Source organism: Glycine soja, chromosome 18 (genome assembly GCF_004193775.1).
Source record: "Glycine soja cultivar W05 chromosome 18, ASM419377v2, whole genome shotgun sequence".
NCBI classification, from domain to species: domain Eukaryota; kingdom Viridiplantae; phylum Streptophyta; class Magnoliopsida; order Fabales; family Fabaceae; genus Glycine; species Glycine soja.
In genome coordinates, this window is record NC_041019.1 from 6,516,901 (window position 1) to 6,660,481 (window position 143,581).

At 31.4% G+C, this 143,581-nt stretch overlaps 14 protein-coding genes and 1 pseudogene across 16 annotated transcripts in view; 9 read left to right on the forward strand and 6 right to left on the reverse strand.

Annotated features, from left to right (window-relative positions):
- The first annotated feature begins 730 nt into the window (after positions 1 to 730).
- Positions 731 to 1,331, forward strand: LOC114396581 (annotated as a pseudogene).
- A 5,153-nt stretch (positions 1,332 to 6,484) lies between these two features.
- LOC114394440 (ruvB-like 2) lies at positions 6,485 to 9,228 on the forward strand. Its single transcript, XM_028356014.1, has 2 exons — positions 6,485 to 7,314; positions 8,279 to 9,228. Exons 1-2 carry the CDS (start codon positions 6,566 to 6,568, stop codon positions 8,925 to 8,927), a joined length of 1,398 nt encoding a protein of 465 aa, XP_028211815.1. The 5' UTR covers positions 6,485 to 6,565; the 3' UTR covers positions 8,928 to 9,228.
- Positions 9,229 to 13,977: 4,749 nt separating this feature from the next.
- On the forward strand, positions 13,978 to 18,909 carry LOC114394406 (armadillo repeat-containing protein 8-like). The gene is made up of 8 exons (XM_028355976.1): positions 13,978 to 14,427; positions 15,166 to 15,885; positions 16,985 to 17,080; positions 17,166 to 17,249; positions 17,861 to 18,095; positions 18,179 to 18,339; positions 18,460 to 18,738; positions 18,820 to 18,909. The coding sequence occupies exons 1-8, from the start codon at positions 14,113 to 14,115 to the stop codon at positions 18,877 to 18,879; spliced, it is 1,950 nt and encodes a 649-aa protein (XP_028211777.1). The 5' UTR covers positions 13,978 to 14,112; the 3' UTR covers positions 18,880 to 18,909.
- Positions 18,910 to 21,840: 2,931 nt separating this feature from the next.
- LOC114394770 (chaperonin-like RbcX protein 2, chloroplastic) lies at positions 21,841 to 25,804 on the reverse strand. Its single transcript, XM_028356444.1, has 5 exons — positions 25,207 to 25,804; positions 24,028 to 24,119; positions 23,391 to 23,448; positions 22,289 to 22,354; positions 21,841 to 22,183 (listed from the first exon to the last, which is right to left on the reverse strand). The coding sequence occupies exons 1-5, from the start codon at positions 25,528 to 25,530 to the stop codon at positions 22,061 to 22,063; spliced, it is 663 nt and encodes a 220-aa protein (XP_028212245.1). The 5' UTR covers positions 25,531 to 25,804; the 3' UTR covers positions 21,841 to 22,060.
- Positions 25,805 to 30,288: 4,484 nt separating this feature from the next.
- On the forward strand, positions 30,289 to 34,298 carry LOC114396628 (heterogeneous nuclear ribonucleoprotein F-like). The gene is made up of 2 exons (XM_028358713.1): positions 30,289 to 30,439; positions 33,316 to 34,298. The coding sequence occupies exons 1-2, from the start codon at positions 30,426 to 30,428 to the stop codon at positions 34,085 to 34,087; spliced, it is 786 nt and encodes a 261-aa protein (XP_028214514.1). The 5' UTR covers positions 30,289 to 30,425; the 3' UTR covers positions 34,088 to 34,298.
- Positions 34,299 to 46,162: 11,864 nt separating this feature from the next.
- LOC114394711 lies at positions 46,163 to 47,599 on the forward strand. Its single transcript, XM_028356379.1, has 2 exons — positions 46,163 to 46,521; positions 46,633 to 47,599. Exon 2 carries the CDS (start codon positions 46,640 to 46,642, stop codon positions 47,126 to 47,128), a length of 489 nt encoding a protein of 162 aa, XP_028212180.1. The 5' UTR covers positions 46,163 to 46,521; positions 46,633 to 46,639; the 3' UTR covers positions 47,129 to 47,599.
- A 5,265-nt stretch (positions 47,600 to 52,864) lies between these two features.
- Positions 52,865 to 54,372, reverse strand: LOC114396837 (uncharacterized mitochondrial protein AtMg00810-like). Its single transcript, XM_028359028.1, has 2 exons — positions 54,064 to 54,372; positions 52,865 to 53,683 (listed from the first exon to the last, which is right to left on the reverse strand). Exons 1-2 carry the CDS (start codon positions 54,370 to 54,372, stop codon positions 52,865 to 52,867), a joined length of 1,128 nt encoding a protein of 375 aa, XP_028214829.1.
- A 16,050-nt stretch (positions 54,373 to 70,422) lies between these two features.
- LOC114394899 (uncharacterized protein ycf20) lies at positions 70,423 to 74,587 on the forward strand. 2 transcript variants are annotated; one of them, XM_028356582.1, is made up of 2 exons: positions 70,423 to 70,501; positions 73,602 to 74,587. In XM_028356582.1, the coding sequence occupies exon 2, from the start codon at positions 73,655 to 73,657 to the stop codon at positions 74,108 to 74,110; it is 456 nt and encodes a 151-aa protein (XP_028212383.1). In that variant the 5' UTR covers positions 70,423 to 70,501; positions 73,602 to 73,654; the 3' UTR covers positions 74,111 to 74,587. The 2 variants fall into 2 exon arrangements, with proteins under 2 accessions (XP_028212383.1, XP_028212382.1); XM_028356581.1 differs by having other exon boundaries at positions 70,426 to 70,501; positions 73,594 to 74,587.
- A 3,376-nt stretch (positions 74,588 to 77,963) lies between these two features.
- Positions 77,964 to 81,822, forward strand: LOC114394496 (nuclear transcription factor Y subunit A-1-like). Its single transcript, XM_028356089.1, has 6 exons — positions 77,964 to 78,175; positions 78,993 to 79,281; positions 79,422 to 79,534; positions 79,725 to 79,796; positions 80,055 to 80,219; positions 80,988 to 81,822. Exons 2-6 carry the CDS (start codon positions 79,005 to 79,007, stop codon positions 81,375 to 81,377), a joined length of 1,017 nt encoding a protein of 338 aa, XP_028211890.1. The 5' UTR covers positions 77,964 to 78,175; positions 78,993 to 79,004; the 3' UTR covers positions 81,378 to 81,822.
- A 2,138-nt stretch (positions 81,823 to 83,960) lies between these two features.
- LOC114394497 lies at positions 83,961 to 88,068 on the reverse strand. The gene is made up of 5 exons (XM_028356090.1): positions 87,908 to 88,068; positions 86,988 to 87,302; positions 85,342 to 85,543; positions 84,513 to 84,741; positions 83,961 to 84,351 (listed from the first exon to the last, which is right to left on the reverse strand). The coding sequence occupies exons 1-5, from the start codon at positions 87,992 to 87,994 to the stop codon at positions 84,108 to 84,110; spliced, it is 1,077 nt and encodes a 358-aa protein (XP_028211891.1). The 5' UTR covers positions 87,995 to 88,068; the 3' UTR covers positions 83,961 to 84,107.
- Positions 88,069 to 100,297: 12,229 nt separating this feature from the next.
- LOC114396798 (THO complex subunit 3-like) lies at positions 100,298 to 104,750 on the forward strand. The gene is made up of 11 exons (XM_028358968.1): positions 100,298 to 100,508; positions 100,661 to 100,756; positions 101,624 to 101,753; positions 102,104 to 102,195; positions 102,409 to 102,477; positions 103,313 to 103,370; positions 103,477 to 103,576; positions 103,764 to 103,850; positions 103,935 to 104,013; positions 104,144 to 104,276; positions 104,363 to 104,750. Exons 1-11 carry the CDS (start codon positions 100,446 to 100,448, stop codon positions 104,395 to 104,397), a joined length of 942 nt encoding a protein of 313 aa, XP_028214769.1. The 5' UTR covers positions 100,298 to 100,445; the 3' UTR covers positions 104,398 to 104,750.
- Positions 104,751 to 105,179: 429 nt separating this feature from the next.
- LOC114396800 lies at positions 105,180 to 106,988 on the reverse strand. The gene is made up of 2 exons (XM_028358969.1): positions 106,081 to 106,988; positions 105,180 to 105,655 (listed from the first exon to the last, which is right to left on the reverse strand). The coding sequence occupies exon 1, from the start codon at positions 106,852 to 106,854 to the stop codon at positions 106,144 to 106,146; it is 711 nt and encodes a 236-aa protein (XP_028214770.1). The 5' UTR covers positions 106,855 to 106,988; the 3' UTR covers positions 105,180 to 105,655; positions 106,081 to 106,143.
- Positions 106,989 to 123,253: 16,265 nt separating this feature from the next.
- Positions 123,254 to 141,030, forward strand: LOC114395866 (proteasome activator subunit 4-like). Its single transcript, XM_028357732.1, has 35 exons — positions 123,254 to 123,641; positions 124,475 to 124,577; positions 124,677 to 124,789; positions 125,116 to 125,238; positions 125,485 to 125,586; positions 125,676 to 125,841; positions 126,059 to 126,175; positions 126,275 to 126,342; positions 126,450 to 126,551; positions 126,627 to 126,843; positions 127,141 to 127,377; positions 127,462 to 127,589; positions 127,716 to 127,833; positions 127,915 to 128,130; positions 128,214 to 128,369; positions 128,512 to 128,588; positions 128,696 to 128,901; positions 129,233 to 129,446; positions 129,540 to 129,619; positions 129,718 to 129,835; positions 129,927 to 130,097; positions 131,919 to 132,087; positions 132,171 to 132,214; positions 132,307 to 132,349; positions 132,427 to 132,578; positions 132,783 to 132,877; positions 133,018 to 133,916; positions 137,073 to 137,354; positions 137,441 to 137,536; positions 137,816 to 137,994; positions 138,256 to 138,337; positions 138,795 to 138,919; positions 139,723 to 139,815; positions 140,456 to 140,609; positions 140,726 to 141,030. The coding sequence occupies exons 1-35, from the start codon at positions 123,481 to 123,483 to the stop codon at positions 140,765 to 140,767; spliced, it is 5,448 nt and encodes a 1,815-aa protein (XP_028213533.1). The 5' UTR covers positions 123,254 to 123,480; the 3' UTR covers positions 140,768 to 141,030.
- On the reverse strand, positions 140,984 to 142,133 carry LOC114396839 (transcription factor MYB80). The gene is made up of 3 exons (XM_028359029.1): positions 142,001 to 142,133; positions 141,784 to 141,913; positions 140,984 to 141,701 (listed from the first exon to the last, which is right to left on the reverse strand). The coding sequence occupies exons 1-3, from the start codon at positions 142,131 to 142,133 to the stop codon at positions 140,984 to 140,986; spliced, it is 981 nt and encodes a 326-aa protein (XP_028214830.1).
- Positions 142,134 to 143,503: 1,370 nt separating this feature from the next.
- LOC114395867 (probable amino acid permease 7) overlaps positions 143,504 to 143,581 on the reverse strand; it is a 3,991-nt gene continuing 3,913 nt past the window's right edge. For both annotated transcript variants that reach the window (XM_028357733.1, XM_028357734.1), the window contains exon 7: positions 143,504 to 143,581. This exon is cut by the window's right edge and continues 700 nt beyond it. The gene's annotated coding sequence lies outside the window, so the exon portion shown is untranslated.

Genomic DNA, 143,581 nt, shown 5'->3' on the forward strand with positions numbered 1-143,581 from the left:
AACTTTAGTGAAAGTATGTTAGTTTTGTTTGTTCTAACAATTCATTCGGAAAGTGTAACTATGGGCAATCTGTTAATACGGAAATGTTTATTACTTATATTTGACACAATTTTGCATAGATTTCTCTCCTTACGGGCGGGATTCATCTAAGAGCTAGCATGCTGTTTCTGTCGTAATCTAACTCAAGTCATGATGTCCTTGGCTTAACACCGTTGCAGAGAAGATATTTTCCCCTGTATTGGAAAGATCCTTTTGTGTTTATCTCATATATATGTAACATCATTTATCCCTTTTTGGGAGCTTATCCTAGATTACTCTGACAATACGGATTCCAGCAGGCTTACAACACATGCATCATTGGAAACATGGAGATTATATTAGCAGAAATAAATTGCAATGATTACCATTTTTTTAATTTGTAAGATCATCCAATTAGTTATAGAATTTTCCTACCATAAACTAGACTAGAAAAAGTTCTCTTTTTCTTTCATCGGTTGGATTAGGTGACCAATAAGAAGGTTCATGCATTTTGGGGTTAAGTGGGTGAATAACTCTAGCAAAATGCTGAAGTGTTTTGCTCCAAACCCAAATTTCTTTCTCTGAACTTGCCTATCTGCTAATTTGTTCAGCAATAATTTGTTCAGCAAATGAACCTTATGTAATATTTTTTAATTCATCATTGTATGATTGTTTTCGTAACTCTGATTTTACAATGTGGAATAATATGTAGATGATGCAAGGTAATATATGGATATCCCGAACACCCTTGGTTTGGTGCAAGGCATGACACTTCTTCTCAAGTTTCAGATAGGACCATCACTTGAAAAATCCATATTTGCACCTAAAGATTGTTCGAGTTCACAGTTCAGAGGCCTTAAGGTTGTGTTAGCCAAGGATGATGGTGTAAACAGGACCGTGACCAAGAAGCTACTTGAGAAGCTTGGTTGTCAAGTAATTGCTGTCTCATCAGGGTTTGAGTGCCTGAGTGATATAAGTGGTGCTGGTAACTCATTCAGAATTATCCTGTTGGATCTTCCCATGCCCGAAATGGATGATGGCTTTGAAGTGGCAAAGAGAATCCAGAAGTTCCATAGCCATAGTTGGCACTTGATTATAGCTCTTATAGCAAGTGCAGAAGAACATTTGAGGGAGAAATGCCTACTTGCAGGAATGAATGGATTGATCCAAAAACCTATTGTACTTCATCAGATAGCAAATGAACTTAGAACAATCCTACGAAGAGCAGGTGAAAAACTGTGAGAACAGTTTTGAAAGCATGCTTCGGTTTAAGAAAATATGATTTCATTAGTAATTACAAAAAGGTCGTGTTATTATAGTTTCCTATTTCCAAGCATTGTTATGGTTTTATTATTTTGATAACAAGTTCTTGAAAATAAGAATCAAAATAAAATAATGTGTTTTATAATTACTAATGAAAGAGTGACTCAGTTTTCTGAAGTTGCTCAAAACGGTATTGTGAACTTGGGGGATTTCTAACAATATCAACTAATAAAAACAACTGGTAGTTTTGGAAAATATTCGGTCAAATTAGTTTTGGCTATTGTTAATCTATTCCAAAGTCAATCTAGTGGCCCCGGCAATGAGTGAGACTAGTCGGTCATTAGCAAATTAAGTTAATATTATGATTATTTCATGTAACTTGAACTTAATAGTTTTAAATCCTTTTATTTTTAAAATATACCAATCAAAATATCATATTATATACATTTTTTCTTCTAATCCTAACCTTATATCTTACAAATTTCTTTAAATTTCATTATTTCCTCAGCTTCAGAATCTTACAAATTGTTTTATAACCCAAATTTGTACCATTAACTATTTGTCAAGGGATTTAATTCATCAGAGTGTATTTGATATTGTCTTAAATTATTATAAATCAAAATATCAAATGATTTGATAAATTATTATAAATCATTGATATTCTCGCCAAACCTGATCCACATCTTGGCAATGTTGATTAAAAAAAATATAAGTTCAATATAATAAAATTTAAAATAGGAGTAGAAGGATAGATAATGATGCCAATTTTTCATGGTAAAAAACTGTAGGTTTAGTTATATAATTAATGCCTTTGATTTATCAAATTAGGAAATTTAATTTGGTGATTTCAAAAAATTATTTAATTGAATTTCTTCTTGTTCTTATTTGATATTAGAAACCAAGAATCAATGGGCACGTGATGATCCTGCATTTTCTACTTTTTGCATTTTTTATTTACTTATCAACTTAACATACATCCATTTGAGTAGACCTTTCTAAGCTTTTATACCCTAAGTTTCATGTTGATCAATGTTTCTTGTAAGCGCCTGCAGAGGTGTGATGCTGGAAGATCAGAAAAATAAAAACCAAAAAATAATAACCATTGAAATAGACTTCGATATCTTGTTGAAAAATTCATCAAATTCCAACAAGATGAAACCTAACAAAATCAATAACACATTCGTTACGAAGGACGAATCCAAGATTTAATGACTGGGGACCAAAATCAATCAAATACGTAAACATTAAAATTCACCCAAAATAGTAGCTTTAAAAGCTTAGTATGTCATGGTATTAGTAACGTGTATAAGAAAATTAATAAGTGGATGCCAACATATTAATTGGTCATTTGAAATCTTCATGACAATTCACTGACACACCTCAACTAATAGGAATATATACATACGATGAATAATCTCTTTATTATTAATTAATAGGCCAAAGCCAAGCGCCTAACTGGCCTTACCTTAACAAGCCTGGTGTCTTTTACAACAAATATATAACTCCTATTTTATACAACAATAACAAGGTTTTAATCTAAAACTTAGTATAAACTACCCAAACTTTTCAGAAAATAAATGCATGTATATAAAGAAACCTACCCACGAGCAAAATTAATAATAAAATCACAACTTATTTATTGGATGGGTCACACACTAACCAAAACATGAGTACACAAGCACACATGCACCGGGCTTTTCTTACAAATACTTCTACACCTCTTCTTCCGGCGGCTGCATTTCTATATTAATTGGCATCTCATGATGAGCAAAGATGTTAGGAATGTGATTGAAGAAGCATATGAAAGCTACGAGTGAAGCAAGCATGTTGACCATGCAGTACCAGAAAATGTCAGTGAGAAGAACCCAGATGAGTACCTCACATCCAACTATTCCTGGCAGGTGGAATATTATGACTGGACCATAACAAGCTAGTACCATCTCTAAAAATGTTTAAACATATATATTATTTATATTTTATACAACCCAAGAGGGAGAGGAATAAGTTAGTTGAGTTAATTGCAGTAAACCAGTATGGAGAAGCTTTTTTTTTTTTTTTTCCTTCCATAGGAATTCTTTTGTAAATGTTCCCTATTCAATATGCCTTTGCCAAAAGTCTCCACTCAAAACATCTCATTTAGTGGAATTAGGCGCCGCACAATTGAATTTGGTCCAACACGAGCAAGAACTTGCATCCTTAAATTGATCAACAATCAAGTTATATAGAACTTTTCCCAATTGGCCCATGATTACGAACAGTACAGTTTAGCTACTGTTGAAGGAAATGAATATCCCTTTATTTAATTATTCAGAATTACTTACGGAAATGAATATTGCATATATGATATAATAAACATTTATTTTTAATAAGAAAATTTCACTTCAATATTTATTTGAAGGTAATTAATCATTATTTAAGGTGGAAGTTAAACATAAATAACATACATATGTACGCTTGGGTTGTTGGATATAGTTGTTAGAACACGTACTCCAAGTGAAAGATTGTTGACATTATAAGCATATAATTAATGTCTTAGTGAGGAAAAGCAGAAGGGGCTTGACCGTTGAAAGGGATTAGTTTTGGAGAGACTATAATTAATTACAACACAAGTTAACTCCAAGGCTATACAACATGTACTTCAAGTTAAAGATTGTTGGAATTATCAAGCATATAATTAATGTCGCAGTGAGGAAAAGCAAAATGGCCACTGCACCCCGCATTTAATTTGTCTAAACACGGATACTAAAATCTATTTATAATTTATAATGATTTTCAAGTTCGATTAACACCCCCTTTGACTATTCATTTAAATATAATAAGTTAACCAACTTGATAATATATAATAAATTGTGTGAAATGTCATGTTAATTAAAATGGATGTTGGCAGTGTCAAAAGTTAAAAGAAGAATCAACTAGACATTTAAAAGACATATATAGAATTAAAGTGAAAATTTTAAACTCAAGGAATAAATTGAAAAAAAAAAACAAAAATATACTTTAGTATTATAACTTTTTTTAATTTTCTCCTCCAAATAAATCATTGTAGTTATCAAGAAACAAATTTGGTAAAAAGAGAATTTGAAAAAATAAGTGAGTAATTGTAAAAATTAAGTGAATGCAAGATTAAAATAATTATGTTCTGAAATTAATTTCTATAAATATATTTATTATTCTTTTCAAGTTATAAATTATATATTTTAAAATAATAAAAAATATTTTTCACACATAATTTGTGTATGGTGCGATGCATCGCACCTACACACCGTTATAAACTAACGAGAGTTGGAAAAGATAAAAATTATAATGATATAAATCTTTTTTAGCGCCTATTTTTTCATTCACAAAACCACGTTGATATCTTGTATGAACTTAAATTCTTTTGCTATATGGATCACCAAGTATTTTCGTGCTGTTCACGTCATGTCGTAGAGTGGGGGAAAACCCACAATTTAGAGACATATAATTGAGAGGATTAAAAGTAAATATGTTTTTTAAAAAATTAAAACAAAGTATATATGCTTATAACTTCCAATTAAAAATAATATAATATCCCTTTATTTAATTATTCAGAATTACTTAAGGAAATGGATTTTGCATATATGATATAATAAATAAGAAAAATTCACTTCAATATTTATTTGGAGGTAATTAATCATTACTTAGCAATATCTTCTTGGTTGCAATTCTGGTTTTAAGTAAAAACCGATCCATCTTATCCTATTCTCCAAACCTTTAGCATGATTCCTTCTTATATTGCTCAGTTGATTACGAATGAAAAAGTATGATTCTATTTCTGTACCCAAAAAAAGTTTGAAGATTGTTTGGATTGTAGATTCTACTATGAAGACGAAAACAAATGATCTCAACCTCAAGGCAACAGAGCTCAAAATGGGGCTGCCAGGAATGAAATAAAGTGAGGAAAATGCACTGTCTGGATTTGTTAATTAGAACAAACTTATGATGAGTGTGATGCAAAGGGTCTAATGCTCAGCATGTGGAAACTGATGCAGTTCCTCCTGCCAAGTTTAATTAACATATTTTTATTTTTCATGTTGTTTACGAGTTTGGGTTAATATTTATGTGTGTTTATAAATTGTATTATTATGTTTTGCTTGATGTGAGATCTTGGATTGAAGTTGATCTAATTGTTGTGTAAATAAAATAATTTTCGATAGCTGTAATGTTACTTTTCACAACTTTTATTGTGGGTTTACTATTTGACGTGTTAAAGTATAAATATGTTTTTTATATATATATCCGTTAGACGGTCTAAGACGAGGTCTTAGAAACAGTATTTCCTAAGACGGTCTGTTAGACTTTTATTGTTTGGGATGTTGGTGCAGGACAAGGTGAATTTTTTTATTCTCGTGCATGCCTTAAAATGCTTTAGTGATATATACTTTTAAAATGAAAAACAATTAGTATTTTTAATTTTTTAAATAAATAATTTTGCAATAATTATTTAATGTGTTTTTTTCTACTTCTCGACCTCTGGTATCTATTCTCATCCATTTTTTTCATGTTTGTTTAAAATTCTATTAGTATTGGATGATAAAAAAAAGTAAAAAAAAAAATGATAATAATGTACTTTTTGTTTAATTTAAGAAAAATAAAATTATTAGGATATCTTAAACTTCTTATATGATTTATGACTATCAAATAATTAAAAGAACATTATTTAGAGAAATGAATTTTTATCTAACTAGTGTGAAATTCTACATCGGATACCTCAAAGTAATATATATACCACTATACTATACATTTAGTTATAAAAAAAATAGAGTAGCCAACATGTGTGTGTTTTGATCCATTACAATTAAATGCTTAGAATGTTTCCACAAACATTCCTTTTGTAAGATACACAATGTATAATACGGCATATTGCATATTCTAATTTTTATTATATTTAATTTTCATTTATTTCTTTTAAATGATGATTTATGTTTTGTTTTTAAAGTTTTTATAATTTAAATGATAAATTGTGTTGTGTATAATAACATATGATTTTCAACTAATATGTTTAGTTTATAAATATTTATTAATATGTGAAATGTTTGTGTTTTCCTTGAATGTGAAATGTTGTATCTTATATTAATTTTAATTATTTTTTACTAAGTTTTATTTTAAAAAAATATAATTAAATGTATATAATTATATTTAATTTTGTATTCTACCTGTCGGAAGTGATCGAGTTACATGCTCAAGCAGTAACTTAACAGTCGTACAAGCACACTCCGAAGTCTAAACCCTCATCAAAACCCTAAACATCTTCGCCGTTTCTATCATGGCGGAGCTGAAACTCTCCGAGAGCCGCGACCTGACCCGCATTGAGCGCGTGGGCGCGCACTCCCACATCCGCGGCCTTGGCCTTGACTCCTCCCTGGAGCCACGCGCCGTCTCGGACGGCATGGTCGGCCAAACTGCCGCCCGCAAGGCCGCCGGCGTGATCCTCCAGATGATAAAAGATGGCAAGATCGCCGGCCGCGCGGTCCTCCTCGCTGGCCAGCCCGGCACCGGCAAGACCGCCATCGCCATGGGCATGGCCAAGTCCCTCGGCCTCGAAACCCCCTTCGCCATGATCGCTGCCAGCGAAATCTTCTCATTGGAAATGTCCAAAACCGAAGCCCTCACCCAGGCCTTCCGCAAGGCCATCGGCGTCCGCATCAAGGAAGAAGCCGAGGTCATTGAAGGGGAAGTGGTCGAGGTCCAGATCGACCGCCCTGCGGTGTCTGGCGCCGCTGCGAAGACCGGGAAGCTGACGCTCAAGACGACCGAGATGGAAACGGTTTACGACCTCGGCGCTAAGATGATCGAGGCGTTGGGGAAGGAGAAGGTGAGCAGCGGCGATGTTATTGCGATTGATAAGGCGTCCGGGAAGATTACGAAGCTTGGACGGTCGTTTTCGCGGTCGAGGGACTTCGACGCTATGGGGCCGCAGGTGAAGTTCGTGCAGTGTCCCGATGGAGAGTTACAGAAGAGGAAGGAGGTTGTGCATTGTGTTACTCTTCACGAGATTGATGTTATTAATAGCAGGTTGCTCTTCTCTCTCTGAATTTTGTGATTATTTCAGACCATCATGATTCGGTTATCTTTTTATTACTTATAGAAGTTACAGGGTTTGTTTGGAAAAAAAATATATGAAATGAGCTTAGCTTCAAGTACAAGTTCAAAATCAGATTTTGGAGAAGTTAATACGAGAAAGCTTCAACCAATTAGCTTATGCATAAGCTAATTTTAGCTTATGGAGAAGTTTATTAATTTTTTTTTCATACAAGTACTTAAGGAGAAGTTTATCTAAATAAAACCTATATAGTCTAGGTTTTATCCTGAACCTGGTCATTTTTAAAACCTTGATTGAGTAATTAATTATAATATAGGCAGTGGCTACATCATGGAACTGGGGAATTCATATAACTAGTAATTAAATAAAAATATTGCTGTGTGCTTATGACCTTGAATAGTGGATCCTCTATGCTAAAGCTGTTGTGTGTTTTTGATTCCCCATTTTGTATACTACTAGTGGAGGATCGGATTTCTCAAGAATAATATGGGGATTTACATTGATGCTTCTAATGTGCATGGTGTGGAAATGGAGTTGGAATTTAGACTTGTCAAGAGGGTAGATGGTCAGTTTTTTGTGTGGAGATCATTATGGTCCTTGTTAAAGCAAGTAGTGCACTATTCGCTTTATTCAGTTGATCGAGATTTTGTGTTTGTTGAATTTGGTATTGAAAACTTTAATACATGAGTGTTGTGTGCTTTGCAGTTAATGATTTGATGGTGGAGTGCCATTTTCCCCCCAATTTTTAATACATTCTGAACAGATATGAAACTTTTGATCAAGTTTTCCAACTTATCTGTATGGCATTTATTAGCAGTTTACCTCCTTTTTTGTAGAAGGATATATACTCTTAACTTGTTAATTAGGCTTATAAATTGCCTTACAGGTTGCATTTTAGTTCTTCCCATCATCTAATTCTGTTATGGTTGATTTCAGAACACAGGGATTTCTGGCTCTTTTCACTGGAGATACGGGTGAAATTCGTGCTGAAGTCAGAGAGCAAATTGACACCAAAGTGGCAGAGTGGAGAGAAGAAGGAAAGGCAGAGATCGTGCCTGGTGTCCTTTTCATTGATGAGGTGCACATGCTTGACATAGAGTGCTTTTCATTCCTCAATCGGGCGCTGGAGAATGATATGGCTCCCATATTAGTTGTTGCTACCAACAGAGGCATCACGACTATTAGAGGCACAAATTACAAATCCCCACATGGGATCCCCATTGATCTTCTGGATCGACTACTCATCATCTCTACTCAGCCTTACACGGAGGATGAGATTCGCATGATTCTGGATATCAGATGCCAAGAGGAAGACGTAGACATGAGTGAAGGTGCAAAGTGTTTGTTAACCAAAATAGGTGTAGAAACATCTTTGAGATATGCTATTCATCTAATCACAGCAGCTGCATTGGCATGCCAAAAGCAAAAGGGGAAGACAGTGGAGTTGGATGATATAAATCGGGTTTATAATCTGTTTTTGGATGTCAAAAGATCAACACAGTACCTAATGGAGTATCAAAGTCAGTACATGTTCAATGAAACAGGAGAAGCTGATGAAGATGAAGCCAATGCCATGGTCTCTTAGATTTACAATAATCAGTTAGAGAATTTGTAATTATCTGGTTAGTCTTTCTATAAGTTGCAGCATTTTGTTCCATGATCTGGTTGGTCAATGCGCTTCAAATTATGTTTGATATAGATCACCAGAAGTTTCCCGTGGTTGAACTGTGCACAGGAGTTTGCAACTTATATACTATGATTCATGAACATGAGAAGCTGTACCGAATTTCTGTTACTACTGAGCATTTACCCCCTTGTTTTTTTTTTTTGCTGTATCATGCATTGCACAATCATCAATAGAGTAGCTTTATCAGTAACTTATTAGACGTGGTTTGCTGTAGGCGGTCATATTATTGAGATGAAATTCTAATTTTGATTGAAAAATAATATGCAAAATATTTAAAAAATTGCATCTAAATTATGGTCACTGTCTTTGATAGAAAGGCTCTTCTTATCTTTGAAAATGTCTTGACATTTGTTAAATAACAGTTTTAATGCCTGTTAAAACCTGTGCTATCCTTTGAAGCATGTCATGCCCCAAAAATTTGTTGACTTGTGTGGGAATGCACGTATCGTTTTATAACTTGATGGGAATTTCAGGTCTTTGTGAATAAGGAGCAAGTAAAACGTAGTTTATAGTTATACTGTGATAACAACAATGAGTTCATACACAATTTGGTTTTAACTTAAAAGTGACAACCTGTGTTGTTTTCGTCTTCTAAAATATTTGCCTATACAAATTATTTTTTAAGGGGTGAAATTATTTACAACTTAAGTTGGTATGGTAAACTTGCTATTAAAGAATATATATATATATATATGCACGTTCAAAGAACAATATAGTTTACGCTGTTACTTTGAAGACTAAACTATATTTTGACTTTAAAACTAAATGGCTATCTTATTATTATAAACCTGTCCTCTTTATCTAATCTTGATTCGAATTAGTTATTATTATTGTATTTAAACCAGTAGTCTTAACAAAATATCATGGGTTAGTTAGTTTATGCAGTTTTTATGTTCTTATGTTTCGGCACCGGATGGAATGAAAAACACACCACAAGCACCTGAAATGAAATGATATATCATATTGCAAAGAAACTGAACAATTACGAAAATGTTGAAGTAAGCGTAAAGTGTCAGACGTAGTATGCTTTATGCGCAATTTGTTTTTTACCCTTTTATTTTGATTGGAAGCAAAGCCATTGCGTAATACTACTATCAAGAGTGGATTTTCGAAGCGTTTGATATATAGCCATAATGATTCTTTTTCTGAATAAAATTACAGTCTTAATGTGTTGGTAGGTATTATTTGCACTACAACTAGTTTTAGGCCACTTTTATTTTTTTAATATATTTTTGCAAATGCATGTACCACATTTGTGAGATTATCTTGTATATTTTAGCCATAAAGATTAATTAGTATATTGAGCTGATTTTGTTGTCTTCCTCTTGCTATGACACAATTGAAAATTCTAAATATCTTAATCATGATGTTATGATTCACTCTCACCTCGTTCACTAAATAAAGGGGAGTAAATTTGCGTTTTGTTAAAAGAAAAATAAACGGGCTTTTATATTTTACTTTTCTCTGTATTTGTTATAAGTTACATAAAGATGTTTTCTAGAGTGCTATATCATTGTTTAAATTATGAAATATCATAGGAATGTTTATTTTCTCTAAATTGTTTGTCGTTTTCTTTAATATAAGGCCGTATCTAAAAATTTATAATATCAACTTCAAGGGAGTTGTTTGTTATTACATCTTTTTCATCAGAATTGTACAAGAACATTTTCTTATAATTACGCAAGAACAGATTTGGGCAGTAATTAATATTTCGTCCTTTTTAAATGAATTCCATACTTTAATATGGAACGATGTTTATCAAGTTTTCTAATATTTCGTTTATATTACAAATGTATTAATGATTATTCAAAAATTTATTTAGGTATTATAAAATATAAATCTCAAAGCAAGTTTTAAGGATATGTTTTAAAATTGCTTATCAGAACTTGTGCTAGTATCACTTTTTAGTTTTGGAATAACTTGTTGATTTGTCGAAAATCTACCCAACGATGCTCGCAGTCTCCATCGAAAGGATGGAAAAACTAATGATTGACGTCAAAGTAATATTTTAAATTACACACACACATATATTGGATACTATTTTAAAAATAAAATATAATAAAATGATTTAATTATTATTTTTTTTCAATTTTTTTAAGGTTCAAGTAGATGTTTTAATTTTTTAAAATAATTTAATTAAGTTCTCTAATTTTTTTTAATATGATTCATTTAGTTACTCTTGTTTTGACAATAACAACTTAATTGAATCATTTTAAAAAATAAAAAACGACACTCATAATATAAAATTATTTTATTATATCATTTAGTTTGGTTCGAATAATTAGGTTATGATAAAAAAATATTAAGATTTTTAAAGTTTTTACCTCCTCCTATTTGCTATTCAATACAAAAAATTTATTTTATATTAATGCAAAATATAACAAAAATGCTTTTTAATGACTAGTTTTTTTATTGTATTTAATGTTTAGTATTTTTATAATTATCATTGCACATACAACGGTCTAACTTCTTTCAAATATATATGAGCACCAAATCGATTGTTTTTTGTCTAGGTATATTTGTCACCCAATATCTAAGTCTATAAAGCAAATTGAGATATAACCCTAGAGAAATGAAGGGCATGGGAAAGATGAAAAGATCCATCAACTACTTCATCACATGGGTGAAGGATCTAATTATCCCCCATGATCAAATTGTCCTTGGACATTAGCATTAAAATTTAACAAATGATCCAAAAGGAACTCATGTGTAGATGGTGTTGACAAGGTTTAAATTGTCAAGCAAGTCCAAGCAATATTGATCTTCTATATAGATAACATAATACACTAGTGCACGGAATACACCAAGCATAAATTAATGTCTAATTAATCTACACGAGAACACTTATATTCTTCCTAAGTTGCCTCTAGCTTCTTGAATAAATAAAGGCTTGTACCTAAGTGAGTCCCAAAACTCGTCCTATTTGAGAAAAATGACAATGTTTCAAATACCATAAAAATGGAGGGATGATGACTCTTAATGATACAATAAAATGTCTTTTAGTTGAATGACGAATAGCTTCATTCTCAAATATTCTAAGAGATAATGATAATCATGAAACATATTCATAGTAATATTCTAGGAGAGAGAATGAGGCAAGGCCTATATTGAGAAGTGCAAGGAATATTTGGAGCAGGTTCCAAGCTTGAATCAAGTTGTTGTTCTTTGTGTGTGTTAAGGACAACTTCCATGTCATTAACATCAAGGGTGAGAGTGTAACAACTTTGGGTTACTGGGATAATGTTAAGGCATGTGGGCTGTCTAGAAGGTAGGGTATTGAAGGTGTTTTTGGCTAAAGGTTGTTTATGAACAATCTTAGGTTTTGCAACTGTGTTTTTAAAGAGTTGCAAGGCTAGGTCATCAAACTCCTTGCATGGGCGATTGTTTTTTTCTAAGAAATCTAGCTAGGTTGATTTTGTAGGTTAGAGGTAGTAGGAATTATTGGTGCAAACCCTTAAAAAATTGAAGGCACGACCTGATTGTGATCATTGGCATTAAAGCCAACAACTTTCTTTCTCGTAATAAAATCCTAGATTAATTTGGCTTCAGTTAGCTGGGCTTCCTTTGCATTTATTGGATACTTAACCTTGTGTTTAACAACGAGCCATTTTCCATGCAAAGGCTAGTCGTCAATTTTTGTTGCACTCTCATTTGTAACGTTTGTAACCATCTCCTTTGATTATGGTCTTACATTACATGAACTTGTTGCTACTTCCATCATGCTAAAGTTAGGAATATTTGCAACCACGTTAGGATCATGGCTTGTGGCATTAATCTCAATCATACAAATCTCTAGACAAATGGCCATAGCATCCACATGTTGAACAAATCCAATGTGACCTTCATACTTTATGTGATACCAAAAGCCTTTTGAGCTGAACTCTATCAACAGGATTAGTCAAATCAATTTTGATAGAAAGCACCGGCCAACCAATCCATACATGAATCTTTGGTATACTTTGATAAGCTTCCCTAAAGATGTAGTAAGGGTAAGCAAAATAATTTCATCTATATTATTAGCAAAGGAAATATTTCTTTTGGGGTCCACATATTTTAAATAATTATATCCTTTTTTTATTTTTAAACTTTTACTACTCTCTTTTAATAATTACTCATTATTCTCATGTTGTTAGTTATATTTTATTAGTTTTATTTTTTAACTTCTAATTTTTTTCCTTTCCTTTTATTTTTATTTAAAATATGTAAAGGGGTATAAAGTGTATCTCTCTCCCCCTAATCATAATAAAAAAGATACAATCTTAGGTCTAAGTGATGTCAAAACTTGAAATGAGTTTCCATATTTTGGTGAACTTGTCTCTTATAACATGAAATTCAATATTCTTTCTTAGCAACTTAAAAATCAAAGCATCATGTCAAGGTGCATATAAGCTATTAAAAAATGAGTTTACAATGGAACCATAGGTTTAAGAGGATTGTCATCTTCATATTCAATTTGAATTGGATTTTATTCTAACAAATCAATCTTTAGACGTTTAAGGTTAAAAACTTTGTTGCATAATTTTTTTTTTAATTTTGATCGTCCAAAGATACTAGAGCTGAACTATTAATCAAACTTGTAGAAAAAGTAAAATCTTTGAACTAAGCCTAATGCATCCATCTCTCCTTTTAATTAATTTGAATTGTGTAATGGAGGGATGCTCTAGACATTTTCATGATCATCATTAGGGAGAAAAGGGAAAAAAAAAAAAAGAGGCCATAAATTCAAATATTTCTCCCTAGTATTTTTAACAAAATTAATAAATTAATATTTATTGATTCCAATAAATCATCATCAATTGAGTATATTAGAGAATGTAATCTTAATATTTCTCGTAATAAAAATATAAAATGAACCTCACACCCTGAAAGTGACCATATATTATACTAATATATTAAAATAATAAAAATATATACTATTATATAACACAAAAAACAAAATTAGAAAATTAGAAAATAAAAAAATAAAAAAACTCTTTTCTGGCTCCTTTCTCTTCTCTCTTCCATCGTTTCGTAAGTTAACATCTCCTCCACCTTGCACGAGCTTCCGCCACCGTCATCGCCGTCGTTGACAATCTCCGCCGCCATGCCTACACCGTCCGCATCCTCCGATCCAATCCTTGACCGCCTCGCCTCGTCCGATTGCGCGGTGAAATTCAAAGCCATCCGCGAGGTGAAGAACCACATCATCGGAAACCGAACGAAGAAGCACTCCTACATCAAGCTTGGGGCCGTCCCCGTCGTCGCCGCCGCACTCGCCGACTCCGACCCCAACCTCATTGTCCAATCCGCCGCCGCGCTCGGCAGCTTCGCCTGTGGCGTCGACGACGGCGTCCGCGCCGTCCTCGACGCCGGAGCTTTTCCTCGTTTGATCGGGCTCCTCTCCGCTCATGACGAGAAGGTGAATTCAAATGTTCAATTGTTTGCAACAGTTTTTTTATAACTTTTTTAATGTTTGGTTTGTCGGAAAATTGACCCATGCTGTGATCAGTGCTATTGGTTTAAGTTTTAGAAAGAAAATGAAACGTGGATTGTTTGATTCATGATTTGTTTGGTATTTTCTTCTTCGTAATCCAATGAAACTGAAAATTATAACTCTTAACTGTTACGATTATTTTTCGTTTCAAAATAGGTAATCTCTCTGCCACGTGCTTTTTTGGAATTCAATTACCTTTTCTGGAGTTTAGTTATGGTTTTGGTAATATGATTTATGCTTCCCTGTTCTTGTTCGATGCTATAAATGTTGGACTATTTTTATGTATTTATTTTTCCTCCTACTGATTTGTGAAAAAGGATGTAGTCTTGGAATTATTCGATGTTTTTGTTTAGTAATGAGTTATTGATGTATTCTATCTTGTCTGTGGTTAGAATGCTTATTGGTGTTTGGTATACTTGTTACTCGTGTGGTCATGCCACGGAGAAGAATTTTTACATTTTCTCAGTGATTGAGACTTGGGATTAGGGAAATGTGGCGTGGTAATGGAAGCAAAAACTGAAGCAGTAGAGTAATGGCAGTACTTTGTTGGAAAGATGTAAATAGGAAATGTTGACTTCATTAGTTCGTTATTTATTATTTTTCTCTTTTTTAATGCTATTTTCATTTGGAATGTTATTTAATTGCCTGTTCTCTCGTTATCAGGTTGTGGATGCTGCTGCTCGTTCTTTACGAATGATTTATCAATCAATGCTAGCTCCAAAGTATGATTTTTTTCAAGAGGAAAACATGCAATTTCTTCTTTCATTATTGAAAAGTGAGAATGAAAATCTTACTGGGCTAGGTGCTGGCATTGTTATTCATTCTTGCAAGACAATTGGCGAACAAAACATATTATGCCATGCTGGTGTTTTAGAGAAACTTACTAGCCTTCTTGAAGGTTCTCTAAGTCAGCGAGATGCTAGTCTAGAGTCCTTAGCTGCAATTATTAGAGATAACCCAGTGTCTGTCTCTGAATTTGTGGAACTTCATAGTGGAAGAGCTTTACATTCTGTAACAGAATTAACTAAAGACAGATATCCTCGAACAAGGTTACTAGCCTGCTTGTGCTTGATTTCTGTGAAGAATTCTTCGACATGCTACCTCCAAGACGTAGGAATCAAAACCAAATTGGTATACATTTTGCTTGAGCTCCTCGATGATTCTGGTCAAGTTGGAGATGAAGCTTCTTTTGCTTTCTCAAGATTAATTGCAGAGAAGGAAGATTTGCAGAAGTTAGCATTTGAGGCAAATGCTATTAATAAGTTCAACTGTCTCTTGCAAAAGCGTCCTGTACATCCTAAACGACTTGAAGGGGTATTTCTGGCCTTGGCTGATCTTTGCTCAAAATTGGAGTGCTGCAGGTCTAGTTTTCTTTCATTGCAGGTCTGTTGCTTGTGTCCATGTTTTTGTTTTACGAACACATGCATGGTTATCTTTGCTGCAAAATTGAGACATGAAACTTATAATGAAAAAGCTTCACTCAGCCATTTTTATAGTCATTCATTATGTTTAGAGTTGTGTGTTCATTATGTTTAGAGTTGTGGGTTCTTAACTTCTTACCATTTTTATAACACTATAGGTGAGGGTGCATGAAAGGATGTAAGGTAACTAGAGGTGTATGGTTGGAGAAATGTAATAGATAATGGGGGCTGGATGCAAATTAAGAATCCTGAAAGTAATAGGCTTGCCAGTAACCTTTTCCATATTTTTTTCCTGCTCTCCTTTTCTTGTGGCATCTTTTCATTTTGGAGTATTTGTGTTTGCATGCAGTTTCTTGCATGTCTTTATGTATTGCATTTGTTTTCTAGAACAATATTAGTTTAACTGAAATAATTTTTAATTTATTTAGCTCATATTATTTTCTTACTAGAAACAACATTTGCTCAGGCTGTGTATGGGATTTTACATGTAAATATACTTTTGCTGATATATTCAGATGTAAAAGTATTTCAGCAGAAACAACTTATTAGGGATATCATTTTTATTTTATGAACCATTAAGTTGATTGATTACCTTGCAAGTGGCAACTCAATTACTAATTGTTATGTTGTATCCCAAAGTCTGCCATACAACAACAACAACAACAAAGCCTTGTCCCACTAGGTGAATCCCAAAGTCTGGCATAAATATTGAAATTTTAGCACCCCTATAAATGGACTGTTGACAAAGTGTCATGGTGCTCGCTTTAATTATTTATAGGTGTTAATGAATTTGGACATTTATTGTTGTTGACATAATGTTCTATACCACTCCATGTTCCCATTTATGAACATGCTTGAATCAGTGCTAAGCCGTATTTCTTCCTGATAGATGACCAGAGCCAATTCTGGTGTTTCTTCTCAATCTCAAAATGAATGAAGTTATAATAAGGCTTGCACCAATAAACTATGTATGGATAAAGTTATAATAAGACTTGCACCAATAAAATATGTTTTCAGATCCCAAGTTCACTTTCAACTTCTAATACATTTTTGTGTTACAGGTCTTAAACCTAGTAGTTGATGCCTTAACTCATGAGGATGCCAGTGTACGCACTGCAGCTTGCATTTGCTTAAGAAGTGTCTCTCGCTCAATCAAGGTCTGTTAAATGAGATGACATCTGACACTTGAAGTGTTTTATGCTATTGTTATGTAAAATTTAATTCTCATAAAACTCTGTTCAGAATTTGAGTGCAGGTCGTTTTATGAATGAAAGGGTTGTTTTTCCTCTGGTTCAGCTTCTCTCTGATCTTTCTACTTCTGTCCAGGTATTTCAATTGCATCTATAATTTTTAATTTTCTGATTATGTTACATTGAATAATTTCTAGGTTTGGAAAAGGAACATGCCTATCATACTAAAGAGTGGGCTTCTAAACTTTAGAAATTGAGGGGTACATAGAAAAAAAAATTTGAATTATCTGTTCCTTCCATAAATTTATGTGACTATGTGTATACCATTGTGATGATAACTCTGATGCTATTCTGTATTGATCTAAATTTGAAATATTTATGTTGTCCCTTAAACATAAAAAAGGGCTGTGTTACAAGAAGCACTGCTTATTAAATGAGGTTATCTCAAAGGGATATGTTATCCTATTGTTGATCACTATTATAAGCTTACCTGTTATTTCACCCATATTGTATGTTGCACTTGAAGGATATGAGGTTATCACAAGGGCAATAGTATATGTTATCATATTATTAATCATAATTTGAAGCTTGCCTTTAATTAGACTCAAGTCATAAATCATAATGACCTCTTCTACCTAAGACTTTATGTTGGGAAAATATTATATTGATTAATTGTAATTAAACAGATGTGGCCTCATAAATTTTCTTGAAGTTTGGTAAGGCAGACCTTTCTGTTTTATCTTCCAGGTTGCAGCCCTTGGTGCCATCAGCAATATAGTGGTTGACTTTATGCCACATAAATCAACATTCATACAATGTGGGGGCATTAAAGAGCTTGTGCAATTGACGAAGTCGATGGATTCATCTTTAAGGCTTAATGCTGTATGGGCCTTGAGGAACATGGTATTCCTGGCAGATAAGATATGCAAGGAAGGAATTTTCGTGGAGTTAACAGCATCTTCAATGGCTAGCCTTATCTGTGGTATTTATTGGCACTTTGGATTTTTTCTATTCTGTTAGTACCCATTTCCAAAAAAGTTGCCCTTGATTGTGTATACTTTGCAGATCCTGAGCCTTCTGTTCAAGAACAAGCTCTGGCCCTTGTTCGCAATTTTGTTGATGGATGTGTGTACTCAGTTGAACATGCTTTTGCTGAAGATGGTATCATACTAGATGCTGTTGGAAGACAATTACAAAAATCTTCAAAAATTGAAATTGGGATACAGGTTGGAGTTAAGTTTTGAAATTAATTATTTTTGTATAGAATGATGATATAGAACTCCACACTCTAAAAATCATTCTGAGTTGTTTATTTATTATGTCTTTTGGTTTTATTTTCCATGCAGGGGATGTATGTTCTCAACAATATTGCTAGTGGCAATGAGTTTCATAAGGAAGCAGTAATGCAGCTACTATTCCCTCAAGATGAGAATGGGTCTCACTCTTTCTTTGAGCAGTTTTTGCAGAGTCATGACAGTCGCTTACGCACAGCTGCAGTTTGGGTCATAGTAAACCTCACTTTTCCAGCTAGTCCTGGTGCATTTGGTCGGATTGTAAATCTGCGTAGTTTTGGCATTGTTTCTCGAATAAAGAAGATGTCCAATGATTCTTGCATGGATGTGAAGGTCCTTTAATCTTCATCCTTAATCTTTTATGTTCTGTACTATTAAGTAGTTTGTTTTGTAAATGTTCTTCTATTGATGCAGCTTCGTGCAAGACTTGCACTTGGGCAGATTCTTACTTTTGGTGATAGTCAAATGCAATAAAATTCTCTGTTCCAAGTCCTTTGGCTACAGACAAAGTCTCAAGATAGGGGATATTGATAGAATTTATTTCTCGTGTTCACTCTTTGTATACAATGTGTCTCCTGCCTTCTGCATCAGCTTTCAATATGGTATGTTTCAACAGATGTTCTTCAATGTTTTTTTCCCTTTCACCTAGCATTGTTTGCCATACCCGGTACTAGTTTACCAATATTATGTGTTTCTCCTGAAGTTTCTTGACTAAAGGGTATTGCTGTTCTAATGTATCAAATTGCTGTTCTTTTGGTTTTGTTTGCAGGTGTATCAATTTGCTTTAGTTTATCTTTGAGTAAACTCCTAAGTTTGCGCATAGCGAAGAGTCTCTGGGCAATGGGGTACGAAGTGAAACTCCTAAGTTTGTCTTCCATAGATTCCGGTGTGACCTCATAAGCCCTCCGAAGATTTTTGTCAATATATTCCCTCAAAAGATCTTAAAATGTCACCACATGACCAATGGTGATACAAAAAAGACAAATTTGGTTACTGTTTTAGATTTTTGAATAGATTATTTCGGTGACAAAAATCTTTAGAGGACTTATGTGGTAACACATTAGTCTTTTGAGAACCAATGTAGGGGTTTACTCTTCTTTTAACCTGTCAGAGCAGTGTGAGAGCATTTTGGTTCTGTAAGCATTCTTGACCAGGTTATGTTACCCTCAAAATCTCATTTTTCTTACTCTTGTGTACAATATGTATTAATTTTTGTAAATCAGATGATCATAGACTCAGTAGATTTACAGGCTTTAGTGTTGTAAGATATGAGTAGTAAATGTCAATTTTAGAACTGAGTTTCAATTTAATTCTGGCATTGATGCGTGCCTTCTAATTTTCATTTTTTTTATTCTAGTTTATGAATTACTTGATCTACGGTTAGTAAAGCTCGTAGCTCACTTAGTTTCGACAATGTTTCTCATGAATGTTATATGCCAATACTTTGTATAAGAACAATTTCTTAAGGAAGCTTAGTCTTATTTTCAAAGTATTTCCTCAATTTAGAAAGAAAAGTTCATAAATATTTATCGGGGGATGACCATGACAATGATGGTGATCATGGAGGTAGTGGCTATATTTGGTGAGGGTGCAGGGACAAGTCATGAATGGTATGCTTTCTTTTTATTATTATTTTTTACTTTTTGCATTCTGTTCTTGAATTTGGAAAAGAGGGGCCCCACCCCACCCACTCCAATCCCTCAGAACGTTTTTACGTCTCAAAGGGCTTGAAAATATTTCGCAATTATGTTGTGTTGAGCATATTCTGTTCAGCTGCAAGCACATGACATGTACAGATTGTACATAACAAATTGGCCATTGAACTGAGAATGAAGCCTCATTTCAGCCATTGCCAAAAAGGCAGAATAAGCTACTTTTTGTTCATTCATCATTTTCTTCCGTCGTATTGGTTTTGTCCCAATAGCAGACATACTGATAGGATAGGACTGTTTTTTATTTTTTATTTTCAAATAGCATATTGATAGGACTGTTAATACCCAAATTTTGCTTCCTGGAATTGTTGTCGATGTAAAATGGGTTGTATTTTGAGTTTCTTTTTCGTTCTTTTTTTCTTTTTTGATTGCTTGAGTTTCTTTTTATGATGGAAGTTTGTGCTCAATCCATTGAAACGGACTGAATTGAAAAAAATAAAAAAAAAACATTTAGACGGGAAAATAAATTACAATGGAGTACAAAAATGATACCCTCTCATTTTCCATAAGTTACAAATAATTACTATGATATATTGGTTTTTTGGTCCATCAGTGATGGAATGTTTGACGCCACCATTTATGGCCATGTCGGTTACTTGGTTTGGATTGGGTTGTCATGGAAAAAGCAAATTCAATTTTGCATTGAGTATTTATACTTTTTTTATATATAAAAAAATCGTGCATAGTTTCATCTGAGAAACTTTAAAAATTTAGTCAACAATTGACGCTGAGTATGGGTAGGATTCAATTTTAGGACCTTGATTAAATTAATCTGTGGCAGTGTTTTCCTGGCTGAAATGGCTGGCGCAAATCGATATCCTAATTTTTTTTAGCATATATTGAGCGAAAATACTAGTTCTGATTGTCATACTAATTTTGAGGTTGCAGTAACTCCCCAAAAATCCATTTCAGAAAGAAATATTTAAAAAGGTAATGATATACAACTATACATACAAACCATGGCTACTTTATTGGCATATATAGGAAATTGAATCGATAGGGAAACATGAAATCTGTTATATTTCTTCTTTTTTCGTGGCATGTAATTTTAAAAACATGAACTGAATTTTTGAATTACAAAAATTATACATAAAGTTAAAATCTACTAATATGTACTTATAAATAATTTTATTCATAAAAATTTAAATTATTTAATTAACAAAATATATATTTAAGGACTAATTTTACCAACTATATGTATATTTAGCATAAAAAATAATTAGATGATGTATTTTTATCCATAGAAAAGAAATTATATGTGGAATCACATGTGCATGCCATTGTATTGTTGTGATCACATGTTATTTAATAAAATATTTAAAATTAAATAAATAAAAATGATATTTAGTTTTTGAAATGAAAAATAATTTAATATAAATTAAAGTATATAAAGTAATAATTATTTTAAAATAAATAGTATATATCAATAGATGAAATTTATATTAAAAAAAAGTATTTGAAAATATCTTCTATGTCATTAAGTATTTTATTAATTAGTTCCGTCATTAATTTTATCAAACGCTTCAAATTAAACCAGTTAACTTATCCACTATCAACTTCAGCTGCTAATTTTTACCAAACATTTCCTTAATTAAGTAAAACAATCTTACAAGTCAATCAAATGTTACAAGTTAATTGAAATCACCTTTAATACACTAAGCCACTATCCCTTATGATATGTAAGATCACTTTCAAAGAATTCGGAAGCTGACATGGCTTATGATTGGCCTAAAATTCATCTGAAACTAGCGATATATAATGGATTGTGTATTTAACAAGGTACAAATATATACATAATTTACATAACGTAAAACTGAGAATCCTATCAAAGGAAAATGACACAAATGACAATTTTGGAAACAAAACAGATTGATATTGAAACAAAAAATATACCTAGACTAGGAAGAGGTTGAAGACAGAAAGTAAAAATTTGAGATGAATTATCAGCCAATCTTTTCTGTGTTTGTGTCATCTGAGGGCCATATTACTGTCTCCATGAGCCGTTCCCTCATTAACTCCAAGTTTTCATCAGATATTTCTTGATATATCTCAGCATGATTACATTTCTGCACAAAATGATAGAAATGAAGAATGGTTATAAACATAAGACATCTTCACAAAAGATTTTGCATGCTTAGGATATCTGAGAGAGAGTTATTGAATTCTATTACCTTGACCCATTTTCCATAAAGGTGAAGCCGAGTTACCATCACTCTTTCAGCAAGCTCTTGTTGCTCCTATCAAATGGGAAGATATATGACATCATTGGCAATGCCATGATGTAACACGTTATGAAAATTACATCAAGTAAATCATATTTTCATATGAAATTTGAAAATGATCAATTATGTGAATAAAATTGGGTGTAATTGTGTAACGGTGTTAAATTTAGTCATGAAAGTCAGAGGAATGAATGGGGATATAGCAAGACTGAATAGCATATTATAGTATGCTTTGAGTAATTGGTAAGAAATTATTCCCTGCATTTATATGACTGAATTGTTTTCAGCATTGAGAAAAGACCATAACATGCTTATAATTAAGGATGGATTTTTTTTCAAATCAGTGTGTTGAAAAAACATTGTGTCGCAGTTTGACAGTCCTTAACATTTGTCATAAGAAGAAAATAAACAGAAGTAGCTTGTCATAACAACACTTGAGCTTCATATGTTAAAATAATAAATAATAAAAGCAATTTTTCAACACAAATTGTTGGAAATTCCACATTAGCAATATGGCTAAAATAGTATTAGAAGTAAGGAGCATCCTTCATCCTATGAACTAGATTTTGGTTTTTTTTTTTTTGGTCTGCCAAATAGAACAAATATATTATAAAAGGGGTACCACTGGTACCAAGATACAAATCACTGAATTCTACTAGGACAAGACTGATTTTATTAAGTTCATACTTGAAAAGGGGAATGATGGACAGCCTCTCTGATAGAAGGAAGGGGTATAAGTATAACCGATCAAAACTAATAAATAAGCCCTTCAGTTTATTTATATTTCTTAATAAATGATTCACTATAAAAATAATTATTTTAGGGAATATGTCAGAGTTAATTACTCCTTTTTTTTTTGTAAAAAGGAAGAAACAGAAATTTACAGATGGATAGAAGATCAATGTATATGTCAAGTATAAATGTATTAAATAGAAAAGGCACTTGAAATTTTGAGTATAGTAATTTGTTTACAGAAGCAAGAATAACATGCTTTATGTGTTTACTGAAAATTTTCAACAAATGAAATAACTAACTAGGACAAAAAGACTACCTTCCCAAGGGATCGAATAAAACGTTTCCCATCTGCTGGTTTGTTTGAAGCAACAAAACTGCCAACAAAGAAAAACACAACAAACAATTATCTAAATAATTATGAAATAGATATTGAATCACCATATTCTAGTTTAGTAATCATACTGAACTATTTAAATTGCTCAAATTTCCTCAACAATCGCTAATTACTGGCAAGTTTAGAGAGAGAAAAAAATATTCAATGAGTTCAAGTTATATACGTAACAGATTCAGGGTGCATTTGGTTTGGTTTTTGTTTTCAGTTGACATTTTTAACTAATAATTGAAAAAAGTCACATTGTTTTATTCATTTTTTTATCAGTACTTTGTTTTATTCTATTTCATATTGTCAAGAATTTCCAAAGGAAATAAAGAAAAAAACAAAATATTGTTTTCACCACTTGGTTCATTACATCAAGTAAAAATAAGGTGATTTTGGGTAATTAACTAATTATAATTAATAAATGAAAACATACTAACTAAAAATGAAAACAAAACCAAATGCACTCTAAACCTGAGACTTCATAGAAAACATCATTTCAAACTAAAATAACTACAAGGGGCATATAATTTTTTGTTGAAACATTCTTCCTGTATTTAATAGAGACTTAACTTACTTATAGAACCACGTGTATTTAGGTGGATTCATCTCATACAACTGATGAAGAACAGTCCTCACAGCCTTGTATGTGAAATAGTTGAGCATTTGCTGTTTCCAAAGATGAGATCAGTTAGATTTGCATACAAAACTTAGTGCATTAGTATCATAGAGACAGATTGGTGACGATTAGAGGCAGATATGTCAAAAAAATTCATATTCACATTCAATATAAAAGACTCATAATGAGTGAAAATGATCCTCCTCTTATTTAGGAATGCAAGCTGGTTTTGTAATTTGTAGTGTTGTACTATTTGCATGAGTTCATTTATTGACTAGCTAGTTCGAAAATTATTGTAGCGAATGTCAACATTACCGATAATATTTAAAAGGAAACAGCTCTTATCTTTGTAACGGAGAGAATTTCAAAGCAGCATTTTTGAGAAAAATAAGCATATGCATGTTAAGATTGAAACTGAAGAAAAACGGAAGGATACTGCCACATTTCTCACATACAATTTGAAATCTTTATTATTATATATCTATGCTACTCTTTCAGGTACCTCTTGTTCCTTCTTAACATATTTCATAATGAGCTAAAAAATGTTGCATGATTCCATATGATGTAAGCAAGAAAAGGAAAGGGACTCATGATAAAATTGTGTAGAGGGTAAATAATTTTAGAGCTTCCAAGGACTCCTATTGCAAGCTATAACTTACAATAATCTAACAAATGGCATCTTTTCCATAGTGATACAATCTTCAAAAGCTCTGCTTAAATGTCTTAGAAATTAGAATTAGAATATGTTACAAAGCACAGACTCCTAAAAAAGAGTACAACAAAGCAAATGCTAAGAATAAAACTATAACCAAATAAAAAAGGTGTTATTAAGGCTATGTTTGATTTTCATTGGGAGATCTCCAACGTCCATTCAAAAAGTAAAACTAAAAAATGTCTCTTAGTGTGATTTTCAGTTAAATCCGATTGTAAACTGAGCTTTGTCTCAATTTTTTCTTAAAACATTGAAATGAAAGAAAAAGAAGGGTTACTTAGCAATCTCAGTTTGTAAAATGAATTCATTCTAACCTAAGTTTACAAACTTTAATCAAAACATGCACTAAAACATCGGATCTAAGTCTTTTTGCTATTTATTTTTATAATCACAACTTTTCAACCACAAGATATTAAACACGTTACCGCTTTAACATCTTCAAAAGTGTCCTCATATTGTCCTCCAAGTTCATTAACAATGGTCACTCTCCTATCCTTGCGCTGCCTCTTGCAACTTTTGCTAACAAAGAGCCTCCACTCTCTTCCAGGATCAACAAATGAACTGCTCAACTTCATGGTCCCACCACCATGCTTCACCAAATTATGCTTCCTTCCCATCAAATTCTTGCACAAAACATCTCCACCACTCTTGAGATTAACACTAGTTGTTGGGAGAGCATCAACACACAAACAAGGGCCAGTGTGAGAGTCCATCACTGATGAGCCCACAACAGATAGAGCACCCACCATTCTCTCACTCACAAACCCAACCTCAACAAAACAACACAAAAAAACTCTCCGAAACACACAACTAAGGTTGAAAATTGCCTCAAGAGACAATGGAACTTTATATTAAGTAGAGAGATACCCTTTAACACAAACAACACCAAGGGAGGAATAGCAATAGAGGGTGTCCAAAAAGATTGGAAATTGAAGAAGCAGTTGTGGTCAAAGACGCATGCAGTGTTTGTGGGAAGGTTGAACAAGAGAAAGAGGAGGAGGCTTTTGGGTGCAAGGAAAAGTAAACTAGGAACTATAGAGGGTCAGATTTTTGAAGGGTGTGAGTGAATCTTAACCTTACAATTTTTTGAGGTTCAAATTTGTCCAACAGAAAAAAGAAAAAAGTGAAGGATTCTACTTGACAATGGAATCTTTTTGGATTTTCACACACACGTTTTGGAATTATTTTAGATAAAATTGAGTCTAAACTCTAAAAGTAACATGATTTATCTTTGATTTTCTTTTTAAAAGTAAATTAGTAATAAATTTCAATATAAGATGATCAAATTTTGTGTTAGAAAAGTTTGTTGATGAGAACTTCCCTGTCAAGTATGTTCCATAGGACTCAAATCTTAGATACTATTACCTAAGAAATCAAAATACAATTTTAGAACAGAAATAACTTTTAAAAATTTATTAATTTTGTTGGTGACTAAATCATATATTAAAAGGACAAAAATCATATTTTCAAAAACTAAATGACTGATTTCATTTCATCAATTTAAAAATACGAATTAAAATTAAATTTAACCGAAAATATTTATAAAAAAAAAACATTTTTCCATTTATAATCTAACAACAAATAGTACACATACCAAATTCGTCAACCGAAGTTACCTGTGTGTGGGGGGAGTTGATTTGATGAGTTTGGTGAAAGTGAAGCCACGTGGTTGTGAATCTTTGTCGCCCTTGAAATTTGTAACACATGTTAGATGCAGCATGAATGAACATGAGTGACAAGTGTCCCATTCCAACCACCCTCAATGCACCTTCCACATGTGTTTCTCCTTTTCCCACTTCTGGGTTCCAAGTTCCCAACTCAACCAATGTAGCTCAAATTTTGGATCCCATTTACATTTCCCATTGCTCTTTTGGTAACCAAATTTCATGTACAACATAAAATTGTAGATATGCAGGTGTTATTACAAAACATGTGAATTAATTGACGTCAAAGAATTATTTTAATTTAATCAGAGATTTTACGTTCAAATCTTGATCAGTATAATCTTATTTGATTTGAAAAACATTACTTATAATAAAATATTCATGTGGTAAAAAAAATATGCAAGCATAATAAGCTTGTAAATTTTATAATTTTTTCAACTTAGACAGTTATTTAATGGTGTTTTATTAAAGTATAAAATAATAAATAAATTTATTGTAGGACAAAGAATAGTGATTAAAATAGAATTGAGTCACATTTTAAATTTTAGTTCCAGTTTAATCCTTCATTTTAAAAAAATTCACTTTATTCGCTTAAAGTGTCTTGTGTTACCAATTTTTTTGCATTAACAATGTTTATTTTAAATAACGTAACATTTTGTTTTATAATTTGTCATGCGTTATCAAAATAATGAAATATATAAATCGAAGAAAATATTTAATAAGATTCTCCCAGTGTCAAATAAAAAAGTACTAACTATTAATTTTTTTTTTTCATCAACTTACGATCCCCCGAGTGTGATACTTGTGATTTTTTAAACATGTAGAAAGTAATTTAGTAATATGTTTTCTTATAGTATATATAGTACAGTAAGTAAATAAGATGAGGAATGTAGAAAAATCATAATTGATAACACCGAGATTTTGTTATATTTGCACAAAATATAACTATTTTCCTTATAAAATATTTTTGAGGTGGCAGAGTAGACTATTCCATTCCATTGTCAGCCCTTTAGAGGAAAAAAAAAGATGACTATTTATCAATTTTTAAAAGTAAGATAGGGGTGTCAACTTGTCTCATTTTAAGATAAATTAGTGAAATTGCTTGCTTAAATAACATAAAATATAAAAAATATATATAAAAAAAATTACAAATTTTTAAAAATATGAAAGTGTGAATGAGAGTATGATGAATTAAAAAATTAGTAATTCATTAAGGTCGGTTTAGTGACCAGGGTTTAGATAATTGATGAATTGTGTGTTGTGGAAAATTAGTTGTAAAAAAAGATGTGTAAATATTTTGCTTTGTCGTTGCTATCTGCACCCCATAAATTTCCACTTGCACCTCCATAATTTATAATATTTCATACCCTTCCCATTTTATAAGTTATTGTTTGACCCTTTTTCCTCCTACAGTCGTCCTTAACAGCTCTCGTGCTTCCATCTGTATCTCCATTGGTGTCTCTCTTCCTCTGTCATTCTCTGACTCATTGTATGAAGTAGAAAAAAAAACACAAAGTTGTGAATTACAGGTCATTTTCTTTTAATAGAAATACATGTTTGACGTGATTTTTTTATTTGATTATTTTCTAGAATGTCCAATCCGTAACAAAAACATTGGTGTACCCTTTCAGATTACTTGATCCAGAATTAGCATAGATTAGTTCCAAATTTGCAAATCTGAAAACGTATACCAAGCTTTTTGTGTTACGAAATCATCAGTCCATAACTTATGTATCGTTATTTCGGATTAAATAATGCAGACAACATAATATTTTTCAGATTACTTAATCCATAATTTGCAAACACAACGTTTTGGATTAACATTTATGTAAATCTACATAATTTGCAAACCTAGTGGGCTTTGTGTTCTGGATTTACACATCAACACTTGAAGCTTTTATCAATTGGCATACAAGACAAACATTGATAAATCCCTCACAATCCTACCTGTCTTTTTTCCTTTTGCTTGGTGTCTCTCACTCCCTTTGACCATTGTTCCTTCTGTTTAAAATGTAATTGGAACAACATCTTCTGAAAAGTGTGGTGGTAGGCATTGCAACAACAAGTGGGTCACAGGGACAGCTAAGGGCATTTTTGCCCATTCATATGCGGTGCATGTGAAAATTTATTGGGTGCAGAAAGTATCTACCTTTTGCATCCTAACCCGAGAAGTTCATAAATGAAGTTGGGTCTGGTTTGTTAGCCCAATCCATTTTACTTAAAGCACTTTCAGGTTGTCCATTTCAATTTTAGACTGAGGCTTAAATTTCACAAGCTTCTTTGATGATAACATTTTTTTAAAATAAAAAATTAATAAATATTAAATTCAATTTAAAACATTGTTTACTACTAATATATAATATATAATTTATATTATTTATTCATATAAATTGTACACAAATGTGCATATATTTATGAAAAAAATATTTTTAAAACACACCTTTATATAATTAAATTTAAAAAAAATTCTCTCTCCTATCTGACCAGCATTAAATTTTTATTTACATATTAAAGGAACTAAATCAAATTAATATAAAAATGTTGAATATGAAAATAAACGCATCTTTTTTTTACAGCAAAATAAACGTAACTAAACAGTTCCTTTTATAACTTTTGTTAACTAATTTTTTTATTATATTATTTTATGCACTCAAATAATTATTGTGAATTTTTTTAATTAGTAATCGATATATTTTTTTATTGTAATCTCCCTTATTTTGGATATTATAATAAAAATACCAACAAAAACCCGCTCCAATTCACATTATTTTTCTGTATAAAAATTGTTAACTTTTCAAATTCATTTAAGTTAAATAATAATTATTATTATTTTAATAAATGTGAACCAATTTCTCAATAATTGTTTAACCTAGATTTCATTTTTCTTATTATTTAGATTTACTTTAGAGGAGAGAGTAAAGAGATGCAAAAAATTTAATGAAATAAAAGATGAGAAAAGAAAGAAAATTTGAAAATTTAATGCCGCTGAATTAGGAGAGAGAAACTTTTTTTAATTCAATTATAATTACTATAGTATTCTTAAATTATTTTGAGTAAAACAAATCAGCTTGTTAATTTTTTGTCTAAATTTTATGATATTAGTTATTAATGCACTGATATATATAGATAATTTTCTCATACACTTTTCCTTTCTTTTTTAATTTTAACTGGTTTCAAATAAAAAAATCATATATATATATATATATGGGATAGAGTATATATGTGTGGAGTATGGCTTGTTATATTAATAACTTTTTTTACATAACACAAATATATGAATATGTATTAATATTTATAATTATTTATTTATATTTTTAAAAAAGTATACATATGTAAACTAAAAGAAATGATTGTTAATATCATTTTATTATAAAAAGGTAACAAATTTAATGATACTTTTGTGATTAAATATCTATTTAAAATTGTTTTAGTATCCATAACCTATCTTAATCCATGAAAAAAGTTGGAGTTGAATAAGGAAGAGCATCTCTAATGAAAAAAATTAATTGGATTTTTTAAGTTATTTTTTTAATTCCTACAGTGATAATATGTTATTGTAAAAAATTTATACATAATTTTATTTTAATAATAAGAAAATAAAAAACTTACATTTTTATATTTTTATTTTTATTTAATTATAATTTAATTATGATACTTTTATATATCAGATAAATATTTTTTTTATTAATTCTTATAGAAGATATAAATCTCATTTCTAAATATTTTTTTCTTAATACATAAATTTATTTCAATGTAAAAGAAACTTTAAAAAAGAAACTTTAAGAAGTAATCCCTTCACTTAAAAAAAAAAAAACATAGTTTCTTCATTTGAGAAATCCATCATCATCATGAGATGCGATTGGATATATGCAACTTAAATAACATTGGGTATACGAAACGAAGAGCATTTACATTCATACAGAGAGGGAAGCAGCGAAACCAAGACAAGAGTGGCATCCTTGTTGTTCGCTTCAAATTCAATGTTCTACAGAGGGTACCACTCTTTCTACCTCCTTTTTCCCCTTTCTTCGCTACAAATCTTAGGTTTAATTCATAATCTCACATATTGGATATCTTCTCTTCTTTTCTTTTCTGTTCTGTTTAATTCTCGTTATGACGTATGGAAATTTTCATTTAATTTGTCAAAGTCTTGAAACCTTAACAATTTTCGTTATCTTTTTTAATTTTATGAATTCTGAATTATCTTCGAACTGGGTGAGGACGAAATCTGAACTATCTTAAAACAAAATAAATAATTGGAATTATTAGAAGTAAAACCCTAAATAAATAGAAAAAGATGTGTTGTCTACTATCCCCCTAATATCTAGTCTAAAACAGAACATCTAAGAGTAGGTTTGTATAAGAAAGTTGAGAGGATGGAAGCAATTGGCTTGCTGTTAGTTGTAGGCTTGTGGTTACATGTTATTAGTCGTTTGTGGGTATCTGCGAAAGAGTTTTAGTAGTTGAATGCTGGTAAACCTTGTACAATATTTTAGTTTCTGGGGATACTATGCATGCATTTATATTTAATCTGTGTATCATTATTTGAGTAATTAAATGAAATTAAGGGCAGTTTGGGTGAAAGAACTGTCTGGATTTGGTGTTAATCCTTGTGTTTGTTTGTGCTTCATATTCAATGAGAATAACTATTATTAAAGGTCTTGTGTAGCTTTGGTGTTGATCTTTGTGTTTGTTGATGCTTCAATATAGATGTTTAGTCCCTGTTTGGTCTTAAGGAAATGTTCTCTGTTTTCATTTATTATTTTCACTAATAATTACAATCTTCCATCTTGTTTTCAGAAAAATCTTTGAAAACTGGAAACAAGTGAAAACAATGTGGATTTTTTGTAGTCGGTGAAAATTGAAAACCCTTAAACCAGATAAGTCCTTGGCAACTTAAGCTAGTTGATCCTCTAATTTAGACTGGTTATGATAATAACCTCTGTAGGAGTTGGGTGAAAGAAAAGATTCTTATTGATTGAAGGTTATTGAACAGAACAAGGAGAAGAATTCTTGTCCAATGATTTCCCCTTTCTTACATATTTTTTTATGCTCTTAATGTCTCTTCCATCTTTATTCTCCCTTATTTGGCTAACTAGTCCCCTCTAATTAACTAACGGCTCTAACTTTCCCTAACTATTTCCCTCTCCCTTATATCATAACAATAACATGCACTCTGAAATTCAATCTTGTCATCTAGGTAGAAATTGGGGATTCCCCTTGCATGAGAATTCCTACTAGTCATCTCCCCCTTGAGTTTGGACAATCTCCCTGTCCTAAGCCATGTCTTCATCTTCAGGCAAGAATGCAAGATCATAACCCCCATACCTTTTTCTGGGCATTTGTCCACAGGGCCAAATGGCTGGCCACAATGAAAAACATCTTCCTTGGCTTTTGACATACTCCTCATAGGGAAGCTGTCAAGCTCCAGTTTCTTGGTGGAAAGGTGCTTGTGGTGCTGGACTTTGCTGCTGACTAAGTCGAAGCTATATTCTCACCTTGCACACTCATCTAAGAAATGGGTTGGACCAAAGGTGCTCCTGATTGGCCAGGACAATTAATCAAGCTATTTAAGCTTACTGGAGTGGTTCCCCCAAGTGAAACATTGCTCCCTCCACCATGATAACGAAAATCAGCATCTGTGGGTCAAAATTGCAAACCCACCATCCCTTGTATAGTATGTAACTCCTCAACAGCCTCTATAGAACCATAGCCATGTTCATAAATACATCTGTGGGCATGGGGCATGGGTCTGATTCTACACTTCATGTCTTAGCCTCCAGCCACCATAGAAATACCTTCATAACTGTTTCTCTGATGAGGTCAAAATGTGCACCACCAATGCTTCGAATTCTTCAATTTACTCCAGAGCCTATTTACCTTTCATTTGTGTTTCATACACATTTCCAATACATCCAATCCCACCACCATAATGCTGGATGAGCTCGGAAATAAGCCCTTCCAATGTCAATTCTGGTGTTTTCTTCTGTAAGAATGGTAAACAGTGTGCTACCCTTCATTCTGATGAAATCCATCTGAATCTTTGAAGGCTTGACCTTGCAGACCTGTTGCACTTAAAAAGCTGAGAGTTGTATTTGCTCCACAATTAGTTGCTTCTACATCCACTTTCCCAGCATCTGTTTGTTGCTATTAATTTGCTCCACACTCTTCTTGATCTCCAAAAGCTGAGAGTTGCATTTGCTGGTCACCCACTTTAAGAACTCCACTGAATTCTCCAAGGCTTTCATTTGTGACCCCACTTGTTGATCCCCAGGTTGGCCCAATTGATAGAAACATCTGGAGTTGGGTGAAAGAAAAGGTGATTCTTATTTATTTAGTGAAGCTGAACAGAACAAGGAGAAAGAATTCACCTTCAAGGGTTTTTCCCACTTACAATTTTTCTATTTCTTTGAATGCCCCTTCTGTCCGTTTTCTCCCTTATTTATTTAACTAATCCTCTATAGCTAACTGACTAGCTGTCCCTAATTAATTTCCCTTTCCCTTCAATCTCAAAAGCTTAATAGGTAGCATATTAATCAACTGCTGTGTTTTGTGGCACAATCATGTCCGTGCATGCATTGTGTTGCATTTTAACAAATTGGCCATTGTTTTTTATTTTTGAGCATTTATGTATGTAGTATAAAAAATTTATTTTGTGTTCATAATCTTTGGTACAGTAGTCAACTACTTCATCCTACTATTTACTATCCTGCTATAGCTTTGGAATGGTCACTCTGTGCAGCTATCCAAAATTGATAAATTAGAATAAAACTAGACTGACATTTGGGTGGATGACTACTGTTAAGGTTACAGTTGACTCATGAGAAAGAGGTTCTTGAGTTCTTTTATGTTTATGGGTGAATATTGCAGTAAATTTGCCGATGGTGGTGATGGGCGTGAAATGGCTGCAAAACGCCAGCGCACTGTTGATCCAGGATCTTCATTCTATGGTGCTTCCACCGGTTCCAATTTTATGTACAATCCATCTCCTTACGGATATGTCAGCCAACCTCCTCCTCCTCCACCTTTTCCTGTTGTTCGACTGCGTGGCCTTCCTTTTGATTGTACTGAAACTGATGTGGCCGAGTTCTTCCATGGGCTAGACATAGTCGATGTCCTTTTTGTTCACAAAGGTGGCAAGTTCACTGGGGAAGGCTTCTGTGTTCTGGGGTATCCTCTTCAAGTTGACTTTGCTCTTCAAAGAAACAGGCAGAACATGGGTAGAAGATATGTTGAAGTTTTCAGAAGTAAGAGGCAGGAATACTACAAGGCAATTGCAAATGAGGTTTCAGATGCTCGAGGTGGTTCACCTCGTCGAAGTTCTTCCCGGGCTAAATCATATGATGAAGGAAAAGATTCAGCTGAGCACACCGGGGTGTTGCGACTAAGGGGATTGCCATTTTCTGCAAGTAAGGATGACATAATGGAATTCTTCAAGGATTTTGGGCTGCCAGAGGATTCTATTCATATTATAATGAATTCAGAGGGAAGACCTTCTGGGGAGGCTTATGCAGAATTCGAAAGTGCTGAAGATTCAAAAGCAGCAATGATAAAGGATAGGATGACACTTGGCAGTCGCTACATAGAGTTATTTCCTTCATCACACGGTGAGATGGAAGAAGCAATTTCAAGAGGACGATGATTCCTTGGTGGGATCTCTGATTTTCTCTTCTGTAGGTATACTTGTTAGCTTGATCTTATAATTAAAGATTTTGGTCAAGGATATATTTTGTTGCTGTATTTGTTTTAGGATCGATATATTTTTTTTTAATATGCAGATGAGAAATATGAGCAGCTGCTAAGATTGAATTATGTGGATTTATTTATTTTTGGTCGTCCAGCATCATTTTTTCTTCTGACTTGTTTATTTAGGATGCAAAAAAAGAATTATATATAATGTTATGGTGCCTTAGTGCAATGAGTGAGATTTGGCAGGGTGGCACCAGCAAGTTGTTTAGGTCTGGCTTTTGATTTTCTTAGCATGGTTCTAATGCTGCTGCTTACTAAGAATGGGTAGGTGAATATTTGTTGATTAGGCAAATACTGCAGCTTACTTGGTGCTTTACGAAACAAAAGTTTAACGTATTCATCAAGTGTTGCTAATACTTATATGCTCTCTAGTCTCAATGGAGCTTGAGCCATGTTTTATTTCTAAGTATTTGCAAATTTGTTAGGCCTTTTGAGGAATATTTATGAATTAAATCAACTGATTACATGCAGTACTGTCTCTAATCTCCAATGTCATTTCTAAGAAAATATTGATGAATGTTTTCTTAGTATATAGTATGTTCTTTTTTAAAAATTATTGTTCATTTAAAACTCAAGATAAGAAGATTTAACGATGTCAAAAGGGAAGGGTGAATTATAGTTAGGAGCTTGGGGTTGACGTGTGCATTACTTTACAATTAGCCATTGAAACGACTAATTTGCTCTTTATGTAATTATGTCAAAGTCTGCTGATCATTCTACACTGTTCTAAACAAAATTGAAAATCGAGAAACAACTTAAACGTTTTTGTCCCTTTCCTGTAATCTTGTTAGGCACTCCAAAAAAATTTCAAAAGATCCAGCTTCCTTTGTCATATTGTTTGCCACCATATTCTTAAATCTTAAATGCTCATTTGCAACTTTGGCTACCTCAATGAAAGCTCAGCAGAGTACGTAGTATTGTGCTATTTAATGCTAGATAGTTTTCCCTCCTTTTTACATTTGACGCGTGAAAATACGAGATTGCACAGTAATTTTAGATGTTCGGTTGGAAATTTTAGACATTTATTTCACGGTATAATTTTGCATTTCCAAAAAGATTATACTTAAAAATGTTAATCTCATAGACATGTTTGGCTAGTATTTAGTAATTTTAGAAAAAAAATATTTAATGAAAAAGTTCAAAAAGTAAAAGTAAAACAGAAATATAAAAATAATGTAATAAAAATAGGTAGTTATTATATAAAATAATCATTCTCACAAGAATGAGTTACCCACCTCTTCATAGAAATATAATCTGCTTAAAACGTGAGAATGTAACTTCTCTGAAAATAAAACATACATGAAATATATTTTCATAACATTCTAAAAGAAACATGAAAATATTTATTAGCACCTTACATTCCTAGGAATAAAAAAATGACGCGAACCAAATGCAAATGAACTCTGATGCTTTTACTTGTCTCTTCCAAAGAATCATAAATGGATTAGGGAAAAATAAAAAGAATAAAATTTCCACCATTTGGAAATTACCACGTAGCCCCTCCAAATATTAACAACCTATTATTTCCCAACAGTGTACTCAAGATTCCCAACTGTACATATAGTCATCATGCTAATGTAGTAATCTTCTCAGTACAGTTTCAATCTTATCATATGTATACGTACCTGAAGAAGGGACATGGCAGGATTGGAAAATTTTGGCTGGATGTGCAAATGTGGTCCAAGTGCAATCTGGACTGTCTGGTGGCGTGGACTATCAAGTGTGAATGTAATCTAGCTAGCTAAGAATGTCTTTGCCGGGTGTACTTTGAAACTTCATCTATGTTTAGAATGCTCATTAAACCTTCCTAATTACACTTTTGAGAATTCCATCACTAGTAGCTAGTATCTCTATAAACATGGTTTCATCCATTTACACATGTGTTTCACCTAATAATGTTCAATTTATGCTTATCCACCTGCATGTGCAATTCTTTGTTTATGTAGGAGAGTGGATTTTCTTGTATGAGATTTTACACAAAGATATCATATTAAGTCTTAAGATAGAGCATTCAGAAAAAAAAAATATTAAGATGGAGATAAAAAAAAAAACATAAAACAAGATTAGTATCTCAATGTTTATTTCTTTTATTTATACATGTGATCTTATAGTATAAAAATCTCACATGAGATGACTTATTTTTTTAATGTTAATGATATCATAGTTTACTAATGCGGCATTTTATACTCCTCTGTCCTAAAATAACTATTTTATAATGACAAAAAAATATAAATAAATAAAAAAAGAAATAATTTTATAAAATTAATCTTATATCATCATTAATATATTTATAGATTTTGTAATTCATCCTTAGTATAAGAGATATAAGTAGAAAAAATTAATTAATATTATATTAAAAAACTAAAATGACAATTATTTTTGAATAATTTTTTTTCTTACATGACAATTATTTTGAGAGAGACAAAGAGAGTAAAATATTAAATGAAAAAGAATCTTGAAAAGATGAATTACCATAATTTCTTATTTCATTTAATAAGAGAATTTATTGAAAGATGCCATAGGAAGACTTAGAATTATTCCTTCTCAAAGACAGATTGATGGTGAAGCTCTTTGCACCAAGATTTTTTCGTTTGATAAATGCTAGCCAGTGTCTTAAATATTGGTCAAATAACAAAGAAAAAAAATTATTAGAATGTACAAAGTTGTCTATAATTTTTTTTATATTCTTGTAAGATCTTTACAATAAATATTTTCTTATTTTTATTATTTAATCAATGTTCTAAGATGATTTGTTTGCTAACAACATCCTTTTACTTTTTGCTCATTCTAATAAATGATGAAGTAATTTTGACATGAGTTTTAGGGATGTGCATGGTTATCACCATAATCAAGTCAACCTTGTGCTCAATGCAAAGATTCTGTCAATCCCGAGCTCATCAGACATGCAAGCATGCCACGATAAATGAGTTACCTTAAATTCTTAAAACCATCTCCTTGTTGTTTGTTGCTGCACACTATTCAAAGTTTACTCCTTTTTTTTTAAAAAAAAAAAAAAAATCTTTCACATTTTTTTTCTTGGAGCAAAACTATTTCCTTCTATAAATCTTACTACTACTATATTATAAGAAAAATATTAAAAGAAAAGTAATTACATTTGACGTATTAAAAATATAAAAATCATTCAATATTTTTTTAAAAAAATTTAGTAGTAACTAGGAAGATTCAGAATTATTTATTTAAAAGGAGTATGAACAATATTTTGTGCAAGTATTTTCTTGTACTAGTTGTCATCACTGATCATCATTGTTTAACCACATATATTGTAGTATACTACTATATTATTGTAGGGACAGACTCATCGGATTCTCCCAATGTTCAAATAAAAAGTGAAGGGACGCAAAGCATTTTATAATCCCATGTTTAATGCCCATTATTTTTAGTGTTTTCTTAATACTTTTTTATTTTAAGTTCTACGTTGTTTTGTGTACTAATAGCCAATCATTCTTTTTAAAATTTGTGATATCTGAATTCATATATATATTTTGAAAACATTGACAGCTATCTTTATAAAATACCTTAAAAAATACTTTTCTATATAAAAAAAATTGAAACAAAGGTATCTTGTGTAATGGTGCGTGGATGCTGATGCATCTAGAATTTGAGCCAATAATTTTGCTTCAAATGATATCAGTGACCGGTAACAATGAATTGAAGTTTTTTTTTTTTACGATTAAAGTTTAGATAAGTTAAATCTAGAGATTTATAGGACAAATTTTAAGATTCAAATAATACTTAAGGAGATATTTATAGAACTCATATCCTTTTAAAAGATGAGTTTATTTCTTGTCAATGGAATCAATTTTGATTGGTTGAATTGAAGTTTGGTGAATAGGTATACTTAAAATATTCAACTTATAGCTGGTTCCAGAAAAGACAATAAGTGCATAGTTGTCCACTTTTTTTTTTATTATGTCTCTACTTCACTTCTTTTGTCACCTTCAAATATACTCGATTGCATTGTGGAGTACAAGTTGGGGGTTAGCGTTGATATATACGGAATGGTGTCTAAATGCAAATTTAGTTTGCATGAAAAGAAAGGCATAAATATGGGTCCTGTAAGTTAAGGGTTTTTTTTTTAATGTAAGTTTATTTTTCTAATTCTTATTTATGTAAGTTTGAATTTTTTTTTAACCCTGATTCTGGTAAAATATTTTATTCCTTTTTAATTCATATAAATTTGTATTTTTTTAATTTTGATTCTGGTAAACACTTGCTTGTGAGGATTATAAAAAAATAGAAACTTAAAAGAATTAAATTTAAGGAAAAAAAATACAAACTTATAAGAATTAAAAATAAAAAAAATTACGAGGACCAAAATTGTAAAAACATCCACTTATAAAAACCAAATTAACATTAGAAAAAAATATCAGGAAAAAAATAAAGAAAAAGGTACTAACTTACAGAAATAAAAATATATTTAAGAAAAAAAACACCAGTAGTTATGGAGTTTGAGAAATAAACAAGAGAAAAATTACTAAAAAGTCCCCTTTTAATATCAAGTATATATCTTATAAGAAATATGTATTTACTGTCAGTTAAAATTCAAGTGAAATATTAAATAAAAGTAAATTTTATTTTATTTAATAAGTCTTACATAAACTTCAATTAATAATTAAAGTATATCTAAGTGTTTTTGCCGCCATTTCTTATCATGTAATTTACATATGATGCATATATAGGGTGCAACCTGACATGTGGTTCTTCGTAACTCAAGGGGACAACCGACCCCTACTCCTCTCTCTATTTACTATTTAAATTTTGCATAAGTGGCTGTGGACCAAGGGGGCATGCATGGTCATTTGTCTTTCATGGTAGTTACCAATCATCAAAACAGTAAGATTAAAAAGCTTCAATATGAGATTATATGTATTTTGTTTGTTGAGAGCCCCGTGAATATGGTACTTCGATTCATTTTATGGGCACATTTGGGAGATTAAGAAGATTATAATATGTAAGTATTTGGTTTTATCTATGGGCATGCAGCTTGCACATGTATATGTTTACACTTTTGATTTTCATTTATCACCTACTGGCTACTGCTCTTCTAGACAGATATACACACGTGACAAATGAGAATTATTCTCATGCATGCAGCTCAAGTATCACGCCGCAAATGTGAGAATGATGTGTGGTAATTAAATGGAGTAATTAAACAAAGAATTATACACTTATTAGGTGTATAAATATTGTTAAAGTATTATATTGTGTAGACAATTGGTGTAGGTGTAGACAGCTGTATTGTGTACTAGTTGTATCTTTGTAAGAGTAGTCTTGACAAGTTTAGAAAATGTTTTTTTAGTGTGGATTCTGAAAAGCCTAAGTAGGAACAGGTTCTCAGTCTGAACCTGTCTTTTCTTCTTTCTTGTTGTACTTTTTCTGTTTTATATAAATATATACAATGTGTGGCTGAGTAAAGTAACTCAACACTTCTCTAATGTAATGTGTATCTTAAGCCCTTCAACAATGTAGTCCTTAACTTCAACATGGTATTAGAGCGGGTACAATCCCATTCTGACTATCTCTGGCGTCGCCACCGTCCGCTGCTGTCTCAAGCCACCAGCAGCCATTGTCTCCAGCCATCGTCGTCGTCTTTTCTTCCGGCGAACCCAGGGTTAGGTGTGCCTTGAAGAGCGCAACCCATCCCTAGAAGTCACATGGCCTGAATCTCTGCCACGCGCCATCACAGTTTCGTGCCAGATCTGGCGCGTGAAGCTCACGCGCCGTCCTCCGGTGACCGGAATCTTACCGGACCAGTCCCAGTAGCTTCGTAAGTTCCTTCTGGGCACGTTCCAGTCCTTGTTTTCATTTTTGACGCACTTGATCGTTCCAACTGAATCTCGTCATCTACCACTGTCAGCCACTGTCTCTGCTGGGCAGGTGTGATCCTATTCCACTGTCTTTGCTGCTTCTCGTCGTCTACCACTGTCAGCCACCGTCGTTAGCTGCTCAAACCTCTTCTTTTGGCCCTTCTTCTTTGTCTACAGAACTATGGCGTGTTCTGGTTCTGTTTAAGGCCTTGCCTGGTTTCTTGGCTCTCTCTTTTGTTACAAACGACAACATTGTTACCAAGCCAGAGAGTACCCATTGCTTTGGCTTCCTCAAAAGCAGTTGCTCAGTTTGGTATGGTTTTGAATGTTGCCAAGGCTCCCCTTCCAGCTGCCTTCGAAGTTTCATTGTGTTCTGGTTCTGAAAAATGTCAACTTCAGGCCCTGTTCTTTCTATTTCTGAGACATCCTCCATTGGACTTTTGAAGAAAGATTGGTAGGGATGCTACTGTTTTTAAGTTCTTTTGTAGTTTGGCAAGAAGTGCTCACAAGGTTTTTTGTGCATATTCCTCTTTGAAGAAAAAATTGAGTTTGTTCAGTTTGGGTTTGGAGTTTCTACCATGCTTGCAAGATGTTTGAGATGATTCCTTCCTCATTTGTCTCTCTTAACCCTTTGCTGTGCAACTTCATTGTCTCTTGTCCTTCTATTCATCTGTTGTGTGGTCTGCTGTTTAATATCACTGTCCCCTTCATTCATCAAGAGGGTCTCAAGTGTTTATATTAAAAAAAAAGAGTCATTTATTGATCATGTTGTCTAGCAACTTCTTCCTTGTCTTTGTCCTTGAAGCAATTGCTATCCCCATGGTTCGATCTAGTCAAGAACCCCTACTATATATTAAAAAAAAATCATTAAGATTTTATTCATGGTGGTTAAGCATTGATGTCAAGCTTCTACCATGGATGATTAAACATTGGTGTGTTGCTTCTGCCTTTATGGTGGTTAAGCATTCAAAAATTATGTTTTGCATCTGTCTTGAGTGGTTAAGCACCATATTTAGCTTCTGCTCTTGATGGTTAAGCTTTGCTGATTCTACCTATATGATGGTTAAGTACTTGTTGTTGGCTTGCTTCTATCTTGAGTGGTTAAGCATCATACGTAGCTTCTGCTCTTGATGATTAATTTGGTCTGCTTCTACCTTTTAGGTGGTTAAGTGTGGTTGCTTATGTTAAGTGGTTAAGCATTGTGTTGTGGCTTCTACTTAATGGTTCAACTTATTCCAATTTTCTTTGAATGTTTTCGGTCATTTTCAATCTGTTGCCAATGTATTTCCGACATGTTTCATTGTCTATTTTTCTACTTGTATTGTTCATCCCAAACTGGAAGGTGGAGTCAGCTGGAAGTGTTGACTCCACCTTCCATCTTATGAGGGGGAGTGTGTTGGTTGTCTCCTAATTAGTACTAATCATTTTGAAGGCCAGCTCCATTGTGTTGTTACTTGAATTTGAGGATCCCTTCTTGTTTTGGTATGAGGAAGTTAATCATGGCTCAACATCTGAGTTTTAGTCATGGGTTTCAATCAAGCAATCAAGCTTCACCACATCATCTCACTTAGAAGAAGAATCTTTCTTATGCTTCAGCTCATGTTCCAAGCTTGGAGCATTTAATTTATATGCCCCCGTCTTGAGGAGGAGTGTTAAAGTATTATATTGTGTAAACAACTGTATTGTGTAGATAGTTGGTGTAGATGTAGACAACTATATTGTGTACTAGTTGTATCTTTGTAAGAGTAGTCTTGACATATTTAGAAAAGACTATTTTTAGTGTGAATTTTGAAAAACCTAAGTAGTAGCAGGTTTCCCAGTCTAAACCCGTCTTTTCTTCTTTCTTATTGTACTCTTTCTGTTTTATATAAATATATACAATGTGTGGCTGAGTGAAGTAACTCAACACTTCTCTAATGTAATGTGTATCTCAAACCCTTCAACAATGTAGTCCTTAACTTCAACAAATATACTTTTATATATATATATATATATATATATATATATATATAAGAAGTAAAAAAATATATAGCAGGTAATGCAATATGATTAAAAAGAGTAATAAAAAAAAGTAAAAGTGAATGAAGGTATTGCTTAAGTGTATAAATATTGTTGTTAATTTGTTAACAATGTGGTTAATATAGTGGAAGAGATTAGTCTCCCATAATGTGGTGCATCAAGATTTAAGTCTCCCTTAAGAAAAAAATATTTACACGTTTAATGATCGATTGTATCTTAAACAAGATTGTTCTCAAAGGACGTGAAAAATCAAAAACTAAAAATAAATATCATTGTTGTTAAACTAATTTATCATTCACTTTATTGTTCCTATGTTGTCATATATTAGTAGTAATTTTAGTTAGGTTATGTTCCAATAAAATTATATAAGAAAGTTAGTTGAAAATTGAAAAATTAGTTGAAAATTAAAAAGTTAGTTGGTAGTTGGAAATAGAAAAGGTAACTCATTAAATTTTAAATATTTGATAAATTTAACAATTGAAGTAGTTGAAAAATAAAAAATGACATAAAAAATGGGTATGTTGATTTTGCAACACGAGCCAACGGTAAGTAAAGCTTGGTAAATATGTTTTGTTTTTTAAAAAAAGGATAGAACGTGACATTTGAATTTTATTTTTGGTGCCTGTTCAAAATGTATAACAGAACAAGATATTGTATGAGATTAAAAAGGTATTCATTTTAACTCCATTTAAAGTGACAGAACCAAAAAAGATAGAATCGTTTTATTTCTCTTCACATGTCAAACACTCTTATAAGAAAAGAGGATACATTAAATCCCCAAAGAAAGGAAGTTAAAGACTTTCACAAACCTGTTATCGAAAAAAAAAAAAAGACTTTCACAAACACTATATGTTAAAATGATTATTGTTGTTTTAAGCTCAAACGTTATATTTACAAAGAGAGTACATTGATATATTCGTTAGAACTTAGAAGTACATAATTAAGGGTGAAGGTTGTTGTTTTTTTGTCAACTAATATTTTAATCTTTTTTCCTTTTCACCTTATTTCTATCATCTCTTCACCTCTAATAAGAGATTTACAACATGCCTCTTTGATAGGGTTTTATAGAGTGGGTTAACTATTTAAGAAAATAGTAAATTGCTTATATGCAATTAAATTATCTAGATCATTATAATTGACAATTGGAGTAGAATATTGGCGTGTTGTGTATAAAAAAAAGTTTAATGTCAATACACTTTTAGTATGAAATAATTTTACATTACTATTAAATCCTAAATTAATATTTAAATTATTTTAAAATAATTATTTTACAAGTTAATAAATTTATCATATATAGTAAATTATGATTAAATAACGGTAAAAAAAATTATACTATCTGTATATAACTCTTACTCTAAAAGAAAAATCCTAAATAGAAGACTTAATTAAGACTGTATTTATAGATGTTGGGAGGTAGCATGCATGTTTGGTTGTGAAGTAGTGCTACTCTATCATGGATCGTCAAAGGAATGATTGGAAGAGAAGTTTATTTTAAGTGTTTTCTTCACACAAGACTCATAAATTTCTTGGTAACTAAAGAACTTCTAAATCTTTATACTCAATTGAACAACAAGTCACGTTCGAGTAGAGTTGTCTGAATGACGAAAACAATATGTATCTTGTATGTTGTTAATTTATATACTCTTTAAGATTGTTCAAATAAATGTACGTTGTAAAAATAAAAATAAAAAGATTGTTCAAATAAAATAAATAGTACAAATTGTCTTTTTACCTTTTTTTGTCTTTACCTAACTTTCTACTACCTTTAAATGTGATATTACTCTTAGATATTGAAATTATTTATAGCTTTATAAATTTTGTACTGTAGGCGTATTTGGTTAAGTATTTCAACTAAACACTTATTCAACAATTTTTTTTATAAAAAAAATGCCTATTCATAAGTCTAATTATAAATTTGACTGAAAAAAATTAAATTAACTTACTTTTGATAAATTTCTTTTAGATGTTTATTAAAATAAGTATTAGTTATTATCCTCATAGAATCACACTCAGTGGACAAATTTTTTTTGGAACTATGAGTGTAATTTTTTTTTCCTAAATCACTAATATTTTTAATTCACTATATCAGAAAAAGATTGATCTCACTTATGACTATTGTTGGTTCTAAAAATTTTTCAGATGACAACTAAACATAAATTTTATTACTAAATAAATAATTTCTCACGTTTAAATCCAATAGGATATTAGGTACCTGAGTCAACAACCATTTGATTGATTACTGTGCATAGTCTAATTAGTACGGTATTGCTATCAACTCCATACTTTGTCATACACCAGGTCCAATAATATCACATCCTTATCTTCAATTACTCTTTATACACAAACATTTTGAGTCAAAATATGTGTCTCATGACCTTAATAGTAGATGTGCTAATTCTCCTCACCCAAAATTCTTGTGTCCCTCGACTCTATCCTAAAGAATCGTCATTAATTAGCAACTCTAATTAAACTAATTTGACTTGTGTTTATCCAAAATAATAATGCAATTCCAAAATCGAAAAATTCTTTGGTGGTAAAACGTGTCAGGAAATTTGTCTATTGCATTACATGAGTGAACCTGGGTGAAAAACGGAGCAATCGAATAATACAGGTGTAGAAAACCCCCTCCTAGGATCCTATGAGGGAACAATAGAAAAACAATTTTTAGGAGTCTGATTCTGATAAGGTGTACCTATAATTTAGGGCTAAAAGACAAAATAATAGGGCTAGAAGACAAGATGCTGCAACCCCTCCTATATTTCAACTCCTAAATTAAATCAATGTTACCAAACAAACATATCAATTAGTGGGTGCACGCTTAGAAATAATATTTTTAATGTATCAATGAGCAAATGAGAATCTCAACTATTAACTGTTCCTCGGGCAACGGGCACTTCTCCTCCATCTACAAACAATATGTACTATGATCAATTACCTAGGATTTTAAATGCAGTTTAGAATTTAGAAGTAGTTACTGGTTAATCATCATCATCATATCCATTAATTGAAAGAAGTAAAACATTACTTATACATATACTATCTACTTAAAATTGCATACAATTAACGGGGAATTTTTCGTGATTTGAATAGAAAGAATATACCAAAAAATAATATTTTTTTTAAAGTTTATAAATGAATTAATGATGATATAAGATTAATTTTATAAGATTATTATTCTTTTTATTTATTTATTATTTTTTCTTAATATATATATATATATATATATATATATATATAATAAGCTAGGACAATAATTATTTTGGAAAAAAAATATAAATTACACATTACATTGGTTACAATTGTGGGTAATTATGGCATTGTGTACATAACATTATAGTTAAAAGGTTCTTTTTGTGACATTGCAATTAAATGATAAATGTTAACAAATGTTTTAAGGATATTAATTAAAAAAATTAAAGTAAAATATTTTTTTGAAAGACAAAAAAATTATATTATTTATAATCTTTTTTATGTTTACTTATATTTTACAGACTAAATATTTTTTTTCTAATTCTTTAAACAATATCCTAACAACAGTGATTAGCCATATTCGTATTAAATAAACAAATATTGTAACGAAGATTTCATCGAAAATGAATGTAGATAGATCCTAATTACCTAGTACCGAAATTTGAATGTAAGGTAGCCCATGCACAGTGCATTTGAATGTTAGATAACGCGTAAAAAAAAAACTATCATATGTGATTAAAAATAAAAACTAAAAAGAAAAGAAGATTCTGAGTGGTTAATTACCAATCCCTTTAACGCTTTTGGTAATTGATGAAATCCCAGAAATTCAAGTGAAGAGACGTCCATCAATAAAGTTCTATTAGAAGGTCCCCATTATTTGAATGAGTCTCTCTCCCTCTCTAACTCCTTTTGACTGCTACGGGCAGCCCTGCCCCGCTGCCCATGATATTTCTAACCATAATATAAATAACCCCAAAGAAGGTCCTCACAAGTGTAAAATACTAACCATAGGGTTAAAATTTGTGGCCATAAACTCCAACTTTTTCTTTTCATAAGCTTGTCTTTTAGTGTTAATGTAAAATTTGGGGTTCCTTAAGTTATGTCATTAATTATTCTTCTCCTAAGTCCAATGGTCATGGCAGGGTTTGTAATTATGATATGGTTGGAAACTTAGGTTTGTGTAAGCACACCTCTTCACAATTCCAAAATGGGGTGTTTAAAAAGCACTTGATGTCCCTTTTAAGAAACCTTGTCTTAGGAGATTCCTTGCTCCACTCTCATTTTAGTGTGCTACTAGTGATGTCAGTTATATAAGGGTGGTGAAGGGGATAGTTCCCACTTGTGAATCATCATTACCAAACTTCTCTACAAAACAAAACCAACCCCCCCCCTCCTTAAGGCCTTAACTTTTGAGTCAAAATTTATCATTTCAAAGCACTCTCCAATAGAGATAAGTTTGATTCATCCATCCCAGTTGGTTGGTTGTAACCCGGCTCTGGCACTGTTAAAGGTTTCAATCTCTCATTGTTGCCAGCTTTTGTGTACATGCCAGTTTATAGCAACCTTTACCACTTCTTTTAAACCAAAACAATAAGCTTTTTTCCCCTCATTGTTGTCTCAGAAAAAAAATGGCCCCTTCTGGAAGGACAACAACAGCATCAACAAGGACAACCTCAAAGACGACAACAACAACAAGAAGAACAAGACAGCAGAGAAGAACAACAGCAACAACAACAAACTTCAAGAAGAAGCAGCACAACGCAAAGAGCAACAACAAAAAACAACAAGAACAGGTTCTTGTTCCAACTGTTTTGCCCTCTAGCTGCAGCTCCTCCTCCATAAGCTCACAAGACTCTTCTAATTCAAAGGAAGTGGACAACAACATGCATGGTTCTGCCGAGGTGATTGATGTTGTTTGCAACAGCAACACCAACAGTCCATGTTCCACACCAAAGGGTCAGAAATTCAGGATTCCTGAGATTTCAACATGCCCTCCAGCACCAAAGAAGCCAAGGGTTCTCTCCAATTGCTCTTTGCGTAGGTCTCCACTCTCATTCTTTGCACCCCCTGACTTGGAGCACTTCTTCTTTGTGGCACTTAGAGATGTCTCGGTTTGATTTTGTGTGTTAATAGAAGATTAAGAAAGATACATGTGTTATAGTAATAAGATCATAACACTTTAGAAGATGGACTTTTGAAGTGGTTTTTTAGTATATTATTATGTACCTCTAGCAAATCACAGAGGTATGTATGCTTTGAGAACTTTAGATGTTGGTGTGTGTTCATCTTAGGAAAATAGTTACTCTTCAATTTCTGCTAATTTTAACAATTTCTAGGGTTTGCCAGTCACTAAATTTAGCTGGGGTGGCTCTCCAACTAAATTTGGATTTTAAGCTTACTTTTTTTCTCCCTTTTCCTCTTATAGAAGACATGTTCTGACCTTTAAGTGTGTGCTGAGTGCAAATGTAATGGGTTTGGTTTAAGGTTTGTGAGTGTTCAAGCTTGCAACTCTACAAAGCTTCAGTTGTCAATTAGAGAAAGTAAAGTCATACACTTTCCTTTTGTATGCAAAAATCTCTTTTATTTTCTCTTCTTCTACTTCTCTCTACTGCATCACTTGTTGGTAGTGATTAATGATTATTTTAGTTTTAACAGTTTGGTGTCTTTTGTTTCTATGCTACTGGTTAGAAACACTTATGGGGATTTATTCATGGTTACAACAAGTTAGGTAATGATTAACAACAATCCATTCTCTGCATCACTAAAATAAAAATTATTTCAGAACTAGTACTCTGTAATCTGCAGTTCCATACACGCAAATTGGTATAAGAAATTCAAATTATATCATCTTCAATTTGATATCATGATTAGACACGGCTGTAATTAAGAGTTTAATTTTTATTTTGTAGTAGATGGTAGGCCTAAACCCCACTAACCATAATACAGTGCCACTATAGTTTGTCTTCAACATCATTTGATTAAATTAAAATAAAATAGTGTATACTATAGTCAAACCTAGGGTCCACCACATGCCCTTATACAAGAAACGGCACTGTGTTAGATGTCACCCCCCACCCCTCAAAAACAAAAAACAAAACTCTCAATTATTTTTCAGAGAAGGCCCTTCTAACCAGTATGTTATATTGTTACTCCTAATTTGGATCACATGAGGCTATAGGGATTCCACAAGGCTACAAAACACAAATCTTTGAGAAATGTTTTTGCAACTTGGCCTCGAAACAATCTTCAAGTGGAACTAGTGAAGACATAACTACATAGCTGCTGTTAAGACAGTTTTTAGCCCTTTGTGTCCAACTTGGAAGAACATGAAGGCTCGAGATGGATGTATTTGGTCTCGAGTTTCACAATTTATAGTTTATACATTAAAAAGTTTAACATCTCACGTGATATTATACATACAATTATTTTATTTTAATTAAATAGTACATATCTCAACTGTGTAAAAAAAACTATCATTTTTTTATAATCATTTTAATAATATAAAATATTTATCAATTTTATTTATCATTGGAAAAATGCACAGGTGTTATAGCTAATGGAGTAGCTCTCGAAGCATGTGTGCAGGCCCAAAATGAAGGATGGGATCTTGGTTGTGAAGTTAATGAAATTATCCTTGAGGTCAGCAAATGGAGTCCAATTAGTTGTTGCTTGCGAAGTATGGAAGTAAATAACAAAAAAAAAAATTGATTAACTATCATTCAATTACATCAGCATTCATTACCACAAAGCAAGGGCTAATGGTACTATTCATATTACCAGATGAAATTGATTCTTTCAGATAATTGAAAGATCTTCTTAAAAATAAGTGATTTATAAAAGAATGATCTATCCAGTTATATAAACACTTCTTATGCTTGTTAACCGGTCGACGTGAAACTCGTAACATTTATCGAAAATTTTAGTTGATTGACAGTATTAATTTCTTTTAATTGATTGTGCATAAAAAACTAATCTAAAGTTTGTGATGAAGGAACATTTTTTTTTCTTCCTCTGATTTAGAAGCATACGTGTGACATACGACTAAACTGTTATTAAGGAAATGAAATGATTTTGTGAGATTTGTGGTTCTGAGTGTGTCCCGGCATTTAAGAGAATCCAAAGAAGGGACTCTCCTGCGTGTCTGTCATTGTCACATTAGAGAATCTCAAGAAATTGCTCATCATTTTTTTGCGCATACTTTTTAGACTTTTCCTGCTTCATCATGGCCCGTATTAATTTTTGAGACAAATAATGCTATACGGATACACTTGCACTGCACCTATTGTTTTATACTAATATACTTTTATTATTTAAATATATAAATATAGACTTTTGCATCAAACTAGTATTTTACTCCAGCAATATGCTTTATCCTGGATAAAAATGACTAATTCTGTCGCTGAGAATGTAAGGCGCTATTACTTTAGCCTTAAAAAATAATGATATTTTTTAAAAAAAGTTCTTATGTTATCACTTTAATTGTTAAACTTAATTACTTGTATAATAATTTTGTTACTTAAGTATAAGTATGGAAATGGGTCGAGTAAAAAATGAGATACATTAGGTTAAAATATAAAAGAGATGGATTTAAAATTTTAATATTTATTTTTATCTTTGATTTAGGATATACTCATGGATAATCTGTAATAAAAAAAATTTATACTTTTAATTTATTTGTATATTTTTAAATAAATATTACTTAGTAATTACATTTTAATTCAAACAATATAAGAATTATATTATATTTTAAGTTAAATGTATAATTTTAAGTTTACTATTTAACTATTATAATTATAATTTAAAATATTCAACTATCAAACTAATTAATTTATATTTTTTAAAATATTAAAAGATAAAGTTATAATAATAAAATCTTTATATATATATATATATATATATATATATATATATAAAGTATGTAACAGTTACGGGAACAAGAATAGTTAGATACTCATTCTATCTTTATTTTTGTTTAAAAGTTTGAATAATACATCTATTCGTACTTGTATTTGATCAAAGTGAGTATTCATTATGAAATAGATGGAGGTTTAGATAAATATTCGAGAATTCGAGGTTCCTTTCCATTTGTAAGACTACAAACAAATGAATAGTGCATCTTGGCAAATGAAAAAAAAAATGAGATGTATGAAACTTTTTTTACTCTAAATTTAAATGTTAGTAAGAGTTTTCTTTTTATTCCAGGGAGGAATTGTGAGCCCTGTAAGATAGAAGGAAGAAGGAAATACAAAAAAAAAATATAAATTTACGTATTATTAGTGTGAATATTTTTAAATTGCTGACTATTGACATAAAAAAATAGATTAAATAAAGTGAAAAATAGAAAAAAAAATCTTAATACATGTTAAATATGTGGTATTTTATTAAAAGATAAAATAATAAATCATTAAGATACTTATTTTATTTAGTTAGTTTTATAAATATAATTTTTATGTATCATTAATCAAAAGTTATAAATTTTTTTCAAATTATAAAAATTTATAAATTAAAAAAATTAATATATAAATTTTTTTATTTTATTTTATAACATTTTTATTTTGAATAGTTACCTATTTCTATTTTAATTTTATCAATTTATAATTAAATTTCATAAATTAATATATAAATTATTTACATAAACTATTTTGTAAATTAGTTTTAATAAACAAATTATTTTTACTCTAATTATATAAATCAATATAATTACATCATATGTAAATTATAAAAATTATGTAAATTTATTTTAATATATAAATTATTTTTATTCCCATCATATAAATCAAGAAAATTACATGTAAATTATTTTATCTAATTTATAAAAATTATGTAAATTTATTTTTATATATAAAATACAAATTTTTATTTTAATTATAGAATGTATAAATTTTAATTTTTCATTTTTTAGATTACTGAAATATTATTTTAAATTTACGTAATTCATATAAAATGCATAAAATAATTTTTAAATAACCTATATATTAGTTTATGTGTTTTTTTAAATTATAATAAATAAGAACAACTTTTTTATATAATAATTTATTAATTTATATTAAATAAAATTTATAATAAAAATAAATACAAATAAAATTAAATATTAAATATATTATTTTAATTTATAAATTTTATAATAAAAAAATGAATGACTATGAACTAATGATACATGTAAAATAATGTTTATAAAATTAACTAAATAAAGCAGGAGACTTATTGATCTATTACTTTATTTTAAATTAAATATAATGAATTCATCTCGTATTAAGTCCATCTTGAATAATTAACTGATATAATAATCAAAATTACTTATTCAAAAAAAATTAAATGTCTTGATTTAAAAATAAAAAATTAAAATTACAAGTTTAAAATTATAGTAACCAAAATTATAATTTAAGATATTATATATTATTAGTGATATAAGCTTACACAATCAAATAGTTGAATTTGGGTTGTCAATTTATCATCGAGCATATTGCAACCAGAAACAGATACTATTGAGCATATAATTCCTTTACCTTGAGTTTACCAAGGTTGCGAAGTCTCCTGTCTCAATTATTGTGTAATTTGTATTTGTTGGGTATTTTTATTTAATGTCAATTAGAGATGAAATGTAGCTTAGTAATCTATAACTCAATTGGTAAATCGTCTATTCTAACAAACTTGTTTGTTTTCATGCATCAGTCTATATATCTATTATACAACTTCAGGTCAATTGGTTTTACTATGAAATTTAACATCCACAATTAAACTTTTATATTTACAAATTTGTATAACTATAACTATTTCATTGACCTGTGACTCATGATATTTTGTATTTAGGAAGATGGAATTATGAGATTATAGTGTGAGGTACAGGTTGCTGAGACTGACATTTGAACACGTACCAGATATACATGTAGAGCTACCGGGGATATATCACATCAATTATGAAGGTTTAATTTATCACATAATTGATGATTTGATGTGTTCTGATATAACATGCAGCAACAGGGCTAAGTTTGGTGCCGATTTACTGGTGGAACAAAGTCTTTTGGCTGGTCCTAGGAAGGGTGCTACTATGCAGCTTATGCATTGTTTGGAGCTGCTGTTATTAAGACGGGTTATTTTTGGGATTAAGGATTTACTAGTATAAGGAAGGGATATACCAGTATAGTTAATGTTTCAATGATCATCATTGGCCTTTCTTTTCTTTTTAGTTCTGTGTATAAGGGTTGGATACCCCTTTTAATGAAATTTATTGGCTTGGCTAAAAATGTCATGTGACTTATGAGTGTTTTAAATTTGTTTCAATTTATCAAATATGCAACAAAGTATATATTGAAAACCACCGCCATGAATAAATTGGAACCAAATTAATATTTCAGCTTAACTAATAGTTAATGTAAGGAGATTTCTGAATATGCATTTGTTTTGATATATCTTAAATTCTTGTATACACAGGAATACCCGTTATAGAGAAAAGATGATTGTTTTATATAGACCTAGACCTAACTACTCTAACTATAAGAATGAAGTTTGTTATTTGTTACAACAGTCTATAGGAGGTTATTTTCCTCTATCCTTTACATCCCCCGCAAACTGAGTGTGGGTAGTTGATGAACATTCAGTTTGGGTCGAAGGCTTAAAAAAGTATTGCTTGAAGGAGCCTTGGTGAGCAGATCAACTACTTGAAATTGGGAGGGGATGTGCTTGACAATTATTTCACCATTGGCAGCCTTTTCATGAACAAACCAAAGATCTAATTCAAAGTGTTTGGATTTGGAGTGCAGAACTGGATTAGCTACTATCATCAATGCACCTTGATTATCACACCACAACAAATAAGGCTTTGTTTGAACAATATGCAATTCTGTAAGGAGAGACTAGAGCCATTTAATTTCAGCAACTAGAGCTGCTAAACTTCTGAATTCTGCCTCAGTGCTGGACCTAAAGACTGACTGTTGCTTCTTTGCAAGCCATGACACAAGATTGTTTCCTAAATAAACACAGAAGCCTGAGGTGGACCGCATGTCAGATGAGTCACAAGCCCAATCTGAATCACTATAGCTAGTGATGAAGAGATGCTGGGAAGGATAAAAAGTTAAACCATGATCAACTGTGCCATTGAGATATCTGAGTACACGTTTTATGGCTTTCCAATGACTTTCAAGAAGGCTGTGCATAAACTGACAAAGCTTATTTACTGCATAAGATATATTTGGACGAGTGATGGTGGCATATTGCAGGGCTCCAACTACAGATCTGTAGAGAGTTGGGTCAGAAAAGGCATTTGTACCATCCATATGCAATTTTGAACCAGGGGCCAGAGGAGTCTTTATGGGTTTGGCATTATGCATATTGACTTTGGCTAAAAGATCAGTGATATATTTGGATTGAGATAGGAGAAGAGCCCCAATAATGGTGTAGTTGGCTTCGATGCCTAGAAAGAAATGTAAGGTGCCTAGGTCTTTGAAAGGATACAAAGAGTGAAGTTTAGAAATCACAGATTGGACTGCATAGGTGGAGCTGTCTGTTATAATGATATCATCAACATAAACCAGAATATAGGTGATAAATTTTGGTGTAGCATGCACAAACAGAGATGTATCACACCTAGTTGGCTTAAACCCAAAAGAAATCTGACTAGATGCAAGCTTGGAAAACCAGGCTCTTGGTGCCTGCTTGAGCCCATAGATAGACTTCTTCAGTTTACAAACAAGATGGGAATTGGCAGAAGTGAAACCTTCTGGTTACTGCATATAGACATCCTCTTGAACGGTCCCATTTAGAAAAGCATTATTGATGTCCACTTGTCGGATAAACCATTTTCTGGTGACTGCAATGCTCAAGACTGTGCGAATAGTGGTTGGTTTAATAACAGGATTGAATGTCTCATTGTAATCAAGGCCTAGTCTTTGAGAGAACCCTTGAGCCACCAGTTGAGCTTTGTGTCTAGCTACTGAGCCATCAACATTGTATTTCAAGCGATAGATCCATTTGGAGCCAATAGCTTTGCATCCCTTTGTTTATGACGCTCGAATCTTTCTTCTTGATGCATGAGGGAGGCTTCAATTTGAGGAACAGTGAAGGGTTCAGATCGCGTGAGACACGAGGTGATGAGCCCATCATATTCTTCAGGGAGACCATAAAAAATCTCATCAATGTGTTCTTCATCTATTAAGGGAGAGTCGATTGCGCCAAGGGCTTCTACGATCTGCTTAATCTGGACCAAATACTCGCTGATTGACCCTTGCTTCTTGGTGTTGCGAAGTTGAATGCGAAGCTGCTTGATTCGCGTTTTCGTTTGGGAAGAGAAATAGGTTTTGAGGATGGCCCAGATTTCGTGCGACCAGACGCAACCAACGATGCTAACGCGAAATTGGTTGTCCATCAATTCAAGAAGCCAAGATTTGAGAAGATTATCCTACTGCTTGAAGTTTTCATAGGCAGGGTTGACAGAATCGGTTGCTTCATCTTCTTTGGTGAGAAACCGCGAGGGAATCGCGTGATCCCCAACAATGTGTTGTTTCAAGCGGTGACCTTTGATGGTGGATTCGGCAAGCTGCATCCAGGTGGGAAAGTTTTCGTCGGTGAGCTTGCAAGAGATAGTAGAAGAGAAGGTTTGGGGAGCGAAAACCATGGAGGCGGAAGCCATGGATATGGATCGAGTGGCTTAATCTGATACCATGTAAGGAGATTTATGAATATGCATTTGCTTTGATATATCTTGAATTCTTGTATACACAGGAATACCCGTTACAGATAAGAGATGATTGCTTTATATAGACCTAGACCTAACTACTCTAACTATAAGGATGAAGTTTGTTATTTGTTACAACAGTCTATAGGAGATTATTTTCCTCTATCCTTTACGGTTAGAATTGAGTCCTCACCTTCAAATTGGAATCAAATTATTTCGCTTTATCTAATAGTATCAAATTCGGATCTAAATATGTAATTATGTTAAATAACACATGTATCATTGCTCATAATGATATATCATGTTAGAGCAAAATTGTTTCAAGTAAATTATAATGCATCCCTACGAACAATATTGGATTCAAAGACTAATTAAGTCTTTATGATTAATTTTTTCAACAACAATTACAATTAGATAGAAAGACCCAATTAAAAATAAATGTAAGTTCAAGGATCTAACTAAAAATTAATAATTTAAAAGAAATTTAATTAAAAATTATCAAATAATTAAGAGACTTATGAAATAATTTAACCTAAATTATTTGATGTTATAATAGACTAATTGTCACATTAGTATATGATGTCCTTAAATGAAGTTGGATCATCCCTTAAGTTAGATTTAATTCAAATATATTATACGTAAATTTCTTTTTATCTTTTTCATTCACTCGTATATTATCATATATGATAAAATTATTAACTTTTAATTATTATATATCATTTTAGGATTAATTAAATTTTTAGTCTCTAAACATTTTCAAAATTTGATTTTTAATTTTTAAACTTTTATTTGACCGGTTAAGGTCTTAACTTTTCTTTATTAAGATTTTTAGTTTCTCAACTTTTATTTAATTGGTCAATGTTTTTTAATTTTTTTCATTGAAGTTTTTAGTCCTTAAATTCTTTAAAAATTAATTCAATTTTTAGTCTTGAAATTTTATTAAATAAATAATAATAGATTTAAAATTTTGTTTAGAAACTACTAAAAACAGAAATTTTAAAAGTTATATCCATTGACCTGTCAAATAAAATTTTAGAAATTATAAATTGAATTTAAAAAAAATAGTAACTAAAAATTTAGTTAACCCTATCATTTTATCATTTAGAATTATTGTTAAACAAAAGGAATCTCTTTTGGTGAATGGTGATCTTATCATAAGAAAAACAAAATCTTATGCATTTATCACATTTGTTCGTGTTGCCGAGGTTAACTATGAAAATATGCGCTTTTGGCTTACCCCAAAAGACATTCCAAAATTGAATGTTTCATTTGAATCTAAAAATTTGATTAGGGGAAAGAGAACAAAATGAAAAGTGGTTGGAGAATAAATTCTTGTTTAAAAGTTTGGAATATTTCATTTTTCATTTCCTTTAAATTTAAAGAATACTAATTAGACTAAAAACAAAGTTTGAATCTCACTTTCAATGATCTCCATGATTCACCTCAGACTTGTTAAGGTTCAATGTCATCTTCCAAAATTCAAATAGAATCTTTCAGTGTATAAAGCAGATCGAATGTTAAAAATTGTGGGGATAAAGGAATTTGCAGCATAGTATTTTATCAATTAAAAACCAAGATGCGATGATAATAGTAAATTAGTTGAGTTGAGCTACATTCAACAAATGAATTTTTCTTTTTCTTTTTTTTGGGGGGGGGGGGGGGGGGGGGGTAACTACTCCTATATATATATATATATAATCTAATAATTATGTTGAGTATTTATAGTAGATATATTTAAAAATTTTAAATTATTTTAATAGTTAATTACTTGATTAAATGATTAAAAACTATACCAATTGTATGTTAAAGTAAATCCATATTTATTTATCTGGAAGAATTAGAAATAAAAAAATATTAAGCATCTTGCTATGGTAAAAGGAAACAAAGAAACCTTTAGCATTGTTCTATGTTTATTAAATAACATTCTTTATTATAACCTTAAGAATGAGCCACAACAAAAATATTTCCTTTATCTATGTATTCCAAAAGAGAATCCCTAAAATGAATGCAACAGTAGTTGAGTTTTAAAAATTCTAGTAAAAGGCAGAAAAAAAAAGGGGTTGTACGTGGAGAATTCAATCACTTCTTTTAAAGTTCTCAAGCAAATGAGAGAATAAGTTTACTGTAATTTCTGTTCTCAACTTTTACATGTGTCGCTCGTATATATGATGACACTATTTTGTTACGAAAGACCTTAGCTTGTTTAATTCACAGTTCTGTTTAGTATAAATTGCATTGGACGGTTGAGATTAACTTAAATTCAAAGATAAAATATTATTAGAATTAAGTATAAGATATTATATAAATAGAAATAAAACTTAAAAGATGAATCTTAAGATTATTTTATCAAAGTATAATATTAATTTCATTTGTGTGGTGTAGACTTGTGAACCAGTGTAAAATTTTTCCTATCTTTATTTCTCGATTTTAGAATGATATCTATAATTTGAATTTAAGTAAATCCTAAAAATATTTATAATTTGATATTTGAATAAGGTCAACCGTATAATAAATTCAACATATATAGTTTACATAATTAAATATAATATGACCAATCATTTGCCTATTTGAGGGGGAAATGTGTAAAATAGTATATGAATATGATCACTTAGTGCAATCAAATGTGATGATATATGAAACTACAAGTGTGAAGGCCACAGCCAAATAAAAGCTTTTTGTGATAAAGTGAGTATAGCAGCAGTTCTAAAGGTGACCCATGTGTCTCATAGAGGGTGCAGGTATCACAGAACTGATACATATGATGATGAGAGGTCGATGACATAAAGGAAAGGATAAATATCAGTGGCTAAAGCATCAAGCTAACTATACCTTTGAATATTGCAATCTTTTGCACATCAAATTTGGAATATATATATATATACACACAATTGCTGGGGGAATATGTGAAGGAAGTTTTGCACTCGATTAGAAGCCCTTGTTCGATATTGGTGTTGTGCCCTTTTCTTTTCGTGGCCACCCTTTCTTTTCTTCACATAGCTGGTCCCGTTTTTGTTGGGCATGCATGCATATGATCATACTCACATGTGTTCTATTGTTCGTCCACATGTGTACATCCCCATGCAAACTAACTATATATTTTTTTATTGCAGAAAGTTTTGGTGATTAGTGGGGTTCTCTGGACTATCAAGACAAATCTCAAAATTTAAAAAATATTTTAAAAAAATAATTACATATTATTTATGAATAAGATTCTTATATTGATAGGAAAAATCAAACCTATATTCTTTTAGGATATAAGTTCATTCTTGATCAACTGAATTAACCTTTTGTCTGCTCAAATGAACTATATCTGAGACAGATGCATACCTAAAAAAAGAAACACAAACTCAGCATCCATTTGATTTGCTTTATGATTTCTCTGAATTTTCAGTTATATATTCTTGTCATACTGGAGTTAATTTGCTGCTTGTATAAGATTGAGGTTTATTTTTTGGTGAAGTTTATGTGGGGCAAAATTAAAGCTTGATGAATGTTTTGTTTTGGGGGTGGGGAAGTGAAGTTTTTTGGATATAACTATCTTCATTTTTTGTTTATTGTTTTGTTAGCATTACCTTAACGAGAAAAGTGTTAATAAAGATTGATAAGAATCACACTTATATCCAATAAAATATAAATTTGAATTTTTCTATTAATACAAGGATGTTGTTGATAATCTATAAATATTTTTGTAATTATTAAATAAATCTTGAGGTCATACCTTATTCCTTATAAGCCCCTAAAATCAACTCACCTAAAGTTTTCTCTTAAAGAAACTGACTTAGAAAAGTTGTGAAAGTGACCGGACAATTTTGCAGTGAAGTGCAAGGAAACCGCCACTGTTAACAACAATACCATAATATTTTAATTAACCTTAGCCATGTGTCCGTCCAATAAATAATTTAATTATAAATAAAAAATAATATTTCAAAAGAAAATTAGGAGAGGGTGGCCCCTGATGTAACACTAACTTAGGCCCTAAGTTTAAGAGATGTTGCGTTAGTTTAAGATCACTTTTAAGTCTAGCGATCTTATGGTATTTATAAATAACAAAATCAATAAAATACTGCTAACTAGGAACATTTAGGTAAGTTTATTGAATTTTTTTATTTTTAAAAATAATTTAAAATAAAAGTTAAAAGAAGATTTTTAAAATTAAAGTTAAAGTTATTTGTTAATTTCACAATTTGTTAAAATTAAAAGTTACTTTAAAACAATGTCCTGAATCTTAGATTTAAACTAGACAGGAGAAGAAGAAACTTAAAATTAATTTATCGAAATACTTTTCTATGTTTTTTTAATTAAAAAAACTCCTTCTAATATTCCAAAAAAATATTAAATACATTAAGGTAAAAACTGTCTTAATTAAATTTAAATTAATTTATCATAATGAATTTTCTATTTTTTTTAATAAAGAGCACACTACAATGGGCGAGTTTACATGCATATTGCATATATAGTTCTTATAACGAAGCCAACTGAGTTTAACTGACTTGTAAGTAAATGTAACTAATTTGTAACTGATATAATTGAAAATATATAACAAAACACATTTTGAAATGTGTTTATTTAATAAAAGTGAAAAAAGTATGATATCTGAATCCTTATGGTTGTGTTTGTTTTTAAAGATGGAAATAATATTAGAATAAATTTTGTATTTTCTTTGTAAGACTTATACTTTTACCTTTTATTTTAATTCAATTTTTTTTTATTTCGATCATTTTTATTTCCATCATTTAAACCAAACACATTCATAAAGTAAGGTGTCAATACCTACTATGAAAACTAATAAGTAGTCAATCCAAAGAATTAGGGTTTTTTCATAATAAAATTTATGAGAATGGATGATATCCAATTTAAGATAACAAAAGCTTCAACACTAAAAAAAACATTTACAAAAATACTTGTATTTATCAAACCTCAAAGAGACGATCCACCTATTAATGTAAAATCTTGTCTTATTTCACTTGATTAACCCTTTGAGATTATCCAAAGAATTAGGGTGCAAGAGTTAAATTACAAGTATAATTTAACCTAGTTAATAATTGTGAATCTTATTTTGTTAAAAAATAATCTACAAAACAAGGGTTCTATTTTGGGTAGTTTTTAGCTGAGTTTTGAAAAAATTAAAAAAACAACAAATAATTTTTAGTTTTAGTTTTTAGTCTAATTTTTAATTTGAAAATAAACTCATTTTAAAAGTTTCTTATCCTATTAAAATTAATTTCAAGATTTTTTTTTAACAATAACAACGGTAACAATTATGATGATGATCATGCCATCAATGGTATCAGTAGTGATAATAGTTGTGATAATAATGTCGACGGTAATGATCGCAACAACAACAACAAGAGAATGACTATTACAGGAAAAAAGTATTTTTTAACTAAAAATCAAATTTATAAATCTTTTTCTGGATGTTAAAAATTCTTTCAGTTCTATTTTTGTCAAACTAGTTTTGTTTTGAAAAACTAATAAAAACTTGCAATCCCCCACTCAGGCCCTAAGGTATTAGATTATTTTAAGGGGACAATTTAACATATATCTATGTAAACACCAAATTTTATTTGAATAAATAAAAAGAAAAAAGAGAAAAGGGGGACTTTTTTTTTTACAAAAGAATATTAATATGTAAACCCGTTTTTCATTGGTTGAAAGCTTGCAAAGATTAGATTATATCTCAATTTATGTATATCTGATCAATATTGGAAAGCTAAAAAAATCTATAATTCATATTTTTTGTTCTATAAAACAATTTTTCTCCATTATTTTATACTATTTTACTAACCATTAGCTAATGAACATATATTAGATAAAGAATTAATTGAATATTATATTTTTAATATTTTTTGTTGTGGAATTTATAGCATCAATAAATTTAAAGTAATTTCATATTTTAGAAAATGGTAATGTTTCATTTTGAAAGAGAGTGAGAGTGGGCTTTACGGTAAGGATGACAATAGGTAGTGTTTCCATAGGATACAATAATGTCTATATGTAAATTTGTGTTTTACAAAAAATATTCATACTCCTCTTTATATTTGTGTGAATAATAACTTTTAATTTTCATTTTCGTTCGATATTTATATACTCAGATTCACATCCACCGCCTACATTTTGCCTACATTTTACTTATGAATAAAGTCAATAAATTAATAAAAAAAATATTATTTAAAAAATTTGCATAATCTTTTATTAACAAATAAAATATGAAGTCTTTAAATTTGAAGCAGTAAAAAAATTATTAAACATTGTTTTATCAAAGTATTATATAAATTTAAAATGTTCAGAAATTTTTAAGTAATCATTTGGCTTCTGTCAATGTTATTAATTCAAATTTAAATTATTAATTTAACCAATAGATAAATAGTTGAATCAGAAATTATAAGATTATAAAGTTGACTTGGTAGTTAAAAGCAGAAAAAAGAAAGGAAGAGAGATCCTAAATTTGAAATCCTCACACTAACAAAAATTAATAATATTAGTCGATAAAAAATAATTAATTAAAATATATATATATATATATATATATATATATATATATATATATATATATTCACATAGTAAAAATATTAAAAAAACCATAATTTCTTTTATTTTAAAACAGATCCATTCACTTATTACATTACAAAGTTCCAAATTATAATAGTCCTCAATGTGCACCGTGATCAACCCTGTGTTAACCAAGTTGGATTAAATACTTCAGAGCTTCTCCAAAATAATGCCGCCACCCGTTGCACCTTGTATATTGAAAATAAAAATTTACCAAACTGTGCTATTTTGGCAAACTTTTATACTAAAAATGAAAACTTACCAAACTTGTATACTGATATTTTATGAATTAAAAGCTGAATTCTAGTTAAAACTGTTGATATGATAGACTTTTAAAAACTGTCCATTATCGTCCAATTAGATCCTTGCTCACGACCTGTATGACATATACCAAGTCAATTATTCAATCCCCCTCACATTCCTGAATTTTAATGTTAGAACGCCCCACTAGTGTGCCTCACACGCCTCACCATTCAATTAATAATTAATAAAATATTTTTTATGATCTTTATTATAAACTACTTTGACATCAATCACAATTGACCAATAAAATTAATTAATTCAATTGATTTTTAAAAAAATATTACTAATGTATCAATTATATCCTTATTAATAATTATTAACTTATTATGGGTGATGTAAAAATATTAAAGTTTAATAATATTATTAAAGAAGTGTTAACTGGTGTTTTAGGATACTAATTAAGGAATTAAAAAAATTGTTGAGATACACAAAATTATGTTATTTATAATTTTTTTTTACATTAACTTATAATTTCTATAATAAATAATTTATCATTTTATTCATTAACCAATACTTAAGGACACTGGTTAGCAAGAATCATATTATTATAGACCACTATCAATAAAAACACAAATACTTAAAATATTCAATAAAGGCAACTAATGAAAAAAGTTAAAATATTTTATAAGAATTCTAAAATTATCTTATAAAAATGACCATCAATTTCTTCTGCCTTGTAATAAAGATAAGAGAAAATATAATTATTTATAATACAATACTAGATGTATTCTTTCTCACACTCTCCCTCAAACATTCTCTATAATTAGTTAAAATTTATTTAAAATTATCAATTTTAGTAGGTTTTATTTCTCATTTAATATAAATAAATAAAAATTTATTAAATGAGGAACAAAACTTATCAAAAGTGATAATTTTTAAAAAATTATAACCAGTTCTAAAGAGAATCTTTAAAAAATATTACTAGTATTTCTTATATATATATATATATATATATATATAATATTTACGGGTCAGAGGAACAAAATGTATTTGTACCTACATTTATCCTATTAAAATTTTAAAGGTAAATAATTGTCTCTAATCTAATTCATTTCTATAAGTAAATATTTTTTCGTCTATTTGTGGATATTTTTATGATATTATTGGAATAGTAAACTTTATCATTTCTAGTTTATTGTCACGAAATTTCCATATACTCCACTATATAGTTTATGATCATCATAAATAGTAGCGCCGTGTGAATTAATAATGTGTAAATGAACATAGACAAACAGACACCTTGGAATGAGGGAAAGATGAAAAACAGAAGTGAAGGCTTTGTGTTTATACTTGTACATGTGCGTGAGAAACTGAGAATAAAAAAATGGCTACTTGCACTTTGATTGACGTTGAAAGTGGAGTGAGTGAAGATTTTCTACAATGATGCAAATGCAATTATCTTATGAGACACGAGGTTTGATCTTATTATATTCATTATGCCAAACTTTTTTAGAATCGGAGGTTGCTTAATATTTAACCTTTTACAAAGAAAAATCATTAACTAGTTTGTTTAATCATCTTTTGAGCCCAACAAACAACTTACCAAAACAGTCACATCTAACATTGCTTAATTACCAAATTTACTTTATGTTTCGTTTATGTAACAATCATCACTGGATTTGTCATGTCAACAACGATGCCCATTTGAAAAATGCAACCAACAAGGTTCTAATTCATACTAAAAATAATGATGGTAGTTATTCCTCCCTAACAAATGACGATTCAATTTTGTTACACAAGGATATATGAATTGAGTTCAAAAGTGATATTGTTACACAGGGATATAGTATTTTGTTAAAAAATTCAATAAACTCTCAAATTAATAGTTACCTTTATTTTTTTTACTCCTTCCAAATTTAACTATTTAACCCTTTTAAAAATGTTTAGAACTTATTATTTTAGCTTATTAGAAAAACACTAAAATGGCTCATTATACTGTTAATAAAAAGGAGAAAAAAAACTCATTATAACTTCTTGGCCTTAAATATGTTTTCTTCTTCTTTAAATTTGAGGGCTTATCATTTTGAGTTCTTCCAACTAAAACTTGTATTTGTTTTAGTCCTCTTTTTTAAAAATTATTTTTAATAAATTACGTATATCTATAAATATTGTAAAAGTTTTAACCATTTCTAGCTACTTATAAATTCATGGTTTGCCCCCTCATAGTTTGTAGTTAGTTATAAATTCAAGACTTAAATATATATTTAGTATTTTAAGTTTGAATATTTTTTTTTTAAATCTTCAAAATAAAATATATTTTTATTCATTCCTCAATTTTTCGAAAAAACTGTTTTTAGTCCCTTTGCTAATAATGTCATCATTTGTAATGATTTATCATCGTTAGAAATGTTTTTCTAATTTAATTTCTTTAAAAATAATTTGTCACTGTTTAAAACTGTCAAAATATGTTAAAAATGTCACTAAACAATACAAGTCAAATATTTTAGCAATTTAAAATTATCAAATTTTTTTATATAAAATTTAATAGCTAAAATATCGTCATAAATTATGAAACTATGAATATAATGAACAAAGAGGAATTAAAATTAGCTTTTTGAAAATTTGAAGGACTAATAAAAATATTTTTTTAAGACTACAAAAATATTACCTAAATTTAAAAGATTAAAAAAATACTTAACCCTAAAATAAAAAGGAAATAACATAATCACATGTGATTTCAAGCATTGTTTAATTTATCCTCATGTGACTTTGCATCTTTGTCCATTAGCCCATCTAATCTGTTTAATTTGTGATAGGAGAATGGAAGTGATTACCCACATGAGTATTTCAGCTTCCTCTCTAAAATCCAAAATCCATATTCCATAGGTAAATGATGAACACAATTTCATGTTTTTTGAGCTAGATAATTCGATAGAAAATTATTTAATATCCATATATATAATGTGTTCAAATATATCTTTTCTATACATAAAATGTTTTTTTATACTTTAGAAAAAATATTTTTTCCACTATAAATAATGTAAATTTGGCTAGTAAAAGGCAATCATGTTAAAAATGTATGCTGAATAAAAAACTATTACTTTGGTAAGCAAATCAAAGTTATTTATGAACATTTAGCCGTCGAAGGCATAGAAAACGGAATCAAAGGAGAATCCTATGTGGATGTTCTTCTAGTTGATTTGATCATGTGAAACGATGTACAACCGACTCGTGTTTGTAATTAGTGAGACAAAAAAAATATTATTTTTGTTATTAGCATTTTCCCTTTCTTCGTGCACACTCACAAAGGGTTAGAGGAAAGGTTTTCGTATGTTGAATCATAATCAAAGGTCAATTCTCACTAAATCCAGAATTGGTCACGGAGACTGCTTTTATGTTTTCTCCCTTTCTTTTCTTTATTTTCCACTAGTTAAGGTCTATGGTTTGTGGGTGCTTTGGCGACATTATAGGTCATAATTAAGAACAATATTGAGACTAACATTTCCAAAAATATATATATATATTGCTCTTTTCACACACCATTTTTCTCCTTCGATTCACGCGTATTCAAAACATTAACACTTCGTATAGCATGTAGGTATGTTTAGATGATTTTTGAAATCGAACATGATCGGTTGTGCAATTTATCCGTGAGACGTGACCTAGTTAACGATTTTAGATTTTGCCCTTTAATAAATTAATTAACGTATAGTTTAAATACCATTTTGTCCCTGTAAAATAGGATTGTCTTTTTAATCCTTTAACTTTTTTTTGTTTAAGTCTATTAGAGTATTGTATAATGTATACTCCAAGAAGAAACTTTTGTCTGGTGATAGATAGTATTTCTTTATCAATCGGAGTTTGAATATAATAAAAGGGATTAGTATTCGAAACATGATGAATTAGGGGATGTTTGGTTTGATTATTTTCTGTTTTCATTTTTAATGAAAATAGAAAACGGTGATGAAAATGTGTTTAGTTGGATTTCTGAAAACATTTTAAGTGAAAATGAAAATAGGAAACAACCAAAAATGAAAATAATATATTTTCGTTTTCAGTATTTTTAGTTGAGAACAAAACCTCATTTCGGGTAAAATGAAATTGCAGTGACAATGAATGTAATTTTAAGCAAATCTAAAAATACAAAAAAACAAAAAGTCAATATATCATAAATTTTTCAGTATTTTTATTTGAAAACAGAAAACAAGAAATCAAACCAAACATATTTTCAGAATTCTAATATTTTGAAAATGAAAACAGTTTTCAAAAAATGAAAACAAAAAATGAAAATATAAACCAAACATACCCTTAAATTTTCTTTAAATTCTCATTAGAAAATATGTTTACATTTAGTATTTGATCATATTTTCGAATAAAATTATCTCCTGATGAAGAGACATGTGAAAAAAAATATTATATACTCTAGATTCTTTTAATAAACTTTTTCATAAGTATGTATAAGAGGGGAAAAATATGAATATAAAATGCATTAAATTTTCTGTACAAGTTAAAATTAACTTATCATCGTAGTTTTGAAAAAACTAAATAAAAAAACTCAATTCAATTTATCTACTTACTTTTGTTTCTTATAAATACTTACCAATAAATTTAGATTTAAATAATCTTTTGTTCCCTATAAAATATGTTGTTATTTTTAGTCTTTAAAAAATTGATTTTGTTTTATTTTAGTCTTACTTTTTAAAAAAAATTATATTTTAAATATCTCATCAACTAATTCAATATCATAACTATTTTGAAAATATGAAAATTTAAAAACATAATTTATTTAAAAAATTATCAAACTCTTTGATGATGATAAGTCAATGAACTATTATTGTCATTATTATATTATAAGATATTGTTCAATAATAGAAACTAAAACAAAAAAGATATTTTAAAGAACTAAATTAAAACTAAAATCCTTACTCGATTAAAAAAATCTATTTTATAGGGATAGAAAAGGTTTAAATTTAAACTTATCCATAAATATTTATAAAAATAAGTAGATGAAATGAATTGAGTTTCTCTTTTATAAGTTAAAATTAACTTAGCTTCTTCAAAAATCACGGTGAATAAGTTAACTTATGCAAAAAGTTTAATACACTATTTATGAAATTTTTAATTTAAAAAGACCTTTAATCATGCTCTATTTATGTTTTAGTGTTGGAGGTACAAAAGTTATCAAAATTGACTACCTAACTTAATCCAACTTCAACTTGCCAAAAAATGAGTTTAGCCCAACTCAATCTGACTTTGGTGTGTTGTCAATTACTTTGGGTTGAACTCCCAAATAAATAAAATGTAGAAAAAAATATTATTATATACATCAATCATAAAATTAACGCAAGTTAATAATGTATATTTTAAGATGATTTTTTAATTATATTGTTAGGGGAAATTATATATATATATATATATATATATATATATATATATATATATATATATATATAATATAGTTTTAACTTTTAATTATATTATTGAGATTGGCATAATATTCCTCATTTTTATCCTTCACTTTTTTTTATAAAAAAATTGGCTAAATTTATTATCCTTGACCTAATACGCTTCCTATGTATATACACTTTAACAGTTAAGTTGCATAAGCACAGATCAAAAATGGATTTTTTTACAAAAGTCATGACATTTTGAAATATATAGGCAGGATCATACGTACCTTTTATGCATGGTACTTCAGCAATTAGACTTTACACTCTCTGTGGCGAGAACAACAGACACTATACTCAATCTTGTATATAGCCAAAAGGTCTACAATTCAAAGACATATCTTTTAATCTGATTGACGAATAGTATAGTATATATCGGATACAATGCAAAGGTATATTCTGCTAATTGAGAAGGGTATTATAGAAGGAAGTATTTAATTAGTGTCTTCAGCTGATAAAGTTTAATTAATTTGTATGCATGATGTGTAAAGATCTATAGAATCGAATCTTCGTTTTTATTAAAGAGCCCTAAGAGACTAGGAAAGGAGAGATGGTGCATGGTTTAAGAAAGGAGAGCTTGCCTTCGGTGTAAATGAAAAAAAAAAAAAAAAAGCAAAAGCATTGTAGACTCTTGAGCCCAATCATCTATATTTGGAGAAATCATGAAGTGAAATTAATTAATATTAATATCATAATTACATTACTTTTAATTATCATTTCCATGGTGTTCACATAAATTATTCTGATTCACGATATATCTCCAATATTTTCATCAGACAATGCGAATTGTATTTATTAAAATGTTTAGTTTTGCCGTTTTTATTTGTTCCTAAATTATTACTAAAAAATTGTTGTTTGTTAGAAAAATATATATTACATACATTAGAACTAATTGAAATATAATTCTGCATTGTTGTGGTCCTTAATTAAACAAGGAACTAAAAAATGCTAATTGTAAATCAAAGATTGATATATATAATAATCAACATAATGTGATGATACCGGTGCATCTCACTGCACGTGGGATGGAGACATGGATTTGTATGTATATTCTTAGGGTTTCCTTCACCTAATGCCTGTAAAGATAGGATCTAGATATGCCTCTGCATTAAAATTAAAAAAAAAATGAAAATAAAAGGGAGGGGGAAAAAAAAGGAAGAAGACAAGAAGAATCCATCGTGTACATACATCGTTTATTTTAGACCAAGCTAAAGGATCACTCGAAAGATTGTGCCAACTTTTATCTAAACTTTTCTTCACGTATAATGCTATATAAAGGCAAAGTTGTGTGCATAGGAAAACCACTGATCTATCCAGAAAAGTACTGATAACAATGGGACTTTAGACTGGAGCAGCATTTAATTTTGAGCTTAAACTTTAGTGTTGACTCTAACAGCTACCCTCAATTCGTAGAAGATCGAATCTCTCTATTGCATGCATAAACCCCACCCCCATAGCATAATGCCTCCTCTTTAGGTAAGGCAAATGCTTTAAAGTGTTCATATATATCACATAATCTCAATCCCAATTGCATTTCAATTATTGTAGTTTTAATATTTCTATTAAATGAATTAATCATTGTTTTTATGCTTGCTTAACCCAAGTTCACATGATAAAAAAATAATACTACTAGTTTGTGTATATCAAACATAGAAGTTTCTAATCTAACCCTTATATATTAACCCCGTTTTGAAAAACTTCAGCCATAACTTAATGTGTCTCGATCTGTATATATTATGATAGAATTGATTCATGAAAAAACTTTAGAAGCCTTCTTGAAGTTGGATAAATTAGTTACTAACTTAGTACCGATCGAGTAATAACTTCTTTTGATGTAGGAAGCATCGTTCCAATCATCAGGACAGATTATATGTAAATGCCAACAATTATCTTTTCTTCTTTTATGATTGCCAAATAAAAAGAAGGTGCACGAACTCACATGTATCAAAAGAGAGATAGATCAGTATTTTGTAGAAATGAGTGCCATATATTTTTTTGTTTTCAATATTAAACCATGTTTAAGCCAGGTGTATATGTATTTCTAAAGCAAAGCAAGTTGGTCAGTTAGATTCTCGTTCCCTACTTATTTAGAAAAGAAGGCTTTAACACTTTAGACAACGAACAGCATCATACTGAAGCAATGGATGAAGATTCGCTCACACAGATATATATTAATCTTTTCTAATTATTTATACATTGTTTCAAATTTATAGAGCATGTACTTCACAATTGCAATTCGTTTTGCTTCAAGTTAAAGAGTATAAAGATGAAAATCAAAAGCAAAAATTATTCAACCAAGAAATATACCAGTTGAATTGCTGTATACGATGATATAGAATTATATACTTACACAAAAAATTAATACACATTGAAACTTTTTATATATAGGACGTGTAAATCTCAATAGATAATTTATTACCTTTAATTTAATTTGTTTAATTAGATCAACAATCTTCCACCCTCTCTGGTAAGTGCTTCTTCATCCTTCTTGACCACAAACAAAATTTCAACCATTGGTTCGAACTTACGAATCACTTTGCAATTCACATTTTATTTAAAATTCTATTCTAATGTAAACTAATACACACATCAACAGTCAAATTCTCAAAGAACCCTTTTTTCCTTAAACTTAGTTTTTGTTTGTTCAATAAAGATAGTCGTATTAGACCGACCCCTTTTCTTTCATTTGGTCAAACTCCATTGACTCCTTTATGTATAGTTCCCTTCTTTATTATGGGCCATTGATGAAAAATTCTGTTGTTACTGGATCTGGTAGTCTATCTATTATTGGCCCAACTCACAACTCACGGAAGCAAATCTTCAATTTAGGTAATATTTGAATTGATAGATTGGAAGGATTAATTTAATAATAGAGTGCACTGAGAAGAGGGATTCAAACTATTATCTGAGTTTCCATAGAAGTAGAGTGAAGAAGAAAAAAATGAAGAATAAATTGTTAGAATTTCTCATACGGAACAATGTAAAGTGCTAAACCTATTAGCCATCATTTTCATTTTTCATAGTGTATTAAGAGCGTTAATGGAATTAGAAGCAACATTGGTAAAAAAAATTAATAGGTTGTTTCTTCTTACATTCCTAAAACCTCACCCTACACCCCCTCTTCATTATTAAAATGATTAAATCTCCTTTCTTTATTTGTAGAAATCGAAAACAGAAATTTATAACAATTTATGCACTTTATTCAACTGAAATGAAGGTTTTGCACTTCGGATTACCTAATTTAGAATTTATAAGGGGCGTTTCTTTTTATTACGGAATGATAAATCAATTCGAAATTAAATTTTATATTTCGGAGCACCTAATCCAGAATGTACAAACAGTGTAGGGTGAGATTTTTGGGGTGCAGGAAGAAACACCCCAGTTAATCTTAATAGGCCTCAATCCTCAAACCTTTTTGAGGCCCAAACAGCGCTAGCCCAAATACGATGAGAAAAATAAATGATCTTAAAATAAACAAAATAAAGGCCCAAACGACGAGTTGGTTCTACTTTTCCTCTCTCTACTCAGTGGTTTACTTGTCTCGCTACAAACACACGAAGCTCAAGTTTCTGGGCAATTAGGTGAGAACACTCGTGTTTGAAAATTTCATATCTTTTAAGATTAATTTTTGTTTTCTTGCTTCTAATTGCACTTCTTTCACCATATAATATTATACTGAATATTATAGGATGTTATTATTTAGCTATAAAATTATATAAATTTTTTTCCTTTGGAAATAATTTTCTGTGCGCAATTTATGGAGGAAGCATAATTGTAGACTAGTTTGTGAACAAGAAAAAGCATGTCTCGTTCAACCAAAATGTAAATATTTTTCATTTAGGAAAAATGAAGTTGAAGAGGACATTGTAGTTTCCTCTGAAATAATCCAAAAAAAAAATAAAAATCGTCACAAACAATTCCATGATATATGTGATTAATGAAAGGGCAGGATAAGTGATGCTTAAGAATTGTTGCTTCATACATTGGTCCAAAGAAACCTTGTTGGGTATCTTAAGAACAATGTGGTTGAAGAAGCCAACAAGTTGTTTGACATAATGTCTGAAAGATTTGGAATAAGTATGTACATATTTTATGTAATGATCCACATGATTGAGAGACTGTGATCGTAAAGGTGAAATTATTTGTAAGTTAGAATTCATCTGAGAGTGGGCATTTTTGTCTTTCAAATTCTTTATCTCTGTTTTTCCTTAGCTCTTAAAATGTTGTTATTCTCATCAGTATTGCTGTGAGAAGCATGGGTGTTTGACTGCTAGATTTTATAAGGTACCTGTCCCGACCTTCAAATCGGGTCACAGAGGAAGGTGCACTGAGCTGCAAAAGGAGGAAAACACTTGCAGCTGCATTAATGTGAGGGATAGGTTTAAAAAAGAATAAAAAAGCAATTTGATAATTTATAGCAATGGAAAACATACTGTACCCATAATTGGGGGAAGAAAAATAAAGAGTTTGGATGGAATAGATTGGAATTCACTCCATCATCACCCAATTCATTCTATTGCAATGCAAATGACCATCCAAACAATCAAGCTCGTTAAAATTCCATTTTATTCTGCTTCAATCTATCCCTTTCCATCAATTCAAATGATTAAGGTTTTCTATTTTCTATCCTCTCTTTGATTTTTCAATTGTTACATGTCTCAATCTCTCCTCGGCTCTTCCCTCACAACTCCAAGCCTTTCTTTGCCTTGTGAAGGTTTTTCTCTACTATCTGCATCTGTTTTTCCTCTTCCTTCTTGAGGCTGCCAATGAAAATGAGTACCTATATCACAGTGCTTCCTCTGTTGATACTCAAAATCTAAAGCAAGTCCTTTTTTTTGTTCTATTTTGCGTTTTTTAGTTTCAGATTTGGAACCTACCTTTTAGTGCCTGAGTATGATAGGCCTGTGGATAGGTGGAAACAGTTAGGTGGCATAACAGAGCATATCAGGTGGCATTTGATGAGTGGCGACAGATAGGAAATCATTTCTATATATTGGAGAGGTGGGTTCAATTGGAGGGAGACAAGAATTGGGTAGTGTTGGGAAGAGCAGTCTTGGTATTTTCCTTTTAGGTTAATTCTGTTTTCTTGTTAGGAGCACGACTCCACTGTACTGTTTACAATTAATACCATCAAGTTTACTAGAATTTCATCTCTGAAATTCTTTATTGTTCTGTTCTGAGTTTCCTTTCTGATTCCTATCAGAGTACCTTAAGTTTTGTCTTCCTTACATTACAAATGTATTTTTTTCAAAATTTAAATGTTACTATGTTAGTATTTTTGTTGCATCCCAATGTAGCTTCTCATTCTCAATTGCATTTTTGACATTTTCAATGAAACAAGTGTCTACAATGGCAGTGTTTGATGACTGTAAAGTTGTTAGCTGTTCTATAATATCTTAATTGCTTGCAACTCTCGTCTAAAGTTTGTCTCTCGGGAAATTGTTTAATTTTCTAAACTTCTTTGCTGGCATAGAAAACAGTGCTGGAAAAAAACAGGTACAAAAGGAAATTTTTTTAAGGATATCTAGTTATTCTTGATTTAACCAGGTTACCAACCATACTTTCTGTGTATAATGGTGAGAGTCAATTTGAGGCTTACATTTAGGAGCTAATTCAGTCATTTCCCTTAGATAGTTAGATTGCTTCTATTAAACTATAACTTGTGCTCTGTCTTTTGCATTTCTAGTTCTAGGAAAGAAATAGAACCGTTGATCCAATTATATCATCATAGAAATAGAATTGCTGCTTGACAAAAGAAAAATCCTCACTGGAAGTGCTCCCAGCATGATAGAAATTACTAGAAACTTTGTTATATTTGCCTTAGCCGTGTGCTTTCCGGATGGTAGATTCTTTAGAGAATCTATTGAGTAGCTCACATGTTAGTTGAAGTTTACTACTTCGTTCTTTTTTTTTATTTGTCATATTTATGCATTTAAGATGCTACACCTACACTTGGTTTATGTTTCACAACTTGTTTCTCTTTTCATGATATTTCCAATTGCTCAACACGTCCAATTTGTATATGATATTAGAAACAGTCCAGTCCAATCTGGTTTTAGAACAAGGCAAAAGATAAAGTGTGTTTAATTTTAGTTTGGAAGTCCCAAACCACAGTTTGGGCAAAAGCTTGTCTCTTGTAACTTTTTCCAAACCATGTTTTACAGTTTCCTAACTGAAATCCAAACATACTAAAGATGGCTGTACTAGCTTTAAAACTGAATGTTAGTACTGACAATGTGTATTGCTTCTCAAGTTTCTTGCACTTATAGCCTACTTAATGTCTATATGTAACATTTGAGTTAGATTGTGCTTGCTATATAGATTTATTTGAAAAACAATGGACAGGGTGGGGTGCAGGTTTACTTTCCCCAAGCAATGAGCAAAACACGTAGGGAGAGGGGGCAGGTTGCCCCTACCTTATAGAAATAGACTTGTGTCTATTTCTATAACCTACTTGCTAATATAATGCAAATAATGTGTAGTGAAAGACTAAGAACCATTTTCTAGTTTCATTGAACCTATCATATGGACAATGTAATCCATATTAAATTCATGCTGTTACTGTTATGATTCTACTCAATTGATAATTCTAGTATATATTTTCTGTATCTATTCAGTTCTTGATATTATGATTTTTTGATAGCCTGATAAGTAATTTTTTACCTTTATCAAGTTTCCTAGGGAGGCAGTCTTTCTGGTGAGTGTGACATTACTAGTATCGTGATAGAAGTCTAATGGCACATTCAACAAGCTTGATCTTTATGGGCCTCAGTTTTGGTCCACTTCCTAAAACCAAAGTCAGTGTATCTGGAAGGCTTGTCTCCAGATCTTCAGCAGGACTTCGCATTCGGGCGGTGCAAGAGAATGGTGGACCACGTAGACTAGTGGACATTATTAGACTTGTGCCTGAGTTCTCAAGGAATTACTTCAGAAGTCCTTCTCGCAGGGCTCTGTTTGGTGGAATCTCCTTGTTGGGTGGATTTTATGTTGCACAAACAATCTCTCTCTCTTTTGGAGCTCTAGGAGTCAATGATGTTATTGCTGCTGTGTTATGTGTTCTTCTCACAGAATATGTGACCAAGTTTTATTACAGCCGACCAAAAGTTACTTTCCCAGTTGCCCTTCTCAACAACTTTAAAATGGGTTTCACCTATGGACTCTTCATTGATGCCTTTAAGCTTGCCAGTTGATCTTTAACATCACTGCAACTACTGCTTAGCTGGTTACTCTCCGAAATTGGTTTGCTTCTGTTTAACCACCAAGCGTGTACATGTCAGAACTGGTCATCATATAAATGCAACTATTCAAGATACTTGTTACTTGGTTGCCCTCCAAAATTAGTTTGGTTTTGTTTGATATCCACGCTTGGAAATGTTAGAATTGGCCCTAGAATTACCCCTATCCCTATATTCTTTGTATATCAGCCATAATTCACGTAATAACATATCAATTGTATTTCTTCTATTTTCTTTGTAATTTGTTTGGCTATTCTGATCTTTTTCATTATTTTTGTACCTGTTAGGCTCCAAAAAACTGTATACCTCTTTAGGCTTTATATTTGGGCCACAAACCACATTCTGATCACATTTTTTTTATTTGGGTGAACCTTGAGGGTAAATGGCTTACAGAGGGAGGATAACTCTAATGGTTTCCCGTATAGTGGATGATACTAATCTTTTTAAATATCTTTTCATTAGTTTACACTTTATGCTATCATCCTATGTTGCTCAAATCGTGACAAACTAGTAGTTATTGAAGTATTTTAGAGATTTCAAAAAATCAAAATTGTATTAATACTATTGAATAAACATAAATAGGGGAGATGTTTGGTCATCAAACACGTCAACCTCATAGACTATATGACAAAAAACAATCTTGTTTGATTTTATGGGCATGATCTTTCTTGCTTAGTGGCTATCATCTTTATGAATGTTATGTGACGGTATTAAACCTTTGGATATTTAGTCCTTATCAATGTCTTGTGAGGAATCTTCCAAACAGAGTCAATGTCTCAATTCGGGAAAGGTTGGGTGTAATAACTAAATAATTTAGTAGAATATATATATATATATATATATATATATATATATATATATATATATATATATATAAAGGAGGAATTAACTTATTTTAAGAGTATTATTTTTTGTTACTCCTCATCTTTATAATTTTCTTCAAATCTAATTGTTGTAATTAGTAGTTAATTTTTATTATTAGATTTTAAGAAAATGAATTATTAAGATAAATAACAATTCTTTTAAAGTTACTCTTTAGAGAAATTTGTTCATCCTCTCTCTCTATATATATATATTCTCTCTCTCTCTATATATAATAATCTTATTTCTCTAACTTCCTTTAACAAAATATAAAATAGGAAGAGAGATCAAATCATATTGGTATAACTTTTACAATTATTTCATAACTTTCAACTGGATGATGTTTTTCTTAAAAAGTATTGTTGGATTGAAAGTTTATTTCATATCTATTATATATGTAAAATTTTATATTAATCTAAAATAATTTGTTATCTTATTTATATAAATTAAAATCGACACAATATAAACATTTTAAAATATACTAAAATATAGATAATTTGAGTAACTTTTTTTTGTTGTTCAATTTTGACAAAATTTATCACAAATGATCTTTGTAATATGTAAATATAATTTAACATTGGATTAATAAAATTACATTTTATAACAAATTATAAAAATAATATAATAATTATTAAAATTATTCTAATGTAATTTGATTTTTTTTCAAATATTAAATATGTGAATTCCAATAATGATGTGATTGTCCTTGTCCAATCCAGATGAATGATGTTAAAAAAAAGGACTGTAATTTCATCTCTTCATTCAAACCTCCAACTTTCATATAAATAAATACATAGAAAATGGGTATTGGCATATCATCTAGAAACTGGTATATTATATTTTGTATACGTATGCATATAGATAAAAAAATATTAATTAAAATTAAGGTAGAGATTTAATTGAATAAGTGGAAATAATACACTCTATATCTTTTTGGGTATATTATTCGAAATATAATTTTACTTCATGACTAGGGAAAATAATATTAATTAGAAATTCTCAATACTCATTTTTCTCTTTTTGGTAGTTGTATTTAACACAATTCTTGCAACTAGTTAAAAATATTTTTTTCTTTGATCATCTCAAAGACTCAAATTACTTCCCTTTTATCTTTAACAATATACTTGATTTTTTTAATCGTTTATCCATTTCAATTTAAAAATAAACCTACACCATAATTTTAATTATTTATTATAAATTAAAAATATAATTTATACATTCAAAAATATTTATTATGAATTTTAATTGTAATATAATTTAAGAATTAAAAAAATACATATTTATAATGAACTACAGTTGATGTAATAATGTAAATAAATATTAGTATATGATATTTTAAAGATCTTTTATGTCCTGCATTAATATCCTACTTACTGGTAATTAATAGTAAACCTTATCCAACTGAGTCCTTTCAATGAGAATTTTATTTCATTAAGAAATCCCTGAAACTCGTTTCCACATCAATGAGGTGTTTACTGTTATAATGAATTACATGTCCAAACAAACATAACAAAAAATAAAATAAAAAGCACTGTAATTGCTGTCCTCAACAGCAAGTGAGACTCACGTTTCCTCATCCTCACACAAGAAAACAAATAAACCTTCAAACTTTTTCTATTAAAAGTGCCTGTTCATAAGAGGAGTAGAAATACAATGGGTTTATTATCGAAAAAAAAGAAAAAGAAATACAATCGGGTTTTTAACGATATTTTGTCCAGTGACGTCGTTTTAATATATGGAGAGAAACGCGTACAAAAGTTTAATAAAATTAAAAGGTTTAACCGTTTAAGTAATCTCTATTGATATAATTTTTATTCAACAAAAAATTATTAATAAAGGTTTCTAACCTTTTTTATCATCTAATAAATAACATTTATTTTATAATGAATTTTATAAGTTAAATAGTACTGTAAGTCTTAAGATATAAATAACATTAAATACTTTTAGACAAATTACATTGAATATATTCTTTTTATAAATATAAAGATTAAAATACTATTAGCTTATTAGTATTAACTATCAAGACGACTCAATATAACTCATGTGATAAAATTTGTGGAAAAAAATGAGTTTAATTTCCATAAAATACACGTTAGAAGTGAAATGATGAATTTATTTTAAAGAATTGAAGCTTCTTCGCATAAAAAAAATAACTATCAAAATGATTTTAAATTTATAAACAATTAAACATTATATAAGACTCTGCATAAGACGAAAATAACACCATGTTTATCCGTAAATGATCACACTCAAAATAGCAATTTCAAGTAAATTTAGTCGATATAATGTTCCAAATTTATATTCTAAAATTTCTAGTTTGGATGAGACTTGACTTGATTATCATTCTCATTATATAAATCCATTCATAAAAATACCCACCAAAAGATAAAAATAAATAAGAGAATACAAAAGAAACACCAAATCCAATTGAAACTCCAAAAATTTCAAACTACTTCTATTTCTATATACAGAAAAACCAAATCGAGAATCAAAGAAGTAAACCGAAAAAAAAAAAAAAAGGTAAATAAAAAGTTTGATGCATTTGCTAGGCATGAAGGGGACACGTGGCCAACGTTGCTGTAAGCGCTGGAACGATGTGGGCCCCACACAGAGGCCACGCGTTCCGTGGATTCGTGCTGCTCAAGTGCGTGTCACGTGGTCCACATTTTCCTTTGTTGGGTTCCTCTCGAGGGCCCCGATAACCTCACCCTCCACTCCAAAACCCGCTGTCTCCGGTCACCCTCACCCTCTCCCGCCACCGGTACTCCCGGTTCCCCTCGTCCATGTGTCCGCGCGGGCCCATAGGTAGGTGACGTCATTATTACCCTCGTCTCTCAAAGCGGAAAAATAATACTTATTTAATTAAAAAAATAAAAGGGAAAATGTACTTTGAGGACTTAAAGACTTAAAAAGACCAAGACCCCAACAAAGACTTTGTGAGAGTCTTATGTTGTGTTACTATTTTTTTTTTTTTAAATGTTTGTTTTGATTTTTTTATAATTTTCTCTGTTATTATTGGTGTCGTTGCTATTAATTAATTTCTGGTGCTAAATTGAGATAACTGTGTGTGACAAAGAGAGAGAGTAATCAAGATTGCTCCTTTGAATTTTCTATCAGAATCTGAGGGCCCAAAATCTAGGGTTTTCTGTTCTTCTCTGGGTAAGTGAGTGCTTTGATTTTTATTTTATTTTTCGCTCGAGTTTTCTCTTGATTGAATTGGGGATTTGGTTGATTTCGTGATTCGTTTCTCTCCGAATCTTTTTGTGGATTAGGGTTTTTGGGTTCGTTCTTCACAGCTGAAATTTTAAATTTTTGAAGTTGGGTCGGAAGAATTTGGCTTGTTATGTGGGAATTCTTGAGTGGAATCACGAAAAGTCTGTTTTTTTTTTTCATGGCGGGAAGGGGATTTTAACCGAGCTAGGGTTGATTGTGAATGTGGGAAGAAAAGGGGGAGAATTGGGGATTTTGGGGTGGTGTTAAGTGACGAATTTGGTGAAAATTTGTGAAACCGAGCTTCTTAGGTAGTGTGTGGTTCATTGTCTGGCACTGGCCGACAGTTAGACTGCATATGTTGTTGATGTGTGCTATGGTTTTCCTGTGGTTCTGTCTGCTTGTCAGATTAAATATGGCTTAAAAAAAAATTAGGATAGTGTTTGAATTTTTGTTCCCCTGGTTTATATCTATCTATAGCTGTAGCTATCAATTGAGAGTTGTTGTCTTTCAAGAGTTTTGCAACTCTAATGAATACCAGTTTTGTAACTTTTAGCTGGTTAAGAAGGTCCGTTTATTAGTTTGTTTTATATGATGAATCATGATCATTTTCACATGAGGTTGCTGGGTCGTTTTTATCATTTTTGTTCCTTTCTGAGATTGAATTTAATCTTATGAAGGTTGTTAGTGTTGTTTTACTATTAGTTGGCTTTGTTCAGTGTAAGGAATAAGATTTGTGTTTCACCATGTATGTTGGCTTTTGTAGGGATCTGAAGACATGCAGTCCAAGTCTGAAACTGCAAATCGACTGAGATCAGATCCTCATTCCTTTCAACCTGGCAGTGTTTATTCTGAGCCTTGGTGGCGTGGTATTGGGTACAATCCTGTGGCCCAGACAATGGCTGGGGCAAATGCATCCAATTCATCGTCTCTTGAATGCCCTAATGGTGATTCTGAATCCAATGAAGAAGGTCAGTCTTTGTCCAATAGCGGGATGAATGAGGAAGATGATGATGCCACTAAGGATTCACAGCCTGCTGCTCCTAATGGAACAGGTGCTTTAGAGTATCATGCAACCATTTACCGACAAACAATGAAATTAGGGAAAATGATCAGATGAATTGGCACTTCAGATTTTGTTTGATGGACTTTTGTGATTCTTCCAAGTATTAATATATTATTTTTTTCTTTGCAGGAAATTATGGGCAAGAACAGCAAGGGATGCAGCATACTGCATCATCTGCACCCTCCATGCGTGAAGAATGCCTTACTCAGACACCACAGCTGGAACTTGTCGGTCATTCAATTGTTAGTCTATGCCTTTGTTGTTATCACTTTTTTAAGACATATACATGGTCCAAATATTGATGACTTAGTTCAATAGCATAAATTGTTGTTGATTCATGCATATCATTTTGATAAAAAAAAAATCTGTTATAGAATTTATAGTTGGCTTGCCTTTGGAATGGATTGGACTCTTCATATTCTTTTGATGTAGGCATGTGCTACAAATCCTTATCAGGATCCGTATTATGGGGGCATGATGGCAGCTTATGGTCACCAACAGTTGGTATGTGACATTAATCTGTCTTAATTCAATATTAAAGATTATTGCATATATAGGTCATAGTCATAAACTCATAATTACTAATTTGCATTTTTCACAAATTAGCCTGATAAGAAATGTGGTTAGTACATAATCCAGAAGGGATATGTTCCTGTCATAATGATAAATTTGTTTCATTTTGTTTGGTCTATTGTCTTGTTTAAAGCAATGGTGATATTTGGATAACAGAGAAAAATAACCATGTGATATTTTTACCATTAGGGATATGCTCCTTTTATAGGAATGCCTCATGCCAGAATGCCTTTGCCCCTTGAGATGGCTCAAGAACCTGTGTATGTGAATGCCAAACAGTACCAAGGAATTCTGAGGCGAAGACAGGCTCGTGCTAAAGCAGAGCTTGAAAGGAAGCTCATAAAATCTAGAAAGGTACAAATGCACCAGAGCTAATGTGCCTTTATGCATGTTTGTTATTTTAACTACTGTAGTTGGGCACTGCTTTATTATTTGGACAAATGATATCTAATCACATTATAGTTGTGATATATTTTTTCAGCTTTATTGCTTATTACTGTACTAGTGTACTAAACTTTATTACTCTTTGCTGATCTAAATAGAAAAAGTATTGGGACATGAATAAATGTAACATGTCTGGGAAGGTTATCTATCAAGGATACAATGTAAGTAAAAAAAGTGTGTACCTTATAACTAGTAATTCCCCTTAAGCCCAATTCTTTAAAGTTTGTTTGGATCTAAAAGATTATAAGGTATCTACAGGAGCAATGGCTAACCTGATTAGCTTCCTTCTCATATCCCAGTCTATCTCTCCATGCAAATCCATTTTTGGGCAATATTCTGCTTGCTTAAAACATTGATATTGTTGAATTCCTCGGTTTTATAGCTCTTTTTTTTTTTTGTGAATAACCCAGGGATCTATTCTATTATCCACTTTTTATCGCCTAGCTGCTTCAAAATTTTGTTCACTTATCTGCTATAAGAATGTGATTATGTGTTTGAAAGGGCATAACATGCTCACAAACATTGGGCAGAATTTGGTTCTACTAATACTACTGTCTTTTACATGTTGAAAATAATGTTCTGAACATGAGACAGAATTTGGTTCTACTAGTACTACTGTCTTTCTTAACGTTTTGGGATTCCTCTATGGGCCTATATGCTAACATCTGGTGTACACAGCCATATCTTCATGAATCTAGGCATCAGCATGCTATGAGAAGGGCAAGGGGTACTGGAGGACGATTTGCAAAGAAAACTGACGGTGAGGGCTCAAACCACTCAGGCAAGGAAAAGGATAATGGTACTGATTCTGTCCTATCATCACAATCAATTAGTTCATCTGGTTCTGAACCTTTACATTCTGACTCTGCCGAAACCTGGAATTCTCCTAACATGCAACAAGATGCAAGAGCATCAAAAGTGCACAACAGGTTCAAAGCACCCTGTTACCAAAATGGCAGTGGCTCCTACCATAATCATAATGGATTGCAATCTTCAGTGTACCATTCATCCCCAGGTGAAAGACTGGAGGAAAGGGATTGTTCGGGTCAGCAACTGAACCACAATTGATGGGGGGTTAGAGGCCGAGGTTGGTTTGTATCCAAGTGACATATTTGGTGAATACCTTGGTTATCTGTAAACACTCTTGGCAATATATATGCCAAGCGGCAAATCATTCTTGGCTTTGTTCTTGTGTTTGTGGTGTTAATGATACTATGGGGGGGGGGGGGGGGGGGGGGGGGAATGATTGGTATTTGAGATTTCTGTTGAAGTCAGTCAATCAATCCTTCGTTCTTTTCTCATTTTTGCATTTTGTAAAGTTTTATAGTGGTTAGGATGGTCACTTCAGAAGATTATGGAGTATGGTGAGAAACAAACTCTTGATGTGCCAACACTCGTTTGACTGGTTTATCTTTGTGTAGTTCAACCGGTTGTTAATGTTAACATAAGACATCATAGGATAATGAACATGCTGTTAGTTACATTACATCATTTGTGGCCCGTTGTTGTTTCAGTTTTTAGTATTTCATTGGTTCTTAAGAAAATTAATTTTCCATTCTGTTAGCAAAATTTAAAAAGAAAAACTTTTCTCATCCATAACTTTGTTTGCCTTGAAGTGACCATGGCACACTCATCCAAATATTCTTGTATTATAATATAAGTGGGAGTAGGTATAAAGGGTGAATAAAGATGCTATAATCTAAACTTGACTATAGCTCTTAATGAATTTACCAAAGATGAACACTATTTATATATTTTGGATGCCTGGTCGGGGGAGGGAACTACTCATTTTATTCCTTTCTGATTTCTTTTGATAGTATTTTATGGCCTGTGTCTTAGAAAGGGATACTTTGTCTCCATAAAGTTTGTTTATATATATTGTTTTTTTCCATCCAAAATCTTTAAATAAGACGCACGTTTGAGTTTAAAAGTTGTTTCCAGTTAAGCTTTATTTTTGTGCATATCATTCGTTAGTTTTATAACGAAAGTGCCGTATTGTCTTGATGAGAGATTCATTTGATAACTTGTGTAGTTCTTTATCCTCTTAGTGTGATTTGATATTTTTATCCTTTTTTATTTTTTTAATCTCTAATGTGTTTTCTGATAAGCATTAATGTTTTTTTATATCAAACAATGATGTTAATTATTCAATTTAACGTAAAATAATCTCAAAATAATTGTTATTTTAACTTTTTAATTTAATATTGTTTTTTATTAATATTCTTAATAAGTGGTTTATAGGTTTTTAATCTAACATTAATAATAAAGTAAGCATCGTAAAATTATTATATTTTATTTTTTTATTAACTTTTTTATGTTTGTGTAAAAAGTTATGACTACACTTATTATGGAATGAAGTATTTTTTTAAAAAAAATAAAAAATCTATGAATAAGCAACAAGCTATTTTGAATAATATTTATCATTTACATTGCAAGGTCATAATCACGTCTTTTTATTATTTTTAGATGGATGTCTTTCCATAGTATAACAACCAAGTGTTTATATTAACTTATTTTAAAAAATAAATAATCTACTTTTATATTATAAGTCCGAATCATCTTTGAATCATGGCGATTTTAGGAATTGTTTTTTATAAGCATTTTTACACGTTATTCTTGCATGAATGTATCTTAACTCTTGAAGAATCTCACTAACCATAATGGGAGGATAGGTGAAGAGGAATACTTTTTTCTTTTTTTTAAATGAGGAATACTTGATGTCCATTTTGTGTCAAACGGTCATTTATGAATGATATCATGAACCTTTGCTATTATATAAAGGGATGATTTGAAGAGAAAAGTCATCACCCAACCTAGAGAAAAGGGACACTATCCTAAGTGAGATGAAGGTCATGCAATAGGGAGAAATTTTTAAGTTTATCCAAAAAAAAACTTATATTTGAGAGGGTTTCTCAAGTTCACGAATCCTCTCATCTATGGGAATATTTCAACAAATATTTTATGATGTGTATGAGACTCGCCTTAAATTTGTGTCTCTCTATTTCTATCTATCTGAGACATATACCTTTGATCTTCATAGTACGCAAAGGAAAATTTTCTCCAACAACCTTCACTCTCATTGAGCAATATGCCTCATCTTAATCTTACATATTAAGCATTCGGCTTTAATTTTTAATTTTTCATTCATTTTAAATATATTTATTAATTTTGATTACAAATTTAATTTGATATAACAAATAGCACCAAAAAAAATTCTATCTCGAACGACTCTCATTTTTGTCTTTATACATTGTTTTTCTCTTTCATTCTATCATTTCCATCTTTATTTTTTAAATTAAATATCAATATTTTTAAATTAATAATAATTAAAAATAACTTTGTATTACAATATAAGTTGTTTATTATGAATTATAAATATAATTTATATGTTCAAAAATATTTATTTGTTACAAATTTTAATTATTATATTTGATTTATATTTATTTATTTATTATAATTTTAATTCCACATATTTCTTCGTTAACTTCCCAATTTTTTTCCCCTCAAAAGACTTGAGCATGTTAATGTTTCTTCATTAATTAACCTTTCCCATTTTGACATCAACCTAAGCTATCAAGATGCATAATGTACTATAAAGCAAGATGATGCGAGAGATCAGCCCGTCAACCGCACTGAGAAGCACAACCAAGAAGAAAAACATAATCCTTCAAGGGCATCGATTTGAAGGCGAAGGAACCATTTTTACTGTTATTGTTTCATACATGGTACTTTTACACTCAAAAGGAAAATTGTGATCTAGTCACTACATATATTTCATTTAGGTATATGATAACACCTTTAATCATGCTGTTTATCATCATCCACATCCTCTATGACTTCTTCAGTATTATTATATTGTTCCACAAAAGCTTTTGCATCATCGCCGTCAGCTGGAACTGCATCCTCCGGTCCGTTTTTGCTTGCATCGGCGGACCCTGTGGCATTAGCCACATTTTGTTGCTTTTCCATCCTCCCAGACAAGGCTAAAGTCGGAGACCATTCAAGAACATCATCAATGATGTTAGATACCCTCTTCTGGTACCTGCAAAGCAACATGTTGTAACAGTTAGAAAGACAAACTACAAACAGTTTTCCCTTTATGGGTTTATAGATCCAACTAGAAAGGAAATTAAGCAGAGTTTGAGCATATGATTATTCTTAGCAAGAAAGTGAAAGGATAAATTTCATCAACTATGGACTTACCTTGCTCTGGCAGCTTCATCGGGTGCATGATGCCTCAGCAGTAATATGAACAGCACAGCTACTCCAGCATAGAAAATCCTTGTTGTCCACTTCGGCTTTTCCTCTTCATCTTTCTTAGGCCAAAATCTGAACAACTCCCGCAGAGTTGCTTCCTCGGCAAGGATGTTGGGGAAAAACCAGATTCGCTTTCCAAGTACAATATATAAAGCACCAAATATTGTACCTCTTACTACAATATTTTAAAAAAAAAATGAGGCCCAAGAAAGCACTGAAGCAGAATGTGGTGCATTTAATAAGAGCATATTTCAGACAATTAGCCACCTCTAATAAAAAATTAATTTCTAAAGAATATTGTATACAGCTTGAGTATGATTCTAATGAGACTAGATGCATGTATGGCTTAGGTATTAGATAGATGATTTCCCTCCCAAAAAAATGGCAATTTTTCAGTTATATTAGGGATTTTGGATATTTTTCACCTTTCAATTTTTCCATGATTGTTTCTCCGTTTTTAATTAAACCCATTCATCCTTGCTTCTAAATTGTAAGAGGCAAGTTTGTTAATTTATTTTATTGTAGATGTTTTCACAAGAATCAATAAATATTGTATATTCATTTTATTTTTTTTGGTCAGCAAAAGTATATTCATTTATATCATTTTAAAAAATTACATTAACAAATATTCATATCTCCAACTTTTAAAGTTGGGGTACTTTGTACTGGTGGTAAAGTACCAAAGCCATACTCATGCAACCTATCAAAGGCTAATTAAAACTACATGAAGAAACTAGGCAAAAACAATCAAATATTAAAGGAAAGAAAAACTTACTCAAAAGTAGAGAGAGAATGAGGAAAAGGATCCCAGCGCATGAGTAAAGTATCAATAGCTTGCAGCGATGAGGGTACACAGGAAATAAGCAAATAGCCAACGTTAACACAGGCCAGAAGAATGAGAGGAGTGTCTGCCAGAGTGGATGGCGTTTTACAAACGTCCATGCAAAAAAAGCATCATTTTCAGAAAATACTTGTTCCTGCCGAAGACAATCAAATTTTGTTAGATTCAAACACAGAAAGAAACCTACTCACGTAAACTGCTGCAGAGAAAAAACCATACAATATTATGATTTTAACATAGAAAATGCATTTAAACACCATGAATAAGGTTACCAACTAAGCAAGTGTATGAAGGAAGGACACATGGCAAGTATAAGAGGAAGTCTGAGCAGCAGCCAGAACCAGGATTAGGTAGCTGACTAAGATCAGTTACAGTTAGTTAGTTACCCTTGTAACTGTTTAAGTCAGTTAAAGGCAGTTAGTTAGTTACCCTTGTAACTGTTTAAGTCAGTTAAAGGCAGTTAGTTAGTTGGGTGTCAGCTATAAATACAATTGGGCTGCCTGAAATTAAGGAGGGGAGTAATCAGGGTGGTTGGTTAGGGAGGCTAGGCTCCAATCCCTAGGTGTGCATTTGTACTACAAGTGTAATAAAACGAGAGATTGGCTGGTACCATCAGAATACACCTTACAGTGCTCATATAATTGTCTCAGTATATGATATGATGCATCATACACATTTATCAAGCAAAAAAATAAACTCACATATGAGCATTAAGCGACAGAGAAGGTTGCAGTCACCAGAATGTGGCTGGAAACAAACAGAATTCGGCCAGAAACAAAAGAGAAGGTTTTTGTCACCGGAAAACTGTCAGACAAACGGTCTCCAACGACAGTGGGTGAGCATCCTTCTGAGCTAGAGTGAGGATGTTTCAAAACTGAGAGGGAAACCAGTAAAAGACCTTACTTTTATTTAAGGTTTGAAAAGGGAGTAAAATCTCATTTTTACCACCTAAAAAAAACCCAAAATGACACTGGAAAGGGGCAAAACATTCTACTAAGGTTTTTCAGTAGCAGCCTAGGGCTGCTCCACTCCACAACAGCACTTGCACTTTATCAGCACTATTAATAACTATGAATTCGTCAGGTTATCCATTTCTCAACATAGCACGAGTAACTATATCAGGCATAGGCAGACCTAAGCCATCCATTGAGAATGACCATAAGTTTCCAACATCGAAAATTTCCCCATACTCTTCAAAAAATATAGTAGTATGGTAATCAGCTATTCGCCAAACGTAGCTCTCTCTTAAAACCCTTCAATCAATTTATCTTAGACCCTCCCCATAATCCAATCTCAGTTCCAACCCTCATCCCACAGAAGTGATCTGAGAACAGCAGCAATAAAACTTGGAAAACCTAATCCCCCCCAACCGGATAGCAAGAGAAAAAAAAGGGTTTGGTTAACAGCTTGTGAGAATCAAAAAAGAAACATCAAACAGGTCAGCATTGCAGAGGGAGAAATTTCTGAGATATTGACAGATCCACCTTCAAGCACATACATATTTAACTTTCTGATGTAATCATTGCAAGTCAATAATTGCAGAAAGAAGGCTCAAACTCGAACCAAAAAAAAAAACTTACAGGGAAAATTTCTAAATGTGCAGGCCAGGTAGACAGCTTTTTCTTCCCAGGACGAACAGTTTTTACAACACGATCACAGCGCACTAAAAGATTTTTTGCAAGTAGAATGTTGGCAATCTCCTCTGTTTCCAAAATCCTATCTAATTCTAGAACATCTTTGAGCTCCGGATGGCTTTTTAAGAAGCTCACGAAATCCTTCCCTCTAAAATACTCAACACGCGTCTCCTGTAGAACAGCCCATCTTGAAACCAATTCTTTATGGTCTCTAACCTTCTCAGCAAACACCCGGAACACATCTTTCTTGACAGCTTGTTTCTGAAAACAAAAGCCAAACACAGTGTAAAATAACAGAAACAACTTTTTCCTTCTCAAATAAAACGGGCAAAAAAAAAAAAACAGAACTCAGAAAATTGCACAATTAAACATGACCCGAACTATGGTATGATAGTACAAACAGGATTGCCATATTGAAAGGGGTTTCAGAAAAAGGGGTTTCAGAAAATCATGGATTGCCATATTGAAGCCTAAATTAACAAATAAATCTATAAACGTACACCAGATCAAATGCCAATAAAAACTGAAGAACAGTACAATTTCAAGCTTCCCAAAATGAAAAATGAAAAATCTATGATCACAGCAAAACCCTATCCGGAGGAATGCAAAAATTGACCTGAAAATTTGACACTATCACAGTCACAAAATAATATAACTTATTTCACACATGCTTATAGTTCTTCTGCGGTTCCAATCAGTACATTACTGAAACCCAAAACCCACCCTAGAATTGAAATCGAAAATTTGATCAGAGACATTTCCGAAGCAACGAAAATGGACGTCGAGTCAGATTAACAATGAGAGCAACAGAGTAGAGAGAGAGATTTGGGAATAAAAAAATAGAGATGGGAATTAGAAACCCTAACCCTTGGAGGGGCGTCGGAGGTGGGATCTAGGGCGGAGGACCGTCGCACCCTCTTCTTGTCAGCTGCGCTTCCCGAAGACTTCTTCATTTTCTCTTTCTCTGCTACCTACGCTCTCTCTCTCTTTCTTCTATCTTTCTAACATCTTATTAACTAACTCATGTGAATCTTGAGATTCAAGACTTTATTTAATTATATTTTTATATAATATTTAAATAGATTGATATCATTAAGAGTCATGTGTTGATAATATTTTTTTTTAGGATAAATAATTATTTTTATCCATAACTAATAAATATGTTTTTAAAAAATTAAAATATAAAATTTACTTATCAAAAGGTGAAAAATGCAATACGTATATTTTATGATTAACTTTTTTTCGTCATCGTTAATAAAATAGTTTACATAATATATAAAGATGAATTTATCACTGAAATGACTATCGACGTATATTATTTATTAATGTGTTGATAAATATGTCACCTTTTAGGATTTGTTAAAACATTATTGGTAATATTTTTCTTGAAGTCGACAATTAGTAGTGTTACAATATTTATGTGCTAGTGTGTGCCAGACATATTTTTACGCTCTTCATCCTTTCCTTTACTTTTCTATATATATATATATATATTGAGGTGTTTTCTCATGTCTAAGAATAAGTAACTTTCTTGTAGTTAAGAAAATGGTGTACTAACAATTCATGTAAATTTTTCATTATCTATTTAGTGTATACTCAATGTTAATGTTATTCTCTTACTTGTTCTTGGCTTGACCACTCTAATACTTTATCTATTTACTTTTTTTGTAATTCAAAAAATCTTTAAATCCAAGATTTGAGTTTAGCATCTAAGAATGTTTCATCTAGAAATAGAGTAATGTTTATTAATCTTTTGATGACTCTTGTTCTTAACCAAATCATTTTAATGCATTTACTAAGAGATTAGAATAGGAATTAAATGATTTAGTCTCTTTCACTTGAGAAATCAAAATTAAAAAGAGAGTTGAGATAATATTAAAGTTATATTAAATAGAGAAAATCATTTATTATTACTAAAATGTTTATCTAGCATCACAATTATTCCCAAGTATTCCATTGTATTGTTGTTTACAATTTGTACATAGTACGTGTTTGATAACAAACTATCCCATTGTCATGTTTTTACATTGCTTTTTAGATCATAGAATTTAATTATTATTTCTGAACTTATTTCCCTAAAACAAACTATTTACTTTTTGAACTTGATTTTACACAAAAACTTAGTACAAACAAATCCTCGTGATGAGAATTTTTTTTGAATATTTATAAAAAATACTACACCGAATATTGGTGCTTGTCAACACAATTGGTCCTTGGTAGATCTTTGTCTTCCCACTTGTATCTGCATGACCTTCGATTGGACATGAAACAATAATTTTCTAAGCAGAAGACGGAGATTGTATTATGTTTGGAAACTAATTTATGGAAATTTTAGTGTTCCTTGCAAATCCTTTTTTATTTCGTTACTGATAAAAAAAAACGTTATTTGCAAATACTGAAAATCCCTTACCCTATAAAACTAGTGTTTTGAAAAATCATACAGTATTGTACTTTTAAAAAAGAAATCATATTGTAAATGCTTTTTGATTTTGCGTCTCTATGTTACTGAATCAAACCAACAACATAATGTCTTGCGGAATGTATTCAAAACTACGCCACTGCTTTATTACTTAAAATTTCCAAGGTCTAGGAATTGGGAATATAGTTCAAACAATAGATTGGAATTGAAACTTGACTTTTGTCTCTGCCGTATGTAGTTTAAAAGATAGGAACTAAGAGTGTAATAAACTATATTTTTATTAACAACTCGTGTGAATCTTGAAATTCAAGAGTGTAACATACTATATTTATTTTTTATTATATATTCAAAAAATCACATAGGACTAGGAGTGAAAAATAAGTTTATTTTCCAAAAAAAAAAAAAAAGGTCAAATAAAACTTTATTTAAATTGATTATTAAGTGGTTTATATATGTCCAAAAATGACTTAACCACTTAAATATGTTTTTATCACTCAAATTTATATCATGTTTTTTAGTCTCTTGATTTTTTTCTAGTCCTTTTAATTTTGAAAAATATTTTTTTAATCTCTTGTGTAGTAAAAAATCGTCAAGAATTGCATACTGAAATCGCTAAAATTAGTTAAGAGGGACTAAAAAGGATCGATGTGTATAGAAATTGAGGGAAAAAAATAAATTTACATATAAGAAACAAAAAAAAAATCTAAATTTAAGAGAGAAAAAACATATAATCCTGACAAAAACTATGAAGTTCAAAATTTGTTTGACATGTGAATACGACTATCATGTTTTGTATATACGAGTGAGAGAGTATTATTTTTGTGTGCACTAGTAGTTTGAGAATTACTTTTGTCAGTTTGTGTGCAAGAGAGTCTCAAATAAAACCTTTTTAGTTAGGGATAATAAGAGGAACATTGATTTTATCTATTTAGATATTGAAAATCAAATTTTGAGGATTAATAATGATCATTTTTTTTCTAAATGAATGAAAAGGTTTTTTTTCTTCTAACTATCTGAATACTATTTGTAAGAATAATGATGATCATTATTACATGTATGAGACTCAATTTAATTGAAACAATAATATTAATAGTTATCTTCATTCTCAAATCTGTATTAATAATGTCATTTTAGGTGAGTTATTTTTATAGTTACATTTTTTGGAAGGACAAAATTGTAGTGCTGAAAGGGGTAAGATGGTAGCTTGGTCATGAACAGTGTGTATTTCCCGGCTTTTTTTTCTCATTTGAGCGACGAATTACTCTGATGGGACCCATCCAAAATTGCAAACATTTCATTCCAATTTTGACTTTTGAGCCTTCCTGACTGCCAAAATTCATGGAAGTGCGTGCATTTCCTCCCTTTCTCTTCTTTCTAACACGATTACATTGATTCTAACATTTTTTATTGAAGCAATTAATAAAATTAATTAACTTATTTGAGTTAATTGTCGATTTGTTTGATTAATTTTTTTGCAACAATTATTTGCATAAATTATTGACAAAATAATTTGGGATTCGGCTCCTCTAAATTAAATTGCCACATCAAATTTGTATTTTTAACAAAATAAAAATATTCAATTAAATTATAAAATATAATTAAAAACAAATTATTCCTGTTTCCACGTAGTAATCTTCACTTCCGCAGAAGAAAAAACCTAATCCAAATATTGTTGCTGCATTGTTATTCTCACACTTGGTGTGGCTTTTCGTAAAAATTCTTAATCCGCATGTTGATCGTGATTTCTCGCTCTCTATTTCTCATGTCAATTGCCTTTTTTCTGATTTGTTCTGATAAAATGGGTATGTTAACAGCAAATCATGTGTAAATTTACTACTCAAGGTTCAAGAATGGGTGAAGACGGTTATCACAATCACTGCACAAATTAACTATGCCCAAAATGTCAAGAAAATGTGTATCACTGCACAAATTCGCTTGAATGTGTATCTAGTACATTTCATGCATGAACCGAAAAAAGCCTAAGAGGCAAGAAAATGAGCTTCTTGATTACCATTTTTTTCAAAAGATAAAATATATATGCGTTGAGTTAGAGACAAAGTGTATGTCCCGAGCATTTATATACTCACATTTTTATATATTTCATTTTTGCTTTAGATGGTGAATCATTTAATTATTAGTCTTTTATAACTTTAATATATATTTGATTACTTTTTAGTCATTATTCTTTATAATGTATTTAAATAACTACAATACTAAAAAAGAGACGAAGAAGGGTGTATAATAAATTAAAATAGCCCGATTTCTTTTACAAACATACAAGATTGTTTCAATTGAGAATATTTGTAGTGTATTTGTCTACGTATATAATAAAAAATAATACCATGAAAAGAATAATTGATGGGTAAAGCATACCAACACAATATATATTTCAGTATTTTGAATATTAAAATGTTGTCCCCGCATGTATCTTCTTCCAAGTTACAATAACACAAGTTTTGTGAGAGGTATAATATAGTTTGTCGATAATAATCAGAACGTAATGACACATATATGCCATATTAATTTAAACGATTTACCAAATTTCTTTATTTTTCTTTTAATTATATTACACATCGCTCATTATATTTTTCTTTTTCTTTTTTCTTCTTTTTCATTAAGTGTTAAATAATATTGTGAGTGTCTGTGTCAATTTTGGTGATTGCTCCAGTTCCTTCAATGTTTCTTCAATCACATTCCTATCATCTCTACTTTGTCAACATGAAATGTCAGCATATTGTAGAGTTATAAAGAGAATCGAACAAAGCCTAACTGACCTTGCCATTAACAGGACTCTCTATTTAAGTTTGGTGTCTTTTACAGCAAATATATAACTCCTATTATACAACAATAACAAGGTTTAATCTAAAACTTAGTATAAACTATCCAAACTTTTCAGAATATAAATACATACATATAAAGAAAACTACCCACGAGCAAAACTAATAATAAAATCTATCACAACTTATTTATTGGATGGGTCACACACGAACCGTAACATGACGTACACAAGCACACATACACCAGCCTTTTCTTACAAATAACTACTACACCTCTTCTTCTTCTGGCGGCTGCAATCCTATATAATTCTCTCAAGTTCCCCAGAAGGAGAAGAAGAGAAGAGATACCACTTGGAATTCGAGGACCAAACTGTCTCCAAGAAATGAATAGGAGAAGAAGCTGAAACTATATTTTTCATTCTGCCAAACGCTTATTACCAAGGTTATCAAACTCGAGAGTTTACACAGACTCATGAGAGTTCTATAGACTCGACTCGTAGACTCGTAAGAGTCTACTTCATATAAAAATAATAACAAAATATCTATAAATAACATACTAATTAAACATTTCAACAATATAATAAAACAAATCAGTAAATCATAAAGTTCAGAATATTTAAATAATCAAGTTTAGTAATAATACATCACTAGTAGGCAATAACTTATAGAAGTTATAGTAGTGATAGATCATTCTCATTGAGGGTTTAATGTTATTAGAGAACAAAAGTTTGATATTATTAAAGGTGAGAATTTTGTATTTGAGAATCACACGCTAAATGAAGTTATGTTAATACTAAACACACAGAAAACAGTAAAAAATGACTTACTTTTTGGTCTAATTTTTTTAATTTGCTAACTCATTGACTTGGTGGTAAACTCGAGAGTTTACCGAGTTTACTTAGAGTTTATAGAATTTACTCAGAGTCTACTAAAAAAAGAGTTTACTTAAGAATCAACTCGCAGAGAACAAGTGGACTCGTAAACTCGAAAGTTTAATAACCCAGCTTATTACTGTCCTATATTTATACGCGAGCTAGGGGACACGGTCCCCACAATAATAACGAAAAAGCACAATTCCAGGGAATATCCTGACATAATGATATTTCCTGATTTTCCCACTACCCACATTGCTTCTAGAAGCTACGAACCCTAGCCTCTACTGTGCACTTCCTGCATGCTGCATGACACACTATCCATGAGGTACGTAATCCTTCATCACCTTTCTTTTGGGCCTTGCCTTCTTCTTGCACACCCCTTGCTTCCTGCAGACCCAATTTGCTATCCTTATCATTTGGCACTATATATTGGCTAGGGTGGTGGGAGGGACTGAAGGGCTGTATGTTGGGAATAAATGAACGGAACAAGAAAGTTCTGAAAAGTTAGAAAACTACTATTCAAAGAGGCGTGTTGAATGCCTATAAGTGGAATAGAAAAGTTAGAAAACTTGTCTTTTTGCAAAGTTGTTGAAAAATAAATAACTGATGGCTTTTGGAAAAATAAATAATTCCTTTTTCATCCATTTCTTTCATCAAATTTGGGTAAGAAATTTTTCTCACGACTATATATAGGTACTTACTCTCTTGCATGTTACCAACATTCTGAATTATGAGGCCACTGGAAGAAATTACTAATTTTTCTTGAATTTTCTTCATCACTGTTACACACCAAAGTTTAAACCTGTGAACTTTGGAATACCAAAGGAGAGAAATTATGAAATGGAATATATTCATTGTCAAAAGAATATCTTACAATGCATAAGAACATCTTACAATGCATAAGAGTAATTAATATATATAGTAAACTAGCTAACTAACAAACTCTTAATTTGGCTAAACTAATTCAGTTACAACTATGATTAACTAAGACTAACTAGAGTTACTATTTACATCATGTAATAGCCCCCCACAAGCTGGACTATGAATGTCTAATTGGCCAAGCTTGGAAATCAATGAATTGAAGGAGGGAGCAGGCAATGGCTTGGTAAGTACATCTGCCAATTGTGCAGCAGAAGAAACTGGCAGGAGATGAATGAGGCCAGTTTGTATTTTCTCATGAATGACATGACAGTCAATTTCAATATGTTTTGTCCTCTCATGGAAGATGGGGTTGTGAGCAAGATAGATAGCACTCTTATTATCATAGTAGACTGAGATAGGTTGATCAAGAGAGATGTGAAGATCCTTGAACAAATACTGCAGCCATTGTAATTCACAAGTTAAGCTAGCCAAAGCTCTATATTCTGCTTCTGAACTTGACCTGGATACTGTGGACTGCCTTTTGGATTTCCAAGACAACATAGATGTGCCAAGAAAGACACAATAACCAGTCACTGATCTGCGAGTAGTAGGGCAACTTGCCCAATCTGAGTCTGCAAAACCAGAGAGTTTGAGTGTGGAGGAGGAAGAATAGAACAATCCCTTGGCAGGAGCACTTTTGAGATATTTGAGGACTCTAATTGCTGCTGAGTGATGAACTTGTAATGGCTGAGAGATGAATTGACTAAGTTGCTGAACAATGAAAGCAATGTCAGGCCTGGTTGTAGTTAAATATAAAAGTCTGCCAACAAGTCTCCTATAGGTTGTTTCATCTTCATAAGGGGGTGAGTCACTGTCATGAAGCTTCAAGGAGCAATCAAAGGGAGTTGTACTAGGCTTAGTAGCCAATAAACCACTGTCCTCAAGCAATTCCAATGCATACTTCCTTTGATTGAGAAAGATGCCTTGAGTAGATCTTGCAATTTCCAATCCAAGAAAGTATTTAAGCTTGCCAAGGTCCTTGATTTTGAATGTGGAGTCAAGGAATTGTTTGACAGATTGTATTTCCTGCAAATCATTACATGTCAAGACAATATCGTCAACATAGACTAGAAGAGCAGTGAAATGAGAATTATGTAGTTTTGTGAACAAAGAATGGTCAGCAAATGAAGGTGAGTATCCAAGGGAGATAAGAGCAGTGGATAACTTGGAGAACCACTGTCTGCTAGCTTGTTTCAGTCCATATAAGGACTGTAATTTGTAGACTTTATTGGAAGAAGAACCAGGTGGCAAGAACCTAGGAGGAAAATCCATATATACTTCCTCATGCAGATCACCATGAAGGAAAGCATTGTTGACGTCAAGTTGTTCTAAGTGCCAGTCCTTAATACCAGCCACAGATAGAAAGGTGCGAATTGTGGTAAGCTTGGCAACTGGTGAAAAAGTGTCAAAATAATCCACACCCTCTAGTTAAATGTATCCCTTTGCCACCAAACGGGCCTTGTATCGTTCAATGGATCCATCAGCATGATGCTTGATCTTGTAAACCCATTTGCAACCAATTGGTTGCTTACCTTCAGGCAGATCAACAACAGACCAAGTGTTTGTGGATGCAAGAGCATCTAACTCAGATTTCATAGCAAGATTCCAGCAATCAAACTTACAAGCTTGTTTATAAGTTTTGGGTTCTGTAAAGGAACTAATGGACAGACAAAAATGTTTGTGACATGGACTACATTTTTCATATGACAGTACAAAAGAAAGAGGGTAAGGAGATTTACCTGAATTAGATGCTGGCAGCATTGAGGATAGCAAATTGCAGTGGTATTCAGAGAGATAAGCAGGAGGTTTTGTTAGTCTATGTGATTTTTTGGTTGGTGCAGGAGGGGAGGTAGGTTCATTTGGTGAAGGTAAGGATAGTGGAAGATCTAGGAGAATGTCAGATGTGTCTAAGGTAGTAATATCGGGGTTGACACTGACAGGATTATTGGCAGGTGGAGGTGAGGCAAAAGGAAAGACAGTTTCATGGAAGATTACATTCCTTGAAACATAGAACTCATGGGTGATAGGATCATAAAGAAGGTAGCCTTTGGTGCCTTCCCTATATCCAAGAAATATGGATTTTCTTGCCCTTGGTGCAAATTTGGTTCTATGGTTATGTAAGGTCGAGGAGTATGCAAGACATCCAAAAACTCTTAAATGATGAAGGCTGGGAGGAGTAGAATGAAACATTTAATAAGGGGTGAGGTTGTTCAAAAGAGGGGTAGGAAGTCTGTTGATAATGTGGATAGCTTGTTGTATGGAGAGGTGCCAAAGGTTATGAGGGAGATGAGAGTGAAAAGAAAGAGCACGTGCTACATTCAAAATGTGTTGATGCTTTCTTTCCACGATGCCATTTTGTTGAGGTGTTTCAACACATGACCTATGATGGATGATACCTTTAGAAAGGTAAAAACTAGTCATGAGAAACTCAGGCCCATTATCACTACAAATACATTTGAGTTTCTTATTAAATTGAGTTTCTATGAAGGAAATGAAATTAACTAAGTGAGTTCTGGTTTCACTTTTATTTCTCATGAAAATTGTCCAAGTAAACCTGCTGTAATCATCTACAAGTGTTAGAAAATACTTATGGCCAGATATGGAAGGGGTGGAAAGAGGTCCCCATATATCAGCATGAATTAAATCAAAAATGGCAACAGATTTAGTAGTACTATAAGCAAAAGGTAAATTTCTTTGTTTAGCCAAATGGCAAGTATTACAAGGTTTATGTTTGTCATTGAAAGTGACAAAGGGAAAGTAAGATGAAATACATTTGTGTATATGAGAACTTAAATGTCCTAGTCTAAAATGCCAAATGGTGGCAGGATCATAAGAGATGGAGGTGTTGACAGAACCAGGTGTGGGAGAGAAAACCAGAGGTGAGGTGGTGTCAAGCACATACAATTTGCCAATCCTCCTAGCTGTAAATCCAGTCATCTTGGGATAAAGTAGCTGCACAATTTTACAATAATTAGGGTAGAGTTTCACATCATATAAGGTGGAATCAAATAGAGTAGTAACAGAGATAATATTGACATGAAACGAAGGAAAGTAGTAAACATTATGAAGAACAAGGGAGTCATATAACAAAACTGAACCAGCTATTGTGGTAGTGACAGTGTCACCATTAGGCATGGTCATAGTTTTGGGTGCAATGTGATATGTGGAAGAAAAACTGTCAAAGATATGAGTAATATGATCAGTGGCACCGGTGTCAACAATCCACCAGTGACTGGTATTATTTGAGAGATTCTTACCAGATGAAGGAGAGGGAGAGGTATAAGAGACAAAATTTGTAGCAAAAACAGAATTAACTGAAGAAGGTGAAGTAGATTGCAAGTTGGATTGTTGGAGTAGCTGTAAAATCTGAGTATATTGCTCTTGAATCGTGGACAAAGAAGCACTTGATCCATTTGTTGATGTGGAAGCAGATGATGATGAGGAAATGTGAGCAGAACCAGCATCTTGAACAGAGTTCACCACAGAGGCATTTCCAGAGGAATTGGACTTACGATGTTGAAAACCAAGAGGATACCCGTGCTTGATGAAGCAAGTCTCAACAGTGTGATTGGTGCGATTACAGTGAGTGCATAGCCGGTTGCCACGGCCACCGGAGGAATATCCACGACCACAACCGCGATCGGAATTATTAGAAGGATGAGAAGGCGTTTGAGAGAAGTGATTCACCGACGATTGATTCTCAATTGAAGAATCAGTGGTTGAAGGAAGATTGAACTGGCGTTCTTGTTGAAGAATCAAATTGAACGCATTGTCTAGGGTTGGAAGTGGAGATATCAGCATAATCTGCGAGTGAACATGAGAATATTGATCACCAAGACCTTTCAAGAACTTGATTACCTTATCTTGCTCCTTGAATTTGCGTAAATCTGTAGCAGCACCACAAGAACACGGTATAGCACAAGTACAATCACGAATTGGACGAAAATTCTCAATTTCTTCCCAAAGCGTCATCAATTTGGTGAAATACGAAGAGATTTCAAGAGTTCCTTGTTGAAGACGAGCTACTTCCTCTTGAATATCAGCAACGCGCAAAATATCACCCTGAGAGAACCGATTCGCCAAACTTTTCCATACAAGAGAAGCGCGATCACACCAGAGGAGAGATTTCGCGATTTCTTCAGAGATTGAACGTTGAAGCCATGAGAGAACGAGGTTATTACAACGAAGCCAGGGTTCATAGAGAGGATCAGAGATAGGGGGAGGGGAAAGAGTGCCATCAACAAATTTGACCTTGTTCTTGGAGATAAGAGCCACCTTCATCGATCTGCACCAGATCTGGTAGTTTTTGTTATCAAGCACAGGTTGAACGAGAACAAGAGAAGGATTCTCATTCGGATGCATGTAGTATGGATTAGAGGGATTGGTAGCAAAATCAGAGTAAGAAATCACCATTGTTGAGGTGATTCAGCAAGAAAGAATTGTAGAACGCGAAGAAGATGAAGGTGCGAAAAAATTGCGGAAATGGTTTCAAACTGATACCATGTGAACTTTGGAATACCAAAGGAGAGAAATTATGAAATGGAATATATTCATTGTCAAAAGAACGTCTTACAATGCATAAGAACATCTTACAATGCATAAGAGTAATTAATATATATAGTAAACTAGCTAACTAACAAACTCTTAACTTGGCTAAACTAATTCAGTTACAACTATGATTAACTAAGACTAACTAGAGTTACTATTTACATCATGTAATAAAACCCTTGAATTAAATTCTCCCCAGTATTTATTTGCAATTTTCTTACAAATAATAATCAATATAAGGGGGTTTACCCGTCAAAATAAAAATAAAAATAATAATAATAATAAGAAAAAGAGGAAAAAATATATTTTCTTTATAAAAAGTGTGAGTAAAAATAGAGATAAGAATGCGTGTAAAATATATTTTCTTTCTTAAAATCCCATAATTAAGAAATAAAAATAAGAAAAGTAAAAATGACTGGACAAGTTAACTTGTCTTTTATCTATCATCTATGTGCCTCAACCTATGAGTAAATGGTGATTCAAAATGTTTAGGGGATCGGAGAAGTTACACATGGGATTTTTTTATGATTGTGATTCGTTACTCACATCTGCATCAACCAGCAAGATGGTTTTCACAAAGAGAGCTGGTAAATGGTAATCAAGAAGCTCATTTTCTTGCCTCTTAGGCTTTTTTCGGTTCATGCATGAAATGTACTAGATTGAAGAGGTCCTTCGTCAATTGGACCCCATAAAGCAAGGGTGATACAGTTCCTTGGACTCTTAAAGTAGGTGATAAATTTGTATAGAATTAACAAATTGTATGAGGTTTCTAGTTGGTCACTTTTATGAGACAACACTTGTGCATACAGGATTGCCTCATGTTTTTTCTCAATGATTCTCTTGGTGGGTACAATTCAATATAGTTAAGAAAACAACTCAACTAAATCAATAACAATATAAAACAAGATTTAAAGATATTAGGATGTATAAAATTGCACAATTAATTTTTATATTAGGATGAAGTCATAAAAAAAATGACTTAATTAAGTATCACATTCAAAAACTTGATAGATTGGTTCATCCATCATCTATACATACTTCCCCAGCTTTCAGAGTTTTTCAAATTCACCTTATATCTAGGTTTATAGGTTTGACTATAAACTTTGACCCTTTTATTCTTGTGAAAATTTTATGTTAATACGAGTTATAAGCCTAGATAGACTATCTCTTATAGATTGTACTTGCGATTTTACGATTTATATAAGCTTTGTGCTATAACTCTCATGGACTTTTGGGCTAATGTGTGTCCTAAATCATCTATAGTAAAGTAATAAATTTGGCAATTTTTATATATACACTATTGGGAATAAAAAGTGATTTTTGTTCTTTATGATGTTTGGATGGAAAATTTTGAGATAAGTTTAATCTTTAAGTGAATTTAAAATATGCTCAAATGACTTATTTGAATATTAAATTCAAAGAGGTTTTTAAGTGATAAAACTTTTATATTTTTTTCCAAGCAATTTTTTTCATATAACACTTAAAATGAGAAAAAAAAACCCCTTCAAATAACACATAAAATTTACATATGATAGAAATTAAATTATTCTGTCTTCAAAAAATACAAAAATTAAATTATTTTACAAAAGGAAATGTTTTAATTAAAATGATAAAATTATCATAAGTTTTAAATTTCTTAAAATGTAAAAATTCCCTTCCAAATGAAACCTAAAATAATAATCACAGGATTGCGCTACAAATTTTTGAGGTAAAAAAAAACACACACACACACAATACAACACTCACGCTTCCTCCTGTTCCTACTTGTGCGTTTCCACTGTCATTAGACAGTAGACACCGTTCACAGCAATCACAGTTACTGGGAATCTTTCTACTCAAGCCTCTAAGATTCGTTGGTTCCACCATGGAGGAACAAATCCCATTTAAGAATCTCCATAACAGAGAGTATTCGGGTCACAAGAAGAAGGTACCCTTTTGCCCCCTTTCTCGTTCATGGTAAACGCGTTCAAAGCTCAAAACTTTCGTGCTTGAATGCTTCGGTTTGTGTGAAAGATAAGCCCTTTCTCAGTTTTTCCGTTACAATTCTGAAATGGGTATTTTTTGTTTTTTCTCTAATAGGTGCACTCCGTGGCTTGGAATTGCATTGGCACAAAACTTGCTTCTGGTTCTGTGGATCAAACTGCGCGAATATGGCATATTGAGCCACATGGGCATGTAACATTACTCCCCATTGATCCCTTTTTTTGTGTGTGTGACTAAATTTTTAAATTTTGTATCGATATATTTTCTCATAATAGCCCTCAGGAGAATGAAACAGCAACTTATGTTGTTTAATTTCATGGATTAGAGGATGCAAAGGGCTTTTATATTTCCCTTAAGTATAGGCCAGTCTTTTGGGTTGTTGTACCTGAATATGGCTTCAGGGCTAATGGAATAAAAGTGACATATTGGCCACATAGAGATTTCTTCATTTGAATGGAGAAAGCATAAGTTAATGTTTACAAAGAAATGTGGTAGGTTTGCTGTTGAAAAAAATTGAGTGGCTTAGTATTGAAATCTTGTTTAATAATCTCCACTTTGAAATTACTGTGGGAACTTTTGATGAATTTAAGCAATGTCCTTTTATTACTTTTGGTGGATGAGATAACATGATATGATGTTATTTTTTTATTTTTTGGAATGTGATATAACCAAGGATTAATCCTTTGATTACCTTCCATGATCCAAAATGGCTATACTATCAGGGAGGATTTTCTAAGAATTAGGACTTGTTAGATCAAATCAATAAATGCATTGTGAATTATGTATAATATGGAAGGAAATTCTTAGCAAAGTTGCAGTTGAATTTTTTCCACGGGCTTCTTGCAAGAAATGAAACATTATGTTATGATACCCCGGGGTTAAAATTGAGAAGCTTAAGTATTATACCCTTTCTGCAATTCTGCTTAGAGATTCTCTTTTAGTTTTTGCCGCTTCTTTTATGTCATTGTAAACAATTTTATCATTCTTGTTATTGTGGTTAGAAATTTAATTTTTCTGTTTTGTGTGTTTGGGTGGGGGGGGGGGGGGTGTTTATTGTAGGGCAAGGTCAAAGATATTGAATTGAAAGGTCACACTGATAGTGTCGATCAGCTATGCTGGGACCCCAAACATGCTGATTTGATTGCAACTGCATCGGGTGACAAGACTGTTCGTTTGTGGGATGCTCGAAGTAAGTGATCATTTAGTTGCACAATTTATTTTAATTTGTCATATCAGAAGGGCAGAGATTTATTATGGCTTTTTTATAGTTTGGGGGACCCATAATGCATTGTATGGTTATATTCTCTTGATCCCATGCAAACCTCCCATATATGCAATTGAAATGCACAAATAATTGGTTTATTTACTTGGAAATATTTCTATAGGTAAGACAAATGATTTCTTTTTGTTGATGAATAGTTGGAAAAAATGCTAATTGAGTTAGCTTAAAGTAAATCTAAAATTATGTTGACAGAGAATTTTTTTTTGAGGGCAAAGAACGGGTTTTGGAAAAAAGTTGCTCATGTTTGGTTTTTGCAGGTGGAAAATGCTCTCAACAGGCAGAACTTAGTGGAGAGAATATCAACATCACTTACAAACCTGATGGGACTCATGTAGCTGTTGGTAACAGGGTATGTGACACAATCCATTTCATTTGCTTTAAGCTCTGAAGTGCAGATATGGTGACTGGATATGTAAAAATCAAAATCAACTATATGTTTTTATGTTTGAATTGTTTCTTGTTCTACGATCATTAGGTTTGTAGTTAATAAATAGACCATGTCTATGATTCTCTTGCTTCTTTTCAAGTGTGTTAAATTCACACCTTGTTTTGTATTTCATAGGATGATGAATTAACAATATTGGATGTTCGGAAGTTCAAACCAATTCATAGGCGCAAGTTCAATTATGAGGTATTATCTAGTTTATACTTCATTCTTGCTGTCTGGTCTGTTTCTGTCAGTTTGTTAAAGCCTGTTTTGGAGGATAAGAAATGATACTGAATCTTGAAAATTACGAGCAACTTGACTTTCATTAGCCTTTTCCAGTTTAATTGGTAAAATACATGTTAATTTGACTACCTTTTCTTTTAAATCATCCAGTCATGTTGAGGAATAAGAGTTGAAATTTAAAGTCCAATAAAGAATAAAGGGCTTGTTAGTTGGAGAGTAAATTACGTATTGCTTTATAAGTTGATAAAAATTTGCATTCAATTGGCTGAACTGAGTGCCCTAGTATTGAACCATCAAAATTAACCACAAATTTTCATATTTTTGTTTTTTTTTTTAACTTCCATCTTTGTTGAATGAGTGACCTACAATTTCCATGACTTGAAACTAGTTGTGTCTTTTAAAAATAGACAGAATGTTGTTTTTAGTACATCCACATCAATGGAAGTTTTAAGGATTCACCCTATATAGAGATGGATTAGTAATTGTATGAGTACCATCATTTTCTGGTTCCTGGCTTTTGTTTTCTTCTCTTTTCACATTCATCTCACCTGAAGTTCCAACTTCCAACTCCTTCAACATCATTAATTATTATACTGTTCTGGAGTTCATTGTTTTGCTCAACTACATTAAACTCACGCCTGATCTTTTGGAGTTTATTCATGTCCATGTATGATTACACACTTTCAATACTTAAAATAGTGCACATCCTTTTTGTTTGGCTCAATGAGAGGCATGTGTTTAACTCTATTGAGAAGAATTAATTCCTGTGAACTCAATGATTCTTGTGTTTTCCTAGGTAAATGAGATTGCTTGGAACATGACGGGTGAGATGTTCTTTCTAACAACAGGAAATGGTAAGATCATTGCTTGACTTGGTAGTTTCCACAATATGAATCTCAACTTGGGCTCTGATAAAGTAGAAAACTTTCTTGTATTTTTATTATATGCTCACCCTGTCAGGGACTGTGGAAGTACTTTCTTACCCATCTCTTCGACCTCTTGACACTCTCATGGCTCATACAGCTGGTTGTTATTGCATCGCAATTGATCCAGTAGGAAGGTACATTTGTTCTTTCTGGTCTCATTAATTACACTTCAATTAGCAAGGTAGGATACAAATGCACAACCATATATCTAATTCTAAAATTTTAATTGTCTGTCTTCATTTCCTTCAATAGAATATCTTTAATTTTCATAGAAAAGTATCTATAAGGACATAAATAGATAATGCCATGTTATTGTTGCAGATATTTTGCTGTTGGAAGTGCTGATTCCCTTGTCAGTCTGTGGGATATCTCAGAGATGCTCTGCGTGCGTACCTTCACAAAGCTGGAGTGAGTTTCCTCCAGCTTCATGTTTGTTCATTCAGCTTTTGTTTTTCAGGTTATATTGATTGTGTTTCTTGTTATGTTTCTCAGATGGCCTGTCCGGACAATTGGCTTCAATTACACTGGAGATTTTATTGCTTCTGCAAGTGAAGACTTGTTCATTGATATTGTAAGTTATACATGATATTTTTTATTTTTTTGTTTTCTAACTCATCTTTTGCAAAACTTGGACTTGGATTTATCAATCTATCAAATGATTGAAATTTAATTTGCATCTTGTTTGCTATTTTATGAAACAGTCAAATGTTCATACTGGAAGAACAGTGCATCAAATTCCTTGTAGGGCTGCTATGAACAGTGTTGAGTGGAATCCTAAATACAATTTACTTGCATATGCTGGTGATGACAAAAACAAGCATCAGGCTGATGAAGGTAAAAAAATTTGGGTACATGTGTAGTGTTAGTGGAAGCACGAATAACAAAATGCCGCAGTTAACTTTTGTGCTTTTTGGTTGCAGGTGTTTTTCGCATTTTTGGTTTTAAAAATGCTTAGTATTTGGCAGAGGCACCGTTTTTACTGGTATTTGAGAATGCAAACAAAGAGCCTGATGAGGTTGATTTGTAATCTGAATGAATCAGATTATTATGTAATAATCTTTGGAACAAGGGGCATTCACGGACATGAATAGAATCGAAAGGATTTTTTTTTTCTTCCATTCTTTTTAGTAATTAGTATGGAAAAATGAGATCTTTTTAAGAAATTTTGTATGTTATACAAGTTGTGACCACAATTTGTTAATAGATTTAGACATCCTTCTTTCTTTTCTTTCTTTTTTTTTACACACCGCTCTCCAATTAGAATGGAGTTCACTTTGGTAATTAATGTGTGCATTAAATGACAACACACACAAATAAGTTGTGACCCTTGTAATAGATTCAGGCATAGCATAGTTCTTTTTTTTTAATTTTTTTTACACGCACAGCTCTCCAATCCAATTAGAATGGAGTTTGGTGATTAATGTGTGTGCATTAAATGGATCTCCAAATCGTTTTTTTTTTTTTTCCGTGGATGACACCAACACTTGTTTGGTATTTTACTTTCCTATCTAGCTTGCGTTAGTTTCTTATAATTTTGTGGAAAATGACAACTTAATATATATTAACACTGGCTAGGTTATTATTGCTAGAGATTGTTGTTCTGGCACTTATTAAATACTTGATTTTTTTGCAATTCCAAAAATGAATTGCAGCTTTCTTTCTTATTCCAACAACAAATGGTAGGTACAGAATGAGTCAAAATTGCTACTTAGATACTTTTTTTTTTTGCAATAAAAGTTCCAAAAATGAATTGCATATTTTATTTCACAATATATTCCAAAAAATGGTAGTACAGAAAGAATCAAAATTGGAGTAGCACGCAGTTTAAACTGCATTTTAGATAGAATTCCCAACATTGTAGATATCAAGAGCACACAACAAGCCGTGTTGCTTTCAGAATAGAAAGAATTACGCTCTTGAAGGATCTCCAAGTGACAATGGCGTACTCTGAGACACCTCATCAACAACTCAGCAAATCAGCAACACAATCATCAAAACCTTGTATCAATAAATAAATAAAAAATCAACTTAATAAACGTGTCTCCTTGTCTCCCATAGATGGTCCCGTATGTATGTGTATAAAATATGCTCCAGCCCCCCTCCTTGCAAAATTTGATCTTTGCATTGAAATCTGAGGCTTCTTTTATTAACATCTTGATTGTAAAGGGCTACCTAATCTATCGAACCAAATCTGCTTCATTCCCCAGCAGAGGCTAAACAAGTGCAAGAGACATACAAACCATTAAAACATATAATAAATTAATCAAAAGTCATCTTCAAATGACTTCTAAGATAGTTAATTTCCAATCGAAATAGTTACTTTTAAAAGCAATGAATATAGTACTCTTTTTTTTTATAATTGATAAATTTGATCCCTCAACCTAGTATTTTAAGTTCAACAAATTCACCAAGTACAGTGGGGATAGTAGGGTCAGGGATAAAATTTACCTATTATAGAAGATACGAGGACCAAAAATCATCTTTCTTTAGAAGTAGAGGAACTGAAGAGAAGTTTTGACCAAAATTTAAACATACCCTTCTAGAATAGGATTTTATATATAGTTTATTCAAGAACAAAACCAATGAACACACACAGCATAACAAGATCCGATGTGAGGGGGAAAAAAAGAAACCTTACCACAACAAGTCCCTCAGCAAGAGCCATCAAAGTCCATGCTCCAAGGAGAGCTAGATCCAATGATCACAAGCCACAGAGGACAAGCTTGGAAGCAGGAAACACCAAACCTGTAAAGCAAACAAGGGAAAAGGTGAGCAAGTTCTTAGAACACCAAGTGAGTGGCCTCCACTTGATCTCAACACTAGAGCTCTTCATCCTCTTCACACTACTACTACTATTAGGCTCCTTAGAAAGATCAAAGCTTGCCCCTTTCATCCTCAACTCCTGAATGCACCTTGTCACAGCCCTCCCATCATTCCTCTCCCTTTGCAAGTGCCCCCACACCTTCCAATACCTATGGACCTTCACTTGCACAAGAACCACAAACACAAGGGAGGTGCAAAGGGACACCATGGAAGGAAGCCACCACTTGTGACAAACGCTATGGTGGGGTTGGGCCTGTTGTTGGGCCTTGGTCCAAGAAGTGAAAAGGAGGGTTAGGAAGAAGGCATGGAAGATGAAGAAGAATGAGGAGAGTTGAAAGAGTTCAGCTTTGATGGTGTCCATTCTAGTCTCCTTGTGAGCAATGCGTTTGGCAAAGAGTTCTTCCTCTCTTTGCCATAGCTTCAGGAGCAAGAGGTGACCCGGGCTTTCGGAGATTTCGGTTAGAGGGTGGTCCTCTATGGCCTCAATCATGTTGCTTGTCATGGAACACAACACATTCTTGTGGTGATTATTGTGATGCTCTTGGTCTACAGGGATTTCTACTATGTGGGTGTCTTTTGTTTCACCCATTGTTGTTGTTGATGTTTGCAAAGGATTGAACTTAGAAGAATGAAGAATGTGATGAGACAAGGATTGAACAATAGAATGGTGTGTTTGTTGCAGAAAGCGTAAAGAGAAAATGAAACGTTGTAGGGTTGTTGTGAGAGAGATTTGGAACGTTATATACCATTTTGATTCTCAACCGTTACATTTAAGGTTCCAACGGTAACATTTCTATGTAGTATTCTGTTTCTCTCTATTTTCATTTTTATTTATTTTTTAGTTTAGTACTATTAATCTCAACGGATACTTTCTGTTCTGTTATGTTGAACCCGTTTCACACCATGCCGTCAACGATTAGTTATATATATATATATATATATATATATATATATATATATATATATATATATATATATATAATAAATGCAAGTTAAGAAACGAAATTAAGGATTTAAGTAGAAGACTTTAATTAATTAAAATATATCGACACTTATACGCTCTAAATTCTCTTATAAAATCTTCCGACTAATCCTCTTATTTAAAAGATAAAAGAAAGTATTGAATATGTTTTAAGTTTCCAAAATATCAAATGTGTTTATTTATTTTTCACCAAATATTTTAAGAAAATTGTAGCAGAACATAATATTACTGAGTTATGCTTCCATTTATCTAATCATAGACCTTCATGGATTTTATTTATTTTTGTAATAATTATTTTAAAAACTTGTGATAATTTTTAATTGAATGAAAATGTAAAATTTGTATACAGTACATCACTTTTCTGAGTAAAAATGAAGTGAAGTATTGAAAACTCGCAAAAGCTAAAAACAATGCAAAAACTGGACGCCAATAAATCAACAGAGATTAAAAATTGTACATCACTTTACAGAAAATAAATCGTTAAAGTTAGGCTGTCTAACTAGAGAACGAAACTACTTTCAATAAAGCTAAAGAAAATTAAAACACTTTATTTTTTATCATTATTATTATTATTAAATTTCATTTTTGCCTACTTTTCTAGTTCTACTTATTTATTAATTATTATTTATTATTTACTTAATTCTACTTTTGCTAGAATTTCGTTTCAAGAAAGTGACCAACCCTTAACCCAACTGCCTTTAGCCCACTAATTTGTAGGAAAAAGAAAAGCTTTGGTCTAACCTAAAAAAACAGGCTTTCTTTTGGGCTGGGTTTTGATTTTATGATATATTTCTTGTTTGTTGACTGAGTTTCGCTACGAAATTTATTTTTTTTTTTGTTTTGCAAAAAGAGTGAATAATAGGATGATAAATAGGTATTAGTATATATAAAAAATAAATTCCATAATCCACTCCTAACTATAGTAGAAAGTAGCAAGTAGTAGTATTTCTCTTTAGGTTTAATTACTGTTATAATTCCTGAATTTGGGATGTGTATCTTTTTTAATCCCTGAAATTTAATTTTTTTTTTTAGTTTTGAATTTTGATAAATTGCTCTTCTTAATTCCTCATGTAATAAATTGGTATTTTGTGGCTTTTTTTAATTTTGTATAAAATATTTTAAAAGATAAATTAAAAAAATATTTTTAATTTTTTTTATTTATCTTTAAAATCTTAATATTTTTTATTTATTGTAAAATATTTTAGATTAAATTTAAAAAATGTTTTAAAAATTAAAATATATTTTTTTTTGAAAAATGTTGATTTAAATTTATAATTTGAACCATTTTCACTGATTTTAGACTAATCTGACTGATTTACACCAATTTTAAAAGGAGTTAATTTTTTGAAGTTACCAGGACATTTTTTCAAACATGTTCTCGATCTGACCTATCAATCGGTTCAATTTTTGAAACAATAAATTCAACGAAACTTAATAAAGTTGAGCTAATAGAGTTGAGCGAATGGCAATAGAAAAAAAAATCAATTTAATTGTTTATATATTTTATGATGGAACAAAGTAAAGTTCTCATTTCATTGTTTATGAAGTAAAAAAAATTATATAAATGAGTTATAATTTTTTTATTCTTGTATTATCTATATTTAGAACACTAATATTAAAATTAGATAAAGAGTGAAAATCATATTAATAAAATATTAGATATGAAAAAAAAAATGGAGGAAAATGGACCAACATTCATTTTTTTTCCCTTCTTAATCTGACTCTTTATGTGGACCGAACATCAAAGACTAGCACCCTAGCCTCAGTACTTAAGTAGCTAATATCAACAAGTGATTGTCACTCTGATGGATCCATGGTCTTTTTTTTGTCTCTAAAATGTTGATTTTATTTCCAAGTTTGTGTTATAAAACATACCATAACATATTTGTTTTTCATTTATGCTATTGTTTTGAAAGGTTAAATCCTGCATTTTGATGGGTTTTACTTTTGCATTAGTATTCTTTTTCCTTGTGAGCATATCTTGAAACACTTTCAACGTTTGTTTTTTAGCACCCTGCATGAGCACTTCTCCCCTTATTTGCATAGTTGAGAGTCAAACATTAATTTTTTATATATAAAAAATTATTTAAGAGACTGATTTCTTTTAATAAATCAATGGCCTTTTATACACACATATGGCATATTATATATAAGGATCAAACCCCTCATCATATAATTATAATTAAAAGTAATAATTATCTATCAATCATATTATATCATGTTAATCTTGTTGCATATTTTAAATTTAAAACATAATTTTTCATGTTTGTTTTTTCAATTTTTATTATATTCTTCTTCCTTTCCTTTTCTGCAATGAATAAATAATACACATATTTAATATATGAGGAATTATAAGATTGACATGATGATTAAAGAAAAAAAAAAGAGAAATCGTGAATTCTAATTTGTCTCTGACTAATAAAAATTAACAAAATAACAATTAACATTAATGATAAAAAATATCAATAATACATGTTAAGTTTCTTTATACGGTCATGTAATGAATTACAAATCATCATATATAAAAAATTTATTTTTTTAAGAAGGTATATAACAATTTTGATAACTTTTATAATAATTATTTTAATTAAAAATCTAAAAATAATTTTTAATTTATTAGTAGTATAAAAACTTTTACAATAATGCCTCCCCTTTTATTATTCGGATTATCTTGGGAATAATTCTTGTCCATGACACCCATTTTACTCTAGTTAGTAGAGTTAATTTCTTGCTCAGAGATTAAAATCCTAACATATCCTATCAAATAAAAAATAATACCAGCAACGCATTCTTTTGTAAATTACAATTATATAAGATTCGTACAAGACTTGCATATTTAAGTATTTAACAATGTTTTTTTATTATGGGAAAACACTATACAAAAGTTGTTTGACTAATGATTGGACACAATTTTTCCTTTACTAAATTATGCATATTGGAATCCATTTTACTTTTTTTTTAAAAGAGAGAATCCATTTTACTGGATAATTGAAAATTATGTTAATTATATTTAATTAATTGTTAATTATAAGTGTTAACAAATATTATGACATGTTTAATTTGGTCTCTATTAAATTTTAGATATTATATATTATGAGTTATGGATAATGACATTTATAAGTGAAGGTTTTCTTCCATTATTTATAAGGAAAGTTTACTTTTTAATGTTATGAAATTATAAATATTATATATTTTTTTATTTAACAATGTCTGGTATGTTATACTTTCTCTTGTTCTTATTATAAAAGGCACTTTGTACATAAACCACACATACTAATAAAAAGAGTTAATGTAGTTGATTTTATTGATTTTTTTAAAAAATATACTAATTTTATCCTTATTAATAATCATTAACTTGTTATTGGTAATCTGAAAATATTAAAATCTAAAAGTATTATGCATCACTATCAATAAAAAAACATAAATACTTAAAGTACTTAACAAGGACAACTAGTGAAAAAAATGTTGCATAGGAATTATAAATTTTCTTATAAAAAAGATTACCAATTTCTTCAAAATCATACCTTATAACAAAGATTAGAGGAAATATTAAAAATTAAAATAATATTATCTATTTTTTACATATCCAATCACAGTTAAATAATTAAATTTTGAATAAGTACCTTCACTCATTTCCATGATGCACTAATGCAATTATAACAACAATATAAACCTACTTATAAATACACTTAATTAACTACACTATTTAAGTTTAAAGTCTTTCAAAATTACCTTGTGATGGGTTAATAGTTTAATATAGTAGCCATTGGCCATGAGTTTTTCTTTGGACACCGTGCAAATTGTTGATACACTCAGCATAACATGTGAAATTTCGATTTTGTCTTTCCGTAAAATTGATACGGATTAACAATCCGTATGAGGTTTATAGATTGTTAATCCATATCAGTTTTATGAAAGGCTAAAACTAGAATTTCCAATATTATGTTGGGTGTACTAGCAATTTGGATGGTGCTCAAACAAAAATCCAAAGGCTATATATCTTTTGAATATTGCAAATGGCTATTTGGACATGGATTGATGGAACTACAACAACTTCTTTTGTATTTTCGTGCAGCACTTTTAGTAAAATTTTAAGGAGTGAATAGACATTTTGGTCATTGTCTTTGTAGTCATTTTGCAAATTAGTTTCTATCATTTTGAAATGTAAAAAATAGTCCATATCTTTACATTCGTTATGCAAATAAGTCCTTACTGTTAAAATTCAATTTCCACGGTTAGTCATATGTCTATGTGGCAAGTCTTAGTCCATATAAGCAAACCCATGTGACAAGTCTTTGGACTGAATTGAAAAATTATGATAAGTGAGGATGTATAGAAACATGAACATAACTTATGCTACCTCACAAACCTAGCCACTCTCCTTTTGGACCTTTTCCTTCACTGCAACACCTGATTTCTTATTTGCTTTCTTTTCACGGTCCTATTACAAGCAGTTTTCAGGTTTTGGAAAATGTATAACCATGGAATGAGAAAAAGAAATGAATCAACAAACAAAGAAATCACCTTAAACTTCTTCTTAGCTTCCTTTTTGTGCTCTGATGGCTGCTTTGGTTGCAGCTTTGTCTGCTAACTTCTTCATTCTTTCCAAGTCTTACTTTGCCTTCGCAGTTTCCTCCTCTCTTTTCATCTCTTTCAGCTTTGCTGGATCAACTTCACACTCTTTGGTAGGGGCCTCCTTTTGGGGATTTTCAAATTCATATTCATCAGTTTCTGCTATATCCTTACTCTCCGGTTTGGATTTCAAATCCTTCCTTTAGCTGTTTTTGCGAAAGTTTTTGGTAATGTTTCAACTTCAGCAGGTTTTGGTTCTTTCAAGATTGGCTTTTCATCCAGGTTCCTAATTTGAGGAAGAAGAAGCAAGTGACAACACACACTTTAGTGCCACGTTGGATAGTCTATGTAGCACTAAAATTGTCAACAATGTACCTCACTAACGATGTTACTATCGAATTTAACGAAAAGGACTATTTTGCAACACTATGCAAAGATAGAAACTATTTTTTACATTTCAAAAGGATAGAGACTATTTTGCAAAATATAGCTACAAAGATAGGAACTAAAATGTCTATTCACTCAAATTTGAAGAGTTGAAGGATAATACATTTATTGTGTAAAATATTTTTATATGGTTATTTAATTATAATTTATTGTTAATATAATTTTAAAATAATTATCATAAAAATCAACAAATTTAATATATATGATGAGTTGTGATTGGATAAGAATGTAAAACTTTGTATACTATATTAATTATTTTAAATATAGAAAAATATTTAAGGCTTAAATATCTTTTTAATCTTTGTAATTTAGTATTTTTTTCTTTTAGTCCTTGTAAAATTATTATTTTATTTTTAGTTATTATAAATTATGTTTGTTTTATTTTTTATCTTTAAGATGATTTAGATAATGCTTTTTTCATCGTTTAAAATGTTATATAAAGTATTTTAAGAACTAAAAACAAAATAAATATAATTTATAAGGACTAAAAATAAAAATATTTTTTTCAAGGAAAAAAAACATTAAATTAGAAGGAAAAAAAGTCTTTAAACCATAGTTTAAGCGTACAGTAATTTATTTGATGATAATAGACAATATAGTATTTGTTTTATAAAGTAATTAAGCATCTCGTTGACCGATCAAAAAGTTTATATTAAATAAAAATACTTGATGATCAACTATGCATGATGTATGATACTCCTTTAGTCCTTGTCCATTCGTTGCAATAAAGCACAAAATCTAGCAATCTTGAATTAAGTACTTTTCACTGAGGCACCTAGCTATCTTGCATGACCTTAATTAATTAAGGATGAAATTACGAAATGACAGAGCAATCGCCATAAATTTGAGAATATATATATATTTGAGTTCTGCGCCCTGCATGCCTAATTGCCTATCCATGCTCCTTTATTTTGTTCCATTACAATAAAGGAAAAAAAAAATACATGTACGTTTATGTTTTTGCATGGTTCTTTTCCACCTCTCTGATAATTTGGGTACTGATTGGAACATCTTCCTCTTCTTTAAATCTCTGTCACACATTAATTTACATACACGAAGGGGACAGGATGAGCTTTCACTTTTTCGATTAAAGTTATGCAAATTTGTTATTATATTGGAGGCATCCCATGATTAATTGTTGTACAATCTTGGAAAAAAAAATAATGATAAGATTTATCTAATGGATGATTAACAAATTATATAAGTGAATTTGACTTTCTCATTCTTACTTAATATAAGACTTGATTTTACCCTTATATTTTAATTATTTATCTCAAGTATGAATTTCTTTTATAGGATAATTTTTTCTCCAAGTGAAAGTCATTTTTAATTTATAAGTATCTAATGGTGACATGTGATCTTTAGAGTCTGCAAATCATACAAGTGAGTCTAATATCATGTCTTAACTTAAAACCTATTTTAAGATTTTGATTCATAAGTCTTATCCTCACTTATATGATATTTAATATTTTCATTATTACCTTAAGATTTTGATTTATGAATTATCCTCAGTTATATAGAATTTGATCTTACACTTATTCCTACATGAATCACATATACTAGAACATATTTTTTTTTTTTATCTATCTTAATTATATCATTTACGATTTTATATATTTATTTTTGTACAATTTTGTTGAACAAAGTCAAATTCTATCTTTTTGATGGAATTCCAATATTCTTTTTAACATTTGTCAAATAGGTGATAATCTTTTTTTATCTACGAAAGTGTCATGATTTTTCAACCTTTCAACCTTTTCGAGAAGATGGATGCCAAAATGTTACGGGCACCTCATTATAATTTAACAAACGTTTGTATGATTATTTATTAGATACGAGGCATATATTGCCTTTTCGTTTGATTCGTGTGCATTTCTAACTTTATTCCATAATTATAAAACTTTTTTCAACTAGATTTATTTTGAATTTTGTAAAAAACAAAAAAAAAAACTAGATTTATTTGATCAGGTGAACTGGCAACGTACTTTGAGATGATTTAAAAATCGATTGAAACATTTAATGCAGAATAATGAATTGAACTTTGTTGCCTATTTCTTCTATATTAATAGGAATGTAAAATTTTATTAGCCAAGTTAAACATGTGATCTAATAATTAATTTAAATAACATCAATTACTACACCACAACTATTTGGTTAATTATAATATTTTACTTATTCCATACTTAAACTATATACAATTCGACATGGTTAAAAACTATTGGTTAAATCAATGAGCCGGGTTAATATTTTGATTTTAAAAAATATTGCATACTTCTATATAATTAGGGATGACAATGTTAGATGTTAGGGATGACGATGTTAGATGTTATAAACTATTTCACATCACACATAACTTGGGTCAAATTTTTTTACTATAAATGTTAAGACTTTTTCTATAAAAAAAATATATAGAAGTCCTCCCCTGAAAGGTGCTAAAATCGCCACTTGTTATTTTTTTTTTATAACACTTGTAGACTGTTTAAAGCTAAATGTGGACACTCGAGAACACAAATTTTGGAGGTATTGTAAGATATTAATTATAAATGACAGATCATTTCACGTCATGTCATTTGGACAACAAGAAAGTGCCTCCCGATATATATAGTTGAAGTTCTAACCTTAGAGATTTAATTTCATTAAAAACAAAGCATTTCAACAAAAAAGAATTTTATCATTATTGAAATGTGGCATAAAATTCCTTCTACACCACCATTTTTTCAACTTGGTGAATTGATGGAGGTAGAATCAACTTACTAATTTCGATTAACAACTCACAAAAATAGTGAAGCGACAAAATTTAGACACATTATTAGTGAGAACCTGCGCACTTGTGCAAGCCTTTACTTTCATGATTTATCTCTCTTTCACGTGCATGTAGATAGGATATAAACCTACATGGTTCATGGTTGTTTGTATGTTTGGTGGCTCCTTTTGGCTGTACTTAACACCACCTTGGCATACGAGACTAGAGCTGTCCACCTGGTTTCTAATCCATGTGCTCAAACCTTGTCTTGTCTAGTCCGAGTCACGAATTTATCAAGTTATAGAAATGGAAATATTTGTTGGACATTTCATATGCTAATATATTTAGTGAAGGAAACACTGAAGATAAGTAATAGATATAATAAGTGTATGATATGATAAAAAATAAAATAAGTGAAAGGTGTCAATAGGATTAGTGCCTAAAGTCTTGGGGGTGTCTAAAGTAATGTAATTTTTTTTAATGGTATTTTTGAATTATTATCTATTAAAAAAAGTTGATAACGTGAGACTTATTTATAAGAAAATTAAAATACAACTTGTAAAAACAATTACACATGAGTGACAAAACAATTAATATGTTCTATATGTAAATCCTAGATGTAAAAATAGGTTGACTTCTCTCATTATAGTTACGGCCGCCGTTCATTGGGGTTTCGGTCGTTGGTTCCCCTATCATCAGGTCATCAACTTCCTTGACCTTTGGGCACTGGACCGGCGTAGATAACTCGTTTTTTCCTTGTCTTTGTCTCTATTGCATTCTATCTCATTGTATCTCATTCTGTTCTGCGATATTTGACAATCGCCGTCAATACCTCGGTGTAGGTTCGGGATACTCCTTTGTTTCACAGTCCGGGACTATTTAAACCAAACAATTAAGAATTATTAGATGTACTGGTACTGGCAATAGCAAGTACATCTTTGATGCATTCATCAATTCTCCCAAGAAGCCACAATTACCACTTGCTCATGGATAGTAGAGACTAAAGCTAAAACCTTTAAATGTTTAAATGTATTTAAGATCTTTGATAAATGATTGGATTTTATTTTAAGTTTCTAATAGATTTTTTTGTTGTATTAAATTTTGATGTATTGAAACTTTTATTTTAAGTTCTGTCATCAATTAAATAATAATGTGTTATTTTACATATTGATATTTCTAATGTTATCAATGATTATAATAATGTCATGTTATCACTTAATTCAGTAAGAATTTAAAACAAAAATTTTAATCTATTATAGACTCGAACAATAATTTTTTTTATTAGATATCTAAAATAAAATTTGATAATTTATCAAAAATCTTAAATATATTTAACTGGTCTTTAAAAGACTAAAAAAATATCAAAAAACTAAAATAGAAAACACTATATTTTATAGGAATTAAAAAATTATTTAAGTTTTTTTTAATACAAACCAGTGTACATCAAAGATAGGATATAATATAAGAATTTACTATGCTCTTATCTTATATCTTGTACTTTATTTACTTTATGATAATGCTTCACTCTTATTTAATTGATATAACTCCTTTTTCTAAAAGGTCCTAATATCAAAATTAATCTAAAAGCCTACTTTACAATAGTTTTTTTTTTATAAAAAAAATAGGTCAATAAATCAAACTCTAAATAGATTAATGGTCCTAAATTCTAAAATATCAGTACGTAGGTAAGTGAACTTAAACTTATAAATAAATTGATAAACAAATATATAATTTAAAAATATTATAGTAAAAATTCACAATATTATTATTAACTTAAATTAGTTAGTTTGTTAAGATTAAAAGATATATTAAATAACTTTTTTTACAGTCCTATTAAATGACTTAAAATACATAATTTTTTTTTTGCTAAAATGACTTTTTAAATCTTAATTTAACTTATTTGATAAATAAGTTTAACCTAATTAATCTTGATCCGAACTAAACCAAAAATCTCCGACCATCGAACTAACTTATTTTCAATCTTATTATTCAAAGTGAATTATTTTTTATTCCCTTCTAAATATTTATAGACCAACGTTATTGTTATTTTGTGCAGCACATTAATTAAACAAAGCATTTGGAACAATTTTGATATATCATTTAGACTATATTTTTTAGACTATATTTTTTAGACGTAAGTCACGTAACCATTGTTTATACATTTTAGACCGAATAAAGGGTACGTACCTTTTCTGGATTAAAAAACAGAGCAAGCTTATATAGACGAAACCCAGCGCAATGACATCGCAGGCGATTATTTTCACCATCCACAACTTTATAGGATCAGATTCAGATCTGATAAAGAAAGAATCAAACATTAGTTTATATCTTCAAATGTTTTTGATTCTGTAGCAGCCAATTTACTAATGAGTAAAGTTGTGTACTATGTAAACAAAATATTCTTTGTTCATATTCTATATATTATATCTTTTAAGATGTCATTGCACAGATTCTTTTAAGGATGAAGGAATATTGTGATAACTTTATTTTACTGTATTGGAAGCAATTAATTGCGGTTCTTAAAATTCACGGTAAAGAGAGGGAATATAAGTGTAGGATTTGAGTACGTGATTTTATATTTTTATGGTTCATGTTTAAAGAGTGTATGAAAAAATTTAGTTAACTAATAAAAAAAAGAAGGAAAAGTACATGATAACTTTTAACTTAAAACTCAATGTTCTTTGATGCATACTAGATAATTTACATAAACTTTTTATGCCTTTTGTATAATTTTTAATTTATTATGCATGCTTTTTTATTGTTTAGCAAATTAAATCCGAGCTCATATTCTTTATTATTATTTTCCTATAAAAGAGAGAAGATACTGGAGCTTTGGAAATAATGAAAATCATGTAAGACAAAAGACTTAAATATATTGGAAATTCTTGGAAATAATGAAAATCATGTAAGCAAGATTAATATCGCTTAAGCGAAACATCTTTCATAAAATTTCATCTTCTCCTCTGTTTGACGGCCTATATTTCATTTGAATAAGATTATCTTGTAAAATTATCTCATTTCTACTTAAAAACTCACAAAATCAAATTAAAAACTTCTAAAATTGTAATTTTTATTTAAAATATATTAAAAATTGAAAATATAAGGAATTTGATTTAAAAGAAAACCTATAATATACTAAAATATCAAATAAACGTCTCAAATTGTATATGAAAATATAATAAATTTAACATTTATCAATCATCATGGTCATGATCTTTTTATCATAACTGTCATGACCACCACAACAATCACTATCATAGTTGTCAATTGTCACTATTATCACCAATATAACTATTGTCATTGTCATCTCTACTAACACCGTCATTAATCGATGTCATGATCTCTATCATCACCATTAACATGACTTCTGTCACCACCATCGATGGTGACAGCGACAATAGTTAAGTTGGTGGCGACAATAATGATTAGGGTGACGATCACATTAATAATGGTGGTGACGATATTAAAATAAATCAAATCTTTAAAATATTTGATTACAAACTCTAGATCACTTGAGTAAAAAACATGTGTTGCTGTAAGTTGTAGAAACCAATGTTGTTATATTATGTAGACCTATAATGTGATTTAAATAAATTAAGTGTATGTAATTGGAGGTAGATCAATTTTTAAAATATTGTTTAGGTATTATAGAGAAATCTTTATGAAGTAAGAAATTTATTTATTTTTCTTATTTTATTTTTATAAGTATCTATGGAGAAATCTATTCAAACAGAATCTATGACTAAAAACAATATGTTTGTATGATTAATATTATTTTTTGTTTACCTTTCTCTCTCTCATTAGATATGTCTGATAGAGTTTGACGAAATAAAATTAAGATTTACTCTTACAAATTATAATATGTTTTTTGAGTTGAAGCTTTTTTCCCCTCCCTATAAAAAGTCTTCCTCCTATTTATTTATTTATTATTTTGTTTCGGTGGTCCTTAGAAAGTGTTTTGGTAAACGTGGGATTCTCGTTTTGCGTTAAATGGAATATTTAACACGTAAGTTATATTTTCCTCAACGTGTTGCACATAATAATGTATAGTATGGCTAATTGTTGTAGAAATTGGAAAGAGCAATCTTTGGAAGTATTATTGATTTTGAGTTTAGAATTAATTTTAGATAATTTTTTATATATTTGATTTTATGTTAGAAAATGATTAATAATTGATTCTGGTTTCAGAATATATTAAATAAAAAAAATTATACTAAAATTTAGTTCAAAATTAATTCTAACTAAAATTATTTAAACATAATTTTTATCACTTGAAGATGAATTTGACTGATAATCAATTTGTCGACTTTCTTCCAAATATACACTTAAATGAAAAGTTGAGTTAGTGCATGATGAATTGGGAGGAGGAGTATATTCCAAATTTGTGTTTACAATGCTTGGGAATCTTGTTAATATATGTGTGTGGCTGTTTAGGGGACCAGAAGTAGCCTCTCGGGTATCAAACAAAGTATATGATATATCTCACTTGGGACTAGTTGCAGCCTCGCTCGCAGTCTCGCAGGTATCTAAGTGTAAGATCCTGTGTGCTGTGTCAATGTTGTTATGTTGTGACGTTCAAAAGTGAATCAATGAAGAAAAAGTTGAACAAAGAGAGAAAACACAATGGCCCCAATGAACCTCTTTATTATTATTGTAACAAAAAAGGTGGGGACGCCATGCCCCAGCTTTTAATGGACACATCCTTCCCTCCATGTGTGCTTCTCTCTTCTTAGCTCCCCACTTCTATTATCTGTCGCTTGCAAAGCTTCTTTTACTCTCCTTTTTATTGTTAAGGTTAAATTATTTATTTGTTTTCTATAGTTTCATAATTTTTATATTTTTAGTTTTTATAGTTTAAAATTGGTCTTTTTAATTTCTATAATTTACATTTTAATTCTCTTTTAGTCGTTATACTTTTGAAAGTGATATTTTTAATCCATATAATTTCATGATTCATACTTTTTTAGTCCTTAGAGTTTTCAAATTACAAGGATAAAAGAAAATTAAAATGTAAATTATAGGGATAAAAAAAACACTTGTAAACTATAGAGACTAAAAAGATCACTTTCAAACTATAAAAACTAAAAAGATAAGAATCATAAAACTATAAGAACCAAATGAGTAATTGAACCTATTTTTAATTACAAACAATTTTTTAAAGTATAAAGATCTATTTAAGATGTTGACATCTCTTAACAAATGATAATGAATTCGATAATCAAATCCCTAATCGGTTAATTACCACATGCTTAAAAGATTGAGTATGTATCCTCTGCTAAAAAGTAATTATATTCAAGTTAGGTAAAAATATTTTAAGATATGTTTAGTTCTCTATTTAAAAAGTACTTTTGAGTGTTGAATGTACTTTTAAGAATAAACTCAATTTTGTAACATATTTGGGTACAGTTGGGAATTGAGTTTTGTAGAAGTAAAACTTGGATTATTTTTGCAAACTCAATTTTAAAATTTTAATCTAAAAATGCACACCGGTGACAAAACTCTTAATTCAAGTATTGTAATAAAAATTTATACTAATTAATCCATACACTTTATAGTATTAAAAAAATTGTTTTCTTTTAGTATTAAGGTATTTGCTGATTGATAAACAGAAAGAAGAACCTACTAGTCGATGAAGGTCGTAATTGGAGAACAAGCAATAACTCATTCACAAGTGACACCAAACATGTGTTGAGAGGGAGAGAGAGAGCTATGGAGAATCCAAGAGGGTGTGGGAGAGTGCAAGAGCCTATGGTTCGTGAGTGAGGAGTTTTAATTTCTTTGTTCTACATGAGAATTTGAAAGTGTATTAAAATGCTACACAAAAATGATAACATTTCAAATACTTTTAAAATATTATATCTAAACCGATTACATTATAGCAAAACAATTTAATATCACATTTGAAATACTTGAATCGATTTAATTCCTCCATCCGAACATACGGTAAAGGAATTCTTTACCTACATTTTTTTTATTTTCATAAGTTTTATATGATCGATTCTTGACTTCTTGTAAAATTTAGCTATCTAAAATACTTGTTTTTTTTTATAAAACAAAAACGTTAGTAAGCTTCTTTTAATAATATTGATACTTCACATTTAAAGTATTAAATTTTGATATTTTTAAATATTGATAGTTTTAGATTTTTTCGAGTTATTCGTTTAATCTCTAAATATAATATTGAGTTTAACATGCGTGTTCTATCAAATTATATTATAAATTAATTAAAAATCATATTTGATAGGACTTTTTAACTAGTTATTAATTTATTATAATAGTTAAGACATTTTTTAATTTGTGATTAATTAAACGATAATATAAAAAAATTATATTATAATTACTTATTCTACAATATCGTGTTGTTTTGGCTTCAGTTTTATTTGAACCGGTCTGTTTTATTAGTCTTGTAACTAAACAAAATTCTTAATTTAAAACACATAAGATAAGAATATCTTCTTTCTAAAGTTACATGTATCTTTCACTCTTTCTTATTCAACAAGATGCCATATATTATGTCAGACTTTAAAGATATAAAGTTTTGAATGTCCAAATCAGATGCACAAGTTTATAATATGAAATGACAATTTGGTTTCAACCTCCATTTCCTTTTCAGTTACTTTTCCTCGTTAAATAGTTAAATGATATAAAAAAGACTAATAGGCTTTTAGTAACACTGGATATCTTGTGATGCTAAAAAAAATGTGAGATGTTGACATCGATCCAACGGGTTAAAATGAAAAAAAATACCAAAGTTATGTTTTTATATTTTTTTGTTTGGATTAATTTACTTTATATTTTAAATACTTTAATAGAAAAATATAGAAAGAGTTATTTGTAAACAATTATTAAATATTTAGATAGAAAATTAATCATGTTATTATCAGCATAATCTTAGTTTATATATATATGAATAAGCATTAAATATTTTTTTTTATAGAAATACTATTTTTATTTTTCAAATTTTAAAAGGAAATTTAATAAGTATGCATTCACCGTTTAAAATGATTTTGTATTATTATTTAATTACAAATAAAATATTTTATCGTATTATTTAATTATAAATCATCGTTAATATGATTTTTAAAATTATCTTTATCTTTATATGTGTAAAAGTATAAGTAGGTTTATGATAATTTTGTCATTTTTAATTTCTCACACGAAAGGAAGGCAAATTAGTAAATTAATGTTTGCACTTTTTGGTCATAAATTAATATTAATAATTTTGTTTTATAATAAAACCTTTTAATTAATGACTTAAAATAATTATTATTGTTAAAGTTAATAAATTTATTATATATGATGATTTACAATTGAATGATAATGTAAAATTATTTTATAATGTTAACGTATAATTTTTTATTTTCCTTAAATAAATAGTCTAATAAATAAAATTTGCATGTAGTCATTGTTCAAGTAATTAATCAAAGAAAACGAGCAAAATATGAAGGCATGGTTGTTAGATTGTTATGGTTACATGAATATAGTTTATAAATCAAATACTAGTTCTTTTTCTTTTATTCCCAAACTACGAATACGTCTAAATGAATGGGAATTGCATAAATTAAAGTACATATAAGTTCTTTTTGTAATAACTCTCTTTTGATTTACCCAATCTTTACTTTCAAGTGGAATGAGTTTTTTTATCTTACAGTAAAAGTAGTAGAAGTAAGGAACCTTTAATACATGACAAAATGTCAATGATATGTTAGCTGCCATTAAAGGTTCGGTTATAGGATTAATTAAACAATGTTTAAATCTCAACAACTTACATAAGTATAATGTCTCACATTAATAATTTTAGATGATCAATTGAAAAGAAAATATCAAAATTCTTAAATGTCTTAAGTTAAAAATAAAGAGAGCAAAATCATATATTTAATTTAATCTAAGAATTAAGTTGATAAACATTTATTTTGGAGAGGATTAATCAATATTTTTTAAAGAGTATACTTTAATTAAGTATTATAATCAATTTAACACTTATAAAATTGGAATATGCTATTGTTGGAATATTATTATTATTATTATTAGTCTTCTTGAACGAGAGAAAAAAAGAAAAGTGCTTTAAAGTAAGCATGCATGTTAAAATTAATTTTTTTGTCAATATTAGTGTGAATATGTATTAATTTGATTAATGATTAATTTTTGATTATTTTTAATAAATTGTGTCTTCCAATCATATTTAATCTGCTTTGGTTCCGCAGCCGCAGCAGCTTGAATATGAATATGAAGTTAGTGAAGGCCATGTAAAGTCAATCCCAAGGTGTAAACCCCCTTACTAAGTCTCCTTTGCTCCAATAATATATACTTTAACTCTCTTTCTTTCTCTCTCTAATTCACCTTTCTTGCCTTTCTTGCTAAGAAAGTTGCTCTCAATCTTCAATCCTCAACTCTACACCTATATATACACACATTCACACCACCAAACTCATTTTTCCCATTTTCTCCTAAAATCAAAACACAAACAAAAAATGCATCTCTACAATGCATGGCTTCCGCCGCCGGTGGCGGCTCAGACCGCCGGCGAGCGAGACTCCTTCGCCCGCGTCATCGCCGCCGTCAAGTCCGCCTTCCGCTCCGATGATCCCGATTCCGTCTTCTCCACTCTCAAATTCATCTCCGTCCTCGACCTGTCAGTTTCCACTTCTCAATTTTTCAATCGCTGCCGTTTCCTTTTTCCTAATTCATCCTTCAATTTTTTGTTTGTTTTTGCTTTCGCTGTGTTTCTTCCCGCACACTCAATTCGGAGGATTCTGGAATATCGTTTCAGTTGATTTTCCGTTTTCTTTTTTTTGGTTTTGACTTTTGGCAAGTGCTGTGGTGCGAGGTTTTGGAAAACGATGTTGAATTTGTGATCGAAGGTTGTAAAGTGTTGTTAGAAGTTACTGAAAGTCTTAGGAGTGTGAGATTCATGGTTTTGTGAGCAGTTTAGCTGATTAAGTGAATGGAAAAATAGTTTCAGTGATTAAATTGGTTTAAGGTGTTTTATTCTGCTTAATTACAAGGAAATGATGATTTTTCTTCTTCTTTTCTTTCAAAACAAGTTAATAAGATTAGGTAATTTCTTTCGCTGTGTGTTCTGAAGTTATAGTATGCTACTATGCTTACTTAACTCTATCAGTGATTTTGTATATTGTATATTAACTTGTCGAGGTTGTGTAATACTACTGTTATTGCTTGCTTCGGTGTATGTTATCCAGTGGAATACTTTTGTTAAAAACAAGGTATTAAAATGGGGTCGCGGTTGTGGTTTCGTCGTGATCCTTTACATTGTGGGAAACCGCAGACAAATGTGGTCGCAGACTGTTTTTTAAAAACCTTGGTTATAAGTAATGGCTCTGTTTTTGCTTCCTAAACTGCGTTATAAGTAGTGGACGTGAGTTTTTTTTTTTCTCACTCATGGCTTGTATTTAGATGGAGTTGGTCGTTGGTTTGAAATCTAACTTTTTTACGTGTGTTGTGCAGTTTCATAAAGGCAAAAAGTGATGTATCTTTGGAGGATGTCTGTAACCTTATTCAGATGGGCCTTGAGATATTTCATGTGTCCCGTAATAAGCTTTATGCCCAGGTGCTGCTGCATTTTTGTCTTGGATGAGATGCGGAGTTTTCTTGCTTTCTTTATGTCTCTGCTTGCTCTTAAATAATTGTGCCATTTTTTGTTTATTAGGTTAGATGGGGAAATTTATTGGTCAGAATACTCAACAAATATAGGAAAAAGATTTCACTGACTATTGAATGGAGGCCACTGTATGATACACTGGTTAGCACACATTTTACTAGGTGAGTTTTGTATTAGTAATGTCTCTGCTTCAGCCTTATTTGGTTTTGAAGTTATTCTGTTCTGTACTTAATTTGTGATTCTTAGTTAGCTCAATGAAAACAAAGGAAAAATAGATTTAATATTCTCTGTGGATTTAATCCTTGACGAGGCAATAAATCCACAAGTTACCTTTGTTATATAAGCTTAAGTTTGTCTTTGAATTCAATGTTATACTTTTTTCCATTTACTTTTGAACTTTAATAATCTCTATTCTCTGGGCTCTTGCTAAATCAAAATGAGTTCCAAAATTCTATGCTGGGGATTTTGAATTATATTATTGTTGCAGAAGTACAGGTCCAGAAGGTTGGAGAATAAGACAACGACATTTTGAAACTATAACTTCCCTTGTTCAGTCCTGCCGAAGATTCTTCCCATCAGGTTCTGCCTTTGAGATATGGTCTGAGTTTAAGTGAGTGCTCTGGCGTTGTTTCTGCATAATGTTGAATTATTATGAGAGTTTGTCTTTTATTTATTTTGTACTTGATCTTTATGCTGAGCTGCATTAAAGGGAATTTTCTGTGGATCAATACTTCCAGTGAGTGGAATCATGCTGGACCTGTATTAGGGCTTTTATATTCTTTTTCCAACTTTGAGCTTTTGATTTAATTTGTTTTCTTCTTAATTCCTTTTCTTTGGGTCATTGGATAATTTGTAGATCTTTATTGCAAAACCCATGGCATAATTCATCCTTTGAAGGTTCTGGATTTGCAAGACTGTTTCTCCCAACAAATCTTGATAATCAGGATTTTTATACACAGTAAGCGTAAAATTCTTAGGATATTTTTTTTTTTGGTGTGATATCTGACATGACTTCCTTGGAATTAAATTTTATAATTGGATTGGCAGGGATTGGATAACTGAGTGTATAGACTTGTGGGAATCTATACCAAATTGCCAATTCTGGAACAATCAATGGGCAGATGTTATAGCTCGTGTTGTAAAAAATTACCACAATGTTGATTGGGAGTGCTTCTTGCCTTTACTTTTTGCTAGATACTTGAATATGTTTGAGGTAAGCATGTAAACTCTTCTGACAATGTTGGTTTTTTTCAAACTTTGATAAAATGTTTTGGCATTAGATGTAGATTAATTGAAAATGATTAGGAAATAGATACAATCTATCTCTCTGAAGACTCTTATTCTGAAACTTAAATCTTGTTTTTTTTCCTATTTCTTTTTTAAATTACCTATTCATAAGAGCTAATTGATCTATATCTTATAAATCATAGGTACCTGTTGCAAATGGAAGTGGATCATATCCCTTTTCGCTGGATGTCCCAAGAAACACTAGGTTTTTGTTCTCCAATAAAACTTCCACTCCTGCAAAGGCTATTGCCAAATCAATAGTAAGTAAATATTCTGTTACTTCTATGAAATTATAACATTGGAACCATGTTCTGGTTTCTTAATTTTAGTTTAATAATCTTTTTTAATTGCAACTGCAGGTATATTTACTAAAACGTGGTAGTTCATCACAAAAGCACTTTGAGAAATTGATCAACATTTTGGAACAGTTTGTTTACTCACTTATTGCTCTTGATTATTTTTCTTAACTAAGCTTGCTTTGTCTTTACAATTCAGTTATTTCTTTAATTTTTTAACTGGAATTTATTCTTGTAGATATTATCATCCCTCAAATGGGGGTCGATGGACCTATGCATTGGAGCGGTTTTTGTTTCATTTGGTGTTTCAATTTCAAAAGCGTCTACAGAATGAACAGCTGTAAGATTGATTATAATTTATCATCTATTTTATTTTTTGTCTGCTTTGTGCAACTGAAGAAGTTCTGTATTATAGGGGCATAAATAATAGCAGACCCACCGAACAGCATCTTGGGGAATCAGAGAGGGTTTTCTTTGTTAACTCAGTGCTAAAGTTAATTGACCGTGGTCAATACAGCAAAAATGAGCATCTCTCCGAGACAGTTGCTGCAGCAACTTCTATACTGTCCTATGTAGAACCCTCATTGGTTCTGCCATTTGTGGCATCTCGGTTTCAAATGGCCCTTGAGACGGTTAGTACTGCTGCATGAATTTTATGTTACAAGTTCAATAGTTATATGTGGTTAATGGCATATCCAAAGCATACTTTTTTTCTTGATAGAATGCCTCCTGAAGGATATGATATGATATATTCTTGTGAATGTGTAAATGATATATTCTATTAGATTAGTTTGTTTTCTTGACCAAGTTCATTTTTCCTATCCAATTGATGATGCCTGGTGAAGGATATGATACATTCTTGTCAATATAAATGATATATTTTATTAGATTACTTAGTTTTTCTGACCAAATTCATTTTGCCTAGCCAGATGACTGCTACCCACCAATTGAAAATTGCAGTTATGTCAGTGGCATTTGTTGGGCGTTCACTATTTTATACATCTGTATCAGTTTCCTCCATGAAACCAATTGATCTTGGTGGTGGTGATGAAGCATTCATTGATCTTGTGGGGGTTTCATTATCCAATGCATTACTTGGCATGGATGCTAATGACCCTCCAAAAACCTTGGCTACCATGCAATTAATTGGTTCCATATTTTCAAATGTGAGTTTTCAATTTTTTGATATATTAACAAAGAACTTCTTACTACTATAGATGAATCTTAACCTATTTACCCTGTAAATGCAGTTGGCTTTATTGGATGATAAAATTGATGACCTATCATTTATGCCGATGATCCGCTTTTCAGAGTGGCTGGATGAGTTCTTATGCCGTCTATTTTCCTTACTTCTACACTTGGAACCCAGCAGTGTTTTGTAAGTAACGGTGCTAAGGTCCTCTCTTATTTATGTTACTTTATTTGGAAACAGAATTGTTTAACTGGATTTTTTTATGTTTCTTATTATGCTTTATAATCGGATAACTGGTTTCCGGTACATTAGAAATGAAGGTCTGCAATCATCATCAGCAACAGGAACTTTCCTGGTTGACGATGGTCCATACTACTTCTGTGTGCTTGAAATTCTGTTTGGGAGGCTTTCACAATCACTGTATAATCAGGTATTACTTATGATTTAAAAATACTTTATAGTTACTACAATTTCTTGGCTAATATGTTGTCTTTCTCTTCACTGTCAATAGGCTTTGAAGAAAATTTCCAAGTTTGTGAGGACAAATATTCTTCCTGGTGCTGTTGCAGAGGTTGGACTGCTTTGTTGTGCGTGTGTTCACTCGAACCCAGAAGAAGCAGTTAGTCAACTTGTTGAGCCAATATTACTGTCTGTGATATCTTCTTTGAAAGGAACACCACGCACTGGATTTGGAGGAGGAACTTTTGATGCTTCTGCTTCATCAAAGGTACCTTTTTTTGGTCAGTTGTGGTTATCTTTCACTGCAATGTTGCTTCTGGATTTTCTTGAAAGCTGAGATTTTTTTTTCAGGTTAGATCCACAATTTCACCAGCTCTTGAGGCTTCAATTGACTATCAACTTAAGATATTGTCAGTTGGCATCACATATGGAGGTCCAGCGCTCCTCCATTACAAGGATCAATTCAAAGAAGCTATCTTCTTGGCTTTTGACTCACCATCTTGGAAGGTCTTATTCTTCCCATGCTTGATCTGTTTATTCAAATAATTTGATTATGTTCTCTTACAGATTAACATGAATTTTGGTGGTTAATAATGGAGTGATCCATTGGTTCCAAATCTAAGTTTGATTTTGTTACTTCCAATGACAGGTTAATGGGGCTGCTGATCATCTTCTTCGGTCCCTTCTCGGAAGTCAGATTCATTATTATCCAATAGATCAGTATAAGTATGTATATAGAGGGGTTTGACCATGCTTATTTAGTTTTTCTCCCCCCATTCAGCGGTTTTATTTCTTTATCTGGAAATTCAAATATTAAAGTTTTTGGTTTCTAGGTGTGTTCTTAGTCACCCTGATGCTGTTGCTCTAGAAGAATGGATTAGCACAAAAGATTTTTCCACTGATGAAAGGTTGATCCCAAAGTGGCATATTCCTTGTGATGAAGAAGTTCATTTTGCAAATGAGCTTTTAGACATTCACTTCAAGTCTGCTTTGGATGATCTGTTGAAAATATGCCAGACTAAAATCCATGCTGACCAAGGTGTAACAAATACTCTTGGTCTTAAGTAGTTTATGCTTTATCCTGTCATCCTTTTAGCAAGATAAATTATTTGAGTTCCTTTTTGACAAAGTTAGAAATCTAGTATTGATTGATTTGATTCTGAATTTTTATTTCTTGAAATTATCTACGTTAATACTGATTATTCTGATTTTTTGGAATTAGTTTTTTCCCCACTTTTTTCTGATAATGATTTGCTGATCATGACATGTAGATGTATTTGGATGCCAGTGTTCCTTGAAGGAAGTTCCTACTAGGCTAATACAAATGTATGCTTTTTTAACTGCTATATTGAATGTACTTTGTCATGCAGGAGATGAGAAAGAGCACTTGAAAGTGACTCTTTTGCGCATTGAATCATCGTTGCAAGGACTTTTTTCTTGTTTGCCCGATTTTGTCCCAGACTCCAGGAATGGAATGGTTGAAGATTCAAACCATATGTTTTTAATTGCTGGGGCAACAGGTTGTACTGTTGGTAGTACTGCTCTGAGAGAAAAAGCTACTGAGGTTGTACATGCAGCCTGCAAGTAAGGATCACACTTAATGCTACTCTATACATTGTTCCTTCAACTTATGTTCTTGTGCCATTCACAAATCCTGTTAATTTTTTTGTTTAATAGATATGTCCTGGAGAAAAAATCAGATGACAGCATCCTGTTGATACTTATTATTCGCATCATTGATGCTTTAGGAAACTATGGTATTGACTTCTACATCTGATTAAGTTTTCACTTATTACCCTGTTTTCTGTTTGTATACGTACTGCCTAATTTATTCTATCTCCTTTTTTCTACACAGGAAGTTTGGAGTATGATGAGTGGTCTAGTCACAGGCAGGCTTGGAAATTAGAATCTGCTGCCATAATAGAACCCCCCATTAATTTCATTGTGTCATCTCATTCTAAAGCAAAGAAAAGGTATTATTACTTTGAGAACTCATCTTTCTTGATTACAGGAACAGTTTTCCAATACCTTTGAATAAATCTCTGATGTTTGTGGTATATCCAGACCTAGGTGGGCTCTTATCGACAAGGCATTTATGCACAATACATGGAGGTCTTCGCAAGCATCCTATCATCTTTACCGTACAAGTGGGAATTTCTGCCCATCTGATCATGTGACTATGTTGATGGATGATTTGTTGAGTCTCTCTTTGCATAGCTATGAAACTGTCCGCCTGTAAGTGAGAAACCCTTGGCTAACGGAAACATATTTATTTATTTTCTGTTTAATCTCAGATAGTTAGTTTAGCCATATTCAATGAACAAACAGATTCTAGAGTTTTTTTGAAGGAGCAAAAAATAGCAGAATAAAATCAGTTCAAAGAAGGCTTTTATGTAGCATTTAGAGAGTACATCATTAATGGTCTAACATTGCAAAGAATTTTGAAATTGTGTACAATAAATGGACAATAGTTTATAGCAAGTGGAAAGGAAAAGACAGAGGGACTTAAAAGAATTGTCTGTCACTGCTGAAGTTTCAATCTTCAAGCTATTTTATGGATCCTTATGTCAAATTTCACTTCGTAGTAGACAATAGGGCCCTATAGCAGTGTAGCAGAGCTGCCCCAGGCAAATTCAGTAGTGACTAACGTGGCTGCAACCCTAGCAACATTAACAGTTTTTCCCACACTACAGTGACATTACTGTGATGGGCTTTAGAAACGCATTTTTACCCCTGAAATCTTCAAAAAAGATTATGTTTATGAAAACCTTCTTCCTCAGTCATTCCTGGAAAAAGGTACCTCTGTTTTGAACTCTGTTGTCTGACCCAGTGACCCGCTGCTTGCTGGCATTTGTTTCTGGCCAGCTCCGACATTTCCCACCAATGACCAACTACTCATGGGGATCTGTTCTTCCTTTGGTTTCTGTTCATGCATCAGAACTCACTCAGCTTAGTCTCTGTTTACACTTCACTGCTCACAGATGTATTTTTTTTTGTGTGTTTGTGTTTTGTTCTTTCTTCTTCCTTCACATATTACAGGTCTATTTTTCCTGTATTCTGTTCTATCTCCATTCTCCTGTTGTGCTACACAGTTCACATTCTCCTATGTTTTATGTAATGTGTTCTTTAATTTCACCTTCATCTTTCTTTTTTTGACTTCATTCCTACATTCTTAGTAGTTATTGCTTTAGGTTTTATTTGTAAACTGTGGATTTTTATTGATCATGAATATATTAATTTTGGATATATAGTTTTTAATTTTTGAATATTTATATGTGTGGTATAAATAAGCTTGTTTATATTATATATTTAAAATAGCAGCCAACCTGCTTTCCTTTATCCCTGCTATAGCATTTTCTTGGTTGGCTGGTATGTGCCACTATCCGGAATTGATAACTATGTTTTATTCCTCACATTATAATCAAAGAAAAGATTCTTCATTGTTAGTTAATATTCATCTTCTCTTGAAATTGTTTGTTTCTTCTCTAATGAAACTAATTCTCTTACAAAAGTAAAGTAAAGAAAAAAATATGTGCAACGGTATCAATGTAAAATTCAAACTGTGTTTTGGTGCTTTTTTGAGGCATCATGTGTAAATGTTTTATAGAAGTTCAGTATGCTTCAATTTCATTAAATTGGTATGTAAATGTTTATATTGATTCTCTTTATTTTTAGAACATAAGAGAATATTTTATCATATTTTAGAATATCTTAGACAATTCTCTAGGATTAATTTCCCTATTTCTCATTATTTCTTAAGATTAGTTTTCATATTTTCTTATCTTGTCATGGCTTGTTTCCCTTTCCCTAGTTAGCTAGGATTATGATTAGTATAAATAGGGGTTAGAGTGCTCTTGTTTTATGTAACCTTAAACATATTAATACATTGTAATACATCTTAGTTATATCAATTCAGTGTTTCAATCTCTTTTTTATCTATATTCCTCCCTCTACCCGAAAAATCTATAATTTCAAAAGTATCTCATTCAATAAATCTAACATGCTTGCTTTACTTGTACTTTTGTATGCCTGATTGAAATTTCTCATATCATCCAGGCTTGCAGGGAAATCTCTAGTGAAGCTGATCAAGAGATGGCCATCTATGATTTCAAAATGTGTTATCACTCTTACCCATAACTTGCAGGATCTCAATGCCAAGGAATATGCAGTGTTGGGTTCCTGTTCAGTCCTTGCCTCACAAACAGTTCTCAAGCATTTGACAACGGTGATTATCAAGGATGATGTTCTTAAAATTGTCTTTCTGGATGGTTAATACTTTCATGTCTCATTATTTTCTTTTGATTTCAGGATCCAAAGTCATTCTCTTCATTTATCTTGGCAATTCTTTCAAGGTAATCTCCTTTTCTGTTTGTTTCAGATGAATATTTTGTACTGTGTAACATTAGAGATTAGAGAATAATACTTTCCTGGTTTCTTCTTGAAGTTCGCATCATGAATCGTTGAAAGCTCAGAAAGCAATTAATGAGGTAAACTTATCCTGCATATGATTATTACAGTTTCATTATGTGCTTTATATCATTTAACTTTTCCTTGCTTTCAACAGCTTTTTGTGAAGTACAACATTCAATTTTCTGGAGTATCTAGAAGCTTTTTCAGGATCTCAGACAAAGAAAATCATACTGGTGGACTGGGGTTTTCAGATTTGGTTTCTCAGATTGGCTCCATGAGTTTTGATTCTACTGGCTTGCATTGGAGGTAAATGTTAATTCGTTTAGTTTGAAAATCATTTGACACATGTGATAGAATAGTTGCTTATGCATATTTAGATTCTGTCTCTGCTATTTCTTATTTATTTGTTTTAGTTTACATGCTGCCTCCCAATTTGTTAACCAGTTTAAATGTTGTGTTTGTAGATTCCTTCTTATTTAAAACATTGATTTAATAGTTTCAGTTTTTCAGGTATAACTTGATGGCTAATAGAGTGCTGCTCCTGCTGGCTTTGGCATCTCAGAACCATCCAAATTCATCATCTAAAATTCTGAGTGAAACTGCTGGTTTGTTTCTTGTTTGCTTTTAGATCTCTCTATAATCTATATTTTATTTTATTTGACTTGCCTTTTGCACATTCCACGTCAGTATTATTGCACTTATTTTTTGCAATGTGTTTATGTTATTCATGTTATTTCTCGTTTAGGACACTTCCTGAAGAATTTGAAAAGTCAACTTCCTCAGACAAGGATACTTGCAATTTCAGCTTTGAATACACTATTAAAAGAATCACCATATAAGCTGTCTCATGGTGAGAAATCTGCTGTACTTGAGGATTTGCAAGGCCATGTCAAATCATCACTTGAAGGAACTTTAACTCCAACTTTTCAGGAAGAGGGTTTCTTCAATGAGACATTGACTAGTCTTTCTCATGTTCATATAATAACTGATAGTGAAACTGCTTCAAGAGGAGGTCAGGGAGATTCAAGTTTCCAAAGCTTAGCAGACAAATCCATTACTCGTTTTTATTTTGAATTTTCGGCTTCATGGCCTCGAACGCCAAGTTGGATCTCCTTTTTAGGAAGTGATACATTTTACTCAAATTTTGCTCGTATTTTTAAACGACTAGTACAAGAATGTGGCATGCCTGTTGTATTGGCTCTTAAAGGTGCAGTAGATGAGTTTACAATTGCTAAGGAGAGGTCTAAACAATGTGTAGCTGCTGAAGCATTAGCGGGTGTGCTTCATTCTGATATTGATGGTCTATCAGGAACATGGGAAAGTTGGCTGATGCCTCAGTTGAAGAACATCATTTTAGCCCAATCTGTTGAATCAGTTTCAGAGTGGGCATCTTGCATACGATATGCAGTTACCGGTAAAGGAAAGTATGGAACAAGAGTTCCTCTTTTGAGACAGAAAATTCTGGATTCTTTGATGACACCTTTACCTCCAACAGTAGCTACCACAATAACAGCCAAGCGATATACTTTTCTGGCTGCTGCACTTATAGAAATATCCCCACAGAAAATGCCAGTAGCAGAAGTCCAGCTCCACAATACACTTCTGAAGGAAGTTCTTGGTAATATGTGCCACTCATCAGCCCAAGTAAGTGTTCCCTCTAATCTCATGTTTAATCAGTCATGTATTTGAATTTTCCCTTCCTATGCTTCTTATATATTATCTTCCCTCCTACCTGTTGCCAGCCAATTTGAGTCAGGAAATAACACTACAAAACCATGGACTGATAATAGTTCAAATCTTAATGATATTATATAGTTTTATCTAAAATATACAGAGTCACTTTCAACATTTATCATTTTTGTAAATTAAATCTTTTATGCCGTTTTCACTACATTATCAATGTCAAATACAATTAGCCTCAACACTGACTAAATTTGCAATTTGTTGTCAGAGGTCTTACATAGTGAACTGAATTCTTGGCCTCTGTTCTTAGTTCAAAGTAGGTCACATGTCAAATGCCAAATATTTTGCCTTGACTGTTCTGAGTTAATTCATACTGGACTAATTTCATGCTATGTGTGCAGAGCTTATAGGATTTGATAAGCTGGATTAGTTGTTCTAGATTCTAGATATTAATTTGGTCAGTGTAGTTTGATTTATATGCTAATCAACTCTCTGAATTAAAACTTCATAATTATGAAAAAGCACTAGGTTTAAAATTCGCATTAGAAGGTCATTCAACAACAACAACAACAACAACAACAACGCCTTATCCCACTAGGTGGGGTCGGCTACATGGATCAACTTCCGCCATAATGTTCTATCAAGTACCATACTTCTATCCAAACCATTAATTTCGAGATCCTTTTTGATAACCTCTCTTATAGTCTTTTTGGGTCTTCCTCTGCCTCGAATTGTTTGTCTTCTCTTCATCTGGTCTACTCTCCTCACTACAGAGTCTACCGGTCTTCTCTCTACATGCCCAAACCACCTAAGTCTATTTTCCACCATCTTCTCTACAATAGGCGCTACTCCAACCCTCTCTCTAATAGCTTCGTTTCTAATTTTATCCTGCCTAGGGTAGCTTTGAATCCTGCCTAGGGTAGCTTTGCTATTCTTAGCCGGTCCCAAGCCCGGATAAAAGGAGAGGGTTGTGTTAGGCTTTCGAAAGCCAACGTTAAACTTTGTCGAATCTCTATGACATGGATCAATTAGAAGGTCATTCAATCAGTTAAAAATTCTTGCACGTCAGGCTGGACTTGTAAGACTATGACTGATTGATCTGATCTATTTCATGGACAAAAATTAATATGTGATGATGATTAAGTTAGAAAACACCCTTGTTGAGAATCACAAATAAATAATATATTTAATGTATAGTGATCTGTTAGGATTTGATTTAGAGGAAGCATATCACTTTCAGAGGAAACTTAATCTCCTCTAATTATGTGTAGTTAATATAATCAGTCTATATAAACCAGTACTGTGATGTCATTCTGACATATGGTTTCAGTCTATTATGCCTCTGGCTCATGTAATTTAACATGGTATCTAGAGCCTGACAGGAATCTTGGAAACCATGCCTGTCCAATGGACCCACTGTCCTGGGAGACAATCTTTTTTTTTGGACAAACCACCTAACTCTCTGGTTTGTCCGTCTACTTGTTGACCCCATTCCGGTGACCTCTTTCCTGTTTACCAGCGCCTTCTCTGACCACTGGCGATGGCCGCCGTCAATTTTTATGGTGACTTTCTGACTGCCACCTATCTCGTCCGGTGCACTGTCCGCTGATCTACACAGATCTCGTCACTATTCAGCCTATTTTCAGTATGCTATATTTTAAAAGAATGTGTTGTACTAAAAATGAGTTGAAGCTCTCCTTACTAATTAGTTGAGTACAACCACTTAATATTATTGAACTGAACCATCAATATTACTATGCAATTATGTCAAATTGATTTTATTTACTTTTGTAGATTCATTTATATCAATTTATATTCTTTAATGAAGTACATTATCTTTCTTGGTTATCCTTGCAATTTTTGTCTTCATGTTACCTTGGAGTTCTGCTGTTTGAATGTGTGGTTTTAACTTTTAACTACCATTTCTTTGTTTCCTTTGACATTAAATTTTGTTTTCTCACTTTTTGTTATGTCATTGACATTAGCTAATGGATTACATTCCTAAGCTGGCCTCTTCCTTGCATTTATGTGAGGAAAAGGGACGAAAGGGTAACTGATATTTTGCAGGCTTATTGAATCACTGGATTTCGTTGATTGTTTAGGCATATACTACCAAGTATCCTGTATATAAAACTGTGTTTGGTTTATCTCATTATAGAATTAAAAATATATAAGGTTGGTGTGAATTAGAAATAATACATACAATTTTGAGTTTACAATAGTCCTTGCATTTGGTTGCTTTGTAAGGTCTTTTAGACAAAAGAAAAAAATCCCAAGAAAAAAGGGAAACCTTTGCAAGAATTTTTGTCAAAATAATTTAGCAAGTATTGGGGTTTCAAACTGAGATTTGACTTTATAGTAAAAAGGGGTTTACCAGATCGAAAGAATCCTGTAGCAAACGGGATTGATTCCACTTCCTTGCTGTTAAGTACGTCCCTCTTATCTCTTGCCGATTCCTAACTCCAGGAGGAGAGTCACTCAGCCGTCAATATATTAACTTATTCGTGGTCTGGTTGTATATGGCTATATAAGGGGGTGTTTGGTTTGACTGTTTTCTGTTTTCATTTTCACTGAAAACAGAAAATGGTGATGAAAATATGTTTGGTTAGATTTTTGAAAACATTTTCAGTGAAAATGAAAACAGGAAACAACCAGAAAATGAAAACAATAAAATCTCATTTTCAGTGTTTTCAGTTGAAAACAGGAACCTCATTTTGGGTAAAATGAAAATGCGATGACAAGGAATGTAATTTTAAGCAAATCTAAAAATAAAAAAAGACAAGAAGTCAATATATCATAAATTTTCAGTGTTTTTATTTCCTGAAAACAGAAAACAAGAAGTCAAACCAAACATGTTTTCAGAATTCTAATCTTTTGAAAATGAAAACAGTTTTCAGAAAATGAAAACAGAAAATGAAAATGCAAACCAAACACACCCTAAGATCTCCATTTCCTACTCAACCCATCCATGTTTTAAATTGGAATGGTGCTATAGTGGTGTAAATAAATGGTATACGCTGAAACTTTTTTTTGTTTAAGTAATACAATTATACAATTGCTTACAAGTTTTATTATTTGTTTGTGCTTCTGACCTATTTCAATTTGTGTATGCAACAGGTGAGGGAGGCTCTAGGGGTTACCCTTTCTATATTGTGCTCTAACATTAGGCTCTATCATTCAAGCCGTCATGATAATGCACAGGATGAGAGAAACAACGATGTTGATAGTTTGATGAAAGATGAAAGCTGGGTTCAGTTTCTTACAGAGCGAGCAGCTGAAGCAGTTGTTAACATTCAGATTGCTACCCAATCAGATAAAGTAGTGAATCCTGTAGATACAAATTCTCAAAATGGGCATCTAGATGGTGATTCACAAGATTGCATTAAATGGATGGAAACGGTATCAATGGAAGCATAGAGCTTAATAGATTTTGCTTTTACTTATCAAGTTATTTGCTAATTGTTTACTATTCCAAACTTATGTAGCTACTCTACTTCATCATCTCATCATTGAAGTCTGGGAGATCCTCATATCTACTCGACGTGCTTGTGGGGCTTCTATATCCTGTGATTTGCTTGCAGGTTCGAGCTATACATTTGACTCTAATAATTTGAACTTTTTACTTATTGTTTGACTGCATTGAAACTGTTTTCTGATTAAAGGGGCATCGATTTAGGCTAAGATAAAATATATCAGTGGGGGGCATCCTTCACCCTTTGAGCTAGCTTCTGGGGTTGATTTAGGCCCAAACCTACACTCTAAGACTCTGTTTGTTCTATTTGATTCTATTATCATTCAAGTAGGGAAGGTATCAGTTTATCACATTTCTGAATAATTTTATATGCTTTTGATTTTTGAAGGAAACATCAAATAAGGATTTGTCAACATTAGCCAAGGTAGCATTTGAATTGCTCAAGTGGATGATTGTTTGGGAACCTCACCTTCAGAAGGCTGTATCTGTGATTCTTTCTGCTGCCAATGATTCCAACTGGCGAACTAGATCTGCTACATTGACATATCTGCGCACATTCATGTACAGGTATGATGATCTTGTGATAGGTTTGCTTTGGCATACCATACTCTAAAATCTAAATGGTCGCATGCTTATTCATTATAGGCATCTAGCTTGATGTGGAAATATTTTCTTCACGAAGTGATTGTATTAACATCCATGTTATGAAAGTAACTTGTTCTTAACAGAGTTTTTTTCATTGATAATTATTTTCTCATTTATTTGAAGTGATTTCACATTTTTGTCTGTTAAGCAGATGCAAATAAAGTTCTGTTCCTTCTTTAACAGGCACACTTTTACTGTCTCAAGTTCAAAGAAGCAAGAGATTTGGAGAACTGTTGAGAAGTTACTAGTAGACAATCAAATTGAGGCAAGCTCTTAAAAGCTATTTGAATAGAAATGCAAAATATTTTTTTCTCCTTTTTATTTATATTTAGAAATTTGGGTACTTTATAGAACATGCCATCCTTATAAAAAAAGGTTTCGTCTTGGTGGACTCTACTTTTTTAGTAGCAAGGCACCTCTTTCCCCTTTAAAAACTGGGTTGTGGACGACACCAAGATCATATACCACAGGGGAGCGTGTGTACATGCCTGCAGAGTAAAGCATGTTATACTTTAAAATGTTTGTTTGTAGTTACCAATGGCTGTTTTCCTTGCGCAGACAAAATCTATATCAACATATATTTTAGGGAAATCATGTTCTGACATGTGTCATGTTGCTTTTCTTATGCTCATATCCATTATTGATGGTTGTCATTTACATTTAGTGTTATGAGTAATTCATTCCAAAACATCTCATTATGGAAGACTTAATCTTTTCTCTAGGTAAGAGAACATGCTGCAGCAGTTTTAGCAGGCTTAATGAAGGGTGGAGATGAAGATCTTGCTAGAGATTTCCGTGATAGAGCTTATAGGGAGGCAAATATTGTACAGAAGAGAAGAAAGTCGAGGTTATTCTTTGCCTCTTCTTTCTTTGAAATTTAGTGCTTTTCTTACAGAAATGGGCCTTGAAGCAAGCCTAAATTCTGGTTCATTTCTTTTAATTTAAAACATCATCTTTATCCATTGTGCATGGCCTTGTGGATTATATCTGTAGTTTTAATTTTGGACCTTCATGAAAATACTATTAATGCTAAGTATACTAGGTTTCTATTAGGAACTCCGATATGAGTAAGGAAAAAAGAGGGATTGCATAGGGTATAACGAACTTGCATATGAGGCAACAAGTGTGAGAACTGGGAAGCATTGTGGTAAGGTTAAAGGCTGTGTGGGATACAAGGGAAGAGGGGGGGGAATGAGAGAGGTTGACATTCAATTGGGTAGTTTTGGCTGGCTCTTGCCATAGGGCAGAGAAGTTTTTCTTCCCTGGTTTCTATTCTTTTATGCCTAGCTTTCTATGTACTGCATTTTTCCTCTGTAACCAGATCTCTGTTCTCTGGAATTTGCCCTATTAATTCTGGAATAAAATAATAAATTCAGTTCCTATCAGTTTCACCGCATGAAGAATAAGCTTGATTGTTTAACTGTAGGATATTTGCTATTCATGAAAAAAAAAATAAGTCACCTATGCAGTTTGTCTTAAAAAATATTTTATGTAACATGTAGGCATGAAGTGCATAGTTAGTTACATGATGGATTTGCAAACATTTTTTTATCGGTCAAATAAATAGCTGATATGATCATCTAGTAATTTCTCATTTTTATTAGCTCTAACTCACCAAGTTTGATAAAGTGTGGAAATTTTCTAATACAGAAATGCAAGTTCTGGATCATCAATAGCATCTGTTCATGGTGCTGTACTAGCTTTGGTAGCTTCTGTATTATCAGCCCCATATGACATGCCCAGGTTTGTCCAGTAATAAAATCCATACCATATGATTTGTATTGGTAATTTTGAATGCATGTAATGACTCAGTGAAATCCAATTGAGATATTGAAAAAAGTTAACATTAGGTAAATCCTACTGGGATAAGGCTTTTGATGTGTATGTCAGTACATTTTTTTAGTTGATTTGATTTAAAACAAAATAGACTTTTTTGTGGAATATTGTGAAATCCCTGCCTCGTTATATTTGTACTGTTGTCTTCAATTTTTGCATCACATGGAAATGTGAGTTCGTTTGCGGTTATATATAAGCAGCAAATATCAAATGTCAAAAATGTAATTCTCCAATCTCCTTTGAAGTTCAAGTGATTAGTGTTATGGCCATAATCTAATACACAAAGATACCTTTTCCAATTGATGGTAAATCTGTATTTGACTGAAGTTCAGCAGAGTGAAATACAAAATATTTCTGTGAACTCAGGCAAAAGCTTACTCTCTTATTTCTTGAACTACAAGCATCTGAGTGTTCAGCTCTATATTAATCACAGGCAGGATTTTATTTTTGTTTTGTAGAAACTGGAAGGGATTGATTATGCATCTATTGATTCTTTTCCACTGTATTTTCTTGCCATTATCTGATAGCATTAACTACTTTCTTTCAGTTGGTTGCCTGATCATGTTACACTACTTGCTCGCTTCAGTGGGGAGCCATCACCCGTGAAATCTACAGTTACTAAAGCAGTTGCAGAGTTCCGGCGGACCCATGCTGATACATGGAATGTTCAGAAAGAATTTTTTACTGAAGAGCAACTTGAGGTAGTTACCCAGAAAATCCAAACATATTATGTCCTGTGGTTTAATTTGATTGTTACACTTCTATTTTTGTTTCTTTATATTCTTTTTTGCTAATTTTTCCCTCCATATATTCACAGATTCTGGCAGATACATCCTCGTCGTCGTCATATTTTGCTTGATAAAAAATTTCAAAGATATTGTTGGGAGAGAGGGTACTGAAATAATTGGTTAGGGAAAGTATGTTTTTCATTTTTGGTGTATTGACTGTATTCATAGTTGTTAAAATAGCTTTTATTTACATTTTGTACCATTGATCATGTAAGAAATTTATTCCTTAATAATCTAGTCTCAGAAGTTGAGCTTCTTGCTTTCCTCTGTCTGTTCTGTAATTTTTCTTAGACCATGGGGTTAATCAAATCATCCGTTGGTAGATCCCACACAACACAATCTGAGTTGAATATATTGGATAAATTTCTAATCTCCTTCGTAGCCTCAGAATCATCACCGATTTCGTCTTCAAGTTTTTCATGTAACTGGCTTTGCTGATCCATGACAGTGCATGTGCTTCCAGTACATACACTTTGGCTCCATGGAGATGCATCATCCCCTTTGCCAAAAGTTGCCGGAGACAATTGAAACCCAGGCATTGTAGGAAAAACACCGTATGGCATCACAAAATTTGCAGATGTAGTTGCATTGGAGTCCCAAGGTTTGTTTGCGGGCATCATTTCTGGTTCATGTTGTATGGCCTTTGATAGGTCAAACTTAATCTTCTCAATAGCTGTGTCCTTTTCATCTGGCTTACAATTAATGTAATCTGTGAAGTTATTTTCCAATGCTGCAGTGGAATGTTGCCCCTGGTGGAAGTTAATTGGCTTCTTGGTAAGAAGGTGGAGCACCTCATCTTTGAAACAGCCAAGGGCCGCTTCAGCAAGGTGAGCTGCTTGTGGGGGTGCCAATGTTGTAGCAATTTCAGCCATTAGATGGGAAAATGGCTTGTGGGTGACAGGGTCTATACCCATGCCTGACAGTTTCTTCTTCAGCTTGGTGTTCCAGTGGTTTTTGACATCATTGTCAGTGCGTCCTGGCAGCTGGGCTGCTATCAGTGACCATCTAAACACCCATTAAAGTAAAACATTTATTTAAAAGAATCAACAGAACAATAATTTCAATGTATGGCTAATATTCAATGTACCTGTTACCAAAAACTGAGTGAAGCTTCACAATGGTTTGCTCTTCCGAATCCGAGAATTGGCCATGTTTGAGATCAGGACGAAGGTAATTAGTCCACCTTAATCTGCAGCTCTTTCCACATCTCTGGAGGCCTATTTCATAAGCAAAATCAAGAATAAAAGCTTGTTTTTTTTGGCATTGATATGAATGATATCAATATAGAGTGGGGAGGGACTTACCAGCATTCTTGGGAATGAGACGCCAGTTGCGAGTGCCGTGTTGAGCAATGTAGGAGGAGAGCTTGTTATCTTCCTCAGGTGTCCACTGTCCTCTTTTCACGTTGTCCTTCTCACAACATGGAATACGTCCCATTTCTGTTTTCTTTTTTCTTTTTCAATAAGAAATTCCTATTTTAAGGGTAGTGAGGACTTGAATAACTGAGGGGACTGTTGGGAATAATAATTGTCTTTTCTTTTCTTTTTTTCTCCACAACTTGTGAACTCTCTCTCTACCAGTCTTTGATTTCTTTGAGATGAAAAGGGAAGACGTGGAATATTTCTTTGAGTTTGTTGTTGTTACTTTCTTTTTTCTGTGTTTTTCTGGTACCGGCTTGTTATTCTTAATATATAAGGAGGGCCAATTGGAATTGCATGGGGTACATGGTAAAAGCTTAAAGGCATCAAAGGTGCATGATTTTGTTAAAGAATTTCAACGCCATTGAGCGTGTGAGCGGAAGGTAGGTAGCTCACCCACAAGATGCTTGGTCAACATCTCTCTCTTTCTCTTTCCTTCTTGACTCTTTTGCTCATAGTTTGTGTGCTTGATGCATGTGTTGGGTAGGTTTATGCTTTGATCACACAAAACCTCCTCACCTTCAAAGGAAGGGTGGCAGGGATAGATCCTATCTATCGTTACTGGTGTCAAGGTCCACGTGCGGGGTCTCGGTGAGAAAATTCTTGTTAATGGATTTCACTTGTTACTATGCCAGGCCATGTAGAAGAGAACCAGGGAGCAACATTTCTCGATAAATCCTTATGTTCGTTTTCACTATACATTATATTTTGGCTACTACATGTGATAGTCCGAGTTTGGATGTCTAACACGTGAAGTTGACTAATTTATAAGTGTACTCACAAAAATTTCTATAGTATATTACTTTACCCTTACATATTAAAAGTGTTGACAATCATTAACGACAACCAGTTTGAATGGTTATATTATATTCTCCTACTTCATTTTTGTGAGAACACTAGAAAGAATAAGAGGATTGTGGGTAATTAGGATCCTAGAGTTAAGACTCACCAAATTATATAAAATTCCCTTTGTTACTGAACTTCATAATCTTAAGGGTGTGATGTGCCACTCACTCATCCAATTATATCATTATAGTCTCCTTTCCCGTTAATTTAGCTTAATCTTGTGTCTACGAAACTTTTATATAGAAAAAGAAAAAAAAAAGCCTAAAAAAGACATGTGGAGCTGATACTTTTACCAAACACCGAAAGTATAATGGAGACCAAAAGTTGTTGGCACAAGTAGTTTGACACTTGGGTTCCTTAATCAAGGTCTTTGTTTATTTCCTGACTTGAGTATGAAGTAGTAACTGGAGGTACCATTTTATCCCAAAATGGGCCGATCCAGTGGGAGAGAATTAGTTGAGTGCTAAATATGAAATTTCATATACTTTTGGTTAAACAGAAAGAAAAGTAGAAAGGAATTCATTTATTCAGGTACAGAACATCTATCCCAAATCTCAAGTCGGGGGTGACCTGAAGGTGTGATTCCCTGCTTCAAAAACCGGACCTGCTCAACTTTTTTAT

What these genes read in the sequence shown, in the direction of transcription:
- LOC114396839 (XM_028359029.1), bottom strand. Translation starts at nt 142,133, where the DNA reads ATGGGACGTATTCCATGTTGTGAGAAGGACAACGTGAAAAGAGGACAG. An exon ending in TCTCATTCCCAAGAATGCTG is followed by an intron (nt 141,914 to 142,000) that starts GTAAGTCCCTCC and finishes CTTATGAAATAG; the next exon opens with GCCTCCAGAGATGTGGAAAG. An exon ending in CACTCAGTTTTTGGTAACAG is followed by an intron (nt 141,702 to 141,783) that starts GTACATTGAATA and finishes ATGGGTGTTTAG; the next exon opens with ATGGTCACTGATAGCAGCCC.
- LOC114396837 (XM_028359028.1), bottom strand. Translation starts at nt 54,372, where the DNA reads ATGGACAACCAATTTCGCGTTAGCATCGTTGGTTGCGTCTGGTCGCAC. An exon ending in CGCGATCTGAACCCTTCACT is followed by an intron (nt 53,684 to 54,063) that starts GTTCCTCAAATT and finishes TGTAAACTGAAG; the next exon opens with AAGTCTATCTATGGGCTCAA.
- LOC114394406 (XM_028355976.1), top strand. Translation starts at nt 14,113, where the DNA reads ATGCCTACACCGTCCGCATCCTCCGATCCAATCCTTGACCGCCTCGCC. An exon ending in GTGTCTCTCGCTCAATCAAG is followed by an intron (nt 17,081 to 17,165) that starts GTCTGTTAAATG and finishes AACTCTGTTCAG; the next exon opens with AATTTGAGTGCAGGTCGTTT. An exon ending in ATCTTTCTACTTCTGTCCAG is followed by an intron (nt 17,250 to 17,860) that starts GTATTTCAATTG and finishes TTTATCTTCCAG; the next exon opens with GTTGCAGCCCTTGGTGCCAT.
- LOC114394497 (XM_028356090.1), bottom strand. Translation starts at nt 87,994, where the DNA reads ATGAAGAAGTCTTCGGGAAGCGCAGCTGACAAGAAGAGGGTGCGACGG. An exon ending in CCTCCGACGCCCCTCCAAGG is followed by an intron (nt 87,303 to 87,907) that starts GTTAGGGTTTCT and finishes TTTTGTTTTCAG; the next exon opens with AAACAAGCTGTCAAGAAAGA. An exon ending in CACATTTAGAAATTTTCCCT is followed by an intron (nt 85,544 to 86,987) that starts GTAAGTTTTTTT and finishes TGTCTTCGGCAG; the next exon opens with GAACAAGTATTTTCTGAAAA.
- LOC114394770 (XM_028356444.1), bottom strand. Translation starts at nt 25,530, where the DNA reads ATGGTGGGTGCTCTATCTGTTGTGGGCTCATCAGTGATGGACTCTCAC. An exon ending in AAATACACGTGGTTCTATAA is followed by an intron (nt 23,449 to 24,027) that starts GTAAGTTAAGTC and finishes CTTTGTTGGCAG; the next exon opens with TTTTGTTGCTTCAAACAAAC. An exon ending in TTATTCGATCCCTTGGGAAG is followed by an intron (nt 22,355 to 23,390) that starts GTAGTCTTTTTG and finishes CCCATTTGATAG; the next exon opens with GAGCAACAAGAGCTTGCTGA.
- LOC114394711 (XM_028356379.1), top strand. Translation starts at nt 46,640, where the DNA reads ATGGCCCCTTCTGGAAGGACAACAACAGCATCAACAAGGACAACCTCA.
- LOC114395866 (XM_028357732.1), top strand. Translation starts at nt 123,481, where the DNA reads ATGCATCTCTACAATGCATGGCTTCCGCCGCCGGTGGCGGCTCAGACC. An exon ending in TTGACTCACCATCTTGGAAG is followed by an intron (nt 128,370 to 128,511) that starts GTCTTATTCTTC and finishes TTCCAATGACAG; the next exon opens with GTTAATGGGGCTGCTGATCA. An exon ending in ATCTTGGCAATTCTTTCAAG is followed by an intron (nt 132,215 to 132,306) that starts GTAATCTCCTTT and finishes TTCTTCTTGAAG; the next exon opens with TTCGCATCATGAATCGTTGA.
- LOC114396800 (XM_028358969.1), bottom strand. Translation starts at nt 106,854, where the DNA reads ATGGGTGAAACAAAAGACACCCACATAGTAGAAATCCCTGTAGACCAA.
- LOC114394440 (XM_028356014.1), top strand. Translation starts at nt 6,566, where the DNA reads ATGGCGGAGCTGAAACTCTCCGAGAGCCGCGACCTGACCCGCATTGAG. An exon ending in ATTGATGTTATTAATAGCAG is followed by an intron (nt 7,315 to 8,278) that starts GTTGCTCTTCTC and finishes GGTTGATTTCAG; the next exon opens with AACACAGGGATTTCTGGCTC.
- LOC114394899 (XM_028356582.1), top strand. Translation starts at nt 73,655, where the DNA reads ATGGCACATTCAACAAGCTTGATCTTTATGGGCCTCAGTTTTGGTCCA.
- LOC114394496 (XM_028356089.1), top strand. Translation starts at nt 79,005, where the DNA reads ATGCAGTCCAAGTCTGAAACTGCAAATCGACTGAGATCAGATCCTCAT. An exon ending in TGCTGCTCCTAATGGAACAG is followed by an intron (nt 79,282 to 79,421) that starts GTGCTTTAGAGT and finishes TTTTCTTTGCAG; the next exon opens with GAAATTATGGGCAAGAACAG. An exon ending in AGCTCATAAAATCTAGAAAG is followed by an intron (nt 80,220 to 80,987) that starts GTACAAATGCAC and finishes TGGTGTACACAG; the next exon opens with CCATATCTTCATGAATCTAG.
- LOC114396798 (XM_028358968.1), top strand. Translation starts at nt 100,446, where the DNA reads ATGGAGGAACAAATCCCATTTAAGAATCTCCATAACAGAGAGTATTCG. An exon ending in ATTCGGGTCACAAGAAGAAG is followed by an intron (nt 100,509 to 100,660) that starts GTACCCTTTTGC and finishes TTTCTCTAATAG; the next exon opens with GTGCACTCCGTGGCTTGGAA. An exon ending in ATATTGAGCCACATGGGCAT is followed by an intron (nt 100,757 to 101,623) that starts GTAACATTACTC and finishes TGTTTATTGTAG; the next exon opens with GGCAAGGTCAAAGATATTGA.